This window comes from Hemitrygon akajei, unplaced genomic scaffold (assembly GCF_048418815.1).
Source record: "Hemitrygon akajei unplaced genomic scaffold, sHemAka1.3 Scf000121, whole genome shotgun sequence".
In the NCBI taxonomy this organism is placed as follows: Eukaryota; Metazoa; Chordata; class Chondrichthyes; order Myliobatiformes; family Dasyatidae; genus Hemitrygon; species Hemitrygon akajei.
The window spans coordinates 1,223,213-1,367,391 of record NW_027332007.1 but is presented as its reverse complement, the minus strand read 5'-3'; the positions used below and the strand labels follow the sequence as shown (position 1 = coordinate 1,367,391).

The following is a 144,179-nucleotide window of genomic DNA, read 5'->3' as shown; positions in this document are numbered from 1 at the left end:
TGATACCCGTGATAGCCAAAATCGGGATTTCTGTTATCATGACTTGTCAGGGACTTTTCTGCCTTCATTGTTTCAACAGGATTGAGGTAGTAAGTCTGATGAGAAAGATTTATCCCTGTCTAGGAAGGAGATTATAGCAGAACAGAACCGAGACCCTGAGATTAAGAAAGTGCCAGTAGGGTATTATCTAATGATGGAGTGTTAATGAGGAAGTAGAGGCCACCTGCTATGCCAGCGAGTGAGGAATGGGCAATTGTTCACCAAGTTGTAGTTCCTAAAGTTTTTAGGACTGAAATTTTAACTTTGGCCCACAGTATGCCCTTAGATGGCCATTTCGGTGTGAATATAACTGTAAACAGGTTTATGAAATAATTTTACTGGCTTAATTTGAGGAAAGATGTGACCTTTTGCAAACCTGTCACACTTGTCATTTGTTGGTAAACCCCACCAGGTCACCCCAGTGACACCACTGTGGTCTATACATGCATTCGGTGAACCCTTTTCTAAACATAGTGGATTGTGTTGGCCCATTGCCAACGCCTAAAGCTGGCCATCAGTAACTACAAAGTATTATGTATACTGCATCCAGATTCCCAGAGGCTATACCTCTCAGAAATATTAAAGCTAATACTGTGGTGAAGGCTCTTATCAAGTTGTTTTTTTACTTTTTCTGGATTGCCTAAGGAAATCCAGTCTGATCAAGAAAGTAATTTTACACCTGGATTATTTCAGTAGGTAGTTTATGAACTAGGAGCTGAACAAATAACATCATCTGCGTACCATCTGGAAGCACAAGTGCTGTAGAAAGTTTTCATTCTACACTCAAAACAATGAATAAGACATACTGTATTGAAAATGGGAAGACTGTGATGAAGGAATATATTTGCTTTTCTTCTCAGTAAGAGAGTCAGTACAGGATCACTGGGCTTTAGTTCACTTGAACTTCTATTTGGTTGCAGACTGAGGGGACCTTTAACCTTGTTAAAGGAACAGTGGATTGATGGGGATGTACATGTTAACTTGTTAGACTATGTTTTGAAGTTCAAAAATAAACTACACCAAGCGTGTAGTCTAGTGAGACAAAACTCAAAAATTTCTCTAAACAAAATGAAGTGTTGGTTTGATAAGCGGGCTTGCGAAAGAAAATACCAGGTGGGGGATTATCTTATCTTATCTTATTTTATCTCCAATGTTGACGAATCCACTCCAGGTGAAACTCAATGGACCGTATAAAATAGGCTCTCAAATTAATGTTGTGAGTTATCTTATTAAAACACTCGACTGACGTAAACTAACACAGGTTGTACACATAAATATGATAAAGCCTTATTTTGATAAATAGGCACCATCTGTGAGTGTTGTTGTCAAAACATATGCATCTGGTAAAACTGAGAATGAAATAATTGACTCGTCTGAGACTTTTCACAAGCCAAACATTCTTCCCAGTTAGACTAATGAACTCGGTTGTTCTAGAAAACATTGATAACAGGTTGTCTCATCTGCAGCCAAAGCAACAACAACAGCTGAAGGAATTAATTCTGAAGTTTAAACATTTATTTCCTGATGCTCCCAAGGAAACCAGGGTCGTAGTACATGATCTAAATAATGGTCAAGCTAAACCTATTAAACAACACCAATATCGTATGAAAGTAGAAAAGTGTAAATTGGCTGAGCAAGAAATAGACTATATGCTGATGATGATGTTGAACAGCCTGTAGCTTACTTTTCGAGAAAATTCAATCAGCATCAAAGAAATTATTCCTCCTTAGCGGGCTCACTTTTGACATTTAAGAAAAACTTGGACAGATATATGGATGTGAGGGGCTTGGAGAGATATGGCCCAGGTGCAGGTCAGCGGGACTAGGCAAAGAAATGGTTCGGCACAGCCAAAAAGGGCCAAAAGGCCTGTTTCTCTGCTGTAATGTTCTGTGGTTCTTAGAGAACGAGTTGTTGTCACTCATCTTGGCTTTGCGGCATTTTGATGTCGATGTTTGTCCTAGGAAGAAAGCTCTTGTAGTTTATACTGATCACAGTCTGTTGGTGTTTTTGATTCAGGTAAAGGGCAAAACCAGATGATTGTTAAACTAGAGTCTGATTTTGCAAGAATATGATATTGTGATAACGCATATGAAAAGCACAGACAATATAATTGCCGATTGTCTTTCCACATGCTGAGCTTACAGTTTTAATACTGAAGTAGAATCTGGTATTTGTATACGATTCTGCAATGTGTTACATGATAACCATACATGCATTATTTTACATACTGTAGCTTGCAGTTAAAATTTTCTCTTTTAGAGCAAACAAATTTTTTTGGGGAGAGGGGAAGTGTTATGAATCCCTAAGTTTCGTTTGCTGTGGACTGTCATTTTAAGAGAGTGCCTGAGTGAGGTGGGGACTAACAATGACGTCAGCCGCTGACTTTCTCAGCTCACTTTTGATTTTTACAGAGAGAGAGCTCAAGGAGGCGGGACTGTCTGACTTGCAGCTTGTTTACATTACTCGCAGCTTGTTTCGTTTTCAGCGAGGACACAGACACTCACAGTCAGAAGGAAGCAAAGAAAGAGAACAAAAGAATTAAGACAAGGAAGCTAGTGGCCAAGGGTCACTGTTTGGAACTCTCCTGTGCCCACAAGGGTGGTTTGATTATCGATCCAGTGCACATCGAATGTGTGCCTGTCACCACGAATAATCCACAGGAGTGGATTTTGTTTGGGGAATCCTGTGGAGACCACTTACGTGTTAACCCTTGCCTGGGTATGTGGTGTGGCGATTCACTTGAAGACGATATCCCCGAGGAAATCCGAAATTCAAACAAAATGCTGGTGGAACACAGCAGGCCAGGCTGCATCTATAGGGAGAAGCGCTGCCGACGTTTCGGGCCGAGACCCTTCGTCAGGACAAACCGAAAGGAAAGATAGTAAGAGATTTGAAAGTAGTGGGGGGAGGGGAAATGCGAAATGATAGGAGAAGACCGGAGGTTGTGGGGTGAAGCTGAGAGCTGGAAAGGAGATTGGTGAAAGTGATACAGAGCTGGAGAAGGGAAAGGATCATGGGACGGGAGGCCTCTGGAGAAAGAAAGGGGGGGGGGCAGATGGAGAACTGGTAATCAACTAAATATGTCAGGGATAGGGTAAGAAGGGGAGGAGCAGCATTAACGGAAGTTAGACATTTTAATTACACGTCCCATTCCCATTCTGATATGTCTAGCCATGGCCCCCTCTATTGTCAAAATGAATCCAAACTCAGGTTGAAGGAACAACACCTTATCTACCGGCTGGGTAGCCTGCAAGCTGTTGCCATGCACATTGACTTCTCTAACTTCCGTTAATGCAACTCCACCCCTTCTTACCCCATCCCTGAAATATTTAGTTGTTTGCATGTTCTCCATCTCCCTCTGGTACACAAGTCAGTTCACACGAGGGAGAGGCCGTTCACCTGCTCCGACTGTGGGAAGGTATTCACTTGGTCATCTCAGCTGAAGGTACATCAGAGAGTTCACACTGGGGAAAAGCCGTTCACCTGCTCAGACTGTGGGAAGGGATTCACGGTCATCCGGCCTACTGGCACACCAACGAGTTCACACCGGGGAGCGGCCGTTCACCTGCTCCGACTGTGGGAAGGGATTCGAATAATCCGCAGGAGTGGATTTTGTTTGGGGAATCCTGTGGAGATCACTTCTGTGTTAACCCTTGCTTGGGTATGTGGTGTGGCGATTCACTTGAAGACGATATCCCTAAAAGGAAACATGAGGTCATCTCAACTACGGGGACACCAGCGAATTCACACTGGGTAGAGTCTGATCACCTGCTCGGACTTTGGGAAGAGATTCTCTCAGCCAAATCAACCAAATGTGCATCACTGACTTTACACTGGGGAGAGGCTGTTCACCTACTGTGAATGTGGGAAGCGATTCGCTTATTCATCTAACCTTATGTAACTCTCGCTTAGGCTGGCAGCTTAATATAGGAGGTGATAGTCCCCTCCCCACCCGGCCAAACTGAAGAAATCTCAATTGGGTGGATGCTGCGTGTTGTGTCCCCTGTTACAAATCAGTACTGTACCCCAAAATAACAAATGGTACACAATATGTGATTAAACAATTGAGCTTTATAATTCTTACTTTGACAGAGGCAATGATGTACAGTGTATCAGTAAAGTTTCCTGTAACATTTGACTTCATTGTGAAGTATTAGCTTGCACCTTCTATCTCACTGATTTTTCCAGGAATCGTTTTATTTTAGCTAGAACGACAAGAGCTGTAAGTGAATGCAGCACCTGGTGGGGTAAGAGTTGTAAGCTATGATCATAGGGTATGGCAGGATAGATTCCAGCATTTTGTTACGAACAGTAACACTTTAGAAACAAACCAGCAGGAACAGACTGCACCTGGAATCTGGTTTCAGAAACAGAGAAAATAGGTGTAGGAGTAGACCATTCGGCCCTTCGAGCCTGCACCACCATTCAGTATGACCTTGGCTGATTATCCAACTCAGAATCCTGTAGCTCCTTTCTCTCCATACCCCCTGATCCCTTTAGACACAAGGGCCATATCAAACTTCCTCAAATGTAGCCAATGAACTGGCCTCAACTGTTTCCTGTGGCAGAGAATTCCACAGATTCACCACTCTCTGTGTGAAGAAGTTTTTCCTCATCTCGGTCCTAAAAGGCTTCTCCTTTATCCTTAAATTCTGACCCCTCATTCTGGACTTCCCCAACATCGGAAACAATCTTCCTGCATTTAGCCTGTCCATTCCCTTTAGAATTTTATATGTTTCAATAAAATTCCCCCTCAATCTTCTAAATTCCAGTGAGTATAAGCCTAGTCGATCCAGTCTTTCTTTATATGAAAGTCCTGCCATACCAGTAATCAATCTGGTGAACCTTCTCTGTACTCCCTCTATGGCAAGAATGTCTTTCCTCAGATTAGGGGACCAAAACTGCACACAATATCCTAGGTGCGGTCTCACCAAGGCCTTGTACAGCTGCAGTAGAACCTCCCTGCTCCTGTCATTCAAATCCTTTTGCTATGAATGCCAACATACCATTTGCCTTTTTCACTGCCTGCTGTACCTGCATGCCCACCTTCAATGACTGGTGTACAATGACACCCAGGTCTCGTTGCACCTCCCCTTTTCCTAATCGGCCACCGTTCAGATAATAATCTGTTTTCCTATTCTTGCAACCAAAGTGGATAACCTCACATTTATCCACATTCAGTTGCATCTGCCATGAATTTGCCCACTCACCTAACCTACCGAAGTCACCCTGCATCCTCTTACCATCCTCCTCACAGCTAACACCGCCGCCAGGCTTCGTGTCATCTTGAAACTTGGAGTTGCTGCACTTAATTTCCTCGTCTAAATCATTAATATATATTGTAAACAAATGGGGTCCCAGCACTGAGCATTGCGGTACCCCACTAGTCCCTGCCTGCCATTCTGAAAAAGTCCCATTTACTCCCACTCTTTGCTTCCTGTCTGCCAACCAATTCTCTATCCACATCAATACCATACCCCCAATACCGTGTGCTTTAAGTTTGCACACTAATCTCCTTGTGGGACCTTGTCAAAAGCCTTTTGAAAATCTAAATATAACGCATCCACAGTCTCTCTCCTATCCACTCTACTAGTTACATCTTTAAAAAATTCTATAAGATTCGTCAGACATGATTTTCCTTTCACAAATCCATGCTGACTTTGTCCGATGACTTCATCTCTTTCCAAATGTGTTGTTATCACATCTTTGATAACCGACTCTAGCATTTTCCCCACCACCGACGTCAGACTCACCGGTCTATAATTCCTCGATTTTTCTCTCCCTCGTTTTTTTAAAAAGTGGGGTTACATTAGCCACCCTCCAATTCTCAGGAACTAATCCAGAATCTAAGGAGTTTTGAAAAATTATCACTACTGCATCCATTATTTCCTGGGCTATTTCCTTAAGCACTCTGGGATGCAGGCCATCTGGCCCTGGGGATTTATCTGCCTTTAATCCCTTCAATTTACCTAACACCACTGCCCTACTAACATGTATTTCCCTCAGTTCATCCATCTCACTAGAACCTCGGTCCCCTACTATTTCCGGAAGATTATTTATGTCCTCCTTAGTGAAGACAGAACCAAAGTAGTTATTCAATTGGTCTGCCATGTCTTTGTTCCCTATGATCAAATCGCCTGTTTCTGACTGTAAAGGACCTACATTTGTCTTGACCAATCTTTTTTTTTTCTTTTCACACATCTATAAAAGCTTTTACAGTCAGTTTTTATGTTCCCTGCCAGCTTTCTCTCATAATCTTTCGTCCCTTTCCTAATTAAGCCCTCTGTTCTCCTCTGCTGGTCTCTGAATTTCTCCCAGTCCTCAGGTGTGCCGCTTTTTCTGGCTAACTTATGCTTCTTCTTTGAACTTGATAATATCCCTAATTTCCCTTGTCAGCCATGGGTGCACTACCTTCCCTGATTTATTCTTTTGCCAAACTGGGATGAACAATTGTTGTACTTCATCCATGCGATCTTTAAATGCTTGCCATTGCATATCCACCGTCAACCCTTTAAGTATCATTTGCCAGTCTATCTTAGCTAATTCACGTCTGATACCTTCAAAGTTACCCTTCTTTAAGTTAAGATCCTTTGTTTCTGAATTAACTATGTCACTCTCCATCTTAATGAAGAATTCCACCATATTATGGTCACTCTTACCCAAGGGGCCTCGCACGACAAAATTCTAACTAACCCTTCCTCATTGCTCAATACCCAATCTAGAATGGCCTGCTCTCTAGTTGGTTCCTCGATATGTTAGTTCAGAAAACCATCCCGCATAAATTCCAAGAAATCTTCTTCCTCGGCACCCTTACCAATTTGGTTCACCCAATCTATATGTAGATTGAAGTCACCCATTATAACTACTGTTCGTTTATTGCACGCATTTCTAATTTCTTGTTTAATGCCATCCCCAACCTCACCACTACTGTTAGGTGGCCTGTAGACAGTTCTCACCAGCGTTTTCTGCCCCTTAGTGTTATGCAGCTCTACCCATATCGATTCCACATCCTCCAGGCTAATGTCCTTCCTTTCTATTGCGTTAATCTCCTCTCTAACCAGCAATGCTAACCCACCTCCTTTTCTTTCCTGTCTATCCCTCCTGAATATTGAATATCCCTGGATGTTGACCTCCCATCCTTGGTCACCCTGGAACCATGTCTCTATGATCTCAACTATATAGTATTCATTAATAAATATCTGCACATTCAATTCACCCACCTTGTTACGAATGCTCCTCTCATTGACACACAAAGCCTTCAGGCTTGTTTTCACAACACTCTTAGCCCTTATACAATTATGTTGAAAAGTGGCGCTTGTTGCTTTTTGCCCCGGATTTGCCTGCCTGCCATTTTTACTTTTCACCTTACTACTTTTTGCTTCTACCCTCATTTTACACACCTCTGTCTCTCTGCACCTGTTCCCATCCCCCTGCCACGTTAGTTTAAATCCTCCTGAACAGCAGTAGCAAACGCTCCCCTAGGACATTGGTTCCAGTCCAGCCCAGGCGCAGACATACTGGTCCCACCTCCCCCAGAACAGGTTCCAATGCCCCAAAAATTTGAATCCCTCCCCCTTGCACCATTTTTCAAGCCACGTATTCATCTGAAATATCCTCCTATTTCTGCTCTGACTAGCACGTTTTTGATGTTAAAACCACTATCTTCATTAGTATCTACTTACAATATAGTAACTTAAGCAAGATATGTGTGTATATGCATGTGTAAATATAACTCCCAAACTATTGAGCTTGGTGGTGGGTGGGGGGGGGGAGCAAGGCTTAGAGTCTTGAGATGGTAAAGTATGAAAGTTTAGTTCATTCACGGAATAAGGGATGGGAGAGAGATATTTGTAATCCAGGGCAAATACAGAGAGAAGACAATTACGTTGAATTCCATAGGTTCCACGGTGGTAAAATGAGAGAACAGTCGCCGTAGATTTTGTCCGTCAGCGTTCCAAATCCACATACAAATTATCACCGAAAGTGACTTGTCACAGGGATCAACAACACACACAAAATGCTGTTGGAACACAGCAGGCCAGACAGCATCTATAGGGAGAAGCGCTGTCGAAGTTTCGGGCCGAGACCCTTCGTCAGGACTAACCTAAAGGGAAAATAGTAAGAGATTTGAAAGTCGTGGGGTGAGTGGGAAGTGCGAAATGATAGGAGAAGACCGGAGGGGGTGGGATGAAGCTAAGAGCTGGAAAGGTGATTGGCAAAAGTGATACAGAGCTGGAGAAGGGAAAGGATCATGGGACAGGAGGCCTCAGGAGTAAGAAAGAAGGTGGGGGGGGGGGACACCAGAGGGAGATGGAGAACAGGCAAAAAACTAAATATGTCAGGGATGGGGTAAGAAGGGAAAGAGCGGCATTAACGGAAGTTAGAGAAGTCAATGTTCATGCCATCATGTTGGAGGCTACCCAGCCGGTATATAAGGTGTTGTTCCTCCAACCTGAGTTTGGATTAATTTTGACAATAGAGGAGGTCATGGATAGACATATCAGAATGGGAATGGGACGTGTAATTAAAATGTCTTTCTGTTAATGTCCCTCCTCCTCTTCTTACCCCATCTGTGACACGTTTAGTTGTTTACCTGTTCTCCATCTACCCCCCCCCCCTTTCTTTCTCCCGAATCCTCCCATCCCATGATCCTTTCCCTTCTCCAGCTCTGTATCACTTTCGCCAATCACCTTTCCAGCTCTTAGCTTCATCCCACCCCCTCCAGTCTTCTCCTATCATTTCGCAATTCCCCTCCCCCCCACTACTTTAAAATCTCTTACTATCTTAACTTTCGGTTAGTCCTGAAGAAGGGTCGCGGCCCGAAACGTCGACAGCGCTTCTCCCTATACATGCTGCCTGGCCTGCTGGGTTCCACCAGCATTTTGTGTGTGTTGTTGTTTGAATTTCAGATTTCCTCGTGTTTCTCATAGGGATATCGTCTTCAAGTGAATCGCCACAGCACATGCACAGGCAAGGTTTAACACGTAAGTGGTCTCCACAGGATTCCCCAAACAAAATCCACTCCTGTGGATTATTCGGGGTGACAGGCACACATTCGATGTGCACTGGATCGATAATCAAACCACCCTTGTGGGCACAGGAGAGTTCCAAACAGTGACCCTTGGCCACTAGCTTCCTTGTCTAAATCCTTTTGTTCTCTTTTTTTGCGTCCTTCTGACTGTGAGTGTCTGTGTCCTCGCTTAAAACGAAACAAACTGCGAGTAATGTAAACAAGCTGCAAGTCAGACAGTCCCGCCTCCTTGAGCTCTCTCTCTGTAAAAATCAAAAGTGAGCTGATAAAGTCAGCGGCTGACGTCATTGTTAGTCCCCACCTCACTCTGGCACTCTCTTAAAGTGACAGTCCACAGCAAACGATACCGAGAGATACATAACACTTCGCCCCCCACAAAGGAAATTTCTTTCTGAACTAAAAGAGAAAAATTTTAACTGCAAGCTACAGTATGTAAAATAATGCATGTATGGTTATCATGTAACACATTGCAGAATCGTATGCAAATACCAGATTCTGCTTCACTATTAAAACTGTAAGCTTCCATCTGGAAAGACAATCGGCAATGATATTGTCCGTGCTTTTCATATGCATTATCACAATACCATATTCTTGCAAAATCCGACACTAGTTTAACAATCATCTGGTTTTGCCCTTTACCTTAATCAAAAACACCGACAGTTTATGATCAGTATAAACTACAGGAGGTTTCTTCTCAGGACAAACATCAACATCAAAATGCCGCAAAGCCAAGATGAGTGACAACAACTCTTTCTCTAAGAACCATAGAACATTACAGCACAGAAACAGGCCGTTTGGCCCTTCTTGGCTGTGCCGAACTATTTTTCTGCCTAGTCCCACTCACCTGCACCTGGGCCATATCCCTCCAAGCCCCTCTCATCCATATATCTGTCCAAGTTTTTCTTAAATGTCAAAAGTGAGCCGGCTAAGGTGGAATAATTTATTTGAGGCTGATTGAATGTTCTCGAAAAGTAAGCTACAGGCTGTTCAACATCATTATCATCTTTTTGTAATAACACTGCCCCGACAGCTTCATTACTGGCATCCACAACTATAGAAAATGGTTTTGTAAAGTCAGGTGCCCTGAGCACAGGTTAATGACATAAAAATGGCTTTCAATCGATCAAATGCCTCCTGACAAGGCTCGGTACAAACAAACTTTTGACTCCTCTTCAGGACATTAGTCAGAGGAAGAGCGATATCAGTAAAGTTCTTGCTGAACTTTATCCAACCATTCCCAGAAACCTTCTTACCAGTCGAAATAGGAACTTCAAAAATTGCCTGGACTTTTGCCCGAACAGGAGCCAACTTGCTTTGACCTACAACATATCCAAGATAAGTCACTGTGGCATGGCAAAATTCAATCTTAGCTAAATGTAAGGCTGGCCTGGGAAAGCCTGTCAAACAGCTTCTCTACTGCAGAGATATGCTCTTCCCAAGTGTCACTCCCTGTGACTAAGTCATCAATATAGGCACCTGTGTGATCTAACTCTCGAATTACAGAATCAAACGTTCTCTGGAATGATCCTGGACAACTTTTCCATTCCAAACGGCAAAACATTGTATTCATACAACCCAGAAGGTATCACAAACGCAGAAATTTCTCTACCTCTGTCCATCAATGGAACACACCAAAACTCTTTCAACTAATCAATCTTTGTTGGAAATTTAGCTTTTCCAGCTTTATCGATACAATCATCCACCCTAGGGATAGGATAGGCATCTGTTTTTGTTGCTGCATTTACCTTCCTATAACCAGTGCAAAATCTAATACTGCCATCAGGTCTGGGCACAATAACGGTGGGTGACTCCAATCTGATGCTGCAGGACTAATAATACCATTTTCCAGCATATTTTCAAATTCTTGCTCAGTCAATTTACTCTTTTCTACTTTCATACGATATTGGTGTTGTTTAATCGGTTTGGCTTGACCAATATCTACATCATGTACTACGACCGTGGTTTGCTTGGGAACATCAGGAAATAAATCTTTAAACTTCAGAATTAATTCCTTCAGCTGTTGTTGCTCTGGCTGCAAATGACCCAGCTTGTTATCATTTTTTTTTCCAGAACAACCGAGTTCATTAGCCTAACTGGGGCCACGTTTGGCTTGTGAAAAGTCTCAGACAAGACAATTGTTTTATTCTCAGGGTTACCAGATTCATATGTTTTGACAGCAACACTCACAGATGGTGCCTGTTTGTCAAAATAAGGCTTTATCATATTTCTGTGTACAACCTGTGTTAGTTTACGTCAGTCGGGTGTTTTAATAACATAATTTACAACGTTAATTTGAGAGCCTATTTCATACGGTCCATTGAGTTTCACCTGAAGTGGATTCGTCAACATTGGAGATAAAATAAGATAAGATAAGATATCCCCCACCTGGTATTTTCGTTCGCAAGCCCGCTTATCAAACCAACACTTCAGTTTTTTTGGAGAAATGTTTAAGTTTTGTCTCACTAGACTACACGCTTGGTGTAGTTTTTATTGAACTTCAAAACATAGTCTAACAAGTTAACATGTACATCCCCATCAATCCACTGTTCCTTTAACAAGTCAAAGGTCCCCTCAGTCTACAACCAAATAGTTCAAGTGAACTAAAGCCCCGTGATCCTGTACTGACTCTTACTGAGAACAAAAGCAAATATATTTCTTCATCCCAGTCTTTCCATTTTCAACACACTATGTCTTAATCATTGTTTTGAGTGTAGAATGAAAACTTTCTGCAGCCCTTGTGATTCCAGATGGTACGCAGATGATGTTATTTGTTCAGCTCCTAGTTCATAAAATACCTACTGAAATAATCCAGGTGTAAAATTACTTTCTTGATCAGACTGGATTTCTTTAGGCAATCCAGAAAAAGTGAAAAAAAACTTGGTAAGAACTTTCGCTACAGTTTTAGCTTTAATATTTCTGAAAGGTATTGCCTCTGGGAATCTGGATGCAGTATACATAATACTTTGTAGTTACTGATGGCCAGGTTTAGGCTTCGGCAATGGGTCAACACAATCCACTATAACTTTAGAAAAGGGTTCACCGAATGCAGGTATAGACTACAGTGGGGCCACTGGGGTGACCTGGTGGGGTTTACCCACAAATGGACAAGTGTCACAAGTTTGCAAAAGGTCACATCTTTCCTGAAATTAAGCAAGTAAAATTATTTCATAAACCTGTTTACAGTTATATTCACTCGAAAATGGCCACCTAAGGGCATACTGTGGGCCAAAGTTCAAATTTAAGTCCTATAAACTTCAGGAACTACAACTTGGTGAACAATTGCCCATTCCTCACTCTCTGGTATAGCAGGTGGCCTCCACTTCCTCATTATCACTCCATCCTTGAGATAATACCCTACTGGCACTTTCTTAATCTCATCATCTGAGAGATCTGTTTCTTTTAAAGCTTCAGTCTCACGGTCTCGGTTCTGTTCTGCTATAAACTCCTTCCTAGACAGGGATAAATCTTTTTCATCAAACTTGCCACCTGAATCCTGTTGAAACAATGAAGGCAGAAAAGTCCCTGACAGGTCATCATAACCTGAATCCCGATTTTGGCTATCATGGGTATCAGAATCATGCTGCACAGAACCGTCTGCGTCGGCAGACTTTTTAACCATACTTCGAGTTACTCCGCAGGAAGGATAAATGTTAAAATCCATCTGTGTGTCGTCAGTGGTTGGCTTAGTTGTCAACTACACTGCAGGAACTACTTTAACATCTGCCAGGTCATTCCCTAACGGGAAAGTAACATCTTCCACCGGTAAACTGGAGCACAATCCGATTTTAACAGGTCCCGAAACCAACCCTGACTGTAAAGTTACCTTGTACAATGGAACAGAAACCACACCGCCCCCAATGCCTTTAATAAGATTTACCTCACCTGTTTCAGTCTCATCACCAAACTTTGGAATGCTGTCTCATATAAGTGACTGAGAAGCCCCTGTATCTCAAACAATTTTCAGTGGTACCGGGGTTGACCCTTCCTTTAATAATACAATCCCATCTGACATAAAATGATCGAATCTCATCTTAAATGTGTCAGACCTCTCAAATCCTTATCTGAGCCTCAACAGGATGTTCAGAACCCTGTGGGTTGACAGGTGCTTCAACATACTGATCACAGGCATTCGGGACTGCCTCCTTTTCCTTTTTCCTTATCTGAGCTTCAAACAGATTGTTCAGAACCCTGTGGGTTTACAGGTGCTTCAACAGACTGATCACAGGCATTCGGAACTGCCTCCTTTTCCTTTTTCCTTTACTGAGCCTCAACAGAATGTTCAGAACTTTATGAGTTAAAGCAAACTTATCTGCTAATCCAGCAGACTCCTGCAAAGTGGCAGCATCATTTTCATCTAAATATCTCTTTCTGTCATCAGGCACGCACCCTCTGAATTCTTCAATTAAAATCAACTCTTACAAACTGTTAAAATCATTTATATTTTTATATGTGCAACAGCAGCTAAACACAAAAACTGATCATAAGCAAGTTCAATATAAGTTTGGTTCACAGACTTCCTGAAATTTCTAAACTTCTGCCTGTATGCTTCTGGGACCAGCTCGTAAGCGTTGAGCACAACTTGTTTCACTATGTCATAATCAGCTGCTTCATCAACTGTCAAAGCAGAATAGGCTTGCTGAGCCTTTCCCTTAATTACACTTTGTAAGAGAATAGGCCAAACCTCTTTTGGCCACATTAAACTCTGAGCAGCCATCTGGAGGCACTAATTTAACTTCCTGACTGGCCTTAAACTTATCACAAGAGTCTAACGTTTGACCCCTTTGCTGCAATCTCTCTATCCTTTCCAGCTCGAACTGCCTCTGCCTTTCCACAGCCTCCGCATTTAATTTTCTCACTTGTACTGGAGCTCAAGCTCACTAGGTTTACGTTCAGGAAACACCTCCAACTCGTCCACTTTAAACACACCCTCAGATACATAATGTTCGGCTATTACACTCCGCATCTGTGCCCTCCTCATTGCCGATTTCCCCTTAGCAAGTTTTAACCTTTTACCAATATGTAACAACTCAATCCTTCTGGCGTCCTCCAATGCCTGGCACTTCGAGACATTTATTAACATCCATTGCTACAGATTTTTCACACACAAATAAATCAAAAGGAATTTCCCCAATGAAATCAATAATTAATGACTACGCCCCCAAATCTGTTCATATCCCAGACGCAGGCCCAAATTTTGTTACGAATTTTAACGCTTTAGAAACGAACACCAGCAATAGGCTACACCTGGAGTCTGTTTTTAATGTTAGAACCAACTTTATTAGAATCTACTTAGAATATAATAATTTAAACAAGATAAACAAATGTGTCATGTGTATATATGTGTGCAAATATAATATTGATTTCGGGAGAAACAAGGCTTGGCGTCTTGAGATGGCAAAGTATGAAAGTTCAGTTCAACCATGCAATAGGTGATGAGAGAGATATTTGTAATCCAGCGTAAATGTTGAGAGAAGGCAATTATGTCGAATTCCACAGGTTTCATGGTGGTAAAACGAGACAACAGTTGCTGTAAATTTTATCCGTCATCATTCCAAATCCACATACGAATTATCACGGAAAGTGACTTGTCACAAGGGGTATCGTCTTCAAGTGAATTACCCCACCACACCCAGGCAAGGGTTAACACATTACTGGTCTTCACAGGATACCCCAAATCAGATCCACTCCTACGGATCAAACGAGGTGACAACCACACATTTGAGTACGCTGAATCGATAATTAACCCACCCTTGTGGGCATAGGAAAATTGCAATCAGTGACCCTTGGTCACTAGTTCCCTTGTTTTGATCCTTCCATTTTACCTCCTTCGTCTCCGTCTGACTCTGAGTGTCTGTGTCCTCGGTTAAAACTAAACAAGCTGCGAGCGATGTAAACAAGCTGCAAGTCAAACTGATTTAACTTTTTAATTTCTCTCTCTTAAACTGGCAGTCTACAGCAAACGAAATCTAGGGATTCATAACAACGGCAACTCCCCATTGTGAACTGACTGATGTGCCAGTAGGTGGGATGACTGACTGAATCCTTTCCCTTATTCTGAGCAGGTGAACGGCTTCTCCCCAGTGTGAATTCGCTGGTGTCTCTGTAGGTGGTGTGATAGAGTGAATCCCTTCCCACAGACTGAGCAGGTGAACGGCTTCTCCCCAGTGTGAATTCGCTGGTGTCTCTGTAGGTGGTGTGATAGAGTGAATCCCTTCCCACAGACTGAGCAGGTGAACGGCTTCTCCCCAGTGTGAATTCGCTGGTGTCTCTGTAGGTTGGATGACTGAGTGAATCCCTTCCCACAGACTGAGCAGGTGAACGGCTTCTCCCCAGTGTGAACTCGCTGATGGCTCTGTAGGTGGTGTGATAGAGTGAATCCCTTCCCACAGACTGAGCAGGTGAATGGCCTCTCCCCGGTGTGAACTCGCTGATGACTCTGTAGGTTGGATGAATGACTGAATCCCTTCCCACAGACTGAGCAGGTGAACGGCTTCTCCCCAGTGTGAACTCGCTGGTGATTCCGTAGGTTGGATGACTGAGTGAATCCCTTCCCACAGACTGAGCAAGTGAACGGCTTCTCCCCAGTGTGAACTCGCTGATGTATCTGTAGGGTGGAAGAGCGAGTGAATCGCTTCCCACATTCTGAACAAATGAACGGCTTCTCCCCAGTGTGAACTCTCTGGTGTCTCTGTAGTTTGGATGACCGAGTGAATCGTTTCGCACATTCTGAGCAGGTGAATGGCTTCTCCCCAGTGTGTACCCGCTGGTGTGCCATTACGTCAGATGATTGAGTGAATCCTTTCCCACAAATTCAGCAGATCACCAGCCTCTGCCCGGTGTGAACTGACGGTGTGTCCGCAGGTGGGAAGACCAATTGAATCCTTTCTCACAAACAGAACAGGTGAATGGTCTTGTCCAGTGTGAACTTGCTGACGTACCTTCAGTTGAGATGACCGAGTGAATCTATTCCCACTGTCTGAGCAGGTGACCGTCCTTTCTCCTGTGTAAGATGACGGGCGTGCCAGTTGGTCAGATGACCGAATAAATCCCTCCCCACAGTCTGAGTAGGAAGGATAGTCGATTGAATTCCTCGCTCCACTTCTTAAATATCTGGACAGAGACAGCAAAACTGGCGTGTTGTGTTTGAGATTCCTGGAGACAAATTCCTTCTCGTTTTAACCTGTGTAATGATTTACAAAGTCCATCAATGGCTGTAGGACAACATTTCAGATGAGATTGCTTGAGTCGCCAAGTTTTGATCTGGCTGTTCCTCACTGTTACAATGAGGTTGAACCCAAGTTGGACAGAGAAATCATCTCCTGACTGGGCAGAGTGCTGGTATCTGGAATGACCATCAATTCCCTGATGCTCTTCCTATTTCTATAAGAATGGGGCATTTCTGCCATCTGCAATTTGTACCCTGGCTCAGTTTGACTCTCTCCATTGGTATTATTCCCTCTTCCTGCTGAGCTGCATGGGCACCTGGCCCCACAGTAAATGAAACACTCTCACACAAATAGTCTTTCCTGACGTGCATCTGGGATTTTCTGTCACGTATTATTAACTTAAAGTTCCACAATTTTAACGCCATATAAAAAATCCCTGCTGAGGTGAATGGTTGGTCTGCACAGCTGTTAAAAGGACTTAGAGTGAATATTAGCGTTACTTCAGGTTCTTGTGGAAAATTACAATACAGAAACAGGTCATTTGGGCCATCTGGTTTGTGCTGAACGAATTAAACTGCCCACTCCCACATCCCTACCATCCAGGTACCTACACGAACCGCTTAAAAGTTGAAATTGAGCTCGCATGCACCACTTGTGCTGGCTGTTCATTCCACAGCCGAATGACTGACTGTGTGAAGAAGTTCCACCTCATGTTCACCTTAACATTTCACCTTTCACCTTTAACCCATGGCCTCTGGTTGTAGTCCCACACCATTTCAATGGTAAAAGCCAGCTAAGGATAGTAGGGGCGACAATGTCTCACAAGGAAGTCAAGGACAGTATAAAAATAAAAGAGAAGATGTATAACATAGCAAAGATGAGTGGGAAGGCAGAGGATTTGGAAACTTTTAAAGAGCAACAGAAGATAACTAAAAAAGCGACCCACGGAGAAAATACTAAATTCTAAATTCTCCTTCTAAATTCCTGTGTATACAAGCCTGGCTTTCCCGGCTCCTGTTTGATTCTTACTGAGAGAGAGAGAGAGAGGCGGAACTATTTGACGATGCAGCGTGTTTACACTTGCTTGCAACTTGTGTTTACATAGCTCACAGTTTGTTTTATTTAAGCAAGGACAGTCACAAACACAGTCAGCCAGAGAGAAAGAAAGAAGATGGAAAGTTCGAAACAAAGGTTCCTAGAGGCCAAAGGCCACTGTTTGGACTCTCCTATGCCCACAAGGTGGGTTGACTATTGATCCAGCGTATACCGAATGTGTGATTGTCACATTGTTTGATCCATTGGAGTGAATCTGTTGGTTTGGGAGTATCCTGTGAAGACCACTTGTGCTAACCCTTGCCTGGGTGTGGTAATTCACTTGAAGAGGTACCCCTGTGACAAATCACTGTTGGTGATAATTCGTATAATCCATCTTGGGATTTTGTTGGAGTATCCCGTGGCTACCACTTTTGTTAACCCTTAGCTGGATTCGGGTGTGTTATGTGGTAAACACTTGTGAGAAGGGATATTCTGTGGAAATCACTGTCGGTAATACTTTGTATGTTGGGTCTGGATTGGGAGTACCCTGCGGAATAAACCTGTGTGTTAACCCTTGCTTGGGAGGTAGTTCCTTCTGAAGACAGTACTCCTGTGATAAGCTACTTTTGGAGATAATTCGTATGTGGATTTAGAACAACGACGGATAAGACCTACAGCGACTGTTATCTTGTTTTACCACTGTGGAATTTGTGGAATTCAATGTAATTGCCTTCTCTTGACATTCACCTTGGATTACAAATATCTCTCTCTCGTCATTGATTCCGTGGATGAACTGAATTTCATACTTTCCCATCTCAAGACTTTAAGGTTGGCATTCCCTGAGCTCAGTGGTTTGGGAGTTATATTTACACATATGTGTCCTCATAACACTTTTAGCTTTTGATTATTTTGCTTAATTTGTTATATTATAAGTAGATACGAATAAAGACAGTGGTTTTAACATCAAAACCACACTCCAGGCGTGGTCTATTGCTGCTGGTTCATTTAGACCGTTACTAGAATGTAACAGAGGTTTTCGTGTTTATGTCATTCTGGGGGCCCCCATGTTAACACCTTTCTGTCTCTCTGTCACACCTTGCCAAACAGGTAGAACTAGGGGCCTGCTGGGTAAAACTATGATTCCAATGTCTGTAATCCTGCTCAACCAGAGTGAGGAACTCTGAGCCTGGACTTCCTCAAATAACACCTGGGGAAGAGAGTGAGGAACTGTGGTCCAGTCAGAGATGACTGTGGCTGTCGGTGTTTTGAGGGATGGTATCGCAGGCCCCCACTAAACTGAACTTCCTATACAGGGAAACATGCATCCTGGCCAGAACCGCAGGTGCCCAGCAGCCGAGAGGAATAACTGAGACTGAGCGATTTTGGATGATCGCTTTTCTCTCCTATGGAGTAGCCAGGAATTCACGAGAGATAATCAATTTGGCTACAAGCACTTGAGGAGCTGACCACAACACTGCAGGGGCCCTGACAGAGACACAGGTCCAAGTAACAGAAATATCCACTGAAATGATTGCAATCCGGCAAACAGTCGTACAGAATCGTACGGCTTTAGATTTTATCCCAGCTGAGAAAGGGGGAACCGGTGCTATTATTGACACAGAATGCTGCACCTATATCCCTGATGAGTCTACTAACGTTACATCCCTCTCCAAGCACACTGCCGAGGAGACTGACATCATCAAGAGAGTAGGGCAGGATTTACACGGGTTCACCGAAGGGTCGAAATGGTGATCTTCGAAGACCTGTCGGTAATATGTGGGGCATGATATTGCATTATGTCCAAATGGTTGTACATATCATTGTTATAATTACTGATGTATGCCGTTTTTACCCTCTGAGAAGTCAATGCTGTACTTGGTTGCTTTCTCTGTAAAAAGTTACTGCTTTGTTGATCATGTAATGATCGAAAGGAGGGAATGATAAAGTATGTAAAAGGGTTAACTCTATATTGAAAAATAGCAGCCTGTTTTTCTGAAAGAAACTTCTGATGATGAGCCAATGTGTTAAGCCGTGCTGAGCCATATTTCTTCTTCAGGGTAGCTAGCTAGGGTTTCAGGATGCTTATCTCCTTGTGCACTCATGTGTAGAGATAGGACAGCTTCTGTCTGTTCTCTGTGTGTAAGCCATTATGACTATTTTGTAATTTGTCTTTAGGGTCTGCCATGTAGTAAATATTTTTGGCTCCAGCCTGTCTTGTGTGGGGATTATCTGGACAGATATATCTGTGGTGTAAGGGGAATTGGTGAATTGGGTGGAAGCATTCACAGAATGTTCCTGTCTGAGTGACTAAGTAAGTAAGTCCCGCTCTGAGTGGATAGTTCAAAGGTTAATTTATTATCAAAGCAGGTATTCATAAATAACGCTGAGTTTTTTTTCTTCTCCAGAGAACCACGAAACAAAGAAAACATGAAAGTCGTTCAGAGAGAAAAAAAAATGAAACTCCATCCCTACCCCCCGCATCAAAACGGACGGCATCCCGATCATCAACCCCCAAAATCTGCCCCTCCCGCACAAAAGGGAAGAAAAATATCGACACCCGTTAAAAAACATTCCTACCTGGAACAACTGAGGAGGAGCCGGTGGCACCAGTGTGGAGACGGACACATCGGGAGCAGCGGACACAACAGGCGACCCCGGAAGATTCACAGGTGAAGTGTCGCCTCACCTGGCAGGAGGATTGGACAACGGAGAAAGTTCGGTCGTCCCGCCCTTTCACTGTGACACCCCAAACCCCACATCAAATCCGTCCAAACGAATCTGGGCGAACTTTAATGACCAATAAATATAATTCCTCTCAGCGATCAGCTGCCTGAGTGATTCCCTGACTCTGAGAGGAAGGGGTACCTATGGTCCACATTGTCAGGGTTTTGAGTTTACCAGGAGACAAAGACTGCAGGGACGAGAGGTTTTCTGATGACTAATACACTGTGTGTGGACCCCGCTGGCAATTCTGGTGTTGTGACCCGAATCGAGACAAACACCACGCTGCCCACTCCACCAACAACACGGCACAGCCGGACACATAACAGGGGACTTTACATCTCACAACACTGGATTCAGTGATGAAATCCGTGATTAATGTTGTTGTCCCACTGAAAAGTCCATTAACCCTAACCCTAACCCTGCAATATGGTGTAAAATCCCGCTCCCCATACTAACACGGGTTATACAGACCAAAGAACAAATTGCCGGAGGAACTCAGTGGGTCGGGCAGCATCTGTGGAGGGAAATGGACCGTCAACATTTCGGGCCGAGACCCTCCTTCTTGACTGAGAGTGCACGGGAAATAGTCAGAGAAAAGAGGTGAGGGGTGGGGATGGGGCAAGAGCTGGGGAGTAAGAGGTGGATACAGGTTAGGGGGGAAGTGGAAGGTGAAAATAGTGACAAGGGTGGGATGTGAGTAGTTGGGGCAACACGGGGCTGCAAAAGATGGATATTAATTCCATAGAGGATTAACAAAGAGGTTTGAGCGTATTTGTTATAGAGAGCGCAATGAAGATTCACCTGACTGATCCCTGGAGCGGTGGGGTCATCATATGAAGAACGATCAAATGTGATAACTCCAAATGTCATTTAGAGAATCGAGGACTGAGAGGCGAACACATTGAAATGCACAACATCATTACCGGTTGAACCAGGCATCCCAGTCTCTGAAAAAGGGGGTGGACTCTCCGGGACTGTGATGAGGGGAAATGTCTCCATTCCGAGGGTGGTAAATGTCTGTAAATCCCCACCACAGAGGGCGGTGAAGACTCAGTGATCATCATCACGTAGAAAAGAGGCCGGTAGATGTGTGGAGACCGAAGGGATAGAAGAAATGAGGATCGGACAGAAAAATGTGGCTGAGATGGAAGAGCAGCCGCCATCTTGTTGATGGTTAGAGGGGCCGAATGGCCACCTCCTGCTGTTTCTCACTTGATGTTTCAGAGTTCCTGTCCACTGAGACCGGAGGAATGTGAATAGAAATTAGTGTTTATAAACACAGAACCGATTAAAATGAAACGTGAACAATTCCTGTTTGGGCTTGAATTATGTTTAGGAACTGGATGGGAATCGACCCCGTGACTCTGTGACCTGGGGGTGGAGGGAAAGGGTTTGGTGTAGATATGGTGTGGAAAAGTAGACATGTATCTGGTGTAAGTATGGAACAATGTGGGGAATGCGGCGGATGGGTCGGGCAGTGCGTGATGGGCGAAGAGCAGAGTCACCGGTTCAGGTGGGAGACCCTCCACGCGTGATCTGATACCGTTTCCTGTTCACGTTTTTCTGCAGATCTGCAACATCTGCGGGTCACTGCTCTACGTGTCCGTGTAGCTTCACCTTTCCCCGTTCAGACAAGGCAGTGAGATCCGGATCTCTCACGTCCTCTCGTTGTGGGTGGACAATGGTTTTTTTCCCTGCAATATTTTCTGCATGTTTCATTCACTGTTTCAACGTGCTGAAGTGCAGCCGATGTTTCTGAGTGTATGACCCATTTATGTGAGAATTTAGCCATTTATATTTATCTGAGCTTCTCATAAATGTGTAAAGTTTAATTCAGCTTCACTTCAGAATTTCCAAAGCAACAACGCAGTCAGTCAAATAGTTCCACACAATTAAAATGGTTTATTACATTTACACAATTAAAATAGTTTATTACATTTTTATTTTTGTACTATATATATATATACTTATTTTAAATCACAATTGTTAAAATCTTTTGTTAAGAATTAGGTTCTACTGCTACCGCAGAGAAAACGAATTTCAAGGCATATGCCGGTGCTATTAAACCTGATTCTGATATTGACATGGGAGACCCACCACCGGTCACCAGATCCCAGTTACTGCAGATCGTAATGTGAGATTGAAGCATTTTCCATATATTTGCTTTCCTCAGAAATGACAACAGTTCAGTTTCCTTCTGTGGTTCCAGAGCAGAAGCTCAGTCTGTCTAATATTTCCACACAATTAAAATGGGAAATTTGTTTATTATCATCATGTACTGAGCTACAGTGACAATCTTGCCTGACGTACCATCCGCACAGATAGATACATTACAACAGTACATTGAGCTGATATACGACAAAACAATAACTGTAACAAAGCATTAATGCTGCAGAGAAAGTGCAGTGCAGATAGACATATGGTGCAGGGTCAAGTCGAGTTACATTGTGAGGTCGAGTCCATTTTATCCTTCATTTGGCTTATAACTGCAGACAGGAAGCCGTCCTTCAGCCTGGTGTTACGCACTTTAAGGGTTTTGTATCTCTCCGCCAATGTGGGAGCGGATTTGCAGCAAGAATGTCTAGGTTATGAGCTTCTTTGTGTACATGGCCTGCTTTTCTGAGGGAGGGGAAGTGTAGGGAGAGTCCATGGAGTGGAGGCTTGTTTCTCTGATGTTCTCTGCTCTCGAAAGTTATCTGCAGTTCCTTGCAGTCATAGGCAGAGCAGTAGACATACAAAGCATGAAGTATCGACAAGAAGCTCAGAGACCTCGGCCTTCACCCTGTCTTGTGTAGCTGGATCCTGGACTTCCTGTCAGATCCCCAGCAGGTGGTAAGAATGTGGTCCCTCGCCTCTGTCTCTCTGACCCTCAGCATACATAACCCACAGAGTTGTCTCTTTGGCCCCTCCTTTACTCTCTGTGCATCCATGACTTGTGTTGCCACCCACAGCTCCAATCTGCTAATTAAATTTGCTGACAATACTACATTGATTGGTCTAATCTCAAAAAATAACTTTCAACCGATCAAATGCCTACTGACAAGGTTCAGTCCGAACAAACTTTTCAACCTTCTTCAGGAGATTAGTCAGAGGAAGAGCGATAGCAGCAAAGTTCTTACAGAACTTACGATAATATCCATCCATTCCCAGAAACCTTCTAAGAGCCTTCTTAGCAGTCAGAATAGGAACTTGAGAAATTGCCTGGACTTTTGCCCGAACAGGAGCCAACTTGCTTTGACCTACAACATAGCCAAGACAGGTCACAGTGTCATGGCCAAATTCACTCTTAGCCAAGTTAACTGTAAGGCTGGCCTGGGAAAGCCTGTCAAACAGCTTTTCTACTGCAGAGATATGCTCTTCCCAAGTGTCACTCCCTGTGACTAAGTCATCAATATAGGCATCTATGTGTTTTAATCTTCGAATTACAGAATCAAACGTTCTCTGGAATGTTCCTGGACCATTTTTCATTCCAAACAGCAAAGCATTGTATTCATACAACCCAGATGGTGTCACAAACGCAGAAATTTCTCTACCTCTGTCCGTCAATGGAACACACCAATACCCTTTCAACAGATCAATCTTTGTAAGAAATTTAGATTTTCCAACCTTATTGATGCAATCATCTACCCTAGGGTAGGACATTTGCCTTCCTTTTATCAGTGCAAAATCTAACACTACCATCAGGTTTGGGCACAATAACGCAGGGTGAGCTCCAATCTGATGCTGAAGGGCTAACAATACCATTTTCCAGCATATATTCAATTCCTTGCTCAACTTATTTACACTTTTCTACGTTCATGCAATATTGGTGTTGTTTAATCGGTTTGGCGTGACCAATATCTACATCATGTATTGCGACCGTGGTTTGCTTGGGAACATCGGGAAATAAATCTTTAACCTTCAGAATGAATTTCTTCAGCTGTTGTTGTCGCTCTGGCTGCAGATGAGCCAACCTGTTATCAATATTTTCTGGAACAACCGAGTTCATTAGCTTAATGGGACCATGTTTTGCTTGTGAAAATTCTCAGACGAGTCAATTGTTTCATTCTCAGGGTTACCAGATTCATATGTTTTGACAACAACACACACAGATGGTGCCTGCTTGTCAAAATAAGGCTTTATTATATTTATCTGTACCACCTGTGTTAGTTTACGTCAGTCGGGTGTTTTGATAACATAACTCACATTATTAATTTGAACGACTATTTCATACGGTCCATTGAGTTTCGCCTGATGTGGATTCGTCAACATTGGAGATAAGGTAAGCAACTTATCCCCCACCTGGTATTTTATTTCGCAAGCCCGCTTATCAAACAAACACTTATCTTGTTTTGAGAAATCTTTAAGTTTTGTCTCGCTAGACTACAGGCCTGGAGTAGTTCATTGTTGTACTTCAAAACTTAGTCTAACAAGTTAACATGCACATCCCCATCAATTCATTGTTCCTTTAACAAGGTCAAAGGACCCCTCACACTATGACCAAATACAAATTCAAATGGACTAATGCCCAGTGATTCCTGTACCAACTCTCTTACTGCGAACAAAAGCAAATATATTCCTTCATGTCAGTCCTTTCCATTTTCAACACAGTATGTCTTTTTTTGGCATGTGTGTGCGTGCGTCCGATGATGTATTTGTCAAGCATTTACAAGGCACGGAGCGAGAGAGAGAGACAGTGTGGAACACATTGTGTCTTAATCATTGTTTTGAGAGCAGAATGAAATCTTTCTAGAACCCATCGTAATTCTGGATGGAACGCAGAGAATGTAATTTGTTTCACACCCAGTTAATCAACTACCTGCTGGAATGATCCAGATGTAAAATTATTTCATGTCAGACTGGATTTCTTTAGGCAAACCAAATAAAGTAAAAAACTCGGTAAGACCCTTCGCCACAGTTTTAGTTTTAATATTTCTGAGAGGTATTGCCTCTGGGAATCTGGATGCAGTACACATAATAGTTAGCAGATACTGATGGCCAGATTTAGTCTTTGGCAATGGGCCAACACAATCCACTATAAATTTTGAAAAGGGTTCACCAAATGCAGTTGTATATAGACTGCAGTGGGGCACTATGGAGATCTGATTAGGTTTACCAACAACTTGACCAATGTGCCAGGTTCTGCAAAAGGTCACAACATCTTTCCTCAGATTAGGCCAGTAAAATTATTTCATAATCCTGTTTACAGTTTTATTCACTCCAAAATGGCCACCTGAGGGCAGAATGTCGGCCAAAGTTAAAATTTCAGTCCTATAAACTTTAGGAATTACAGCTTGGTGAACAATTGCCCATTCCTCACTCGCTGGTATAGCTTGTGGCCTCCATGTCCTCATTATCGCTCAATCCTTGTGATAATACCCTACTGGCACTTTCTTAATTTCATCATCTGAGAAAGCTTTTTCTTTTAAAGCTTCAAACTTAGGGTTTTGGTTCTGTTCTGCGATAAACTCGTCTGCGTCGGCAGACATTTTAGCCATACTTCGAGTTCCTGTGCAGGAAGGATAAATGTTAAAATCCATCTGTGGGTCATCAGTGATTGGGTTAATTGTTAACTGCACTGCAGGAACAACTTTACCATCTCCCAGGTCATTCCCTAACAGCAAATTAACATCTTCCTCTGGTAAACTGGAGCATAATCCGATCGTAACAGGTCCTGAAACCAACCCTGACTGTAAAGTTACCTTGTGCAATGGCACGGAAAACACGTCGCCTCAATGAATTTAGTAAGGGTTACCTCACCAGTGTTAGTCTCATCACCAAACTTTAGAACGCTGTCTGATAAAAGTGACTGAGAAGCCCCAGTAACTCGAAGAATTTTCACTGGTACCGGGGTTGACCCTTCCTTTACTAATACAAACACATCTGACATAAAATGATCGAATCCCTTCTTAACTCGGTCAGACCTCTCAGACCTTAACTGAGCCTGAAACAGAATGTTCAGAACCCTGTGGGTTTATAGGTGCTTCAACATACTGAACACAGGCATTTGGGACTGACTCCTTTTCCTTTTTCTTCTTCAGGATGGAACAATTAGCCATCATATAACCAGCTTTCTTACAATAGCAACAAGTGAGACCAGAATATTTCTCCTTCAACTGCTTCCCTTCATCCTTACTCTTGTCACAAGTCCAGCTTTAATTTCTGGTTTACCCTGGTGATCCCTGCTACTCTTTTGGAATCTCTTATTCGGGATAATCTTAACCTTATGAGTAGAAACAAACTCACCTGCTATTCTATCAGACTCCTGCAAATTGGCAGCATCCTTTTCATCTAAATAGGTCTTTATGTCATCACGAATGCACCCTTTGAATTCTTCAATTAAAAGCAATACTTTCAAGCTGTTACAATCATCATTTATATTTTTACATGTTCACCGGCGGTCAAAACACACAAAGTTCTCATAAGCAAGTTCCATATAAGTCTGTTTCACAGATTCCCTCAAATTTCCAAACTTTTGCCTGTATGATTCTGGGACCAACTCGTAAGCTTTGAGCACAGACTATTTCACTAGGTCATAATCAGCTGCTTCATCAACTGTCAAAGCAGAATAGGCTTGCTGAGCCTTCCCCTTAATTACACTTCGTAAGAGAAAGGGCCAACCCTCTTTTGGCCACTTTAAACTTTGAGCAACCTTCTCAAAATGCTGAAAGTATATATCAACCTCTGCCTCGTCAAATGGAGGTACCGATTTAACTTCCTGACTGGCCTTAAACTTAACACTAGAGTCTAACTCTAGACCCCTTTGCTGCAATCTCTCTATCTTTTCCAGCTCAAACAGCCGCTGTCTTTCTGCTTCCTCCCTGTTTTTCTGCCTCCCTACCCTCAAACTGCCTCTGCCTTACGCAGCCTCCATCTTTAATTTTTCTAACGTGCTGCAGCACAAGCTCATGAGGTTTATTTTCAGGAAACACCTCCAACTCCTCCACTTTAAACACTCCCTCAGATACATAATGTTCAGCTATTATCCTCTGCATCTGTGCCCTCCTCATTGTCAATTTCACCTTAGCAAGTTTTAACCTTCTAGCAAGACTCAACAACTCAACCCTAATTCCTCAGAGGTTGGCGCTTCCTGACATCTATCAACATCCATTGCTGCTGATTTTCCACACACAAATAAATCAAATGGACTTCCTCAATGAAATTGATAATTAATGACAATGCCCCAAAACTGTTAATATCTCGGACGCAGGCCCAATTTTGTTATGAATCATAATGCTTTAGAAATGTACCAGCAGCAATAGACTACACCTGGAGTCTGTTTTTGAAGTTAAAACAATCTTTATTAGAATATACTTATAACATAGTAACAAGCAAGATAAACAAAAGTGAACATTGTTATGTATATATATATATATGTGTGTGTGTGTAAATATAACTCCAAAATTATTGAGCTCGGGAGAAACAAGACTTGGAATCTTGAGATGGCAAAGTATGAAAGTTCAGTTCAACCATGGAATAGGTGATGAGAGAGATATTTGTAATCCAGCGTAAATGTTGAGAGAAGGCAATTGTGTTTAATACCACAGGTTTCATGGTGGTAAAACGAGACAACAGTTGCTGTAGATTTTATCTGTCTTCGTTCCAAATCCACATATGAATTATCACCGAAAGTGACTTGTCACAAAGGGTATCGTCTTCAAGTGAATTGCCACACCACACTCAGGCAAGGGTTAACACATCAGTGGTCTTCACAGGTTACCCCAAATGAGATCCACTCCTATGGATCAAATGAGGTGACATCCACGCATTCGATGTATGCTGAATCGATAATTAACCCACCCTTGTGGGCATAGGAAAGTTGCAATCAGTGACCCTTGGCCACTAGTTCCCTGGTTTTGATCCTATTTTCCATCCTTCATTTCAGTCTGACTCTGAGTGTCTGTGTCCTCGGTTAAAACTAAACAAGCTGCGAGCGATGTAAACAAGCTGCAGGGCAGACTGATTCACCTTCTTAATCTCTCTCTCTCTCTTAAAATGACAGTCCACGGCAAACAAAACCTAGGGAATCATAACAACGGCCAGTCCCCAATGCGAACTGACTGGTGTGCCAGTAATTGGGGTGACTGAGTGAATCCTTTCCCACATTCTGAGCAGGTGAATGGGCTCTCTCCAGTGTGTACTTGCTGATGTCTCTGTAGATGGGATGACTGAGTGAATGTCTTCCCCCAGACTGAGCAGGTGAAGGCCTCTCTCCAGTGTGAACTCGCTGATGACTCTGTAGTGTGGATGACTGTGTGAATCCCTTCCCACAGACTGAGCATGTGAATGGCTTCTCCCCAGTGTGAACTCGCTGGTAACTCTGTAGGTGAGATGAATTAGTGAATAACTTCCTGCAGACTGAGCAGCTGAATGGCCTCTCTCCAGTGTGAATTCGCTGATGACTCTGCAGATTGGATGACGGAGTGAATCCTTTCCCACAGATTGAGCAAGTGAACGGCTTTTCCCCACTGTGAACTCACTGGTGTGCCATTAGGTCAGATGACTCAGTGCATTCTTTCCCAGAAATTCAGCAGATGACAACCTCTGCCCGGTGTGTACTGACTGGAGTGTCCACAGGTGGGAAGACTGACTGAATCATTTCTCACACACAGAACAGGTGAATGGCCTTGCCCAGTGTGAACTTACCTTCAGTTGAGATGACCGATTGAATCCATTCACACTGTCTGAGCAGGTGAACGGCCTTTTTCCTGTGTAAAATGACGGGCATGCCAGTTGGTCAAATGCCCGAGTGATTCCCTCCCCGCAGTCTGAGCAGGAAGGATGGTCGATTGAATCCCTTGCTCCACTTTTTAGACTTCTAGACAGAGACAGCAAAACTGGCATGCCGTGTTTGAGATCCCTGGAGACAAATTCCATCTCATTTTTAACATGTAAAAAGATTTACAAAGTACATCAATGGGTGTAGGACAACATTTCAAATGAGATTACTTGAGTTGCCAAGGTTTGATCATCCAATTTACTATCACATTTTGAATGCTGAGTGACTGAACCTTCTTGACCAAACTCCCTTAGGGAGTTTGTCATGTGCCTTGCTAAAGTCCATGTAGACAACATCCACTGCCTTGACCTCCCCATCTATTTTGTTTCCTCATACGGATTACCATTCTGATCTTGCAGAGGATTAATTTTTTCCCATGTAATATTTTTTGCTCTTAACATAGCTGCAGATTCCCTGAGGATTCTCCTTCACCTTGTCTGCAGGGGCAACCTCATGCCTTCTTTTCTTTCTTTCATAAGTTTTCACTTGAATTTCCTGTATTTCATAAGGACCCCATTTGTTCCTATCTGCCTGTACCTGGTATGCACCTCCTTTTTATTGATCTGGGAGAGGAAAGCCAAAGGGATGATAGAGCTGCATGCTGGGAGGTGGGGCTAAGGGGGGGGGGGGTGGTTAAAAGAAAGCTGCAGGGGGCATGGGAGCCCGAATAACTGAACAGAGAGTGGAGTGTTTGTGGAGATAGTTGTTGTTCAGTCCTCAAAGTCAGGAATGAAAAAGTTGAGCATGATGCAGTAAATATGCTGAGCCCTGTATATTTCAATACAACGAGCATTGTAGGAAAGGTGGATGTGTTGAGGGTATGGATCAACACCTGGAATTAATATACTAGGATCTAGCAACTGTGGATTGGGACAGTCTGCTTTATGGCAAAGGTATAGGCAGGCAGAATCTTATGGAGTATAAGAAATGCAAGAGAACACATAAGAAATAAACCAGTATGGCTAAAAGAACGAATAAGGTTGCCCTCACAGAAAAGGTGAAGAATAATCCTCAGGGATTCTAGTGATAGATTAATAGTAAAAGGATTGCAAGGCACAAAGTTGGTCCTCTGGAAGACCGGAATGGCAATCCACGAGTGGAACCAAAGCAGATGGGGGAGATCTTCATTCTTAAATATTTTTCCATCTCTGTTTACTCAGGAGATGGACAAAGAGTCTATGGGAGTGTGGAAAACTGGCATTAAAATCGTGGACCCTGTACAGATTAAAGAAGAGTAGTTACTTCACTGTTCAAAATAGAAGATAGAAATCTACAGCATATTCCAGGCCATTCAGCCGAAAATGTTGTGCCAACCATGTAACCTACTCTAGTAACTGCCTAGAATTTCCCTAGCACACAGCCCTCTGTTTTTCTAAGCTTTTCTAATAGGTTGTTAAAAGACCCCATTGTATCTGCCTGGAACACCGCTGCTGGCAGTGCATTTCACACACGTGTAAAAATCTTACCCATGTCATCCTTCAGTATCTATTTCCAAGCACCTTAAAACTATGCCCCCTCGTGTTAGCCATTTCAACCCTGAGAAAAAACCTCTGGCTATCCACAAGATCAATGCCTCTCATCATCTTATACACCTAAAAAAGGCTCTAAACATAAATAAGGAAATTATACATTGGATTGGAGATTTGTTATAAGTATAGAAAATTATGGGAGTATAGATAGGCTAAATGCAAGCAGCTTTTTTCCATGGAGGTTCGGTGGGACTACAACCACAGGTCAGGGGTAAGTGGGGAAGGTGAATATTTAATAGGAACATGTGGAAAAGCTCTTTACTGAAATGGTTGTGAAAGTGTGGAATGAGATGCCAGCACAAGTGGTGAATAGGAGCTCGGTTTTACCATTTAAAAGAATTTTGGATGGGAGCCTGGATGGTAGGGGTATGAAGGGCGATGGTCCCAGTGCAGGTAGTTGCATTAGACAGCTTAAATGTTTTTTTCAGCATTGACTAGAAGGGCTAAATAGCCCATTTCCGTACTGAACTTCTCCATGTTTCTATGACAGAGAAGCTGGCCAAACTTGTTTGGAAGGGAAAGGTAGGAGTGACAACGGAGCAACAATGGCTGGAGTTTCTGGGAGTAATTCGGGAGCGGAGTGATTCCACAGAAGTGGAAATATTAGAAAGACAGGAGGACACAACCGTGGCTAAAATGAGAAGCCAAAGCCAACATAAAGCCAACATAGAGGGCACATAATAGAGCAAAAACTTTTAGCAACCAACGGCAGACAACTAAAAAAACTCAGATGAGCTCAGTGCGTGGAATCCTGATATTGTAGTCATTAATGGGTCTTGGTAGCACCTAACAGTCTGAGGGATTTAGAGGAACAAAATATCTGGGGCCTCGATATCTCTGAAAACCAAGGTTCCCTGTACCAGTTATCACTCAACTTTTATTTTGGCAGGCACATACAAACTCTACACCCTCAAAATTTCACTTCTGAAGGCCTTCCACTTACAAGTACTCTGTTGCCAGGGGACAGCCTGTCCCAAACCACACTTGTTAGATCCTTTCTCATACCATCAAAATTGACCTTTCTCCAATTTAGCATCTCATCCTGTGGTCCAGACCTCTCTTTTTCCATCTTTATTTTGAAACTCATGGCATTATGATCACTAAATTCTGTCACCAGCCTTGGATCATTTCCTAACAGCTTATTGCACACTTCTACGTCGGAAATTTTACGTACTGATTAAAGGCACATTTGACAAACTTTACCCCATTTAGTCCTTTTTACAGCATGGGAGTCCCAGTCAATATATGTAAAGTTAAAACCACTTACTGAATAAACCTAAGTTTATTGACATGGTCTACAATCTCTCTACAAATTTGTTTCTCTAAATCCCTCAGACTGTTGGGTGTAAACAAGTCCCAATAATGGCTACAATATCTTAATCCCCTGTCCTGAGCTCATCGGGCTTTCCTACGATGCTTCTTGCATTGTGATATACACAGCTCAGCACATTCATCGCACCATGCTCAACCATTTGATTGCTGACTCTGTCTGAGGTCTGAACAACATCTGACTGGTGTCAAGAAAACAAACTCTCCCACATTGTCATAAAAACAAAGGAGCTGATTGTGGACAACAGGAGGAATGGAGACAGGCTTACCCCTATTGACATTAATCAATCTGTGGTTAAGAAGGTGACGAGCTTTAAGCTCCTTGGCATAAACACCACCGAGGATATCACATGGTGCCCTGACGAAGGGTCTCGGCCAGAAACGTCGACAGTGCTTCTCCCTATAGATGCTGCCTGGCCTGCTGTGTTCCACCAGCATTTTGTGTGTGTTGCTTGAATTTCCAGCATCTGCAGATTTCCTCGTGTGTATGTACCGGCTGTGTTGTGAAAAAAGCACAGCAGCACCTCTTTCACCTCAGACAGCTGAAGAAGTTTGGGATGGGGTCCCAAATACTAAGAACTTTCTACAGGAATGTAATTGAGAGCATCCTGACTGGCTGCATCACTGCCTGGTATGGGAACTGTACTTCCTTTAATTGCAGGAACCTGCAGAGAGTGGTGTGGACAGCCCAGAACATCTGTAGATGTGAACGTCCCACTATTCAGGACATTTACAGAGTCAGGTGTGTAAAAAGGGCCCAAAGGATATCGGGTACCAATTCCACCACAACCACAAACTGTTCCTGCTGCTACCATCCAGGAAACAGTACCACAGCAAAAGGACCAACAGGCTCCTGGACATCATCTTCTACCAGGCCATCAGACTGATTAATTCCTGCTGATACAGTTGAATTTGTATGCTATATTAACTGTCATATGTACAAACTATTTATCATAAATGACTATATATTACACATTGCACATTTAGACGGAGACGTAATGTATAGGGAGGATCGATGTAATAAAGTCAATTCAATTCAATTCACCCTCTCCACTATCTGTTCTGACATTCCGGCTCCCATTCCCCCTACAACTGATTTTAACCACATTACCCCTCACCCCTACCGTACCACTAGCAATACTAACCATTGGGATATTAGTCCCCTCTTGTTCTGTTCCCCGAACTAACGAATCCCCTATCACCCCTTTGACTTTCCTCTGCCAGGTAATCCCCCAACCCCTCCAACAGCTTCTAAAATGGTCCACCTGTTGTTTTTGGGGGATGGGCACTAGAGTACTCTGCAATGGCTATTTAACCTCATTCCCGTTCCTGACTCTCATCCCGTTTCCTGTGTCCTGCACCTTGGGTGTAACTCACCTCTCTTCATGTCATATTCATCACACACTCCAACTCCTGGATGATCCAGAATTCATCCATTTCTAGCTCCAACTCCTTAAATTGCAGCTGGACACACATCTTGTAGGTGAGGGCATCAGGGACACTGGATGTCTCCCACCCTCACACCATAGTCCCCTCTAATTTGTAATGACCAGTGTGCACATAAATCATGTACTGTGCATACTTTCACCCAGTGACAACATGTGAACAGTGAATTTTATATAGAGAGGTAAGAACTTAGATCTCCCCTGGGTTGGATCGAGTTCATCTGCACTCTCACACAACCTATGTAGCAGGCCTGTAACAGGAAATGGAGGATTTTCTCACCAAAGCTTTTGCACATTGTCCATATGTGGTTTGCTTGCTAAATTACACTTTAAAAAGTCAGATTTCCAAATATCGCTCCACTTCTTCCCACTTGCAAATTCTCCAGCAACGTTTGCATCTCCACAATACACACATCAGTTTCTTTATTGTACATAAATATTTCCCCTGAACCATCCCCCAGGTGACTGACGGTGGTGAACTCAGTGATGGCAATGCCAATGAATATGAAGGGAAGGGCAGTAGTCTGTCTTACTGGAGTCTGGCACATTTGTGATGTGAAATCTACTTGTTGCCGAAGGACAAATGTTTTTGATGTCATTATCTTCCCAGAGAGAATGAGTCAAAACATGTCGTCACGGGTCGAAAAGGAGGTAGCTCAAGCAACACACACAAAATGCCGGAGGAACTCAGCAGGCCAGGCAGCAACTAAGCAGAGGATTACAAAAACAGCAAAGGGAAAAACAGAGATCGGAGAATACTCTACCGCCGACCCGAGGGTGCGGCAAATCCCATCCCACCATGGCCGTCATCTGACGGCCCAGTACTGTCCGGAATGTCCATAGGAATTCTGAATAAAGGACAGGATCCAAAATATCCCTGGTTCCTCCGGACCATATCCCTCCCATACCAGTGAAATGATCCCCAGTGGTGAGTCGCAGAGGGAGAGCCATGTGTGGCTTCCGATTCGGGGCCAAGTAGGGACAACGTACAAGTTTAAATCCCCATACATGTAAGGCGGGATGAATTTTTAGAGAACGGGGAAGATGTGATATGTATGTTGCCGGGGCAGTTTCCCTCATGACTTTAGAGAGACGAATGAAGCGAGGGGCTAGTTTCCGCCATTCCAGTTTGAGTGAACGATCTTTACTTGGACAGAGACCCGCTTGTCAATATTGAAAGAGGCGCCAAGCCGCCTGTGTCTGTTGGCCTTGGCCCGCAGCCCGGCTGAACTTCCTTTCCGAGTCTCTGCCCTTGAGACAACTTTGAACAAATTACTCGGCGGAGGAGACCCTGACATCTAATTCCTGATCAGGAGACTGAGCGGGCAGAAACTCAATTTGACATGGGAATGGGGTCAGACCCAGCGGTGAATGCTGAAGGGTATTGTGGGCGGACTCGGCCCGGATTAAATGGTCACTCCAAGAGGACAGATTCCCGGACAGAAGGCAGAGAAGGGCTCGCTCCAGGTCCGGGTCCGTCCTCTCAGCCTGCCCATTAGTCTGAGAGTGGAACACCCACTGGCACAAGCTGATGGGGAGGATCAGAGACATTGCCGGGTGTCGGTGGCGAAGAGGAAGTTTCAGAGGGAGGGTTCAGTGAGGTGGTGTGTGGTCTTTGGGTGTGTGTAAAACGTGTGGGGTGGGTGTCGGTGATTTCAATGCGAAGGACCTGTGCTGATGGAATGGACTCGGGGGGTTTCTGTGTAGGAGGACCGGGCTCATTCGGACAGGTTATTGGGGGAGACGTGTGTTTATTGGGGGGTGAGTTTAATGAGCAGGCGAGCTGAAGGGGAACGGTCTCTGGTGGAGGGATGTGGGTACAGCCCGTCCGGAAGCCGCTGGGTGATTGGAGGAGGTTAGAGGAGGAGTTGTGGTGTCTGTGGGGGCTGAGAGATTCCGAATGTCAGTATCTGTAGCTACTTGGAGACACGCGTAGTCAGTGCGACAGTGTCGTGCAAGAGGCTTGTTTTATTATAGGGAGTCACGATCTTCAGTATTTTATTTCACCTGCTATATTTCCAATTACCCTTGCTCTATATCACGGTTATGTTCTCCCAAAGTCTTCCCGCTCTCCATTAGTGATTATAAAAATTTGGAAATGCTACTGACATCTGAGGAAGTCCAGTGTGAATCCTTCACCGGTCCGGAGAAGCAGCAACATTTCAGGGCTTGATTCTGCAGAGTCGCGCACCCCGTTATTGCACGATATCAAATCTCCATGGCAACCCGATTATCCAGCAGCTTTTGGAAGTCAGTAACTGCCCCGTTGCATTAGTTTACGCATCTTCTGCTTCACTGAAAGGCTCTCCAGTCTTACTAAGAAGCGATTTTTAAAACAAGCTTTTTCTGATATATCGCAATTGTCCGAGTGAATGCAAATTGAGCCCCTTCCCCGCATCTCCATCCTCTGTGTGGAATGTGTTTTGATACCCGGTCAGATTCTTCGAGACACATTCACTGTATTCTTCCGGTACCGACCGTCCACAGTCCTTACACCCACTCTGACTCTGCCTTCCAAATTCTCAATCATCCTGCCGGATTCCCCACATCTTTTCTCTTCTAAGGATAATTTAAGTACCTTCTCCGAATCTTTCATATAACTGAGAGCCAACGTTCTTAGCATTTGACTGCCCTTCAAAACTTCTATATTATCCTGGCCGATTCCATCACAGCCTATCATCTTCCAAGGATAATCTAACCCCTCTCTGCAAATCACCAGTATCACTGATAGCAAACACTCTTAGCAATTATCTTGCAAGTTTATCGTTTGATTGTCGCGATAAGAAGACAACATAAATAATAAAAATTAATACAGTGATGGACCTTTCTGAAGCAAAATGGCCGGACACACATTAGTCCGACTGAAGATAATGTCAAAGGTGAAAACCAGGCAGCTTCGTAACAATAAATGACTCGTGACTGCTCCCTTCAGGAATAGTTGGAGTAACGCATGCCCTTTCGTCCGGTCTGAGCACGTTTTATCACATCCATTTCTATTCCTCAGCAGACCAGCAAGAGCTCCCGGCCCGGAACGTCGACTGTACTCTTTCCCATAGATGCTGACTGGCCTGCTGAGTTCCTCCAGAATTCTGTGTGTGGAACCTGTAATTCGACAAGAAGTGCATCAGCTGCACGAACTTCCTTCTAAAACCTTCACTCCACGGAATATAAACATCGAGAAATCGCCATTGACCGCGGTATTCGTGAAATACGGTGGAAATGATTTCCCGTCATATAGTCAGCATGGAGCATGGGGAATACTTTCATAGCCTAAGAACGTTGCTGGAAATTTGAACTCGGTTAAACAAATCAATAGAATAAAGTCCCGCCTCCCACTTTGTCTGGGAAGTTAGACCCGTAGCGACATGTGGTTGTACATTTCATTTGGTTCACGTTTGTAAAACTACCGTCCGGCCTGTTCCTGAGCAACAACAACGAGACCTCTCTCACTGCCGACTGACATGTACAAGCAATTTATTCCGTTCATTTACAACTGATATTTGTGGTTTTCAGCGATCCTGCACCACGCGATAGGGGAAATGTGTGAAGGGGTTAAACGATGGCATTAGAGAGCGAGGGGCTGGAAACGGAACTGCAGGAGAGCGAGCAACTCCGGAAAATTTGGATTTAACTCATTTCCTCTGTCCACAATGCCGGTTATGAGATCAGATCTCCATTGCTATTAGTTATTCTTCTACATTCTTCAGGTTTTATCTTCCGTCCATTTTAATCTCGGAAAACACTGTAATGAAATGAGTTTACATTTATTGGAATCGCACTGACACTCCCTAATTCCAAACACTACACCTACGGATAAACTCAGAGAGCTGGACTGCATCACCACTGAACGATCCTTTGCTCTAATTGTGTAACATTGAATGCGCTGTCTTCACTAAAAGACATTTAACTCCACTGGGCCGTTACACAGCACCATAACCGATTGTGCCTGGCTTTTTTTTACCGTCGGATCATGCAGGTAGAATTAGAAAAGGCGCAGCGGGAGACCCAGCATCTTCCAGTAGCTTCGGCATTTCAGAATTATTTTCCTAAGCAATACAAACAAGGGACACGACTTTGTCAGTCAGAGATAGATTACTCACGTCAGGAACGAAATACGGAAAGGAATCGGTCTGAATTTTAAATCAGTAATCAAACTCTGCCGGTACCTGCAAGTGGAAGTGAATTCAGGATTTTGCTGCATATCAAGTTTAAAACATTCAAATGGGGATCACTAAACTGAAACACACGGCAACCCCACCCTTTCTGCAACTTTCCCTAGGAAAAAGTAACAGAAACAAAGAGGCACGTCATGTGCAGGAATTTTGAGACGTTTCTGAAGTTTCAGTGATTAGAAACGACTTCTCATTGCCTTTACGCTTTATCAGTGATACACCAATTGGGATTGCGTAGTATGTTTCCAGAAATCCCGAATGAGACGAAGGAGCAATTTCAATAGCGGGGACTCGATCGAGATATGAAGTCGCTCCGCTGATTGGGACGTTTCTCCGGAAAGTGTCTTTAAATGCTGCAAACCGGGCAGAGATCAAAATCAGCACGACAGCTTTATATTGAGTTAATCCTGGGTAAGTAGAGTCAAACATAGTTAATTGATCGTTCGTTAATTAGATAATCTGTACTGTTCGTGCTGATTTTAATATACCGGCTGTCAACCTGTCAGTGGGACAAGGACAGACGGCTGAATTTCCAGACGTATCGCGCTCTTTTGAATTTGGAGAATGATGACGAATATATTCAGTCCAGCAGGAAAACCAGACAGAAAGTCGCCAGATGATTCTGACTTTGAACTTACATTTTAAAATCTAAGAACAGGCGTTGAAAGCTTGAGAAACCGGTGTGATGTGTCTTTGAATCAGAATAAATGTAATAAGACCATAAAACCCTTGAAAAAATTAGGCCATTCGGCCAGTAGAATGCGCACCGCAATTCCGTTATGGTTGATTTATTGTTATTTTTCTGCCTTCGCGCCCCTAACCTTTGACGCCCTGATTAACTAAGAAGTTATAAAACTCCGGCTTAAATCCATCCAGTGTCTTGACCTGCACCGCCGACTGTGCCAATCGATTCACAGACTTTCCGTGCGTGGCTAAAGGAAAAAATCTTCATCTGTGTTGTAAATTGACGTCTCTCAATTCTGTGCCCTCCCCTCCTAATCTCCACCACTAATGGAAAATGCCCTTTCAACTCCACTCTATCGAGGGATTGCAACATTCGAAATGTTTCAATCAGATCCCGCCTCATTCTTCTGAACCCCCGCGAATACAGACTCGGAGCCTTCAATTCACAGGAATTGTTTACAACCCAGTTGCGTGCGACACGTGACACTGCAAAGGGGTCACAGTTCAGTACCATCACAGTCCAACAGCCCTGGGAAACAATGAAACCCGGAATATATAGAGCAGGACATTCGCTTGAATGACCGGGACACTGATGACCCGAACTCAATGTAAATGTATACATTTTAGAATCAGTGTAAGGAACAAAGCGTAAGATCTTTAAACTTGCTTCTAGTCGTTCCCCATGTTAGACATCATTACTGCGAAGGGCCAGTGCTGCAAACCTGCTGTAGCAAGGACAGCCTGTATTCACTGTGTGGAAATACTGTCAGGCCAATGGGAAATGTGTCCCGATGTGTTGTCAAATTGGAGAGAAGTTGGGCCGAAGCAAAATGATTTCTCATTCATACTGTGGGCTTCGGCCTGTGCCGAAACTAGAGAACTTCAGCCAGACAGAGAAAGGAAAAAAACAATCAGCCTGCAGAAATAAATTTAGCGAAAACACCGAACAAGAGAGAGTGAGAATGAACGTTGGGTGTCCGGTTCGGCAGCCACGACCAGCACTTTGCAAACGTTTAGGTAATACACACCTCGAGAATGGATATATGTGTTTTCAATATTAGATACCCGGGTGATTTAATCTGCAAGGTAAAATACATTGCTACGGGAGGGATGTAATCAAACGCCGTAATCAATAACGGGAAAGGAGAGTCTGAATGAAAGGCGATGCAGTCCTGCTGGGAAGAAATGTAATCACTGAGAACAACGTTTTCAGCGAGTTTAATTTATTACCATCCCTGTGGATCAGGTGTGGGATTACTTCCGATATTGGAACATTATTTGACGCGTTCATCTGAGCGGTACAGACTTCTAAAAAAATTCAAAGCTGAGGTAATGGGGGAGAGCAGAAGAGCTTTCAACTGCTCTCTGAATCTGGTCTGGGTCACTCCGTAGATAAATGTATTTGTGCAGCTGCTGAAATTCTGAATCACGGAACCCGCAAACTGTGCCTGAAAAAGCCAGATTGACATTTCCAGGTCGGTGTAGAGACCAGAGTGGTTGTCGCCCAACAGAGAAGGAAACTCGCCGACAGGCTGAAGAGCAGAATGATGGATTGTCTCTGACTCTCCATCTCCGGATCTCGCTGTTTCCCGAAATTTCCCCATCCCTTCAGCCCCCTACGGACTCTGCTCGCCGCCAGTATCTGTCTGACGGTCAGAGCATTGAGGGTCAAAATGAGGAAGAAACGAAGTAGCGGATTCAACAGACGGTCCACCCAATAAAACCCCTCAAACGATCCCGAGAAAAGAAGTACGGACCTATCGAAACAGACCCAGATGCCCCTCACCAACAACGCCTTCCATCTATATGACATAAAATGGTATGTTTTTTAAAAAGAACCCGATCGATATTGCGCCAATCACTATACCCGCAATTTTGGGGATGCAGTAATTTGTTTTATATTGAGCGGAGCAAATGGCCACAAAGCGATCGAAATTGAAAGCGACAGTAAACCACACGGAACAGTCAACGGCCACGTGACACAGGACGTAGTGGACAAGGCAGAACGGAGCGTTGTCCAGGAATCTGTGAAGTTTGTTTGCTTGACCCATCTGGTAGAACAGGACTTCGATAATCACCACCATTAGATCCGCCGCAGCCATCGCCACCAGGTACCGCGTGACGCATTTGGAGAGACCGCAGTTTCCTCGGCTGAGAATGATGATCGCCACAAGGTTAACTGCAGTGAGACAAAAAGGACCAAAAATAAGAATAAAGAAATGCAAACGTATTCTTTGTAGAAACACAGCCGTCAATTGGTCTCTTGAAATTAAATCTCTGCTGGACATTATCAGTGGAAGTAAAAAGATACTTTGTTTGTTTGAACACCTGACCGCAGCATAAAGCGTTTTACAGGAGCGCATGCTCACATTAATCTCTTCACGTTCACCTGTGCAGCAGCGATGAGCGAAGTCTAGGAATGATAGATCACAGAAACGAGTCCTTCGGCCCAATATCTCCATGCTGACCGACATGGTAATCTGATGCCGTTGTCCGTGATTGGGTCAGATTCGTCAAACTGTCCATGTGTACTTTAAATATTGTTAACGACTCTTGCTCCCATTTCCTTTCTCAGGCTGTTCAATACACAGAGCAACTTCTATGTGAGGAAACGTCGCTCGTAATCCAGCTACATTTCTGCCCTCACTAAAATGCCACTCGGCCGAACCTCTCCCTGTAACTCAAACCCGAGAGTCCCTGCAGCATCTTTGTGAATACTGTCTGCACTCTTTTCAGCGGACTTCTGCCTTTCCTATAACAGGGCGACCAAGACTGTTCACAGAACTCCAAGCGCGGTATCTCCAAGGAGAGGGGGAGTGTAATTGAAATCCGAAAGTCTGAGTTACTATTCGATTGGAAGGTCAGATTCTGAAAACAAGATCTTGCACCGCAGCCACCTTCCCTCTGTTTTATTTTACTGCTTCAGGGACAAACCATTGCTCTGAGCAGAACATTGTTACCCGGTCTTAAAAGTGCTCGGCACTTGTAATGTTTTTTTTTTAAATCTGTAATATTCAAGTCAAACGATGACAAAGCATAACACACAACACACGTAAACACTGTCAGGCAGTCACAATTGACAGGGAGGATACAACAGTGAAATGTTCTGACGGGACGGCGATGGTGGTTTCTGAACAGTGAGCGACCGACTTCCATTCTGTCTTCATTGTGACCATTTGTGACAGTGTTGTAACTTGAAACAATGACAATGCACGTACGCTGAAGCTAAAATGTTTCATGTAAATGTGGTTAATTTAGAGTTTACCCATTTATGGATTATACTCATTAATACAGTTAAATTCATCATTATATTACCAAAGGTTTCGAAAGATTTTAGCATAATTTCAAAATGATGTTAACATGGTGTAAAAGAAATTCCAGCTGCTTGTCCACAAATGCCATGTTCGCGGGGGAATTTCAATCATGGCGAGGCTGTGGTATGGAATTGATGATGGGCGCAGTAAAATAAGTCCTGATCCTTCGAGCCGGAATCGAACCAGCGACCTAAGGATGACTCTATTTCCTCTACAGTCCTCCGCTCTACCAACTGAGCTATCGAAGGAAAAGCGACACCAAGTTTCTCCACGCTGGCTCCTACCGACAATCATTATGCAGATTTCAGCCTGGCATCTGTCGACCGATGGCAAAAGCCTGCCTATGGCAACTAGCTCGTCCTTCCAGCACTGGGGGCCACAGGCCACGGGATGACGCATATCACCACGCTTCTGACAATTCTAGGGACACTACGATTCCAACACAGCTCTTTGATCGTCCTCGCCCGTTCAAATCAAAGGTTACTCAGCTTTCTCTTTTCACCCAGTAACCAGGGCAATGTCCTTCTAACCACTCACCTGATTTATGCCTGAATCGTCGCCTGCAGCTCATTAGACAGGTGGAGGAGCAGCAAGTGTTGTTTTAAGGAGGGCGGGTGCAGGAGGACAGAGACTGATAAAGAGAATGGACAAAGTGGTGGCCTGAATCGCTTCGCGCTCGAAAGTTACCCGTCGTCCCAACTCCTACTTCAATGGTGTTGTAAAACTCCGATCGGGTGGAAGACCCATCAGATGATGAATGGAAGAAGATACCGTTTTCGTATCCACAGACACGAGGTACGGTGGTGTTTCTCCGTGTGGTGAACAGTAACTACAGACACCTCAAATATCAATTATTATTTTAAAAAACCTACATTATCAGCTGAGCGTTTTCTGCAATTTCTGTTTTAATTCGGATTTCCAGCATCATATTTCCTATTTCTTTTCAAAAATCGATTATATTGCAAGATAATGTCCAGTTAGTTGCAGAGAGGGAGAGAGAGAGAGAGAGAGAGAGAGAGAGAGAGAGAGAGAGAGAGAGAGAGAGAGAGAGAGAGAGAGAGAGAGAGAGAGAGAGAGAGAGAGAGAGAGAGAGAGAGAGAGAGAGAGAGAGAGAGAGAGAGAGAGAGAGAGAGGGAGAGAGAGAGAGACGGAAAAAGATCAGACATTTTTTTTCCGGTGGCTTTGTAAGTTCTTTAAAGTGCAACGTACATTTATGATCAGTGTAAATATATGTTCCGAAATGCTACAATGAGATGTACTTTGCTCAGTCGGGGACCGGACGTGTGGTCGGAGAGAAACAGAGAACATAGGGAGAAGCAAAGAAGCAAATTGTCACGGAGCCTTGGGAGGTGAACAGACATAATGACGGAGATATGAAAGAACAGAGAGGGAGCAGTCAGGAGATGGAGAGATTGTTGAGAAAGGAAACAAAACACACGACTCCGCTGTGTGAAGGTCCGATAATGATTCCTCATGCTGCAACACACCAATCTAAATTTGTATACCGGAGAGGGTGAAGACATTAGCGGGTAAGTTTCCGGAGGAATCGAGGGTATTGGGAGTGAAATCGGAAGCAAAACACCGTGAACATCACTAAATACGAGAATGAGAAACAGCGAGGAGGATGGAGAAAAGGGAGCTGATCCACTCTGTCTGGACCAGCCCGGAGTAAAACACCGTGAACATCACTAAATACGAGAATGAGAAACAGCGAGGAGGATGGAGAAAAGGGAGCTGATCCACTCTGACTGGACCAGCCCGGAATAAAACACCGTGATCATCACTAAATACGAGAATGAGAAACAGCGAGGAGGATGGAGAAAAGGGAGCTGATCCACTCTGACTGGACCAGCCCGGACTAAAACACCGGGAACATCACTAAATAGGAAAATGATAAACAGCGAGGAGGATGGAGAAAAGGGAGCTGATCCACGCTGACGGGACCAGCCCGGAGTAAAACACCGTGAACATAATCAGATAGAAGAATGAGACCGAACGGAGAGAGTGAAAATTAAAAAATGGGGAGCGTGAGTTGGAAGAGCAAATGTGTAAGGAGATAGCAGATATTTGTAGTAAACACAAGGTGGTGATTGTGGGAGATTTTAATTTTCCGCACATAGATTGGGAAGCTCATTCTGTAAAGGGGTTGGATGGTTTAGAGTTTGTGAAATGTGTGTAGGATAGTTTTTTGCAACAATACATAAAAGTACCGACTAGAGATGGGGCAGTGTTGGATCTCCTGTTAGGGAATGCGATAGGTCAGCTGACAGATGTATGTGTTGGGGAGTACTTCGGGTCCAGTGATCACAATAGCATTAGCTTCAATATAATTATGGAAAAGGATAGGACCGGACCTAGAGTTGAGATTTTTGATTGGAGAAAGGCTAACTTTGAGGAGATGCGAAAGGATTTTGAGAGAGTGGATTGGGTCAAGTTGTTTTATGGGAAGGATGTAATAGAGAAATGGAGGTCATTTAAGGGTGAAATTATGAGGGTACAGAATCTTTATGTTCCTGTTCGGTTGAAAGGAAAGGTTAAAGGTTTGAATGCGCCATGGTGTCCAAGGGATATTAGAAACTTGGTTCGAAAAAAGAGGGATGTCTACAATAGATATAGGCAGCATGGAGTAAAGGAATTGCTCGAGGAATATAAAGAATGTAAAAGGAAACTTAAGAAAGAGATTAGAAAAGCTAACAGAAGTTATGAGCTTGGTTTGGCAAATAAGGTGGAAGTAAATCCGAAAGGCTTCTACAGTTATATTAAAAGCAAGAGGATAGTGAGGGATAAAATTGGTCCCTTAGAGAATCAGGGTGGTCAGCTATGTGTGGAGCCGAGGGAGATGGGAGAGATTTTGAACGATTTCTTCTCTTCAGTATTCACTAAGGAGAAGGATATTGAATGGTGTAAGGTGTGGGAAACAAGTAAGGAAGTTATGGAACCTATGACAATTAAAGAGGTGGAAGTACTGGCGCTTTTAAGAAATTTCAAAGTGGATAAATCTCCGGGTCCTGTCAGGATATTCCCCAGGACCTTCAGGGAAGTTTGTGTAGAGATGGCAGGAGCTCTGACGGAGATCTTTCAGATGTCATTAGAAACGGGGATTGTGCCGGAGGACTGGCGTATTGCTCATGTGGTTCCATTGTTTAAAAAGGGTTCTAGAAGTAAGCCTGGCAATTATAGACCAGTCAGTTTGACATTAGTGGTGGGTAAATTAATGGAAAGTATTCTTAGAGATAGTATTTATAAATATCTGGATAGACAGGATCTGATTAGGAGTAGCCAGCATGGATTTGTGCGTGGAAGGTCATGTTTGACAAAACTTATTGAATTTTTTGAAGTAGTTACGAGGAATGTTGACGAGGGTAAGGCAGTGGATGTAGTCTATATGGACTTCAGCAAGGCCTTTGACAAATTTCCACATGGAAGGTTAGTTAAGAAGGTTCAGTCGTTAGGTATTAATGCTGGAGTAATAAAATGGATTCAACAGTGGCTAGATGGGAGATGCCAGAGAGTAGTGGTGGATAATTGTTTATCGGGATGGAGGCCGGTGACTAACGGGGTGCCTCAGGGATCTGTTTTGGACCCAATGTTGTTTGTAATATACATAAATGATCTGGATGATGGGGTGGTAAATTGGATTAGTAAGTATGCCGATGATACTAAGGTAGAAGGTGTTGTGGATAATGAGCTGGGTTTTCAAAGCTTGAAGGGAGATTTATGCCGGTTATAACAATGGGCTGAATGTTGGCAGATGGAGTTTAATGCTGAGAAGTGTGAGGTTCTACATTTTGGCAGGAATAATCCAAATAGAACATACAGGGTAAATGGTAGGGCATTGAGGAATGCAGTGGAACAGAGAGATCTAGGAATAACAGTGCATAGTTCCCTGAAGGTGGAGTCTCATGTAGATAGGGTGGTGAAGAAGGCTTTTGGAACGCTGGCCTTTATAAATCAGAGCATTGAGTACAGAAGTTGGGATGTAATGTTAAAATTGTACAAGGCATTGGTAAGGCCAAATTTGGAATATTGTGCACAGTTCTGGTCACCGAATTATAGGAAAGATATCAATAAATTAGAGAGAGTGCAGAGACGATTTACTAGGATGTTACCTGGGTTTCAGCACTTAAGTTACAGAGAAAGGTTGAACAAGTTAGGTCTCTATTCATTGGAGCGTAGAAGGTTGAGGGGGGATTTGATCGAGGTATTTAAAATTTTGAGAGGGATAGATAGAGTTGACATGAATAGGCTGTTTCCATTGAGAGTAGGGGATATTCAAACGAGAGGACATGATTTGAGAGTTACGGGGCAAAAGTTTAATGGAAACACGAGGGGGTGTTTCTTTACTCAGAGAGTGATAGCTGTGTGGAATGAGCTTCCTGTAGAAGTAGTAGAGGTCAGTTCAGTTGTGTAATTTAAGGTAAAATTGGATAGGTATATGGACAGGAAAGGAGTGGAGGGTTATGGGCTGAGTGCGGGTAGGTGGGACTAGGAGAGATTAAGAGTTTGGCACGGACTGGCAGGGCCGGAATGGCCTGTTTCCGTGCTGTGATTATTATATGGTTATATGGTCAAAAAGAAAGAACGGGCGGGACACGAGTGACCCGTCCCCGACAGTTCCCATGTTCTACAGAGCGACCATCCGGGTGAACAGCTGAACTGATCCTTACATATTACATATCTGATGAAGGGCAAATTTCACCTCTACAGAGTAGACGGCGAGTAAAATACATCACCACTAAACGCATGCGCATTTCAGAGAGCTCAGTTGTTAACCGTGATTCCACATATCGGCAGGTGGATAGCTTATGGAGGAAACATGGCGTTTGACTTATTTCTAGTGCAGAAACCAACTGGTCGCTCTATGGTTTAACGAATGTAGATAACCGTTTCAGCGGGTATTTCTCCGCGTTCATCAGACCGCACGGAGTATTGTGATCGGTCTGGGACACCTCATTCAGAAAGGTGGTGCTGGTATTGGATAAGGTCCAGAGGGGGCTCACTAGAATGATTCCGGGAATGCACGGCTGAGCGTTGGATGAGAGTTTGAAGATTCTGAACCTGTACTCGCCTGAGTTCAGAACAAGGAGGGTGGATTTATGGAAATCTATCGAATACCCAAAGAACTAGATGGAGTAACTGTGGAAACAGGACCAGAGGGCACAGCGTCAGTACAGAAGGAAGACCATTTAAAGCAGAGATGAGAAGGAATTCGCTCAGCCAGATGGTGTTGAACCTGTGTAACTCATTGCCATCGACGGCTGTAGACGCCAAAACACTGAGTATACTAAAGCGTGGATTTGTTGGTTCCTGGTTAGTCTGGATGCCACGTCACGGGGAGAAGGCGGGAGAATGGGGTTAAGAGTAGTTATAAATGAGCCATGATAGAATGGGAGAGAAGACTCGATCGGCCGAGTGGACTACTCCTACTCCTGTATATAATGGTCTAATCACACTGGGAAAGATGGGGGATCGAGCTAGAATATGAAACTGGAGGTGATAAAAGATAGAAGGCGATAGATAAAGCTAATAAGCTGGGGTAGGGGCGGGATGAAAGAAAAAAATCGTGTCCCCATTATGCTCCACAGCAGCTCTGAGGTGTCTATGAAAACACAGAGTTCTGTTTATTGAACTGGTGTCTTTTTGAAGGTCCAAATTACGGCTTTGATTACTCTAACATGTTGGCATACCATTCAGTTTGTGTTCGGGACTGCTGACCCCTTCAGTCGTGGCGGTGTCTCTCCAGGACGTCACAGACACGCGGTCAGTATGCCGAGTGGAGAGTTTGTGCTGATCCAATAGGAATGATTCACGTCCTTCTCCGTCTGCAGATCTGCCTCGATTTGATTCCCTGCCGCGTACACTCACATTCACGAATCTTTAAAACGCACCTTCTCAGTTGTTTGGCAGCGGCTATCTGCTTATGTGTAGCAGTTGGGGGAAAATAGTTTACTTTTCTTCCACACCCTCCTGTAACAGCCAGAAAAGAAAAAGATCTTGAGATAGGATATGGTAACATATACGGATTTTGATGATAGACTCACTTTGAACCGGTGATTTCTAACGTATCCTGAGACTGGAATAACATTGGGATTCGTGTTTTAATTGGAGATCGTTTAATAACTTGTCTATATTTGATTTTTCCCAAACGCACAACTGTGATTGATTCATCCCATGATTGTACACTTTGGCTCTTGATGGAAAATTCACAATTTAATATGCAGAATAAGGGTTGGGTATTTAGAATTAAATGCAATATTGTGCTCGGATATTCAGTCACAGTCCGTGGTCGATGATTATGGGGTATTATTATTGACGAGTTTAAATATGAACGTCACTGCCGTGCCCGAGTTGGGACAGGAAATGTAACGGCAGTGTTAGTTTCGTGAGGGAAGTTCTGAATGAGCAATGAGATGATCTGTGCAGATATTCATGGACCTGATAGAAACATTTCTAACACGATTGCCGATATTGAGGGAGAAGCCTTGTCCCTGTGGTCAGTGACCGGTCTGAATACACAGTGACAATACCAGAGCGTCAGTGATGCGACACCAGCAGTCGTGATCGCTCTGTTTACTCCACGTTGAAGTGACAGGTCAGATCACTCGCTTTTCTCCTCTGATTCAGGGAATAAAGCGATAACCTGTTCAAGCTATACTTATAGCTCTGTCCTCAATACCCCGCAACAGTCTCGTAAAATCCCTATGAACTCATTCAATCTTATTGATACCGTTCCTTCAGAAAGGTGACCAGATCTGCATACAATACTCCTAATTCGGCGTCACCGACGTCATAAAACTTCAACATAACATCTCATCACCGATCCCCAATACCTTAACATATGAAGGTCAATGTACCAAATACCCTCTTTACGGCCCTGTCGAACTTTGATGCCGCTTTCGAGAGATTATGGATCTCCATTCCTAGATCCCCCTGTTCCACCGCACTCATCGCTGCCCCAACATTCAACGTGTGAATCCTCCTAACGCAACAGCTCGCAGTTCCCTGAATGAAATTACATCGACCACTTCTCAGCCCATTTTACCGGCTGCTCCAATGACTCTGAATGACTTTGATAGATTTGGGGAAGTCCGGTGAGTTTGGAACACCCGCCAATGGCATTAGGTCTGTGCTAAGTCTGAAGGAACGCGTAGTTCCAGAGTTTTCAGTCTCTCGATCCCTATAGGTAAAACACCAAAATATGTGCGCTGTATTTCCCCCGCGTTTCTTTCACATTGGAATCCGGCGACGTGTCTGTCCTCGCCTTCCCCCCTCGACCAGACTGAGGCTTTATAAAAAACTACAGCAATTGCACCCGACATTGCGGACTGACATTCGCATTTCCACAAAACTAGCATCGACTTTTCAAGCTTCCGTTAACACTGAGATTGCAAGTTGTTTCTGGAATCCTTGATCTCGGTCAGCGATACCCGGGACACGATCTCCGGTCTCGAACTGCGAACTGGGGGAACTGGACCGCTGAACAGGAGAGGTTTCGGGAACACAGAATCTCACGCTGGAGCGGGGCAGTGCATCCGAGCCAGGTGGACGGTGGGACTTGCAAGACAGAACTGTGGGTCACCAGGGCGGCGCTGATCTACACTGACAAACGTAGGTCGTCCCACTCGGAAAGAGAGGAGAATATACACAGGTGAATGCAGAAAAAAACACGATTCAAAGGGTCGTCAGTTGAGCTGGAGTGAGGAATCATGCGCGATAGTAAAGCGAGTGCGGAATGAGACGAACACGTATTTACACGGGTCCCCTTTGGTGCAGAGTTTGCCTGCAATGAGTGGTGAATTAGTTGAGCCAGGCAGGGAAACATCATTAATTCATGACATCCTTCCAGCAATGAGAGCCAGGGGATGTTTCATCGCGTCCTTCAGTTGTTCCCTGAACTTGGTCTGGGTGACGGTGTAAAGAGCCGTGTTTGTGCAGCAGCTCAGAAGCTGCAGCATCGAGCCCAGTTCTCGCAGAGAATCAGGAGGAAGCGTCACCGCAGAGGTAGCAGCCAGTCGGTTCCACGCAGAATACACAGTGAACGGTGCCCACAGCAGGACGAAATTGCCAGAGATGATCAGCAGTAAAACGAGGGATTTCCTGCGGCTCTCCATCTCCGGGTCCCTGGCACCCTGTCCCTTGTCAGCACACCGGAGTCTCCTGCGCCCTCTGCTGGTGACTAAAACATACCGGACGGTTATTGCATTCGTCAGGAGAACCAGCAGGAATGGCATTACAGGGGTGAGAAGGTAATGAAATAAGGCCATTGGTATTGCGACAGATAATGGCACATAATATGCAGTTTGAATACAGATAAATGGTGCAATTATCGCGGTATAACGACCTGAGAGCCGAAAAAACCAGTAAATGTTCTTTAAGCAGCTGATCGCAGTCACTGTCCCCAGAATCACAGCCGCAGTTTTCCCGGTGCAATATTTTGTTTTCAGTTTCTGGCAGCAAATGGCGACAAACCGGTCAAAGGTGAAAGTGACGGTGAACCAGACCGAACAATCGGTGGCGGCGTAAAGCAGGACGGCGTGGATTTTACACACTGGTGTATCCCCTGACCAGAGGAAAAGTTTCATTGGCGCGTAAGTATTCAGACTCTTGCTGAATATCAGGTCCAGGACAACGACCATAAGATCCGCCGCTGCCATGGCAACCAGGTAGCGAGTGACAACTCTGGAGAGACCACACTTTCCTCTGGACAGGATTAAAATCGTCACCAGGTTCACTACGGGGAGGAAAAAATAATATTCAAGTGACACACATCCGGAAGCGTTTTCTGTTAAGAATTTGTCCGATTTGTGGCTAGTGTGTAGATTTGTGGCTGGCGCTTAGTCGAGAGGGCGGTTCGCTGCGAGAATATTGCGGATTTGGATTATATTTCCAAATATTTGGATTTGGAAAATTAATTTGCATTGTAAACACAAGGTCTGGAAGCAACTTGATTCTGCAGCTGATGTTCTCGAGGGAGATGAAGCGACAGATAAGAAGCAACGTTTCGAGAGGCAAAATATCAAAGCCTCGGTCATGTCATGGTGTGTGCAACGGCTGGACAGAGTTTACCGGTTACATCACTGACCTGCGCAGTGCCAGGAGTCACAGAGAACAGCATTGCTGCAGAATTTGAAGCTATCAGAATGTCTTATCCGCAGTGTGCGACAGCAGCAATGATTTCAAATGGGCGATAAACATTAGAAAACAGTTTAAAAGTGTTGCATAGTTGAGCTTTAGAGAGAGACTTACCAGGAAGAGCAATGACAGCGAGGACGGGGAGGTAAATCACTTGAATGACTTTTAATGCATGCGCAATTCGAAGATCTAAGGTCATCCATTCATACTTCGCAAAGACAAACTGAGCAGCCCAGAAGACATTCTTCAGAATTTCTGCCACACTCCACGCTGCTGTTCCCGGACTCTGATCCATTCCGGAACCAGCAAACCTTCCTTCTGCAGCGTGCTCTCTCTGTCCCGCTGTGTGGATCGGCGAGTCACTGTGAGTGCCGGAGCGGCTGTTCAGTGAGATCTCAGTGATTCAGGTGCTTATTAATAGGAGAGGGAAACTCTCTTGTGACGCTAAAACCCTCCGTGGAAATGATGATAATGGCACTTAACGAAATGACACATGCAGGTAACCCTTTTTGCGTAGCAGCTGAGCAGCAGGTGTGGGGAGCTAGCTTCATATGTTTATAATTCGTTAATAAAATATTCAGTAGATTTAGCAAAAACTGAGTCAGAGTAAAATTCGAAGAAAAGTTTAGAATAAAACGTGCAGATTCTCTCCTTAAGTTCGTTTACAGAAAGCCGATGTTTGCTTCAAAAGCAACACACATAAAATGCTGGTGGAAGGCAGCAGACCAGGCAGCATCGATAGGGGGAAGCACCGTCGACGTTTCGGGCCGAGACCATTCGACAGCAGACCAGGCAGCATCGATAGGCGGAAGCACCGTCGACGTTTGGGGCCGAGACCATTCGGCAGCAGACCAGGCAACATCGATAGGGGGAAGCACCGTCGACGTTTCGGGCCGAGACCATTCGGCAGCAGACCAGGCAGCATCGATAGGGGGAAGCACCGTCGACGTTTCGGGCCGAGACCATTCGACAGCAGACCAGGCAACATCGATAGGGGGAAGCACCGTCGACGTTTCGGGCCGAGACCATTCGACAGCAGACCAGGCAGCATCGATAGGGGGAAGCACCGTCGACGTTTGGGGCCGAGACCATTTTGTGTGTGTTGCTTGAATTTCAAGCATCTGCAGATTTCCTCGTGTTTTTGTTTCAAAAGCTTACTTTTTATTATTGTGACTGCAAAGCAGGGTGGCATGAGTGTTTGGCTTAGAGAGTGAGAGAGAGTGAGAGAGAGAGAGAGAGAGAGAGAGAGAGAGAGAGAGAGAGAGAGAGAGAGAGAGAGAGAGAGAGAGAGAGAGAGAGAGAGAGAGAGAGAGAGAGAGAGAGAGAGAGAGAGAGAGAGAGAGAGAGAGAGAGAGAGAGAGAGAGAGAGAGAGAGACGGGAGAAAAAGAACTCTGCGGTAGAGAGTCTGGAGAGGGACTGAGAGTCTGAGGCAGGCAGACGGGAGTGAGGAGAGATTGAAGAAGGACACCGGAGGAAGAAAAAAATGCCTAATTACCATCAGCAGATATATTTCATTGATTCATTGATTTCATTATTATTTTATGTTGTGTTTTTGTATGCCTGCAAGAAAATGACATGTTCAGCACAGCGTTATGGGCCGAATGGCCTGTATCGTGCTGCAGGTTTTCTATGTTTCTATATTCCATGCTTCTAAACTGAATTTCAGAGCTGTATATGGTGACATAGATATACTTTCATAATAAATTTGCTTTAAAATTTGAGAGAGACTGTCGGAGAGAGTGAGAATCTGGGAGGGCGGAGAGGGAACGACTGGGAAGGGAGGAGAGTGAGACGGGAAGAAAGGCCAATGAGGGAGAGGGAGAGACCAAGACGGGAGATAGACCAGGAGGAGAGGGAGAGAAATCGTAGATGAGAGAGCAACCGGGGTGAGGGAGAAATTTGGGATGTGACCCGGGATATAGAGACGAGGCGAGGAGGCGTTGATGAGGGTAGACTGGGGGCCTGGAGAGTAAAAGAGGGTAGGAAGAGAAGTGTAGGAACAAGAGCGCGGGATGGGTAGAGAGAAAGATGGGGACAGCAGGAGAAACGAAATAAAGGGTGGTGAGAGGGGCTGGAGGACAGGGTGGGGGATGGAGAGGTGGGGGAAGAAATGGAGAGGGAAAAGGGGACAGAGGGGGATGGGAGGGGAGTGAGGAAGAGAGAAGCTGAGGGAGTTGGTAATAAACGAAACAGAGGCGATGATGGTTTTACTCATCACGTCTCCTCTTTTTATCTTTTCTTTCACTACCCCCCTCCTCAATCTGATGTCTCACTCTCAACCCGTTCCCAGCTAACCAGCCCGCACCGATAGACATCGCCTCCGTCTTCTCCAGACAGCCGACCCCCACTCCTGCCTTTGGCGGGCCTCAGTGACAACACGTTCCCCACTCCCCGGGACAGCCTGAAGGATTCGGGCCGAGCGACCTGAGGAGGGGAGGGAAAAAAATCATGGCGGTATTTTGGAGATGGGAGGGGTGTGGTAACGACGCCAAGCTCTTCCCGTAGCTACATTCCTCCCTATGGGTCCCCTTAGTGTTCCAGCTCCTTTGTTACGAGTCTCCCTGTCCCATCCTCGGCATCCTGTCACTCCTGAAACACTTCGCTCTCTGTTCCCTCGCTCTCCCCCCTATCACCGCCCATCTCACCCTGGCTGGCGGCCATTTTGTGATGTTTACCAATGACAACCGCTCTCCCAGCAACATAGAATGGGGCATACCCTTTTCCTCACCTTCCACTGACTTTTCTCGCTTTTTATTCAATCTCAACTCCTCATCTTCCCACTCATCTCCCTCGGTGCCCGCTCTCCAGACTCTCCATTTAACCTTCTGCCAACAGCCATTTTGTGACAGTGTGTGACCCTCCCTTGCACTTCCTCCACCATTAAGTGTGTCACTCCCTCACACTCACCATCTTGTCAACCCCTTTCCTATCTCATCATTCGCAAACCCCTTCTCTCCCTTCCCTTGCTCTCCTCTCCCCACCACTTCGATGTTCTGCATCGTATGCTGGTTGGCTGGCATTTTGCGATGCCAATTTTCGCCTCTCCTCATCGCTCTCTCTCTCTCTCTCTCTCTCTCTCTCTCTCTCTCTCTCTCTCTCTCTCTCTGTCTCTCCAACGTTACCAGTGAGTCACTCCCCTACTCACCCCGTCAGCCCTAACACATTTATCTGTTCCATTGGCCGTTCTCCCGCCATCCACCACATCCTGGGTGGTAAACATTTTCTGATGGGAAATTTCGCTCCCCCACCCAATCCCTTCCCCTTCCCTCAGTCGATCAATGAGTCGCTCCACTCTCCCTCCGTTGCGACACTCAACTCTCCGTCCCATCAGCCCTGACCTCATCCCTACCACTTGCTCCCCCTTTCCACCGTCCACGCCCCCCTTTCTTGCAGCTTGTCTTATTTGCGAAGGAAATGTCACCACCCATCCTTCCTCCACTATTGAAAAAGTCACTCACCCACCCTTCCCATCCTGTTCCTCCCCTCCCTGTCCAATCAAACCACTCCCTCCCGTCACATTACATCCTGTCCCTCCATGTCCCATCACTTCCCTTCCCTCCCCGTCCTGCCACCACCACCACCTCCCCCCCTTTCCGGTCGTTTCATCCCGTCTTTATCTTCTCCATGTCGGCCACCAGTTTGTGACAAGAACTTCCGCCCCTCCCCTTTCCTTCCCAAATTAAGTCAGTGACTTCGCTACGATCACTGTCTCATCAGTCCACTCCTCGTCCCGTCACTCTTCTTCCTCCCAAACCCCTCACCCCTCCTCCCCAAAACCCACATGTATATGTGTATGTGTGAATATCTGAGATATATACATTAATTTATTCAATGACAACATCATTAGAATTAAAACATATATACAATGCCCAGGACTATATAAAACACAAATTAAGCTGTTGTTATTTCAATCAATAACACACTCGACCCCGGGATTGTATCCATGGGCACCGCATGTTCCTTCGCCATAGATTCTGAGTGTGACAGTGGGCATTGTAAGTCAGTGTCTCACTCCATCCCTGGCGGACACATTAACCAAGGATTCGCCCATTTTAAATCAGCGCGTCCCTCCCTCTCTTGTGCTCACTTCTACCAAAGCCGTCACTCCCTTCCCAGCGGCCATTTCAAGTGAAGCGTCGGACATCCCACCTCGCCCGGAAGTTCCGGGAGTCTCCCGCATATTGATAGCAGTTCCCTGACGCCCGCGAATTATATACAACATACCGGAAATCGATATTTTTGAGAACGAGAGAGAGAGAGAGCGAGAGAGAGAGAGAGAGCGAGCGCGCGCGCCATGGCAGAAGATTCCAAAAAAGGAAAATATAAAACTACACTGCCCAATAATGACGGTCTTGCTCTCTGCACTGTTTTCAACTGTGACTTTTCTATTGCCCATGGGGGGTTGAATCACTGTTGAGATGAGTTTAACGGGTGTCATTCGTTCATTAGCATAGCTAACGCTATTTAAACTAGCTGGCTGGCCGCTAAGGAGCTGCTCTATTGCAGACATCCCACCTCTCCCGGGAGTTCCGGGAGTCTCCCGCAAATTGATGGTGTCTGCTTCCCTGAAATGAGATTTTGCAGGGTGGAATTAATTGAGTGATGGAATGGTGCAGACGGAGATTTACTGAGTGTTTGGCATTGCAAATGTGTGATGGGACGGTGTGGAGGGAAATTCACTCTGTGTCTGACCCCGGGAGTGTGTGATGGGACGGTGTGGAGGGAGATTCACTCTGTGTCTGACCCCGGGAGTGTGTGATGGGACGGTGAGGAGGGAAATTCACTCTGTGTCTGACCCCGGGAGTGTGTGATGGGACGGTGTGGAGAGAGATTCACTCTGTGTCTGACCCCGGGAGTGTGTGATGGGACGGTGAGGAGGGAGATTCACTCTGTGTCTGACCCCGGGAGTGTGTGATGGGACGTTGTGGAGGGAGATTCACTCTGTGTCTGACCCCGGGAGTGTGTGATGGGACGTTGTGGAGGGAGATTCACTCTGTGTCTGGTCTCGGGTGTGAGTAAACTTAGAAATGTAAATTTACAAATTTAAATTAAACAATGTGTGAGCTGCTGACGTGCGGGAATAAATAAGCTGCTCCCGACTCACTCACAGTCACACACAATTAACTGACCGGCGACAACGAGTGACCGGTTGAATAATCAGTCCCGTTTCTCACCGTCACTCTGCATCGGGAAACCGATGATTATAAAATCACACTTCAGGGCCGTGTCCGGGATCGCTGCAGATCCAGGGTCACTGCCAAGGTATTTGTCAATTTAACATCATTATATCGGCCAGGTTGCCGAATACACCGTCCTCAGCAAAAGGAGCAAAAGGATTCCCTCCCGGGATAATCCCAGCCCGGGATACCGGTGTCCCAGACTGAGCCCCGGCCCCCGGGCTCTTCCTGTCTGGGTAATTCTCCGGGGTGTCACGTGGGAGTCTCTAACAGGCAAATCCGGCGGAAGCTGCCCCGCCGGACAACAGGCGGAAACACGTCACTGCGGGACCGCTCCGAGTGACACACAGCGCGAGACCTGAGCCGGTTCCGTTCAAACCGTTGGGAATCACCCCTGGCGCGCGGTCATTAAAGGTAAGGGCGGGAGTTAAAGAGGAGGGCGGGGAATCGGCCAAAATGTCCCCATCCCGCGGGCGGGGATGTTCACGCATTCACATGTTCACACGGTCACTCTCAGTCCGGGTCTGGGTTCCTGCAGAGATCTCAGTTCCTTCTTCCCGGTCTCACTGAACCGATTCTCCCACAGCCTGAAACAGATGAAAGAATAAAGATGAAATAAACAGATTACACAACAGTGTCAGTAACAGGGGACCGGGGTTAATGTTTCAACAACACTCACAGAAAACCCATGGATCCGCTGATATCTTATCACATTGAACATTAACACAAACACTCACAAGATCCACTCCAGACTCGGGAGGGTCAGTATGAGGCGGCGGAGAGCGGGGACAGATCGGTCTGCCAGCGAGTTCCATCCCAGGTCCAGCCCCGTCAGTGATGGGTTTGAACTGAGAGCGGAGACGAGATCCTCGGCACCAGCATCTGTGAGACCGACACCCCTCAGCCTGGAGATGAGAGAGAGTAAGGGTGAAGGACACAGAGAGACAGGAGACGGTACAAATCCCCAGTGTTTATCAGTAACACAATTACTGATCACATGAACGTTCAGTGTCAGACACCCAGAGACTGTAAACTCAATTTCCCACAGTCTGGTACTTACCGCAGTGTCTGTATTTTACACTCTTGGTTTCTCAGAACCGCAGACACCAGTTTCACTCCTGAATCTCCCAGTTTATTACCACTCAGGTTCATCTCTGTCAGTGATGGGTTTGTACAGAGACCGGAGGCGAGATCCTCGGCACCAGAATCTGTGAGACCGACATTGTGCAGCCTGGAGATGAGAGAGAGTGAGGGTAAAGGTCACAGAGAGACAGGAGACGGTACAAATCCCCGTTTATCAGTAACACAATTACTGATCACAATAATGTTCAGTGTCAGACAACCAGCGACTGTAAACACAATCTCCCACAGTCTGGTACTTACCACAGTTTCTGTATTTTACACTTCGGGTTCCTCAGAGCCGCAGACACCAGTTTCACTCCTGAATCTCCCAGTTTATTATCACTCAGGTCCAGCTCTGTCAGTGATGTGTTTGTACTGAGAGCGGAGACGAGATCCTCGGCATCAGAATCTGTGAGACCGACATAATTCAGCCTGGAGATGAGAAAGAGTGAGGGTGAAGGACATAAAGAGACAGGAGACGGGACAAATCCCCAGTGTTTTTCAGTAACACAATTACTGATCACATTAATGTTCAGTGTCAGACATACAGTGATGGTAAACACAATCTCCCACAGTCTGGTACTTACCCCAGTTTCTGTATTTTACACTCCGGGTTCCTCTGCGCCGCAGACACCAGTTTCACTCCTGAATCTCCCAGGTCATTCATCCCAAGTCTAAACACAAATAGACAGATTGATGAACAAAGTGATTGAAACCGTGGGTCTGGGGGAATTCCTTGCACTCGGATATTTCAGGAAACATGAAACCCTTCAGTAAATCACTGATCGGAGTTCCCATCACTGTCAATGTCCCTCACTGCCCAGCTCCAGGGTATTCACCGAATGTCAGTAATTTCGTCTGTCGGTGTGACCCTGTAAACTCCACACATTCTGTCCCATTCCACGATGGAGAGAAAAGTGTTCCTGACGGAAATGCAGAAATGTCAATGGGACACAGTGAAATAGACCCACCCGAGATAAAGGGATGGGGAAGAGAGATCCCACAGGAGGAAGGCGGATGGGAGAGAGAGATACCACAGGAGGAAAGGGGATGGGGAAGAGAGATCCCACAGGGGGAAGGTGGATGGGGAAGAGAGATCTCATAGGAGGAAGGGGGATGGGAGAGAGAGATACCACAGGAGGAACGGGGATTGGGAAGAAGGATCCCACAGGAGGAAGGGGGATGGGGAAGAGAGATCGCACAGAAGGAAGGGGGAAAGAGAAGAGAGATCCCACAGGAGGAAGGGGGATGGGGAAGAGAGTTCCCACAGGAGGAAGGGGATGGGGAAGAGAGATCCCAAAGGAGGAAGGGGATGGGGAAGAGAGATCGCACAGGAGGAAGGGCGATAGGAAAGAGAGATCCCACAGGAGGAAGGGTGATAGGGAAGAGAGATCCCACAGGAGGAAGGAGCATGGGGAAGAGAGATCCGATAGGAAGAGGAGGGACGGGGAAGCGAGATCATACAGGAGGATGGGGGAATGAGTAGGAGAATTACCTCAGGAGGAATGGAGATGGAAAAGAGAGATCCCACAGGAAGAGGGAGCATGGGAACAGAGGATCCACAGGAGGAATTGGAATGGGGAAGACAGATCCCATAGGAGGAAGTTGGATGGATGAGTGATCCCAAAGGAGGAAGGCGGGTGGGGAAGAAAAATCTCATAGTAGGAAGTGGGATGGGGAAGAGAAATCCGAAGGGAAGAAGAGGATGGGAAAGAGAGGCCCCACAGGAAGAAGGGAAAAGGGGAATGGAGATCCAACAGCAGGAAGGAATGGGGAAGAGAGATCCCACAGGAAGAAAGGGGGTGGGAAAGATAAATCCCACAGATGGAAGGAGCATGCGGAAGAGAGAACCGACAAGAAGAGGAGGGACGGAGAAGAGAGTTCATGCAGGAGGAAGTCGGATGGAAAAGCCATCCCAAAAGAGGAAGTGGGATGGAGAGGAGAGATCCCACAGGAGGAAAGGGGATGGGGGAGAGCGATCCCACAGGAGGAAGGGGGATGGGGAAGAGAGTTCCCACAGGAGGAAGAGGGATGGGGAAGAGAGGTCCCACAGGAGGAAGGGGGATGGGGAAGTGAGATCCAACAGGAGGAAGGGGGATTGGGAAGTGAGATCCAACAGGAGGAAGGGGGATTTGGAAGGGAGATCCCACAAAATGTGTGGGGGATTTGAACAGAGGCTCCACAGGAAAATGGGGGATAGGGAAAAGAGATCCCACTGGAAGTGGGGTGGATGGGAACAGAGACCCCACAGGAAAATGTTGGATGGGGACAAGAGATCCCAGAGGAGGAAGGCGGATGGGGAAGAGTGATCCCACTGGAGGAAGTGGGATAGTTAAGAGAGATCCCTCAGGATGAAAGGGGTGGGTAAGATAAATCCCACGGGAGGAAGGGCATGTGGAAGAAAGATCCCACAGGAAGAGGAGGGACGGGGAAGAGAGATCATACAGCAAGATGGGGGATGAGTAGGAGAGATAACTCAGGAGGAAAGGGGATGGAAAAAAGAGAGATCCCACAGGATAGGGGATGCGGAAGAGAGATCCCACAAGAGGAAAGTGGATAGGGAAGCGAAACCCACAGGAGGATCGAGCATGGTGAAAAGAGATCAGACAGGAGGATGGGGGATGAGTAGGAGAGATCCCATGGGAGGAAGTGGGATGTGGATGGGAGAGCCTACAGTATGATTTCGGATGGACGAGTGATCCCAAAGAGGAATGTGAATGGGGAAGAGATGCCCCACAGGAGGAAGGGGGATGGGGAAGAGAGTTCCTACTGGAGTACGGGGATGGAGGGAAGAGAGTTCCTACTGGAGTACGGGAATGGAGGAGAGAGATCCCACAGGAGGAAGGGAGATGAGAAAGACAGATGCCACAGGAAGAGGGGAATGGGAACAGAGGCCCAAATGAAGGAAGGGGGATGGTGAAGAAAGATCCCAAAGGAGGATGTGCGATGGGGAAAATAGATGCCACGGGAGGAAATTGGATGGGGAAGAGTGATCCCACTCGATGTAGGGGATTGGGAAGAGAGGTCCCTCAGGAGGAAGAGGTTTGGGGAAGAGTGATCCCAAAAGAGAATGGGGAATGGGGAAGAGAGATGCTACAGGTGGAAAGGAACTGGGGAAGTGAGATCCCACAGGTGGATTGTTACCCATGCCATGTGCTAGTGAGGCTAGAAATAGGAAGATAATGCAGCTAAATACGTGGCTGAGGGGATGGTGCATGAGGGATGGGTTCATGTTTCTGGACAATTGGAATTTCTTCCAGGGGAGGTGGGACGCTTTCAAATTGGACAGTTTGCACTTGAACTGGAGGGGAACTAACCTCCTTGCCGGTAGGTTAGTATGTTCCGCTCCGGGGGTTTGCAGGGGGAGGGGAACCAGAGTGTTAGAGCAGATAGTGATGTGGAGGAGGATAAGGGTCATGCGAGGACTGCTTGTATAGACAGATATCAATGGTTTGTACGTGATAGAAATTTTCTCAGGTGCATCTATTTCCATACGAGGAATATTGTAGGTAAGGCAGATGAGTTTATTGCGTGGATTTGCACATAATGATTTCGACATTATTGCTATTAGTAAGACTTGGTTGCAGGAGGGTCAGGACTGGCAGCTTCATGTTCTGGGTTTCCGTTGTTTCAGACGTGATAGGGGGTAGGGATGAAAGGGGGAGGAGTGGCATTACCAGTCAGGGAGAATATCACAGCTGTGCGTAGACGGGACAGCACGGAGGGTTCGTCCATAGAGGCCATTTGGGTGGCGTTGGGAAAGGTGTGACCACACTAATATGGTTGTATTATAGACCGCCCAATAAGCAGAGGGAATTCGAGGATCAAATCTGCAGAGAGTTAGCACACCACTGTAAGAAACAGAAAGTTGTAATCATAGGGGATTTTAACTTTCCACATATTGACCGGGACTCCCACTCTGAGAAAGGGTTAGATGGCGTGCAGTTTGTCAAATGTGTTCAGGAAAGTTTACGAAATCAATATATTGAGGTACCAATGAGAGAGGATGCAATACCTGATCTCCTATTAGGGAACCAGACAGGTCAGGTGACAGAAGTATCTGTAAGCAAACATTTTGGGTCCAGTGACCATAATGTCATTAGTTTCAAGATAATTATGGATAAGGATAGGACTGGTCCACCAGTTAAGGTTCTGAATTGGAGAAGGGCCAATTTTGTGGAAATGAGAGCGGATCTGGGAAGAGTGGATTGGGATAAGTTGTTATCTGGCAAGGATCTGTTCAGTAAGTGGAACGCCTTCAAGGGTGAAATTTTGAGAGTGCAGAGTTTGCATGTTCCTGCCAGGATTAAAGGAAAGTTAACAGGCATAGGGAACCTTGGTTTTCAAGGGATATTGGCGATCTGGTTAAGTAGGTGTTTAGCAGGTACAGGCAACAAGGAACAAATGAGGTACTTAAAGAGTATAGAAAATGTAAGGGATTACGAAAGAAGGAAATCAGAAAGGCAAAAAGAAGACATGAGGTTGCATTGGCAGATAACGTGAAGGTAAACCCGAAGGATTTCTACACGTATATTGAGAGTAAAAGGATAGTAAAGGACAAAATTGGTCCCCTAGAAGATCAGGGTGGTTGTCTATGTGTACAGGCTCACGAGATGGGGGAGATCTTAAACAGTTTATTTTTTTTTTGCGTCAGTGTTTACTCAGGAAACTGGCATTGCGGATGAGGAATTAAGGGAAACAAACAGTAGTGTCATGGAACATATAGAGATTAAAGAGGAGGAGCTGCTTGCTGCCTTACAGCGAATAAAGGTAGATAAATCCCCCAGAACTGAAATGATATTTCCTCAGACCTTGAGAGAGACTGATGTAGAAATTGCAGGGGCCCAGGCAGAAATATTTAAAATATCCTTAGCTACGGGTGCGGTGCCGGAGGATTGGAGTGTAGTTCATGTTGTTCCGTTGTTTGAAAAGGACTCCAAACGTACACCAGGTAATTACAGGCCACCAAGCCTGACATCAGAAGTAGGTAAATTATCGGAAGGTGTTCTGAGAGATCGGATATACAAGGATTTGGACAGCCAGGGGCTTTGTGTGTCGTAGATCATGTTTAATGATTCTTGTAGTTTTTCGATGAGGTTACCAAGAATGCATATGAAGGAAAGGCTGTGGGTGTTGTCTACATGGACTTTTGTTAAGGACTTTGACAAGGTCCCACATAAGAGGTTAGTTCTAAAGGTCCAGATACTAGGTATCCATGGAGAGGGTTGTAAACTGGATTCGAAATTGTCTGTGTGGGAGAAAACAGAGAGTGGTAGTGGATGATTGCTCCTCAGACTGGAGGCCTGTGACTCGTGTTGTGTCTCAGGGATCTGTACTGGGACCATTGTTGTTTGTTGTCTATATCAATGATCTAGATGATAATGTGATAAACTGGATCAGCAAGTTTACTGATGACACTAAGATTGGAGGCGTTGTGGACAGCGAGGAAGGCTTTCAAAGCTTGCAGAGGGACCTGGACCAATTGGAAGAATGGGCCAGAAAATGGCAGATGAAATTTATATCATATAACTTATAAGCATTTAACAATTACAGCACGGAAACAGGCCATCTCGGCCCTTCTAGTCCGTGCCGATTACTTATTCTCACCAAGTCCCACCTACCTGCACTCAGCCCATAAACCTCCATTCCATTCCTATCCTGTCCATATCCCTATCCAATTTTACTTTAAATGACAAAATCGAACCAGCCTCTACCACTTCTACTGGAAGCTTGTTCCACACAGCTACCACTCTCTGAGTAAAGAAGTCCCCCCTCGAGTTACCCCTAAACTTTTTCCCCTTCACTTTCAACTCATTCCCTCTTGTTCTAACCTCCCTTACTCTCAATTGAAAAAGACTATTCACGTCAACTCTGTCTATCCCCCTCATAATTTTAAATACCTCTATCAAGTCCCCCATCAACCTTCTACGCTCCAAAGAATAAAGATCTAACTTGTTCAACCTTTCTCTGTAACTTCGGTGCTGAAACCCAGATAACATTCTAGTAAATCTCCTCTGTACTCTCTCTATTTTGTTGACAACTTTCCTATAATTTGGTGACCAGATCTGTACACAATACTCCAAATTCGGCCTTATCAATGCCTTGTACAATTTTAACATTACATCCCAACTCCTATCCTCAATACTCTGATTTATAAAAGCCAGCATACTAAAAGCTTACTTCACCACCCTATCCGCATGAGATTCCACCTTCAGGGAACTATGCACCATTATTCCTAGATCACTCTGTTCTACTGCATTCCTCAATGCCCTACCATTTACCATGTGTGCACTATTTGGATTATTCCTTCCAAAATGTAGCACCTCACACTTATCAGCATTAAACTCCATCTGCCATCATTCAGCCCACTCTTCTAACTGGCCTAAATCTTTGAACAACAAGCTTTGAAAACCTTCATTATCCACAATGTCACCTATCTTAGTTTCATCTGCATTCCTACCAATCCAATTTACCATTCCATCATCCAGATCATTAATGTATATGACAAACAACATTTGACCCAGTACAGATAACTGAGGCACACCACTAGTCACCACTTTAATGCAGACAAATGTGAGGTGTTGCATCTTGGAAGGACAGATCAAGGTAGGGCATACACAGTAAATGGTAGGGCACTGAGGAATGCGGAGGAACAAAGGGATCTGGGAGTTCAGATACATAATTCCCTGAAAGTGGCGTCACAGGTAGACAGATTTGTAAAGAACGCTTTTGGCATTCTGGCATTCATAAATGTACGTACTGGGTATAGGTGTTGGGCTGTTATGGTGAGATTGTATAGGATATTGGTGAGGCCAAGTTTTGAATATTTTGTGCAGTTCTGGTCACCTAACTATAGGAAAGATATCAGTAAGATTGAAAGAGTGCAGAGAAGATTTACTAGGATGTTGCCCGGTCTTCAGGAGTTGAGTTACAAGGAAAGATTAAACAGGTTATGATTTTATTTCATGGAGCGCAGAAGAATGAGGGGAGATTTGATAGAAGTTTACAAAACTCTGATGGGTATAGACAGGGTAGGTGCAAATGGGCTCTTTACACAGAGATTAGGAGAGATAAATTACAAGAGGACTCGGCTTCACGGTGAAAGGGGAAAGGTTTACGGGGAAATTCTTCACTGAGGGAGTGGAACTAGCTGCCATTTGATGTAGAAAATGCGGACTCACTCTTAAGCTTTAAGAATAAATTAGATAGATGCATGGATGGGAGAGGTCTGGAGGGTTATGGACTGGTTGCAGGTCACTGGGACAAGCAGAAGGAAGTTTCGGCACAGAGCAGAAGGGCCGATTGGCTTGTTCTCTGTGCACTGCTGTTTTATGATTTTATGATTCTATGAAGGGGTGTCGGGAGGAGAGTTCACTCAGGCGGAAAGGCGAATGGGAAGAGAGCTCCCACAGGAGGAAGGGAGATGGGGAAGGGATATCCCACAGGAGGATGTGGGAAGGGGAAGAGAGATCCCACAGGAGGAAAGGGGAAGGGGAAAAGCGATCCCACAGGAGGAAGGGAGATGGGGAAGACAGATCTCACAGGAAGAAGGGAGATGGGGAAGGGATATCCAACAGGAGCATGTGGGAAGGGGAAGAGAGAACCCATAGGAGGAAAGGGGAAGGGGGAAAGCGATCCCACCGGAGGAAGGGGGGAGTGGAAGAGAGAACTCGCAGGAGGAAGGGGGATGGGAAGGGATACCACTGGAGTACAGGGGATGGGGAGGGGATCCCACAGGAAGAAGGGGATGGGGAAGAGAGATCCCACAGCAGGATGAGGGATGGGGAAGAGAGATCCCTTGGGAGGAAGGGGGAAGGAGAGAGAGGGATTAAACAGGATGAAGGGGGAAGGGGTTGAGAGATATGCCAGAAGGAAGAAGGATGTGGAAGAGAGATCCCACAGGAGGATGTGTGATTGGGAAGACAGATCTCAAAAGAGGAAGGGGGATGGGGAAGAGAGATCCTACAGGAGGAAGAAGGATGTGGAAGAGAGATCCCACAGTAGGATGTGGGATTGGGAAGACAGATCTCAAAGGAGGAAGTGGGATGCGGATGAGAAATTCCAAAGGTGGATGAGGTATTCCGAAGAGAGATCCGACAGGAGGAACGGGGATGAGTAGGTGAGATCCCAGAGGAAGGGGGATGGGGGAGAGAGATCCCACGGGAGGAAGGGTGTTGGGGAAGAGACATCCCACATGTGGAAGGTGATAGGGAGGGGGGGGGGGGATCCCACAGCAGGAAGGAATGGGGAAGGGAGATCCCACAGAAGGAAGGGGAATGGGGATGAGAGATCCCACAGGAGGAAGGTGGATGCTGAGGAGAGATCCAACAGTTGGAAGGAAGGGGGAGTGGGAACAGAGAGGCCAGAGGACGAAAGGGGGATGGGAAAGCGAGATCTCACAGGTGGATTGCTACCCGTGCCACGTGCTAGTGAGGTTAGAAAGAGGAAGATAATGCAGCTAAATACGTGGCTGAGGGGATGGTGCATGAGGGCGGGGTTCATGTTTCTGGACAATTGGTATTTCTTCTAGGGCAGGTGCAACCAGTTCGAATTGGACAGTTTGCACCTGAACTGGAGGGGGACTAACATCCTTGTCGGTAGGTTAGCAAGTTCTGCTCCGGGGGTTTTAAACTAGGATGTAGGGAGAGGGGCAGAGTGTTAGAGCAGATAGTGAGGTGGAGGAGGATAAGGGTCATGCGAGGACTGCTTGTATAGACAGATATCAAAGGTTTGTACGTGATAGAAATGTTCTCAGGTACATCTATTTTGATGCAAGGAGTATTGTAGGTAAGGCAGATGAGTTTAGTGCGTGGATTGGCACATGATGATTTCGACATTATTGCTATTAGTAAGACTTGGTTTGCAGGAGGGTCAGGACTGGCAGCTTCATGTTCCGGGTTTCCGTTGTTTCAGACGTGATAGGGGTTAGGGATGAAAGGGGGAGGAGTGGCATTACTAGTCAGGAAGAATATCACAGCTGTGCGTAGACGGGACAGGCCGGAGGGCTCATCTACAGAGGCCATATGGGTGGAGCTGAGGAACGGGAAAGGTGTGACCACACGAATAGGGTTGTCTGATAGACCGCCCAATAGGCAGAGAAAATCGGAGGAGCAAATCTGTAGAGAAGTAGCAGACCAATGTAAGAAACAGCAAGTTGTAATAGTAGGGGATTTTAACTTTCCACATATTGACGGCGACGCCCACTCTGAGAAAAGGTTAAATGGCCTAGAGTTTGTCAAATGTGTTCAGGAAAGTTTACGAAATCAATATATTGAGGTACCAATGAGAGAGGGTGCAATACCTGATCCCCTATTAGGGAACCAGACAGGTCAGGTGACAGAAGTATGTGTAGGTGAACATTTTGGGTCCAGTGACCATAATGTCATTAGTTTCAAGATAATTATGGATAAGGATAGGACTGGTCCACCAGTTAAGGTTCTGAATTGGAGAAGGGCCAATTTTGTGGAAATGAGAGAGGATCTGGGAAGAGTGGATTGGGATAAATTGTTTTCTGGCAAGGATGTGTTCAGTAAGTGGAACGCCTTCAAGGGTGAACTTTTGAGAGTGCAGAGTTTGCATGCTCCTGCCAGGATTAAAGGCAAAGTTAACAGGCATAGGGAAACTTGGTTTTCAAGGGATATTGGCCATCTGGTTATTTAGGTGTTTAGCAAGTATAGGCAACAAGGAAGAAATGAGATACTTGAAGAGTATAGAAAATGTAAGGGAATACTAAAGAAGGAAATCAGGAAGACAAAAAGAAGACATGAGGTTGCTTTGGCAGATAATGCGAAGATAAACCCGAAGGGTTTCTACAAGTATATTGAGAGTAAAAGGATAGTAAAGGACAAAATTGGTCCCCTGGAAGATCAGAGTGGTTATCTATGTGTGGATCCTCACGAGATGGGGGAGATCTTAAACAGTTTTGTTCCATCAGTGTTTACTCAGGAAACTGGCATAGCGGATATGTAATTAAGGGAAACAAGCAGTAGTGTCATGGAACATATAGAGATTAAAGAGGAGGAGCTGCTTGATGTCTTACAGCGAATAAAGGTAGATAAATCCCCCGCACCTGACATGATATTTCCTCGGACCTTGAGAGAGACTAATGTAGAAATTGCAGGGGCCCTGGCAGAAATATTTAAAATGTCCTTCGCCACGGGTGCGGTGCCAGAGGATTGGAGGGTAGCTCATGCAGTTCCGTTGTTTGAAAAAGGCTCCAAAATTACACCAGGTAATTACAGGCCAGTAAGCCTGACATCAGTAGTAGGTAAATTAACGGAAGGTGTTCTGAGAGATCGGATATACAAGGATTGGTACAGCCACCAGCTGATTAAAGGTAGTCAGAATGGCTTTGAGCATGGTAGATCGTGTTTAATGAATCCTGCAGTGTTTTTCGAGGAGGTTACCAAGAATGCATATGAAGGAAAGGCTGTGGATGTTGTCTACATGGACTTTTGTAAGGCCTTTGACAACGTCCCACACGTAAAAGGTCAGTTCAGAAGGTTCAGACACTAGGTATCCATGAAGAGGTTGTAAACTGGATTCGAAATTGTCTGTGTCGGAGAAGACAGAGAGTGGTAGTGGATGATTGCTTCTCAGACTGGAGGCCTGTGACTAGTGTTGTGATTCAGGGATCTGTGCTGGGACCATTGTTGTTTGTTGTCTATATGAATCATCTAGATGATAGGGTGATAAATTGGATCAGCGAGTTTGCGGATGACACTAAGATTGGAGGCATTGTGGTCCAATTGGAAAAATGTGCCAGAACATGGCAGATGGAATTTAATGCAGACAAGTGAGAGGTGTTGCATTTTAGAAAGGTCAAATCAAGGTAGGACATACACAGTAAATGGTAAGGCACTGAGGAGTGCAGGGGAACAAAGGGATCTAGGATTTCAGATACATAATTCCCTGAAAGTGGTGCAACGGGTGGACAGGGTTGTAAAGAAGGCTTTTGGCAACCTGGCATTCATAAATCAAAGTATTGAGTATAGGAGATGGGATGTTATGATAAGGTTGTATAGGACATTGGTGGATCCAAATTTGGAGTATTGTGTGCAGTTCTGGTCACCTAATTATGTGAAAGATAACAGTAAGATTGAAAGAGTGCTGAGAAGATTTACTAGGATAATGCCGGGTCTTCAGGAGTTCAGTTACAAGGAAAAATTGAACATGTTATGACTTTTTTCCTTGGAGCGCAGAAGGATGAAGGGAGATTTGATAGAGGATTACAACATTATGAGGGTTTAAACAGGGTAAATGCGAATAGCCTCTTTCCACATAGATTAGAAGAGATAAATATGAGAAGACATGGCTTCAGCGTGAGACATGGACAGGGTGAGAGGTGGAGAGGAGTGAAAGAGGGAGAGGGGTGAGGGACAGAGAACTTTAGCCTTCGGTTAAGGGAACGCGCCAAGTTTTGGTTTATAACCATATAACAATTACAGCACGGAAGCAGGCGAACTCGGCCGTACTAGTACGTGCCGAACTCTTACACTGACCTAGTCCCACCGACCTGCACTCAGCCCCTAACCCTCCTTTCCTTTCCTGTCCATATAACTAAGCAATGTTACTTTAAATGACAAAATCGAACCTGTCTCTGCCCACTTCTACCAGAAGCTCGTTCCAGACAGCTACCACTCTCTGAGTAAAGAAGTTCCCCCTCGTGTTACCCCTGAACTTTCGCCCCCTAACTCTTTACTCATTCCCTCTTGTTCTAACCTCCCTTACTCTCAATTGAAAAAGACTATCCACGTCAACTCTGTCTATCCCCCTCATAATTTTAAATACCTCTATCAAGTCCCCCATCAACCTTCTACGCTCCAAAGAATAAAGATCTAACTTGTTCAAACTTTCTCTGTAACTTCGGTGCTGAAACCAAGGTAACATTCTAGTAAATCTCCTCTGTACTCTCTCTATTTTGTTGACAACTTTCCTATAATTTGGTGACCAGATCTGTACACAATACTCCAAATTCGGCCTTATCAATGCCTTGTACAACTTTAACATTACATCCCAACTCCTATCCTCAATGCTCTGATTTATAAAGGCCAGCATACTAAAAGCTTACTTCACCACCCTATCCACGTGAGATTCCACCTTCAGGGAACTATGCACCATTATTCCTAGATCACTCAATGCCCTACCATTTACCATGTATGCCCTATTTAGATTATTCCTACCAAAAAGTAGCACCTCACACTTATCAGCATTAAACTCCATCTGCCAACATTCAGCCCACTCTTCTAACTGGCCTAAATCTTTGAACAACAAGCTTTGAAAACCTTCATTATCCACAATGTCACCTATCTTAGTTTCATCTGCATACTTACCAATCCAATTTACCATTCAATCATCCAGATCATTAATGTATATGACAAACAACATTGGACCCAGTACAGATCCCTGAGGCACACCACTAGTCACCACTTTAATGCAGACAAGTGTGAGGTGTTGCATTTTGGAAAGACAGATCAAGGTAGGACATACACAGTAAATGTTAGGGCACAGAGGAGTGTGGAGGAACAAAGGGATCTGGGAGTTCAGATACATAATTCCCTGAAGGTGGCGTCACAGGTAGACAGATTTGTAAAGAAGGCTTTTGGCATCCCGGCATTCATAAATCAAAGTACTGAGTATAGAAGTTGGGATGTTATGGTGAGATTGTATAGGATATTGGTGAGGCCAAGTTTTGAATATTTTGTGCAGTTCTGGTCACCTAACTATAGGAAAGATATCAGTAAGATTGAAAGAGTGCAGAGAAGATTTACCAGGATGTTGCCTGGTCTTCAGGAGTTGAGTTACAAGGAAAGATTGAACAGGTTATGATTTTATTTCATGGAGCGCAGAAGGATGAGGGGAGATTTGATAGAGTTTTACAAAATTATGAGGGGTATAGACAGGCTCATTCCACGTAGATTAGGAGAAATAAATTACAAGCGGACTTGAATTCACGGTGAAAGGGGAAAGGTTTAGGGGGAAGTTCTTCACTCAGAGAGTGGTGAGAGTGTGGAACAAGCTGCCAGCTGATGTAGAAAATGCAGAAAATGCAAAATAAGTTTTAAGAATAAATTGGATAGACGTATGGAAGGGTGAGTTCTGGAGGATTATGGACTGGGTGCAGGTCAATGGGACTTGTGGAATAAAGTTTCGGCACAGAGCCGAAGGGCCGAATGGCTTGTTTTCTGCGCTGTAGTTTTCCATGATTTTATGATTCTATGAAGGGGGATGCGGAATAGAGTTCCCACAGGATGAAGGGTGATGGAGAAGAGAGATCCCACAGGAGGAAGGCGGATGGGGAAGAGAGATCCCACAGGGTCATGGGGAAAAGACACCCCACAGGTGAATGAAGAAAGGGTAATAGAGAGCCCACAGGAGAAATGGGGATCGGGACGAGATCCCTAAGAATGGAAGGGGGATTGGATTGAGTAGTCCCACAGGAGGATTCCAAAGGTAAACGTTAATCCTACAAGACGATAGGATGCAGATAATTTTTTTTTTACATGTGTGTTGGGTCTGAACAGAGGACCAGAGGAGATGCGCCCTCTCTCTCTGCGTATCTGGTACTGAACAAAGTTACAAACGGAATGGCAGTGGAGGACAATCTGACGGTGGTATTTCTTTCCTTCTCACTGTGACAGTCTGCTGACACTCTCTTGTCCCTCACCGGAAGGGGGTATGAATCCTGCAGTCAAGTGTCGGTCGGGGTGTCAGTAAAAGTGAGAAGGAACATTGTCAATGGCAAGAAACGTGGCCATTCCTGGGATTTACTATAATTAAACCAATGGCCGTTGTTCACTGATCTGATGAAGTCTCCAACATCACTTATCAAGGAACCAGAGAACCCTCCCTTCCTTGGGGAATTACTGGCTGACCCTGTGGGCATTTGTCTCAATTCTTCACAGACACAGGATAGACATTTTCCTGGATAAAAATGGCATTAGGGGATACGGTGAGCGAGCAGGGAAGTGGACATGAGGCTAGGTTTAGATCAGCCATGTGATCTCCTGGACCAGTTTTCGACAGCCTGGATGGGTCGGAGAGGAATTTTCCAGATTTTTTCTCCTCAATTGGCAACTCGGTTTTTTTTCCCCGGGTGATCACATGAGTTTGGGCGGGATGAATAATAAAATAAAATGGGCGGCATGGTGCCCTGTTGGTTGGCACTGTTGCCTTATGGGATTCGGTGAAAACTAGAGTTAAGATTGGATCAGCCATGATCTTGTTGAATGGCGGAGCAGGCTTGAGGGGCCGATTGGCCTACTCCTGCTCCTATCTCTTATGTTCTTATGTTATGTTCACAATCTGATTTACTACAAATTTACTGAAATTCCTTTACCTTGAAACAACCCAATGGAACAGTGTCACAGTTCAGAGTGAGAGATAAATCAAGTTACCTCAACGCCTGGCACTTGTGCAGCCCGGGTCCCAGCCGCTGGATTCCTTCACACTGAATGCGACAGTTCTCCACATCGAGGTGTTTTATTGTATCACAGAGTCCGATGACATGAGACAGGACCGCGCAGTCAATCGGTGTCAGAGTCATTCCACTGAATGAAAATGTTTCCACAGATCCCAGTGTGTTCTGAGCCAGTCCACGATTCTGAGACTCAAACAGGTAGTGCAATGTGTTCAGGAGGCTCTTTTTACCAGCTTCACTACTCGTGTTTCCACTCTGGCGTTTAAACTCCTCCTTCACCCAGTCAATCACCCGGCAGGTTGTTTGACGCGGAAATGGACCCAGAAACTCCTCCAGGCCCCGAACTGTCATTGGGAAGGAGAGACCAGCAACAAAACGGAGAAATACCTCAAATCGCCCATCTGTCGTGTTGTGGGCTTTAATGAGGAATTTCAGGATATCCCCGGGATGTGGATTCAGGAATTGTGCGACTGCAGCTACAAACTCTTGGATGGTGAGGTGTGGGAATGTGTACACCACGCACCGGGCAGAATCCTCTCTCTCCAAAAGCTCCATCAGGAACCCGGACAGGAACTGGGAAGGCTGCAGATTGTAGTTGATCAAATCTCCATTTGTAAACACAATCTTCTTATCGAACACTCCTCTGAAGGCCATCTGACCAACCCTGAGTAACACATCACGGGGGTTCTCAATCTCACGGCCATGGTTTTTCAGGATGTTGTAAATATAGTAGGAGTACAGTTGGGTGATGGTCTTGGGAACTCGCTGTGGGTCTCTGACTCTTTGTGTGAAGAAGGGGCCCAGTGCTAGAGCGAGGATCCAGCAGTAGGAGGGGTTGTAGCTCATGGTGTACAGGATCTCGTTCTCCTTCAGATGTTTGAAAACAGCTTCTGCCACCTTCTGATCTTCAAAATGTCTGATGAAATATTCCTTCCGTTCCTCACCAACAAATCCCAGGATTTCAGCCCAGACACTGATCTCTGCCTTTTCCAATAAATGTAACGCAGTTGGGCGGGTGGTCACCAGCACAGAACACCCTGGGAGCAGCTTGTGTTGGATTAAACTGTACACAATGTCAGACACCTTGCACTTGAATTCAGGATCTGTGCAAGTGGACTGAGGTTCTGTGTCTGTCCGACTGTCAGAAAAATCAATTTTGTCATTGAATTCATCCACACCATCGAATATAAACAGCAATCCCTCTGGGTTCTTCCAGACCTCACTCAGGATATTCCCAAAGTAAGGATACTGATCCAGAATCAGTTCCCTCAGGTTTATTCTGCAGTTGATGCCATTTAAATCCCGGAATTTGAAACTGAAGACAAACTGGAATTGCTGATATATTCCCCCTGAGGCCCAGTCATAAACAATCTTTTGTACCATTGTTGTTTTCCCGATCCCCGGGACTCCGGCCACTGCTGTGGCTATCCCGGATTTGAATTTACTCCGGGAAAAACTACTCTGGAACAACTGATCAGTCCGGATTTTTTCCAGCTGTTTGCAAAGATGCTTCTGTCTCCACTCCTCGTGGTCTCTGCCTCTTGCCAGCAGCTCATGTTCCACCAGTCTCCGATCTCGAACAGTAGAAATCACCGTGAGCTCAGCGTATCGATCAACCAGCTGGAAAACTTTCACCTTCTCCCTCATCAGGATCGTGTTCACTCTCAGTGTTTCAGTTTGTGCCCGCAGAGTCTCCTTGTGTTTCTGTTGAACATCTTCCATGGGAACAGACAGTGGACAAACTGTTAGATGCCTCAACTCAGAACTCAGTATTTAAGCATGCACAAGTTAGCTCAGAGCTGTAACATTAATGGATTCATCAAGTAAATTTGATTAACAGACCCCTGACTGGACAGAGAGGACTGGTCTAGATAAACGCCGATCATCACATTTCCACATTAATTGTGCTGTGAAGGTGAGTATTTCCCTCGTAGTTTACTGACCCCCGACTGTCCCGTACCGGACAAACTCCCAGTACTGTCACAGCTGTCATCTTTTCTTGTGGAGGAATTTTAATCCCCAGTGTTGATGTGGCGGATAGAGATAGTGAAGAGGGTAGTGAGAATTCTGGCAAAGAACAGGTCGAGGAATCACAGCTCCCCCTCCCCTCTCACCGTCATTGATTCAAAATACAAAGAAGCAGTTTGCTGATCAGCACTTGCACTGTGGGTGGGTTTGAATCCTGTCATGTGCGTGTGGGGTCTCACTCTGGGCCAGGAACGTGCCAGGGTTGTGTGGGGTCTTACAGTGTGTCAGGAACCAGCTGGGGGTGTGTGGGGTCTCACAGTGTGTCAGGTCCCTGTCAGGGACGTGTAGGTTCTCACCATATGTCAGGACTGTGTCAGATATGTGTGTGGTCTCACAGTGTGACAGGAACCTGCTAGGGGTGTATAGGTCTGACAATGTGTCAGGACCCTGCGAGTGGTGTGTACAGTCTTACAATGTGTCCAGACCTTGTCAGCTCTGTGTGGGGTCTCACAGTGAGTCGGGACTGTGTCAGAGGTGTGTGGGGTCTCACAGTCTGTCAGGACCCTGCGTGTGGTGAGTGTGGGCTCACAGTTTGTCAGCAGCCAAATAGGGGTGTGTGTGTGGACTCACCCTATGTCAAGACCCCGTTAGGGATGTTTGGGGTCTCACAGTGTGTCAGGAACCTGTCAATGGTGTCTGTGGTCTCACAGTGTGTTAGGTCTAGGTGAGGGGTAGGTGGGGCCTCGCAGTGTGACGGGACTGTGTTAGGAGTGAGTGGAGTCTCACACTCTGTCTGGACCCTGCGAGGGGTGTGTACAGTCTTACATTGTGTCAAGACCCTGTCAGCTGTGTGTAGGGTCTCACAGTGTGTCAGTACGCTGTCAGCAGGGTGTGGTGTATCACAGTGTGTCGGGACCCTGCTGTTGTGATGGAAAATAACTGGTTCTTTGAGTCTCAACAGTAGAGGCCTGGGCAGACACGCAGTTTTAATAATAAGGAATTTATTTACAAGGGGATGTCGGGTCAACACAAGCAACTACAATATTCTACCAAAAAAACGCTTAGGGTTAACATGTGTGGGGAAGGTCGGGTCGGCAGTACAATACACAGAGGACAGGGTACAGTTACACGTACAAAGAACAAGGGAAAAGCACTACAACAGTTAACCCCTTGACCTTGGATAGCTGCGGCTCCCTTACCAGGACAAACGATAAACCTTCCCAAACATAAATCAATGCACTTAACTTCAATGAGGTGGTCTGTAAGAGAGAGCGAGCCAGACACATGGCTCACCTTTTATAGCATGGGGCTGGGTGGGATAATCCAATTAAGGTGACCAATAGTTTATGTGTGCATTGATTAGTTGGGAGGGACAAAATGTTGATTGGCGTGTGGTGTGTCCCCCGACCAGCCAGGTGGCAGAGCATCTGTCACGTGGCCGGTATCTCTGCCAGGGGTGTGTAGGGTCTCTCAGTGTGTCAGGACGCTGTCACGGGTGTGTGGGCATTCTCAGTGTGTCAGGGTCCTGTGAGGTCTGTGGGGACTAACAGTGTGTCAGAACACTGCCAGCGTTTTGTGGGGTTTCACAGGGTGTCAGGGCCCTGCCAGGGGTGTGTGGTGTCTCACAGTGTGTCAGGACCTTGTCAGGGGTGTGTGGTGTCTCACAGTGTGTCAGGACCTTGTCAGGGGTGTGTAGGGTATCACAGTGTGTCAGGACCCTGTCAGTGGTGCGTGGGATCTCACAGTGTGTCAGGACCCTGTCAGCGGGGTGTGGTGTCTCAAAGTATGTCAGCACCCTGTCAGGGGTGTATGGGGTCTCACAGTGTGTCAGGACCCTGTCAGGGGTGAGTGGAGTCTCAATGTTTGTCAGGATCATCTTTGGAGGTGTGTGGGGTCTCTCTGTCAGTGTTGCCCGGTGTTCCACAGTTTGTCAGGACCCTGTCAGGGGTGTCTGTGGTCTCACAGTGTGTCAGGACCCTGTCAGGGGTGTGTGGGGTCTCACGGTGTGCCAGGACCCTGTCAGGGGTGTGTGGGGTCTCACGGTGTGTCAGGACCGTGCAGGGGTGTGTGGGGTCTAACGGTGTGTCAGGACCCTGTCAGGTGTGTGTGGGGTCTCACAGTGTGTCAGGACCCTGTCAGGGGTGTATGGGGTCTCACAGTGCGTTAGGACCCTGTCTGGAGTGTGTGGGGTCTCACACTGTGTCAGGAACCTGTCAGGGGTGTGTGGGGTCTCACAGTGTGTCAGGACCCTGTCAGGTGTGGGTGGTGTCTCACAGTGTGACAGGAATCTGTCAGGAGTGTGTCGTGTCTCACAGTGTGTCAGTATCCTGCTAAGGGTGTGTGGTGTCTCACAGAGTGTCAGGACCCTGTCAGGGGTGTGTGGGGTCTCACACTGTCAGGATCCTGTCAGGGGTGTGTGGGGTCTCACAGTGTGTCAGGAACCTGTCAGGGATGTGTGGGGTCTCACAGTGTTTCTGGACCCTGTCGGGGTGTGTGGGGTCTCACGGTGTGTCAGGACCCTGTCAGGTGTGTGTGGGGTCTCACAGTGTGGCAGGACCCTGTCAGGTGTGTGTGCGGTCTCACAGTGTGTCAGGACCCTGTCAGGGGTGTATGGGGTCTCACAGTGTGTCAGGACCCTGTCAGGTGTGTGTGGGGTCTCACAGTGTGTCAGGACCCTGTCAGGGGTGTATGGGGTCTCACAGTGTGTCAGGACCCTGTCAGGTTTGTGTGGGGTCTCACAGAGTGTCAGGACCCTGTCAGGTGTGTGTGGGGTCTCACAGTGTGTCAGGACCCTGTCAGGGGTGTATGGGGTCTCACAGTGTGTCAGGACCCTGTCAGGCGTGTGTGGGGTCTCACAGTGTGTCAGGAACCTGTCAGGTGTGTATGGGGTCTCACAGTGTGTCAGGACCCTGTCAGGTTTGTATGGGGTCTCACAGTGTGTCAGGACCCTGTCAGGTGTGTGTGGGCTCTCACAGTGCGTTAGGACCCTGTCAGGAGTGTGTGGGGTCTCACAGTGTGTCAGTATCCTGCTAAGGGTGTGTGGTGTCTCACAGTGTGTCAGGACCCTGTCAGGGGTGTGTGGGGTCTCACACTGTCAGGATCCTGTCCGGGGTGTGTGGGGTCTCACACTGTCAGGATCCTGTCCGGGGTGTGTGGGGTCTCACAGTGTTTCTGGACCCTGTCGGGGTGTGTGAGGACTCACAGAGTATCAGGACGCTGTCAGGGGTATGTGGTGTCTCATGGTATATTAGGACTCTGTCAGTTGTTTGTGAGGTCTCACAGTGTGTCAGAACCCTGCCAGGGGTGTGTGGGGTCTCTCAGTGTGTCAGGACCCTGACAGGGGTGTGTGGGATCTCACAGTACGTCAGGACCCTGTCAGTGTTGTGCGGTGTCCCACAGTTTGTCAGGACCGTAATAGGAGTGTGTGGGACCCCACTGTGTGTCCGGACCCAGTCAGGGGTGCGTGGGGTCTCACAGTGCGTTAGGACCCTGTCAGGGGTATTTGGGGTCTCATAGTGTGTCCGGAACCTGTCAAGAGTGTGTAGTGTCTCACGCTGTGTCTGGAGGCTGCAGGGATGTGAGGCATCTCACAGTGTTTCTGGACCCTGTCGGGGTGTGTGGGGACTCACAGTGTATCAGGACGCTGTCAGGGGTATGTGGTGTCTCATGGTATATTAGGACCCTGTCAGGGGTGTGTGGGGTCTCACGGTGTGTCAGGACCGTAATAGGAGTGTGTGGGACCCCACTGTGTGTCCGGACCCAGTCAGGGGTGTGTGGGGTCTCACAGTGCGTTAGGACCCTGCCAGGAGTGTTGGGAGGCTCGCCATTTGTCAGCAGCCAAAGAGGGGTGTGTGGGGGTCTCACAGTGTGTCACGACCCTTTCAGGGGTGAGTGGGATCTCACAGCGTGTCAGGATCTTGTCAGGGGTGTGTAGGGTATCACAGTGTGTCAGTATCCTGTCAGTGGTGCGTGGGATCTCACAGTGTGTCAGGACCCTGTCAGCGGGGTGTGGTGTCTCAAAGTGTGTCAGCACCCTGTCAGGGGTGTGTGGGGTCTCACAGTGTGTCAGGACCCTGTCAGGTGTGTGGGGTCTCACTGTGTGTCAGGACCCTGACAGGGGTGTGTGGTGTCTCACAGTGTGTCAGGACCCTGTCAGGTGTGTGGGATCTCACAGTGTGTCAGGACCCTGTCAGGGATGAGTGGTGTCTCAATGTTTGTCAGGATCATCTTAGGAGGTTGTGGTGTCTCTCAGTGTGTTAGGACTCTGTCAGTGAAATGTGGTGTCTCACAGTGTGTCAGGACCCTGTCAGGGATGTGTGGGGTCTCACAGTGTGTCAGGACCCTGTCAGTGATGTGTGGGGTCTCACAGTGTGTCAGGACCCTGTCTGGTGTGTGTGGTGTCTCACAATGTGTCAGGACCCTGTCAGGGGTGTGTGGTGTCTCACAGTGTGTCAGGACCCTGTCAGTGATGTGTGGGGTCTCACAGTGTGTCAGGACCCTGTCTGGTGTGTGTGGTGTCTCACAGTGTGTCAGGACCCTGTCAGCGGGGTTTGGTGTCTCACAGTGTGTTGGGACCCTGCCAGGTTTTTCTGGGTGCTCTCATTCTGTCAGGAACCTCCTAGGGGTGTGTGGGGTCTCACAGTGTGTCAGGACCTTGTCGGGGGTGTGTGGGTTTTCCAATCTACGTATTCGGCTGAAACCGGAAGCCTATGAAAACATTTATTGTTGGAATGTTTCCTTTAGAGAATGTGACAGTGGTAGAAATAATGTTCCTCAATAATCAGGGAGAGGATCTGTTTCGTATTCAGAAATAGATGTGGGAATTTCACTGCCGTGTCTGCTCCCTTGGCAAACAGCATGAGGAACAGTGAAGAACAAGTTTGCAGGGAAATTGTACAGAATAACCAAATCCTTAGTGCAGAGAAACGGAGGAGTTTCAAAATCTTCCTCTGGTACCATTTGAAAATTAACACCTTTCGAGTTTGTCCCGGCTCCATTTTCACAGACATGATGGGTTACGGATGTAGTGAGTTTCTTATCCATACGGTCACAGTTAAACTAATTGCAATATTATTTATAGATTTTTCAGACATTTCCACCTTCCTTGTCGCAATCCCACAACCCTCGGTATCTCTGTCCTAATTCCCATCTCTCACCCTTCCACACTGTCCATCACACATCACATCAATTTCAGCTTCTGTGGGCTGAGCTGAGGATTTTGTCCCCATCACACCCTCACGAACACTGTCTCCTGATGGAATTCCCAGGATTATTGAGTGGGAAATTAAACTGGATAATTTAGCAGTGTCTGTAGTGCAGATGTGAACATCGTTGGTTTCATATGCTGCTTTTGGGTTCAACAGACGAGTTGGGGTGTTACCTGCTTTTCTCATTAAATTATCATTGTTATTCTGTGACAAGAACTTCAATGGACTCCCGGTTCTAAAAATGATTTCCCGTAGGATCTGAGGGAATTAAGATGAGGGCTGTACCGGGAGTTGGGTGTTTGTAGGGGAATGTTTTCACCTTTCGGAGTAAGACATTTCCCATAATTTCGGTCCTCAGATTGCCCTCTTCTCCATTCTGACTTGGGTGGAGGGATCTGTAGTTGCGGGACACAGAGAGGAGTGATCTCTTTCAGCAAAGCGCCCATCTCTCTGCGTTGTTCCTCATGCTGTCCTGTGAAATCTCTCCCTCCAACAAAATATTTTTCCCTGTGTCTCACTGTACTCTGTGTCACGGTGGAACATTTACCTGATCAAGTCCCCGTGACTCAAAAACGACATGGCCCTACATAATATCAACCTTCGGTGGAAACAGTGGTTTCTTCACTTACCTTTCAGCACCCTGGGAATCTCCGGTACGGGTTGATGAACCGGAACACAACCTGTTCGAATTTAAATAATTTCACACGTTTCAATTCCTCAAATTGTAAGTATGTAATGCTGAATCCAAAATTAAATTAATCTCTGATACTCTCTCACCATGTTCCTGTATTTCTTTCAGTATTTTGTCAAACTTTGGGACTCCAATCCTCATTTTCACAAAGGTTTCCCACATCACCCTCCGGGCGCGGGAGCCTTTCTCCATCACCAGGCTCAGGAGGAGTTTAGAACTGTCCGCCCGCTCTCCCTTATCAGCGAGATCAGAGATTTTCTGTGAAGAGTAACAGTGAACATATTGGGGACTGACAGATTCACACAGAGAATGAGAAGAAAATGATGTGCTCTGTAACGGGATCACACTGAGCAGTCACCCGGACGGGTGCTGATCCTGTCTGGACGTGGACTGTACATTCTGAGTGCAGAGCACACGGAGGAACATTCACCGTGAACCTGGTCCACCAGTCAATGAGATCCTGGCTGGTCTGTGACCCCTTCATTGATGTGGCTCGAAATCCATAAATAATTCCTCACTGGATTTGACGATGTAAAACAGAAATCAGAAAATAACGATCACAGATGAAGAAAGAAGTCAGGAGGGTTTTTTATAACAGAGTGAGCAGTCTCGGAGAAGTTGCAGAAAAATGATGTGATTCATCGCCTCAGTCCACCAGTGTCCAACGTGACAGCGGATTACCGGCTGACACCTGATGCCTTTAAAGTGCAGGTTTGTCCTGTGATTACACATTACAACATAGCAATATTCCCCGATTCACACTGTTTGCAGTTACAGATTGAAACACAATCATCTCCACCCAGAACAGAACACACTCGAGCTCCTGTGGCACCCACAGATGATGTCCCTGTTCTCACTGACATTCTGCAGTCACGCTGCACGATATTCCCAAACCGAAACCTCCCGTCATATTTCCATTTAATACTGTAAGCCCACACAACTGCTACCTCCTCAACTCACTCTGAACATTGAGCAGTCACTCACCAGTCTGCGGGGTCCTTTCACCCCTTTCTATCACTGGTTCAGATTCACATGTTTTGTGATTGCATGTACCGTATTTATTTCACAGTTGTTCTTTTATCTAATTTAATATCCGATGATTCAGAGTTCGACACCCATCAGTCCTGTGATGTGTGAAAAGTCAAACCCATTCTCCCTCCCACTCACCCGATGTTCCTCTCCGCTGAACTGATTCTCGGCCGTTAACGCCAGGCTCACTCCGTGCACCCCTCCTTCCATCGCCTGCTCCAGCCTGTCCCGGTAGAATTCCGTCAGCTGCAGCAGCTGGAAATCATCCCAGCTTGCCAGGAGCTCGGTGATCACTGTGAAGCACAATGGGGAAAAATAAATAAATTATTGACTCCATATTGGGAAGCAACCTTCCCTCTGGAACCTAAATATCACCAAATACAGTCCAAAATATATATGTGGGTTGGAAGGAATGGGCTTGGGCTGGGGGTGGGTTTGGTTTGGGAATGGGTATAGTCCATCTGTTGAAGGCTTCTCTTTCGTGTCTCTGCGAATATACCACTGTTTGGAAAGGACTCTGCTTATTGCTGAGAATACAGTAACCCATCAGCATCACTCTCTTCCTACTGCCCATCACTACCGCTTTGCTCTAGGTTACTGTCTGCCTGCCTGGTCAACTCCTTCCTCAGCATATCTCTGGGATATCTCACAAAATACTGGAGGTACTCAGCAGGTCAGGCAACATCTACGGAGGAGAATAAACAATCAGTGTTTCAGGCCAAGACCCTTCATCGGACTGGAAATGAGGGGACAGAAATTCTAGATATTGTCACATTACTTTCTATTCTTTGTGGTCCTGATCCAAAACATCAAATGCTTATCCCCCTCCATGGATGCTGCCTGACCTGCTGAGTTCTGCCAATATTTTGTGTGCCTTTGTGTTGCCCAAAACTTTCAGCATCTGCCGAACGTCTTCTGGAATAACTCGCTACTTTAATCACAACCTTGCGAGTGGAGCAGACAGTAAATATACCCCTTGTACGTGTGACTGTGTTCCCCCGAGATGTTAATTCTCTCTCTCTCTTTTTCATCTTTCGGCTCAGTCCTTTCACAAATATTTTGTGAATTGCTAATATTGAATTAAATCCAGAGACACAAAGTCTAGGCAATATTTATAAATTAAAATACTTCACCAACGTACCTGTGTCCTTTCCCGATGCTGTCGTCACTGGAACTTCTCCCTTGCCTGCTCCTTGAGCCATTTTGAGGACAGGTGTGATCAGCTTTTGCCGCTCTGTAACAAAACAAAGTTTAACAGGAGGGTCAAACGTTAATTGTGGTTTAAAGGAGTACCCTGTTTTATTTTTAAACTGAGGCAAACACTTCCAAAGATCTTGGGCCTGTTCACTGAAACCGTGACACGACATGATCCATATAACATATACAAATTTTAGCATGGTAACAGGCCTTCTCGGCCCTTCTAGTCCCTGCCGACGCTTACACTCACCTAGTCCCACCGACCTGCACTCAGCCCATAACCCTCCATTCCTTTCCTGTCCATATACCTATCCAATTTTACTTTAACTGACAATACCGAACCTGCCTCTACCACTTCTACTGGAAGCTCGTTCCACACAGCTACCACTCTCTGAGTAAAGAAATTCCCCCTCGTGTTACCCTTAAACTTTTGCCCCTTAATTCTCAAATCATGTCCTCTTGTCCACCTGCACCCATCCATTTCCGCGCTCTCCATGGATTGTACAGCGTGCCGGGACTTTCCGAGGTATCTACCCGCTAAATTGCAGACAATTCCCTTTTAGGGACCAATCTTGTGTCCTGGACCGCGAGTGATAAGTTGATGAAAAGGAAAGTCAGGCTGAGCAGACAGCGCCCACTGCTTTGGCCCTCCAACCACTGGTGGCGCTGTGGACAACAGTTACAGCAGTGTGGGTTGAAACATTTCTGCTGACCAATGAGACAGCTACTTCTGTCGTCACTGAATTATACAGATCTGATTCTCACTGTCTCCTTTCACTTTAACATCCCCTGACATTGACACCTATGGCAATACATGGTTGGAGTTTATATAGAAACACTCTCACATTCTGAACAATGCAATCTCACCCATAGCATCGTGACCTCTCTTCCATAACCACGACATTTTCACTGGCAGGATTTTTAAGATCATTATTATCACCTAAACCCCGGTCAAGATTTCTTTGAACATTTACTGGCTATTACCAGATTGTTACATCGCACCTTGTTAACCAAAATGTAGACTTGCCATACATACAAAACAAGTTGGCAAAACATATTTAACATAATAAAACAAAACTGCTGGAATTATTCAACAAGACAGAGAGTATGTTAATATTTCAGGTGGAAGACACTATATCAGAGCAAAACCTGCGTGTAGGAGTCAGGTATCTGTTCTCTATCTGCATTGTAGTCTGTGTTGCGTCTTGATGTTTTTTTTTGTTTCTCGTTCTGTTTCAAAACACTATGTGCCCTTCCATTCACTACACCAGTCCCACCCTGGTCTGACTGTCCAAATGACCCAACTCTCACTTGTTCAAGTTGAAAACCATTCGCCATTTCTCAGACCATTTCCATAACTATCCAAGATGTCTCTGAAATTCATTGTAACCTGTTGCAATATCAACCAGACTTCCGAATTTAGCATCAAACTTGCTGACCGTGCCATGTCAAGATTTCTTTGACCATTTACTGGCTATTACCAGATTGTTACATCGCACCTTGTTAACCACAATGTAGACTCACCATACATACAAAACAACAAGTTGGCAAAACGTCTTTAACATAAATAAAATAAAACTGCTGAAATTATTCAACAAGACAGAGAGTTTGTTAATATTTCATATGCAAATCAATAGCATGAATAACGTATTAACGAGGTATGGACACTGATACGCACGTCCCACTTGTCAAAGGCCTCCATTCGCTAAATCCATCTTCACTCGTGACCCTCTTCTTGCTGTCATTGAACCCGGTGAGAATCCACCTCGCTATCTCCCCATAAATCCCACCTGACCGAACCTTCCCGATCAGCTGCCATGCAGGATCTTGTTACAGACTTTACCAAAGTTCAGAAGAACATATTCACTGCCCTATTTCATCTATCCTCATAGTTAGCTCTTCCAAAATCTCCAGAATACTTGACAGACATGACGTCCCACTGGGTGGTGCAGACAGCAATTTCCCTATAAGCAATGTACAACCGCCCGAGACTTCAGCTTCACTGCAGACTGAGGAAATTCCAATCCGGCTGTAGAGTTACCAATCTGGACTGAAGCCCGTATACTGTCAGTTCCATATCCTCAGAGTCACCGGCCCAGTACTATCACCCATACAAAGATGCTTTGTGCCGATGATTTCCCGGGCTGTTCTTGCCATTTCTGATTCACAGACTAAGGCGGAACTGGAACCTCATGACCATCTGCCGGGGTCGGTGCTCAGGCTTGTTCCCCGGTCTATAGATTGTGAGAGGATGCGGATACACTTCAGCTTGTCTCTGATCACAATGTCATCGCTGTGTGGGACCTTGCCCAGCACAACTGGCTGCCATGTTTCCCATCAGTGTAACAAGAACAAACTGTAAAATTATAAAGTAGAAAATGCTACTTTATAAAATGCTCAGTACATCAGACTGCATCTCCGAAAGGAGTAATGGTGGAAGACCCAGTTCTGAAATGGGACTGTCCAAGATGCTGTCGATCTGCTGGGAGTTTCCAGTATTTTCCTTTTCTTACTTTGAATTTCCTGCAACTTTAGTTTTATCCCACCTCTTCATTTTAATGCACAGATGGTAACTGATTACAAAATATCAGCAACACTCTAAAATGTAAATGCCACCCCATCCCGACCAGTTTGTTAGTTCTGAATTCATACTGACCCTGGTGTAACACATCTCATACAGTCAATGATCACAGCATCCTGTCCTCCCACTATCATTCTGTTACATTTGCCCCTGAGGCCACTGTCTCTACGCTGAGAGGCGGTGACCACAGAGCGATAAAATGTGCATCATTCTTGCAGCCGTTACCCTGGAACAGGAGGAAATGGCTCACCAAATCTAACCGAAAAAGGAAATAACAAACTCAACATCAAATGCTATGAATTACATGACAACAAAGATTAACACTGCAGCCATTTTGTAACGGGGAAACTAAAATTGAAATGGCTGTTTTTTCCCTGCCACGTGCTGTGTTCAATTAAACCACTGGTATTCCTAGTTATTAAAAAGAAACAATCTTGGAAAAGGTGAAAAACAAAACTTCACAATGAAGACAAAGTTTCGAAGAAAGATTGCTGAAATATGTCATTGCGGCAATGGGATACAGTCTGAAAAGAGGTTGAACCAGATGATTGATATATATCACTGAGGTGATGGGATACAGACCGGACAGTGTTTGAACAAGATGTTTGATATATATCATTGAGGTGGTGGGATACAGACTGGACAGAGGTTGAACAAGATGGTTGATATATATCATTGAGATGGTGGGATACAGACTGGACAGAGGTTGAACAAGATGGTTGATATATATCATTGAGGTGGTGGCATACAGACTGGACAGAAGTTGAACAAGATGGGCAGGGAATGAGCAGACTGACTATGTGGGAGAAAGAATAAAGTGCCTTCTCTGATGGTCATCTAGCAATAAACAGATACCGAAATCATAGTGCACACTACTTGATAACAGATTCAAATATAACAAAGTTAGAACAAACAATAAGAACTTTGGTATATGCCCTTTTCTACTCTACAAGCTGTATCAATGCTTCGCAGAAAGTATCCCATCCCAATACTTCACATCTTCATACATCTACTGCTCTTCCTTTAACTGAATGAAATAGCGGAGAACTGTGGACACAGCTGAGTACATCATAGAAACCAACCTCCCCTCATGGACTCAGTCTACACTTCCCACTGACTCAGTAAAGCAGCCAACATAATGAAAGATCCCCACAACCCTGAACATTCTCACCTCTCACCCTCCCATCGGGTCGAAGATAAAATAGAACAGAAACATGCCACCAGGCTCAAGGACGGTGTCCGTTCTGCTGTTATAAGCGAACAGCGTGATTAGTGGACTCCTGACCTCACAGTCTAAATCGATGTGACCTTGCTCCACATATCTACCTGCACTGCACTTTTCTGTAACCAGAATGATTTGTTTTACCTCAATGTACTGCTGCAATGTATTGATCTGTGTGGAGAATACCGGAGACACGATTTTCACTCAACCTCTGTACATGGAAAACAAAATAAAGATTCCTCATTTCAATTGAGTGGGAATATTATACAGCCTGGGCTGCTCCTTTGGAAATTCCGAAGGGTGTGTTCACATTTCCGAGAAACCCAGATAAATGAACAAGACTTAATTCTCGCATTAATAGGGCCAGATATCGGGAAACACTGTCAACATTTCGGCAAGTCGTAGCAATGTAAAAAAGATGGAAATAAACTTCCCAGTCCCCCGAGAGGACGTGAGAGATCTGGATCTCACTGTCCTGTCTGAACGGGGAAGATGAAACTACTCATACACGTGGAGGAGTCTCCCGAGGGTGCGATTACTCTGTTGAACCCTCGAGTCTGGAAGAACACAACGGGCCGAACGGCCGCTTCCAGTGCGATGGATATATGTAAAACAATTATCGATCCAGGTGAAGTTTGGATCCGATACCGGGCCGGGTGACGGAGGTAAAGTTTCCCAGCTACAGCTGAACAGATGGCTTTAGTCCCGGCAACACCACCTCATCCCACCCCTGGGACCCGAACAACAGGGACTGAGCGGCAGCTCATCTCAGCCTATTCGGTGTGAAGGTCCCTCGACCCGGTCAGGATGTGTCCAGGAAGCGGGACTGGGCCGCCAGTTCGAGGAAGGTAATGGGACTCACTGAACAACATGAGGTTTCCCCTCTCGGCATCGGCCTCAATACCCAGCGATGGGAAATTGTCAGTCGCGTTCACCCTAGTGACCGGCCTCAGTACTCACCGATGGGAACTTGATCAATTTGCCCCGCGGACAGTGATCCGACCACCGGCTCCTTCCCACCCTCCCCAACTTTCTTTATAGGGCTCCCTGCTCCCTACCTCTTCAGTCCTGACGAAGGGTCTCGGCCTGAATCATTGACTGTTCGTTTACACGGATGCTGCCCGACTTGCTGAGTTCCTCCAGCGTGTTGTACGTGTTACTTTGACCCCAGCATCTGCAGAGTTTATGATGATGGTTGCTCTCCTTCTCAGCCACATGTTTCTACTCGATTCCTTCATTCTGCTGATCTCTGTTTCCCTCCAGTAAACAGGCAGGTGAATCTCTAAAGTAAATACCCTCTAACCTCTTTGTTAATACTCTATAGAATTAAATTTCATCTTCTGCTGCCCCTTGTTGCCCAAAACACTCATGTTCCACCCCCTGTTACTATTTTCACCTTCCACCGCCCCCCTGACCTGGATCCGCCTCTCACTCCCCAGCTCTTGCCCTATCCCCACCCCTCTCCTCTTTTCTCTGAATATTTCCCGTCCACTCTCAGTCCAGAGGGATGAGGTCAGCCGGAAACGTTGACGGTCCATTTCCCTCCACAGATGCTGCCCGACCCACTGAGTTCCTCCGGCAGTTTGTTCTTTGGTCTGTATAACACGTGTTAGTATGGGGAGCGGGATTTTATACCATATTCCAGGTACAATCTCAACAAAGCCTAAATGTTCAACACTCCTTGGAGCTCTGGTGGTCTGTTACCCTGGTGATGTAGGAAACAGAACTAACTGGAAAAGGAAATAAGGAACTGAACCTCACATGCTCTGAGTTTCATTATGACAAAGATGAATACTGAGCTCTCAACCATTTTGTAATAGGGAAGCTAAAAATCCAGTGGCTGTTTTAAATCTGTCTCGAGGTGCATGCAGTAAATATATTGGTAGATCCATCTCTACAGAACTTACAGCAGAGCAGAAGCTGATCCAAAATCAAACACGTTGTTGGATGCGGCCTATCTGTTCCAAATGTCAACTGTGGGATATTTACAAAGGGCATCACACAATGCATTCAAAGGCAATACGAGTGAATCTGCAGATGCTGGAAATAAATTTTAAAAAACGAAATGCTGGCAGAACTCAGCAGGCCAGACAGCATCTGTGGGAGGAGGGAGTGACGACGTTTCGGGACGAAACCCTTCATCAGGAGTGAAGTAACATGGGATGGTCGAGGGGGGATAAGAAGTGGGGGGAGGGATAAAGTAGAGAGCTGGGAAGTGATAGGCTGGAGGGAAATTGGATAGGGGAATGGTGGAGAATTATGGGAAATAAAAGAGAAAGAAAGGCAGGGCTGGGGGGAGAGATTATAGTGAGGGGGAAAGAGAGAGAAAGAGAACCAAAGAGAAACATCTCTCCCCCCAGCCCTACCTTTCTTTCTCTTTTATTTCCCATAATTCTCCACATTCCCCCTAGACCATTTCCCTCCAGCCTATCACTTCCCAGCTCTCTACTTCACCCCTCCCCCTCTTCTTATTCCCCCCTCGACCATCCCATGTTACTTCACTCCTGATGAAGGGTTTCGGCCCGAAACGTCGTTATTACCTCCTTCCATAGATGCTGTCTGGCCTGCTGAGTTCTGCCAGCATTTCGTGTTTTATTTTTTAATTTCACGTTTCATGTAGTGTTAACCATGAAGTTTCCTTCTTTGTTTAATTAAGTGGTTAAAACTTCCGTCACATTCCTGTGCCTGCAAATATCTCCTAACTGCGATCAACCCCCGGCATTGATATAGGTGGACTTCAGATCCTGTTACTGGACAGAATAATGAAAGGGAAGTTCCTCAGATACAATTAAATAGATTGAGATTATGACCTCAGGTTCCAGACTCCCCTACTGTTGAAAACATCTTGTCCCCATCGACTCTATCCAGAACATAGGATTTCACTGAGGTTGCTGTTCCCAGAGTCACCATCCCTCCATCGATAATAGGAGCAGAGACTTATCTAACTTCCGTTAATTCCCCTCCTCCCCTTCTTACCCCATCCCTGATATATAGATTTCCACTCTCCCTTTTTTCTTTCTCTCTCTGCCCATACTCTGCCTGTTCCCCATCTCCTTCTGGTGCTCCCCCCCCCCCACTCCTTTCTTTCTCCTGAAGCCTCCCGTCCCCTTCTCCAACTCTGTATCCCTTTTGCCAAGCACCTTTCCAGCTCTCAGCTTCACCCCACCCCCTCCGGTCTTCTCCTATCATTTCGCATTTTCTCCTCCCCCCACTACTTTCAAATCTCTTAGTATCTTTCCTTTCAGTTAGTCCTGACGAAGGGTCTCGGCCCGAAACGTCGACAGCGCTTCTCCCTATAGATGCGGCCTGGCCTGCTGTGTTCCACCAGCATTCTGTGTGTGTTGTTTGAATAACCAGCATCTGCAGATTTCCTCGTGTATTCCTCATACATAAAGCCTTTCATTCCAGAATCACTCTTGTGAACTTTGTAAACAACAACTGTAATGAGTACATTCTCATGAATAGCAGACAATGTGGTAGTGGGATAAATTATTGAGAAAACCTGCTATTTCCTCCCCGCCCCGATAACAGTTACAAAATAACATCTGAAGATCAGCGTGCTCATCTACGCATGAGGCCGTAAGAGATGGGAGAGAACTTCAATGACATCTCAGTGCCTGTGTTTACTTGGGAGACAGATAGAGACTATAGAAATGACGAAAGCCAGTCAGGGCACGGATTGTGTACGGATTACACAATAGGAGTTTGCCGCCTTGAGGTGAATTAGGATGGATAAATCCCCAGGGCCTGACAAGGTCTCCCTCGGACCCTGTGGCAGTCCGGTGCAGGAGGTCTGGCAGACACGGATGTTGCTGTCATTTAAGGAACTGAGTTACAGGGGCAGTGTGAACAGATTAGAAATTGATAACCTGAAGCACAGGAGAATCAGGAGAGATGCTCTCAGGGGTTCCGAACCATTTTCTGCTATGCTGAACGGTGGGGCCTGCGGACCCCAAGTTGGGAAGCCCTCCTAGAGCATACAAAACCTATAATGGTATAAATAGGGTGAATGTATGTAGGCTATTGCCCATCGGGATGGGTGAGGGCATAGATTTGGGCCGAAAATTTAAATATTTAAGGGGAGTTTGAGGGGGAACGTCACTGAGAGGCCGTGATCAAAGAGCGATAAAGATCTGCAACAGTCCTTGCAGCTCTGGTGGTTCGTTACCCTGGAAACGGAGGAAGTGGCTCACTAAATTTAACCGAAAAAGGTAATAGCAAACTCAACATCAAATGTTGTGTGTTTCATCATGACAAAGATTAACACTGCAGCCATTTTGTAACGGTGAAACAAAAATTGTAATGGCTGCTTTTACCCTGCAACGTGTTGTATTCAATTTAACCTCTGTTAGTTCTAGCTAATAATAATAATTTTAAAAAATCCCCCTGCAACGTGTTGTATTCAATTTAACCTCTGGTAGTTCTAGCTAATAATAATAATAAAAAAAAATCCTGGAATGGGTGCAAGACAAATCTTCACAACTAAGACAATGTTTAGTAGCGAGATGGTTGATATATATCACTAAGTTGGTGGGATGCAAGCTGGACAGATGTTGAACAAGATGGGCAGTGAATAAGCAGATAAAACCAGGAGGGAGATGGAATCAAGGCAATGTCTGATGGTCCTCCAGCAATACACAGATACTGAAATAATAGTACACCCTGCTAGATAACAGATTCCAAAATAACAAAACCAAAACAATCAATAAAATTGTGGTATATGTCCTTTTCCACTCTACAAGCTTTATCAATGCTCCACAGAAAGTATCCCATCCCGATGCTTCACATCTACATACGGCTATTGCACTTCGTTTAAATGAATGAAACGACAGAGAACAGTGGGCACATCATAGAAGCCAAACTCCCCTCCATCGACTCGGTCTATATGTCCTGCTGCCTCAGTAAAGCAGCCAACATAATGGAAAATCCCCTTCACTTCTCAGTCCCCGATTGGGTTGAGAATAACATAAAACAGAAACGTAACACCAGGCTCCAGGATAGTTTCCGTTCTGCTGTTATAAGCGAACTGAGTGCTCCCCAGTGTGATGAGATGGACTGTTGACCTCACAGTCTAACTAGATGTGACTTTGCACCATATATCTACCTGTACTGCACTTTCTCTGTGACCATAATGATTTGTTACACTCTGTTATTGCTTTACCATTTATCACCTCGCTGTACTATTGTAATGCCTGATCTATGCCGATCATGGCAAAGACAGGATTTTCACTGTACCTCGGTTCATGTAAAAAAAAAACAGATTCCTCATTTAACTCATTTAGATCTGCATTCCTTTTGCCTATCACCTTTCTGGCTCTCAGCTTCACCCCACCCCCTCCGGTCTTCTCCTATCATTTCACTTTTCCTCTCCCCCTCCTACTTTCAAATTTCTGACTATCTTTCCTTTCAGTTAGTCCTGACGAAGGGTCTCGGCCCGAAACGCCGCCAGCTCTTCTCCCTATAGATGCTGCCTGGCCTACTGCGTTCCATCAGACCCGAGCAACAGAGGCTGAGCGGCGGCTTATCTCTCAGGCGGTTCGGTGTGAAGGTCCCACAACTTGGACCAAACCCGGCAGGTTGTGTCCAGGAAGCGGGACGCGGCCGCCCGTTCGGGGAAGTTAACGGCAGTCACTCAACAACATTTAAATGAGATTCCTCATTTTAATCGTGTGGGAATATTAGGCAGTCCAGGTTGCTCCTATGGAAATTCTGGAGGGAATGTACACATTTCCGAGAAACCCAGATAAATGAATAAGACTTAATTCTCGCATTAATAGGGCCAGATATCTGGAAACACTGTCAGGATTTTGGCAAGTCGTAGCAATGGAAATAAGATGGAAATAAACTTCCCAGTCCCCCGAGAGGACGTGAGAGATCTGGATCTCACTGTCCTGTCTGAACGAGGAAAGATGAAATTACCCATACACGTGGAGGAGTCTCCCGAGGGTGCGATTACTCTGTTTAACCCTCTCTGTCTGGAAGAACACAAAAAGGCCGAACGGCCGCTTTCAGTGTGCTGTAAAACCATTATCGACCCCAGGCATCGATGCAGATGAAGTTTGGATCCGATACCGGGCCGGGTGATGGAGGTGAAGTTCCCCAGGTACAACTGAACGGATGCATTTAGTCCGGGCATCAGCACCTCATCCCGCTCCTGTGACCCGAGCAACAGAGGCTGAGCGGCGGCTCATCTCTCGGGCGGTTCGGTGTGAACCGAACTCCGGCAGGTTGTGTCCAGGAAGCGGGACGCGGCCGCCCGTTCGGGGAAGTTAACGGGACTCACTCAACAACATCAGGTCTCCCCCCAGAAATTTTCGGTCCAGTTTCCTCTCAGGTCTGGCCTCAATACTCACCGATGAGAACTTGATCAATTTGCCCCGCAGACAGTGATCCGACCCCCGGCTTTACGCCGACGATCTGCTTCAACAGAGAACGGAAAGAAAACCATGGCCCATCCGGGGACTGTGAGAGCGGGGGCGGAGCCTCGAAAAGCCGCAGATGCTGCAGATCTGCGTTTGAAATGGGAACGAGAAGTGGATCTCGTGACGGGGAAGTTCTCCCATTTGAACCGGTGTCACACGCTGCCCGACCTACCTGCCGGATTTTACACGTCATTTCATATTTACACCAGCAGCGTTTATAGTTTTTCCCTCAGTGCCTTCGCCGTCCCCTCAGCTCCACCTTCAGGTTCTCAGAGTTACGGGTTCGATTCCCATCCCGGTCCGATGCACAATTCAGACCCAAACCGGAATTGTGCTGTTTTCATTCAAATTAGCTCTATATTTACAAACACAAATTCCTATTAACATTCCTACAGGACTTCACAAAACAGGAACACCGAAACATCACGTGAAAAACAGCAAGAAGTGGCCTTTCAGCCCCTCTAACCATCAAGAAGATGGCGGCTGCTCTCCGATCTCAGCCACATCATCCTGCCTGATCACCATTTCCTCGATCCCTTCGGTTTCCACACATCTGCCGAACTCTGTTTTATGTGACGATGATCACTGATCTTCATCGTCCTCCAGGAATCAGTCTGGTGAATCTCTAAAATAAATACTCTCTAACTTGTTGGATAATCCTCCATGGAATTAAATACCATCTTCCGCAACGCCATCTTGCCCCGACTACTCTCATTCCACACCTGTCACTATTTCCACCTTCCCACCTCCCTCCTCACCTGGACCCACCTCTCACACCCCAGCTCCCATCACCTCTTTTCTCTGACTATTTCCGTCAACTTTTCTGGCCCGGAACCTCCCTCCGGACTGAGAGTGGAGTCTCTCCACAGATGCTACCCAGGTGTTGCCCCACCTGGAAGGACTGTTTTGGCTTCTGAATGGAGGTGAGAGAGGAAGGGTACGAGCACTTAGGCCATATGCCGGGATAAGTTTGTGGAGGAGGGTTAGTGAGGAGGTATGAATGAACAAGGGAATTGTGGAGGGAGTGATCCCTGTTTGTGACGTCCTAAACAAATTTGTATAAATGCAATCCCTACATTCACTAGTTATCTCTTTATTGCAACATAAACATCATATATTCCATACAGTGGATGCTCAAGGCATCCGGGCCTCCACACCGGCTCCTGAGGACACTGAGGGGCAGTGACCAGAGAGTGATAAAAATGTTCAACACTCTGCAGCTCTGGTGGGTTGTTACCCTGGTGATGGAGGAAGTGGCTCAGCAGGACTAACTGAAAATAGGAAATAAGGAACAACCTCACATACTTTGAGTTTCATTATGACAAAGATAAATGCTGAGCTCTCAGCCATTTTGTAAGGGGGAAGGTAAAATTCTAATGGCTGTTTTAACCCTGTCTCAAGGTGCCTCCAGTAAATCTGTTGGTAGTTTCATCTCTACAGAACTTCTAGCAGTGCCGAAGCTGTTCCAAAATCAAAACACGTTGTTGGATGCGGCCTATCTTTTTCAAATGTCAACTATAGGATATTTACGAAGGATATCACACAATACATTGTGGTGATAACCATGAAGTGTCCTTCTTTGTTCAATTAAGTGGTTAAAATTCCGTTATATTCTCGTGTCTGCAAATAATCTATAACTACGATCTTTTTTCTTTTTACAATATTTTTGTTCAGAAGAAAAAAAAGATTTACAGAGTGCAACACATAGATACATCTCAACATAACTTGTGTACATTCATATATTGTAATAAAATTGATCAAAATGTTATAGCATAACACATAAAGGTATACAACTCTGTAATCAAAAATTTAAAGATAGGTCATACATCATAAAATGATTTTTTAATATATATAAAAAATCAACCCAGGCATTGATGCAGGTGATAATCAGATCCTGCTACCGGACAGAAGAATGGAAGAGAAGGTCCACAGATATAAATAAATAGATTGAGGTTGTGATCTCAGATCCTACACTCTCCTACTGCTGAAAACATCTTGTCTCTAACACTCTATCCAGTCCTCAGGATTTCATTGACATTTCTGTTTCCAAGTCACCATCTCTTCATTGAGCACAGGTCCAGAGACACCAAATGCCCCTTATACTTAGAACTTCTCATTCCAGAATAATTCTTGTGAAATCTGTAAGCAATAACTGTAATGAGCACATTTCCACCAAGTTGGTGGCAGGATAATTTATAGAGAGAAATTGAGCTTTCCTTGTTGCCCTGTTAACGGTCACAAAATATCTCCCGATGTTCAGTGTACCTATCTATGCATGGAGCCGAAAGAGATGAGAGAGATTTTCAACAAATTCTGTGTGCCTGTGTTTCCTGGGGAGACAGGAAGGGACTGTGGAAATGATGAAAGCCGGCTAGGTCTTGGATTGTGCACGGATTACACAACAGGTGCTTGCTGTCTTGGAGTGAATTAGGACGGATAAACCCCCGGAACAGGGTAGAGATTGCAGGAGCCCTGCCGGACACGGATGATGCTGGTATTTAAGGAGTAGAGTCACAGGGGTAGGTTGAAATGGTGAGAAGTTGATTCCCTGAAGCACAGGAGATTGAGGGTAGTGGCTAGCAGGGGTTCCCAAACTTTTTAATAACGTGGACCCCTACCAGACGGGCGTGATTGTGGACCCCAGGTTTGGAACCCCTGGTAGAGGTAAACTAAACTATGGTAGTAGAAATAGGGTGAATGCAGATATGTCGTGCATGTCGTGTATTTTCCCAAGGATTCAAAATTCAGGATTGTTTAATGTCATTCCAGTAAACTGTTGTAAAGGGGAACGAAATAATTGTTGCTGTGGATCTCATGCAGAAACAAAAATCACAAAGAGATAAATATAAGAATTATATAAAAACACATATCATGGCTTAAAACATTTGTGGTATATCCATAAAGTGACGTTAGGCAAAGCAGTGTCTGTACATATTGTTAGTGACAGGAAATGTTAAACTCGTGGTAATGGGGGTGTGGTGGGGTGAGTTTGTGGGGGAATGTGTACCAGGCCTTGAGCCCTTCTCTTTTGTATGTCATCTCATTGATATGTGATAGAATCAGCAATTGCTGTAATGCTGGCGAACTTGACAATGTGATTCCCCGGGTGTTTGGCCGTGCGGTCATGTGTGAACATAGTGTAGAGCAATCGGCTCAGCACACAGCCTGTGTTCAGGATGATTGGGAGTGAGGAGCGGTTGTACATCCTGACTTTCTGAAGCCGGTTAGTTCAGTAGTCCAACGCCCAGTTGCACAGGGGTGTATTTGGATGGTAGAGTTGGAGTTTGTTACAGAGCGGTTCTTTAAGTAAGAATATTGGTGAGTGAGCAGTGTGGTATTATTGGAGTTATTGATATGTGCCTTTACCAGCCGTTTCACGCTCCTTGTAATGATTGGTGGCAGTTCCTCTGGGCCGTAATTGTTTCATTCTGAAGGTGTAGAATTATTTGTTGCAGGGATGATGCTGACCGATGTGAAACCTTCATGAGTGAAGTGTTGACGATGGCCGTGAAGTCATCAGTGAGCTGGTGTGCACAATGCCGGAGCACTCGGCCTCGGATGTTTTCAGGCCCGTCAGCCTCTCAGGGGAGGGGTGTTGTTGCTTTTCTTCTGCTTATGCATGGGAGTGAGAGCCTGGGGGGTTTTGGGGTTCTAACATTTATCTGTCATTCATTCTTTGGGACACTCCTCTGTTTTCATGGATGTTTGCGAAGAAAAAAGTAAGTTCAGGATGTATATCTTATACATTTCCCTGACATTAAATGTACCTATTGAAATCCGTTCAAACGTAGGAAGGGGTAGCTTTCGTGGCTAGATTGTGTTGATGCCTTGAAGCATTGTTTAGAGCACGGGAGGTGGGGGGGGGCTTCATCACTGGTACAGTCAGAGCTATTTTTCCTGACGTAGTCTGCAAAGCCGTTGATGCCCAGTCAAATATACCAAGGATTGTCCCCCAGGGTTGGGGAGTTCAAAACCAAAAGGCACAGATGCAAAAGAGCGGAGAGATCAGAGACACCGGAGAGGTAATCCCAACACACAGAGCGAGTGAGTATCTGGAACGAGTTGTGTAGTGTTTGCATCGTTGGTTATCTACCTCGGGATCAGTATTCTCACCTGTCGTCTGTCTGTGAGCAGCTAGAAATTAAAGAAACATTCAAGTTGTTGGAAACCTGAAATCAGATTAGAAAATGTTTGAAGCCATTCCGACACAGGGATTTGGAGCTGAAGCATTAACTTTGCCCCTCTCCACAGATATTCTTTATCTCCAGAGTGTTCCTTGTATTTGCAGCGTTTTCGAACATTACGTTGAAATGATTTAAGGTTACTGGGAAATAGACGTGTAATCCATTCTATTACAGCAGAGAAACAGGCATTTCGGCCCATCTAGTCTGTGCCGTTCTCTGCCTTGACCCATCCACATGCACCCAGACCATATCCCAAAATACCTCCCTCATCCATACAAACTTCTCCTATACACTGCATTTGAAACCTGCATCCGCATTCGTGCCACCCTCCTAGTGAAATAGCTCCTACTCTGATCCTCTTAAATATATCACTTTTTGCCTTAAACCCATGAGCACACCCAACATGAGGGGCGAAATCCTACCTGCATTCACGCTATTTCTACCATCATAGTTTTGTTTAACTCTAGCAGGTGTTCCCAACCTGGGGTCCACAGACCCTCCCGTTAATGGTAGGGGTCCGCGGTATTAAAAAGTTTGGGAACCCCTGCTAGCATCTCCCCTCTTTCTCCTGTGCTTAAGGGAATCACTTTCTAACCTGTTCAACCTACCCCTGTGACTCTACTCCTTAAATGCCAGCATCATCCGTGTCCGGCAGGGCTTCTGCAGCCTCTACCCTATTCGTGGGGATTTATCCATCCTAATTCACCCCAAGACAGCAAGCACCTGTTGTGTAATCCGTGCACAATCCACGACTTGACTGGCCTTCGTTATTTCCACAGTTTTTTCCTGTCTCCCAACTAAACACAGGCACAGAGAATTCTTTGAAAATCTCTCTCATCTTTTTTCGGCTCCATGCATAGATAGGCACACTAAACATCGGGAGATATTTTGTGAGCGTTAACAGGGCAGTAAGGAAAGTATAGTTTCTTTCAATAAATTATCCTGCCACCAACCTGTCCATTATTCATGGAAATGTGCTCATTACAGTTGCTGTGTACAAATTTCACAAGAGTGATTCTGGAATGAAACATTTTATGTATGAGGGTTATTTGGTTTCTTTGGGCTGTTCTCAATGGAGGGGTGTTGACTCTGGGAACAGAAACCTCAATCACATCCTAAGGTCTGGATAGAGCGATACGGACAAGATGGTTTTCAACAGTAGGATAGTCTAGGATCTGAGATCACAACCTTAATCTATTCAGATTTTGTCCAGTAGCAGGATCTGAATATCACCTGTATCAATGCCGGGGGTTGATCATAGTTATAGGTTATTCGCAGACAGAAGAATATAATGGAATTTTAACCACTTAAATGAACCAAGAAGGACACTTACTGGTTCTCACCACAATGTATTGTATGATGTCCTTTGTAAATACCCTATTGAAGACATTTGGAACAGAAAGGCCGCATCCAACAATGTGTTTTGATTTTGGACCAGCTTCTGCACTGCTGGAAGTTCTGTAGAGATGAAACTACTAACAGATTTACAGGATGCAACTCGAGACAGCATTAAAACGGCCACTGGAATTTAAGCTTCCCCATTAAAAAATGGCTGAGAGCTCAGTATTCATATTTGTCATGATGAAACTCAAAGCATGTGAGGTTGAATTCCTTATTTCCTATTTTCAGTTAGTTCTGCTGAGCCACTTCCTCCATCACCAGGGTAACAGCCCAGCAGAGCTACAGAGTGTTGAACATTTTTATCGCTCTCTGGTCACTGCCCCTCAGTGGCCTCAGGAGCCGGTGTGGAGGCCCGGATGCCTTGAGCATTCACTGTATGGAATATATGATGTTTATGTTGCAATAGAGAGATAACTAATGAATGTAGGGATTGCATTCATGCAAATCTGTTTAGGATGTCACAAACAGGTGTCAACAGGGATCACTCCCTCCACAATCCCCTTGTTCATTCATCCCTCCTCACTAATCTTCCTCCAGACACTTATCCCTGCATACGGCGTAAGTGCTACACCTACCCGTCCACCCCCTCCCTCGCCTCCATTCAGACACAAACAGTCCTTCCAGGTGAGGCAACACTTCACCTGCGAATCGGCTGGGGTCATCCATTGTGTCCGGTGCTCCCGATGCGGCCTCCTTCACACTGGTGAGACCCGCCATAAATTGGAAGACCGTTTTGTCGAGCATCTCTGATTCATCTCCCACAAGGGAGACTTTGCAGTGGCCAAACATTTTAATTCTGATTCCCATTCCGACGTCTCGATCAATGGCCTCCTCTTGTGCCAAGATGAGACCGCCCTCAGGGTGGAGGAACAACACTTTATATTCCATCCGGGTACCCTCCAACCTGATTAAATGAATATTGAATTCTCCTTTCAGTAAACAAGTTCCGCCCCCCACCCACTTCTCTATTTCCCACTCTGAACTTTCATTTGTGCTCACCAGCCTATTACTTCCCCCCGGCTCCCCGCTTTCCCTTTCTCCTGTTAATAACACCCCGATTCTTTCATCTCCAGCCCTTGACCAGCCCATGACTTGACCACCTATCACCTGCCTGCTCGCCTCTTTCCCCTCCCTTGTTCAGGTGGGAATTGTGTGTCGGACCGGGATGGGAATCGAACCCGTAACTCTGAGAACCGGGAGGTGGAGCGATGGCGACGGGGAAGATGCAGAGGGAAACATTAAAAATGTAGCTCATGTACATATGAAATAACGTGTAAAATGCAGCAGGTAGGAGGGGCGAGGAGCAGAGTCGCCGGTTCAGACGGGAGACCCTCCACCGTCACCAGAATCGGTGTCTCGCTCTCATTTCAAACGCAGATCTGCAGCATCTCAGGTTTTCGCTTCCGACGCCCCGCCCCCGCTCTCACAGTCTCCGGATAGGCGGGGTTTTCTTTCCGTTCTCTGTTGAAGCGGATGGTTGGCTGGGAGCGGGTGGACCGATCGCTGTCTGCGGGACAAATTGATCAAGTTCTCACCGGTCAGTATTGAGGCCAGTCACTAGGGTTGACCGCAACCGACAATTTCACATCGGTGAGTACTGAAACCGATCTCGGGGGCGGGGTACCTCATGTTGGGCAGAGAGTCCCGTTAACTTCCTCGAACTGGCGGCCTCGTCCCGGATCCTGGAAACAACCTGTCGTGGTCAGTCCGGCTTATGGGACCTTCACACCGAACCGCCTGAGGTGAGCCGCCGCTCAGCCCCTGGTGTTCTGGTCCCAGGAGCGGGATGAGGTGGTGATGCCGAGACTTAACCCATCCATTAAGATGTACCTGGGGAACTTTACCTCCATCACCCGGCCCGATATCGAATCCAAACTTCATCCGGATCGATGCCTGGGGTCGATAATGGTATTACTTTTTTCCCAGCAGAATGGAAATGGGCGTTCGGCCCGTTGTGTCATTGCAGACAGCGAGGGTTAAACGGAGCAATGGCACCCTCGGGAGACTCCTCCACGAGTATGAGTAGCTCCATCTTTCCCCCGTTCAGACAGGACAGTGAGATTCAGATCGCTCACGTCCTCTCTTCCATTTCTGCGACTTGATGGCATGCAGCCAATGTTTCCCGATGCGTGGCCCAATTAATGGGCGAATTAAGGTTTTTTTCCATGTATCTGGGATTTTCGGAAATGTGTACACTCCTTCCAGTATTTCCAAAGGAGCTGTTTAATATTTCCCCACGATTAAAATGGGGAATCTTTATTTTTTATATGTACTGATGTACAGTGAAATATTGTCTTTGGTGTCATCCACACAGATCAACACATTATAACAATACATTGAGGTGATATAAGGTAAAACAAAAACAGAATGTAACAATTCTCAATGTAGCTCATTCTGGTTACAGAGAAACTGCAGTGCAGGTAGATATGTGATGCAAGGTCTTGTTAGACTGTTAGGCCAGGGGTCCATCTCATTACATTGGGGAGCATGCAGTTCGCTTCTTACTGCAGAATGGAAACTGTCCTTGAAACTGGTGGTATGTTTCCATTTTATTTTGTTTTCGACCTGAGAGAAGGGTGAGAAGTGAGATTGTCCAGGGTTGTGGGGATCTTTCATTATGTTGGCTGCTTTACTGAGTCAGTGGGAAGTGCAGACAGAATCCATGGAGGGGAGGTTGGTTTCTGCGATGTGCTCAGCTGTGTCCACAGTTCTCCGCTATTTCATTCAGTTACAGGAAGAGCAGTAGCCGTATGAAGATGTGAAGTATCGGGATGGGATACTTTCTGCGGTGCATTGATAAAGTGTGTAGAGTAGAAAAGGGCATATACCAAAGTTCTTACGGTTTGTTTTCGCTTTGTTATATTGGAATCCGTTACCTGCTAGTGCGTACTATTATTTCAGAATCTGTGTAGCTGGAGGACCATCAGAGATCGCCCCTAATCAACCATCTTCTTCAACCTTAGCCCAGCCTGTATCCCACCACCTCAATGCTATACATCGACCATCTTGTTCAACCTCTGTCCAGTCTGTATCCCATTGGTGCAATGATATATTTCAGCAATCTCTCTTTCAAACTTTGTCTTCATTCTGAATTTTTGTTTTGCATTTTTTTCAGAGTGTTTTTTTTTTTTATAGCTAGGACTACCAGACAGACAGACATACTTTATTGATCAATTGAATACAGCATGTAGCAGGGTAAAATCAGCCATTTCAATTTTTGGTTCACTGTTACAAACTGGCTGCAGTGTTAATCTTTGTCATAATGGAACTCATAGCATCTGATGTTGAGCTTGTTACTTCCTCCTTTGGTTACTTTTGGTGAGCCATTTCCTCTGTTTCCAGGGTAACGGCCCGTCAGAGCTGCAGCAAGTGTTGCAGTTTTTATCGCTCTGTGGTCACCGCCTCTCAGCGTAGAGACAGTGGCCTCGGGAGCAAATGTAACAGAATGATAGTGGGAGGAAAGGATGCTGTGAGCATTGACTGTATGGAATGTGTTACACCAGGGTCAGAATGAACTCAGAACTAACAGAGTGGTTGGGGTGGGGTGGCATTTATAGTTCAGGGTGGCAATCAGTTACTATCTGTGCACTAAAATAAAGAAGAAGTTCTACAGGTAGAAAATACCACAGTTGCAGGAAATTTAAAGTAAGGAGGTGAAAATACTGGAAACGCTCAGCAGATTGGCAGCATCTTGGACATTCTCAGTTCTGGAACTGGGTCTTCCACCATTTGTCCTTTCAGAGATGTAATCTGATGAATTGAGTTCCCATAATTTTCTACTTTATAATTTTACATTTTGTTCCTGTTACACTGCAGGAAACATGGCAGTCAGCTGTGCTGGGCAAGATCCCACACGGCAGGAAGATTGTGAACAAATGTGCTCAGTTTAGCTGCTGGGATCAGGCTGAAGTGTATCCGCATCCTCTATACAGACCGGGGAACCAGCCTGAGCACCGACCCCGGCAGAGGGTCATTAGGTTCCAATTCCACCTTAGTTTGTGAATCGGAAATGGCAGGAACACCACGGCAAATTGCCGGCACCAAAGCGTCTTTGTATGGGTGATGATATTGGGCTGGTGATTCTGAGGATATGGAACTGACAGTAGACGGGTCTCAGTCCAGTTTGGTAATTCGACAGCTGGGATCAGAATTTTCTCAGACTGCAGTGAAGCTGAAATCTCAGGCGGTTGGAAGTATCCTGCTCTTTTGATATTACCATATATTTGGATTTTTTTTTTCCAAAATCTAATTTGGTTAGACCAAAATCTGCACTTGTTTGTACTACTTTGTCCAGGGGAATTTGTGGGTCTTCTGCAGCACATGCTATTAGGGTGGTATCTTATATTGTTGATGTAAACACCTCCAAAATTATTCCTATTCAGGTCTTTTGTTTGTCTGAGAATCATTTCACTATAGATATTAAATAATTTCAGTGAGGCAACGCATTTTGGTCTAACTGCTTATATTATCATCAATTTTTACCTCCACTATTCGATTCCAATATAAATTTTGAAGCGGTAATTGGTCCCTTCCGTCAATGTTTAATTCAGTAAGAATTTGAAATAATTTTTCATGTTGCACTTTGTCGAATGTTTTAGTGAAATCAATAAAATATAAAAAAGACATCATTCTGATTATTCAGTTGCCTTTTCTGAAAGTATTCGCAGGATGAAAATTGCGTTGCTAGATCCACTATCCTCCATAAACCCATATTGAACTTTAGAAGATTTAAACCTTAACTTGTTTTTAATTTGACTGATAACAATTCTCAACAAAAGCTTTATAATGTGACTCATCAGACTGATTGTTCTATAATTTTCGCAGTCAATAGTTCCAGGAATTTTAGGCAGAGTTATAAATACTGATTTCAAGAGATCGTCAGGCAATACACCAAACTCATAAATGCCATTAAACTCTTCAAAATAAATATCTATGCCCAGATCTTCTGGGGCTTGTATCATTTCCACTGAAATTCCATCAGATCCGGTGGCTTTACCTTGTTTCATAATTTTCATTGCTTTAGTTATTTCTTCTTTGGTAATAAGTGGGCCAGAATTAGGATGTTTAATACTTGGGGGTTCTCCTCTATTATCTCAAAATAGCTGCTCTACATACTGAATCCACCTCTCACATACTTTATCTGGATCTGTTTGGATGGATCCGTCTGCTGATCCTATGCATCCTGTAGACGAGGTTTTCTTAATGCCAGTAACTTTCTTAATTTTCTGGTGCATTTCTTAGCTGTTGTTAATACGTCATTCCACTTCATTGCATTTTTCATTCAGCCATTCTTCCTTTGCAATATTGCACAATGTTCTGGTCTGTGACATTGATTGTCTGTCTGTAAAGGCAGAGGAGAGCCTGGACATACTGAGAATGATATTGATTGTCTGTCCATAAAGTTACTTTAGGCACAGGAGTGTCTAGAACCTGAAATTTTAAACCAGTAGTGGGTGGGGTGTGGATGGTGGGTTAGTGAGTAGAGGTGTTGATCCCGCTTGCTGCTTGGGAAAAATAGCTGCTTTGAGCCTGATTGTCCCGGCGTGGATGTTACAGATGTTTAAGGTAGCACCAGAGTCGTAAAGAGAGTTTTGGGCATATTGACCTTTATAACGCAGGCTATTACGAAGAGGGGCTGGGATATTAATGCCAGAGTTCTAAAAGACACCGTGATTCCAGAATATGCAGAATTGTGTGCAGTTCCGGTCAGTTACTGGGAGGATAGATATCGCTAAGCGTGAAAGAGTGCCGGGAAAATTGCACGGACATTGCTGGTATTTCAGGAAATAATTAGAGTGATAGGTTGAACAGGTTAGAACCTGATTACCTGGAATACAGGGAAATGAGGGGGTATCCTAGCAGGATTCCAACTCTTTATGCCATTTGCCCGTGCAATTAAAGGAAGGTTCCATGGACACCAGGTTGGAAAACCCTGCTAGAGATGTAGAAATCTATGATAGTATAAATAGGGTGAATGCAAGTAGGCATTTTCCCCCTCAGGTTGGGTAAGGTCATGGACTTAGAGCAAAAAGTGACACATTTAAGGGGAATCTGAGGGGGAACTACTTCACTCAGTGGGTGGTGCGAATGTGGAACTAGCTCCCAGCAGAAGTGAGAGATGAAGGTTTGATTGTGATGTTTGGGTAGGTACATGGATGAGGGAGGTATACAGGGCTGTGGTCTGGGTGCAGGGGGATGGGACCACACCGAACATGGCACGGACTGGCTGGGCTAACAGTCCTCTTTTTGTGCTTTAAAGGCTCTATGAATCTAAATTGAAACTTCTACACATAATCGACATTTGTTGCAGACGGGTCGTATCCAACAATGTGTTTTTATTTTAGACCAGCGTCTGCACTGCTGAGAGTGTAGTAGAGCAGGAACCACAATGAGATTTACTGAATGCAACTCGAAAGGGTAAATACAACCACTGGAATTTTAGTATCAACATTACAAAATGGCTGAATGGTCAGTTCATATTTGTCACAATGAAATCGAGAACGTGTCACACTGAGTTTGTTATTTCCCCGCTCGGTTATCTTTGCGAGGCACTTCCTCCATCACCAAGGCAACAGCTCACCAGAGCTGCAGAGAGTGTTGAACACGTTTATCGCTCTCTGGTTGCTGACTCTCAGCGGGGAGAGAGTGGCCTCAGATACGAGGATGCTTTGAGCATTTACTGTCCGGGATGGAATGAAGAAGATTGTAGGGATTGTATTTAGGCAATTTTGTTCTGGGTGTCAAACACCTTGCAGTTAGTCAATCGTTTCTTCATCAAAAGAAACAAAATAAAAGGTCTTGTACTGAGTTTCTAGTGCTATATTCCCAACTTTACATTTAGAACATATTGTTCCTGTTACACGACGGGGAAAGTGCCGGCTAATTGGCCTGGGCTACACCGCACTCAACAATAAAATAATGAACAATGTGTTCAATGTAACTGTGGAGGAAATTTGAAATGTATCAGCACCCTCTTTGCGACCGAATGCCCATGTTTCCCGTCGGATCCCTGTCCAGACCAAGGATCATCAGGCTCCAGTTGTGTCACGGGTTGGTGTGGGAGTGTAAGTTTTTGAACTGGGATTAGCTGAGACACTGCCTCATATTACCGGCATCAAAGAGCCCTGGGAGAGTTGGTGCTTGCGATGTAATCTAGGGATGTGGTCTCCAGGAATATGGAACTGTCACTGTCTGGGCTTCGGTCTATGTTGGTGCTTTTACAGATGCGGCTGGATGTTCCTCCTTCTGCAATGGAGCAGACGTCTCCGGTGGCTGGATATTGGTAGCGTGAATCTCTCATTGTGAGATGTGGGAACACCTAGTGTGAGATGTGGAAAAGATGTTCGGGATGTGACCCTCTGAGGTTGGATCTTGGGATACCACGCATGTTTTGACCCAGACAAAATGAATCAGGGGATCAAGTTGACCGGGTTTATGAGATGTTGAGCGAGTATTTCTGTTCTGTACTCAGATGTTTGATTCTATAGTTCCTTTGGAAGCAAAGCAGAGAATGAGTTCCCATTCCATCGCTCACAGGGAGAAGCTGTGAGAAAATACGCACCAGTAGACATAGACCGGGGTTTCAGAATTCAATTCACGTTTGGAAGTTCCCCCTCACTCTCACCTGTTTATTTGCCAGTGGAAGTCAAACAGAAACTCAAGATGCTGAAGATGGAACAGAACATGGAACAGTACATCACAGGAATAGGCCCTTCGGCCACAATGCTGTGCCAGACCAGCTGAAAAGTAAATCAACCCCCCCCCCACAAAATCTAGGGTTGTTGGGGGGGTGAGGTTGGGGCGGGAGTGATTATTTACGCCAACAGAATAACAACAAGTCTGGATACATTGGAAATGAAGAGGGTGTCTGGATTTGACGGAGAGTCTGGGAACTGAGCGTGCAGCCTCAGAATAAAGCTTTACTTTAATACTGAGATTAAAGCAATTACTTCAGCCAAAGGTTATTTGATCTGTGGAATTTGTTACCACAAACAGTGGTGGAGACTATCGTTGGGTATATTCATGTTCTGGATTGCTAAATAGGTTGAGAATTATAGCAGGAAGCAAGAAGACGGTGTTGGAAAAATAATCCTTCATGATTGATTATGGAGCAGACTAGAATGACCGAATCACCTAATTCTACTCTTACATATTATGACTTGTACCTTATACCATGACTGAACGATGACTTCCTTGTATCCCATCACAAACAATAGAAAATCTTCAGATGCTGGAAATCCAAGCAATACACACAAAATGGTGGACTAACCGAGCAGGCCGGGCAGTGTCAATGGAAGAGAGTAGCGTCGACATACAGATGCTGCCTGGCCTGATGAGTTCCTCCAGCATCTTGTGTCTGTTCTTTTGTATCCCATGTCAGGCTTTGTAAAGAGTGAGGGGAAGTTACAGATTTCTTCACTCTGATCAAGACATATGCGTTCCAGATTTAAATTTCAGATTAATGCTTTGTTCTCGTTTGTTTTAGTAACATACTTCATTATTTCTCTGGGTAAAGTTAGACCTGCGATGAGCGATTTATTGGAAGAAAAGCACACAACTGGAAGCAAACCACAACTGAAGACAAGGGAAAAGCAACAAGGAAACCAGCCCGAGGACTGAGAGAACCAATTCGAGAGAACCCTTCTGAATCGGAGTTTCCATTGATTCAGTCAGGAGAAAGTTTGGTGAGTCTCATTTACCCAAACACTGGTCCTTTAGACATTACATTTCTGTACCAAGGAAGATAGGAAATAGCTGGAGAGAGACTGAATAAACCTAGAAGTGCCAGTTATGCCAGTTGCAATCATTCCAGATCTGCCAATGTGCTGTCAGCATCAGTTCTGTGAAGCCACGCATCTTCCTCATATTGTTTGCTCATTTCAAACGTGTCACTCCTGATGTTTCCTTGCTTGTTGTGTTATGTCATAATAATCTCAAAACGCGTTGAGAATGTCCTCCCTTTATAAGACGCCGCATTTGTTTCCTGTTATAGTTATTGCAGAAATGTGGAATCACCATGAACTACAGCAACATGTCATTGACTCCTCTGTCTATTGCAAGCTGCAATGATATACTTGTCCTCGAGTATATCGCCGTGCAGGCCTCTGCTAAGAGCAAACCCTCTCGAAGCCAAATGTCCCAGCACCACATTTCATTCAGTCTAAACTAGCAGATGCCAACCAATAATTTACATTTACATACCCTGTCGTCATCAAGTACTTTTCTACTAACAAATTGTCAGAACCTATGAATCTATGATTAAGCGGAAATAGGTTTTGCAATGTTCCCATTTGACCCTGTACCATGGGTTATACCTGTACTTGAGGTGAACGAATGTCCTTGCAGCCAGGACTACTGGAGCTGCAGGAATCGGTTTAAACTCAGTGATTTCGGCTGGAAAGCAGCGTGTTGGGTCACATGATGAAGCTGTTGATATTAAGATATATCCAATGTCCAGAGAGACTGGCTGTGGACTGGGCATCATGTAGTGAAAAGCAGCAAAAGCTTCCGCTCGCCTCCCCACTCCCCCTCCCACCCTCCTATTTTTTTGCCAGTGTTAATTGCAGGAGTTAGGAACTCTTTCTACTCACTGAACACTGAAATTAAAGCCTGTGATACCATTCAAATCCCAGTTTCTTTATAAAGAATGGGGTTGAAGTGTTATCGAGATGAACATGGGGGAATGTGTAACGAAAGTTTAAATCAGATCAGCCGAGTGGTCCACTTATGCATTTGTTGTGTTGACTAGAAAAGTTCTGACAGTTCAATTAGTGTAAGACAATATAATTTCTGCATATTAATTATATTGTGGAACTGAAAAGAAACACTACATTGATTAACAATATACATCGAGATTTGTGCGTTAATGTTGAACCCCAGCGGGTTGCGGATCGACCATGACTCATTCGCTCCCTGTTCTCTGTTCCTGGCTCTACAGTATCCCTGTCTACCAGGCGAACGAGCTAACCGCCCCGCCCACTCTGCCACGCGCGCCCTCTCGCGGAGCTTCGTCATGCTCGCGCTCCCGGGCTGACGTTGAGACGATTTAAGCATTCTGCGCGTGCCCGGTATCTCTCTTAAAGTGACGTGAGATTTACTTGTCTCTCATTGGTGACAGCAAGTGGCATTTTAGCATACCAACCAATCGGGATATGAGCTTTTTCATTAAGGAGTTCCCTCCGTAGACCCCGTCAGATGTTTACCACCCTAACTCCTGGGAAAGATCCAAAAAGCTAATTTATTTAATGCCGCTCTTCCTCTCCAAGGAGTCTGGAAGGGCGATGGATTGAAGTTCACTCAAACTATTCTCATCAGGCACGGTCCCCAATCCAGACAGCATCCTTGTAAATGTCTTCTGCGCGCTCTCTATAGCATCCATTTCGTTTCCTGTAGTGAGGTGACCAGAACTGAACACTGTACTCCCAGGTGGAATCTAATCAAGGTCTTGTATAGCTGTAACATTACCTCTCACTCTTGAACTCAATCCCATGACTGATGAATGCCAACACACCATATGCTTTCTTAACAATACTGTCAACTTGGGCAGCAGCTTTGAGTGTTCTATCGACACAGACCTCAAGATCTCACTGATCCTCCACATTGCCAAAAGTCCGACCATTAATATTATATTCTGTCTTCAAATTTGACCTACCGAAATTAACCATTTCATACCTGTCAGTATTGAAGTCTATCTGCCAATTCTCTGCCCAGTTCTGCATCCTATCGATGTTGCACTGTAACATCTGACAACCCTGCAGACGATCCACAACACTCTCAACATTTGTGTCATCAGCAAACCTACTAACCCATTCTTCAACTTCCTCATCCAGGTCATTTGTAAAAATCACAAAGAGAAGGGTTCCCAGAACAGATCCCAACGGAACACTATTAGTCACCATCATCCATGCAGAATTTGAACCATCTACAACGGCACTTTGCCTTCTGTGGGCATGCCAGTTCTGGATCCACAAAGCAATGTCGCCTTGGATCCATACCTCCTTCTTTTCCGAATGAGCTTTCCAAGGGGAGCCTTAGCTAACCTCTTCCTGAAATGCACATACAGTACTTCCACTGCTCTACCTTCATCAATGTGTTTTGTTACATCGTCAAAGAATTCAATCAGGTTCATAAGGCATGACCTGCCCTCGGCAAACCTTTGCTGACAATCCCTAATCAGACCATGTCTCTCCAAATGCTCATAAACCCTGCCTCTCAGGATCTTTTCCAAAACTTGCCCACAACTGAAGTCAGACTCACTGGTCTATAATTTCCTGTGTTATCTCTACTCCCTTTCTTCAACAAGGGAACAATGTTTGCAATCTTCCAAGCCTCTGGTACTTTTCCTGTCCCTATTGATGATGCAAAGATCATTGCCAGAGGATCAGCAATCTCCTCCCTCGCTTTCCAGAGTAGCCTGGGTACATCTCATCCAGTTCGGCGACTTATCGAATTTTATGACTTTCAAAAGCTTCAACAATTCTCTTTGTTGAAGTCTATGCACACAAGCGTCTCAGTCAGATGTAAGTCATCTCCACAACTTCCAAGGTCATTTTCACTTATGAATAACGAAGCAAAGTATTCACTAAGTACATCAGAATACTTTAAATGATCGGCAGATTGAGAAACATCTGTTGAGAATATAGCGGTGAATTCTAACAAACCAAGTTGCCGTTACTGGCGACCCCACAGATTTGTTATATTTGCATGTCGTCCCCTCAGCTCCAGTGATGATTGTTACAAATGTCAGTGATATGTATTCAATCCTTTATTAGCAATCAGCAAACAATCTTGAAGCGATGAAACTGAAGTGTACCCAAGTGTAGGTTCAACGTGTAGGATAATAACAAAAGATATGACATCCCTCAGTCTCCAGATGTGAACCACATGGAATAAAGCACAAAAATGTAACTGATTCCCTTCACATTTACCACACCCCCACTGATGCGACAAGTTACCATAAAAAGCATCATAAATACACAACGCAGAATACACTGCAGATAGAGAACAGTTACACGGCTCCTACACACAGGTTCAGCTCCGATACAGGGTTTTCCTCCTGAAATATGAAAATACAGTCTGTCTTGTTGAATAATCCCAGCATTTTATATTATTTATGTCAAAGATTATTTTCCCAACTAGCTGTTTTGGATGTATGGCGGGTCTACATTGTGCTTAACAAGGTGCCATGTAACTATCTGATACTAACCAGGTGATATGGTCAAATAAATCTTGACCGATTTTCAGTGATAATAATGGTTTTAAAGTCCTGCCGGAGAAACTATCGTGGTTCAGTCAAGATGTCCTGATGCTGTGGTTGAGATTGCATTGTTCAGGATGTCAGAGTGTTTCAACATAGACTCAAACCATATATTACCATTGGTGTCAAAGCCAGGCGATGTTAAACTGAAAGGAGACGGTGAAAATCAAGTGTGACTGAGAAATTTATAGACTTCAGTGATGATAGGGATAGATGTAAAATTGGGCAGCAGAAATGTTTTAACCCACACTGCTGTAACACTTGTCCATTACTCACCACAGCGCCACCTGGAGGAACAATGCCGTGGGCGCTGTTTGCTCAACCTGGCTTGCCATTTCATTGACACGTCACTCCCGATCCAAAACACAAGATTGGTTCCTAAAAGGGAATTGCCAGCAATATAGCGAGTAGATATCGCGGGGAATCCCTGCACAGTATACAATCCATGGAGAGAGCGGAAATGGACATTGTGTGACTGTGGGTGGATGGGCACAGGTAGACCAGGCCATGTCAAGTCTTCAGTGGACAGGTCGAAGATATTTGGAAGTGTTTGCCTCAGTTTAAAACAAAACTGTGTTCTCCTCTAAACCCCAATTATTGTTTGATCCTCTTGTTATTTTTTTTGTGACAGAGCAGCAAACACTGATCACACCTGTCCTCAAAATGGATCAAATTGCGAGCAGTGAAGGAGAGCCAGTGACGTCAACATCGGGAAAGGACACGGGTATGTTGGGCAGTTATTTTAATTTTTAAATACTTTGCGGATTCTGCGTCTGTGTTTAATTCAATATCGACAATTCACAAAACATTTGTGAAAACCGAGCAGACAGATGAGAGAGAGAGAGAGAGTTAACATCTCTGGGGGAAACACAGTCACACGTGGATGGAGTACATTTACCGTCTGTTCCTGCTCCTCTAACAGATTGTGATGCACATTTAAATAACGAGTTACTCCAGAAGACAAGACATTTTGCTGATGCTAAAAGTTTTGGCCAATAAAAAGACACACAAGATATTGGCAGAACTCAGCAGGTCGGGCAGCATCCATGGAGAGGAATAAATATTCGACGTTTTGCGTCAGGATCACAAGGAATAGAAAGTAATGTGGCAATATTTAGGATTTCTTTCCCCTCATTTCCAGTCCGATAAAGGGCGTTGGCCCGAAAATTTAATTGTTTATTCTCCTCCATAGATGCTGCCTGACAAGCTGAGTACCTCCAGCATTTTGTGAAAAAATTTCAGAGATTTGCTGAGGAAGGGGTTGACCAGGCAGGCAGACAGTAACCCAGAGCAAAGCGGTGGTGATGGACAGTACTTGGAGACTGATTGTGATGGGTTACTATATTCTCAGCAATAAACAGAGTCCTTTCCAAACAGTGAGGTGTATCCCCGGGGACAAGAAAGAGCAGCCTTCGACAGATTGAACTATACCCTCTCCTACATGCCCTGCGCCCCCCACCCTCCGGCCCAAGCCCATTCCTCACTACACCCCTCCCCGTCCCGATATATATATATATATTTCGGACTGTGTTTGGTGATTTTGGGGTTCCAGAGAGAAAGTTACTGCCCAGTATAGGTACGGTAATTTCTTTAATGCTCCTCATTGTCTTTCACAGGTCCGAGCTCAGCGATCACCGAGCTCCTGGCAAGCTGGAATGATTCCCAGCTGCTGCGGTTAACGGACTTCTACCGGGACAGGCTGGAGCAGGCGATGGAAGGAGGGGTGCACGGAGTGAGCCTGGCGTTAACGGCCGAGAATCAGTTCAGCGGAGAGGAACATCGGGTGAGTGGGAGAGAGAATGAGTTTGAATTTTCACACACCACAGGACTGATGGGTGTCGAAACACTACTCATCAGATATTAAATTAGATAAAAGAACAACTGGGAAATAAATACTGTACATACAATCACAAACATGTGAATCTGAACCAGTGATAGAAAGGGGTGAAAAGACCCCGCGGACTGGTGGGTAGCTGCTCAATGTTCAGAGTGAGTTGAGTTGTGTGGGCTTACAGTATTAAATGGATATATGACGGGAGCTTTCGGTTTGGGAAGACCGTGCAGCGTGACGGCAGGATGTCAGTGAGAGCCGGGGCATCATCAATGGGTGCCACAGGAGCTTGAGTGTGTTTTGGTCTGGGTGGAGATAATGCTGTTACAGTTCCTAACGGCAAGCGGTTTAGATCGGGGAATACTGCCATGTTGCAGTGTGAATAAACCTCCACTGGAAAAGGCAAAGGAAAGGTATCACATATCCTCCAGTAATCCGCTGTCATGTTGGACACTGGCGTCATCATCTTTTCTGCAACTTCTCTGTGACCGCTCACTTCGTCATAAAAAAAACTCCTGTTTTATTTCTTCATCTGTGATCGTTATTTTCTGATTTCTGTTTTACACGGTCAAAACCGGTGAGGAATTATTTACGGATTTGGAGCCACGTCAATGAAGCGGTCACAGACCAGCCAGGATCTCACTGACTGGTGGACCAGGTTCACGGTGAATGTCCCTCCGTGTGCTCTGCACTCAGAATGTACAGTCCATGTCCAGACAGGATCAGCACCCGTCCGGGTGACTGCTCAGTGTGATCCCGTTACAGAGCACATCATTTACTTCTCATTCTCTGTGTGAATCTGTCAGTCCCCAATATGTTCACTGTTACTCTTCACAGATAATCTCTGATCTCGCTAATAAGGGAGAGAGGGCGGACAGTTCTAAACTCCTCCTGAGCCTAGTGATGGAGATAGGCTCCCGCGCCCGGAGGGTGATGTGGGAAACCTTCGTGAAAATGCGGAATGATGCTCCAATGTTGGACAAAATACTGAAGGAAATGCAGATATATGGTGAGATAATATCAGCGATTAATTCAAATTTGGATTGAATAAAGTACACTTTAAAATTTTACACATCATTCCCTCAATCTGTTTAAATTCAAACAGGTTGTGATCCCTCCCATCCATCAAATCCCGCTCAAGGTTTACTGAAGATTCTCAGTGAGCTGAAAGGTAAGTGAACATGCATTGAACATTGAAGATTAAAACACTGGAATAGGCCATTAGGCAAATAATATTGTGTCGAAACAGCTGAGAAGTAAATCAGACATACCCAAACTCTAATCTCTCCTTCCTGCACAATGTCCATATGCCTCCATCCTCCTTACATCTATGTGCCTATCCAAATGTCTCTTAAAATGCTTTTAATAGTTTGACTCTACCACCTTACCGGGCAGTGCGTTCCAGGCAACCACGACTCTCTGATTAAAAATCCTACCCCTCACATTCCCCTTCCTTCTACACTCTCTCTCTTTCAATGTATTCCCCCTGGTACTAGATATTTCAACTGTGGGAAACCGATTGTCTCTGTCCACTCTATCTATGCCTCTGATAATCTTGTAAACCTGTGCCAGAGCTCCTCTCGGCCTCTGATGATCTGGAGAAAACAATCAAAATATTTCCAGCCTCTCATGACAGCACATGCCCTCTGAACCAGGCAGCATCCTGGTAAACCTCTTCTGCTCCCTCTCTAAAGCCTCAACATCCCTCCGGTAGTGGGGCGATCGGAACGGTACACAATGGCCCAGATGAGGCTGAAGCAGAGTTTATCAAGTTGAAACTTGACCACTGTTTCCACCAACGGTTGTAATTTGCGTAGGGAGGTTCAGCTGTTGAGCCACAAGGATCTGACCAGGTAAATTCTGGCACTGTGACAGAGAACACAGTGAGATCCAGGGAAACATTTTGTTAGAGAGAGAGTTTTCACAGGACATTTTGAGGAAAGAGGCAGAGAGCTGGCGAGTTTGAGGAAAGTGGTCACACCGCTCTGGGGCCTGCAACCACAGATCCCACCGGAGTCTGAGTGGAGAAGGGGCGATCTGGAGAATGGAGAAAAACTTATATTTCTTCGCACCAAAAAGTCAAAACCTTCTCTTGTCAGCCACTGCCCCCACCTGAACAGCCTCATCCTTAGCCATTTTCTAAACTCCCTCAGATCCTGCAGATTATTTTTTCTTAGAGTTGGACGTCCACTGAAGTTCCAGTCACAGAATAGTAATAATAGCATCACTTTAATTAGGAAAGCAGGTAACATCCCAACTGGTCTGTTCAACCACAGAGCAGCAGATGAACCCCACTGTGTTCACATCTGCACTCCCTAGTGCAAACACTGCTACAGTGTTAGAGAGGATGAGACTGGGGGACATATTCCTCAGCTCAGTCCACAGAAGCTGAAATTCCTGTCTGCCGGTGTTGTGTGATGGACACTGTAGAAGGGTGAGAGATGGGAATTAGGACAGGGAAACCGAGGGTTGTGGGATCGCGGCAAAGAAAGTGAAAAGGACTGAAAATATCTATAAATAATATTGCAATTAGTCAAATTGTGACCGTCTGGATGGGAAGCTCACTACATCCATAAGCCCATCATGTCTGTGAAAATGGAGCCCGGGGCAGTGCATGGGCTCAGAGATTGTAAGACCTCAACATCGCAGACTGAGTTGGATCACTCAACTGCACATTTAACAGAGGAGAGAGCGTAGGAAAGGCAAATATCAGAACATTATTAATCTTACAGTAGCCCATGATTTATCTGATTATTCAAAGCTCTTAAAAGAAATATAAGAAATCTCGGTGAGAACCCTGGTTCAGTCTCCCTCATTTACAAGAACAAATGCCAAAGACGATAATTTAAATTTGGTACCTGAGATAGACCAATCAGGAAGTTTACAAACTACTCACATCTCTGTCACCTCTGTTAATGCTGTTCCAGTCCACACCCGGTCCATGAAACCCCTCAGTTTCCCTGCACCAAGGGATTGGTAAATTGCTACAAGCTTGTTCGTCACTATTACTCATGTTGTTTGCCCAGGGAACAGACACAGCAGTGAAATTCCCACAAGCATTTCTGAATATGAAACAGATACAGTCCCTGATTATTGAAGAGCATCATTTCCACCACGGTCACATTCTCTAAAGTAAATATGTCGATGATCAAACTTTACTTACACTCCCTATCACAGCTGAATACATTGAATGGAGACACCACATGTCCTGACATTGTGAGACCCCATACACCACTGACAGGTTCCTGACACACTGTGAGACCCCACACGTCTCTGGCAGGGTCCTGACACACTGTGAGACCCAAATGCCTCTGTCCGGGGCCTGACACACTGTGAGAGCCCACACACCCCTGACAGGGTCCTGACACACTGTGAGACCCCACACACCCCTGACAGGGTCCCGACACACTGTGAGACCCCACACACTCCTGACAGGGTCCTGACACACTGTGAGACCCCACACACACCTGACAGGGTCCTGACACACTGTGAGACCCCACACATCCCTGACAGGGTCCTGACACACTGTGAGACCCCACACATCCCTGGCAGGGTCCTGACACACTGTGAGACCCCACACACCCCTGACAGGGTCCTGACACATTGTGAGACCCCACACACCCCTGACAGGGTCCTGACACACTGTGAGACCCCACACGTCCCTGACAGGGTCCTGACACACTGTGAGACCCCACACATCCCAGACATGGTCCTGACACACTGTGAGACCCCACACATCCCTGGCAGGGTCCTGACACACTGTGAGACCCCACACACCCCTGACAGGGTCTGACACATTGTGAGACCCCACACACCCCTGACAGGGACCTGAAACTCTGTGAGAACACACACTTCCCTAACAGGGTCCAGACACATTGTGAGATCAGGTCTTATCAGGGAGATTAATGTAAATGACCCCTCAGGAGGCAGCAGGGGTCTGCATAAAAGAAGAGGAAACGCAATATAATGTAGCAAAAGTGAATGGAAATTTCATTGATTTCGGATGAAAGGCAACAAAAGGCAGCAATGAAGAGATGAAGGCAAAAAAATTGAAATTATAGGCTAACACACAGAAAATGATAGAGAAACTCAGCAAACCAGGCAGCGTTTGTGGAGAAAGTTCAGTCAACTTTTCGGGCCGAGAACATTTGGTGTGACTGGGGAAAACACGCTGAGGGGTAGGTTTGAAAGGTGGAGGGCGGTCTGGGAGGGTAGAGAGAAACGCCAGACGATAGGTGGGACTTGGAGGGGGAGTGATGAGCAAAGAGTTGGGAAGTTGGTTAGTGAAAGAGACGGAAGGCCATGGAAGAAAGGAAAGAAAGGGATGGAGCAAGCACCAGACGGAGGCATAGATGAGCTCGGTATGACCTATTGTATTTCGGTGAGACCGACGTAGATTGGGAGACCGTTTCGCCGAGCATCAACACTGTGTCCGCCAGAACAAGCGGGATCTCCCAATAGCCACCCGTTTTATTTACACTTCCCATTCTCATTCCGATATGTCAGCCTCCTCCAATGCCGGGATAAGTCCACACTCAGGTTGGAGGAGGAACAACTTATGTTCCGTTTGAGTAGCCTCCAATTCCTGGCATGAATATCGATTTCTCAAACTTCCAGTAAAGCTTCCTCTCCCCTTCACCGTTCCCCATGCACTCGTACTTCTCACATGTTATCTCCTTGCCTGTCCATCGCCTCCCTCTGGTGCAACCCCCACCCCACTTTTTTTCTTTCTCCGTGGCCTTCTGTCTCTATCAAGAATCAACTTTCTAGATCTTTGCTTCATTCTTTCCTCTCCAAGTTTCACCTATCGTCTGGCATTTCTCTCTGCCCAGCCCCCGCCACCTTTCAAATCTTTTTGTCTCTGGTTCTGCCGAAGCATCTCGGCCTGAAACGGCAACTGTTCCATTGACGCTGCCTGGCCTGCTGAGTTCCTCCAGCATTTTGTGTGTGTTGCTTGGATTTCCAGCATCTGCAGATTTTCTCTTGTTTGTGGAATTATAGGTCACTTAGCCTAAGCTAAGTGATTGGGAAACTGTTGAGTCTATAAATTATTTTAAATTACAATGATTGCACATTGCACATTCAGATGGAGACGTAACATAAAGATTTTTACTCCTCATGTATGTGACGGATGTAAGAAATAAAGTCAATTCAATTATGAGTGTTCAGGTTTCGAGATTCGGAGACTAATGATAAAATAAGTCAAAGTCCGTATGGGTTATATAAAGGGAAATCTTCCTTAACAAATTTGCTAGAATTCGTTGAGTAAATACCAAGCAGGGTGGATTTTCAGAAGATGTTTGATATGTTGCCACACATGAGGCCGCTTAACAAGATACAATCCGATGGCGTTACTGGAGAGCTACTGGCATGGATAGAGGAATGGCCTGAGGGTAGGAGGCAGGGAGTGGGAATAAAATGGGCCATTTCTGTTTGCTGCTGATGATTAGTGATTTTCCTAGGTTAGTATCGGGACCGCTACTTTTCACATTGTTTGTCAATGATTTTGATAATGGAATTGATGGCTCTGTGGCAAAGTTTGCAGATGATACTAAGATAGGTGAAGGGGTAGCTGAGGAAGCAAAGGAATTGCAGCAAGACTTAGACAAATTAGAAGAATTGGCAAAACGTGGCAGATGGAATACAGTATTGGGAAATGTATGGTAATGTATTTTGGTAAAAGGAACAATAGTGCGAGTCTCAAGATGGCGCTCATGGAGTAAACCGCATCTAGGCTTTGCTCCAAACCTTTTACGTTTTTTTTAACCTACAAACACCCCTTAAACTTATTTTAAAGGGGTCTAAACATATAGAATTTTTTTAAAAACTATTTGAATTACTCTCAACCCGCTGAAATGTCCAGAGCAAAAGAACCGAAACAGACGAAAGAACCGTTAACTTTAGAAGTTGTTTTGAAGTTTATAGACGCTAGATTTGATGAATTGGAGAAAAAATTACTTGGAAGATTTGCACAGTATGACAATCGTTTGAGATCACTCGAAGAAAAGTTCCTGACCTTTTCACGGGAATCAAATGAACAACAAGCAAGCATTTTGGCTCTTGAAGAAGCTGCTCGTAAGAAGGATCGTATAATCGAAAAAATGCAAGAAGAGCAAACTTCGACGACCCAACAGATGGAAAGCTATAAAGCTAAAATTACTGATTTGGAAAATCGTTCTCGAAGACAAAATCTTCGGTTAATTGGAATCCCGGAAAAATGGGGAGAACATTTAAACAGTTTAATGTGGAATCATGCTGGCACCAACGTTGTGGGCCGAAGGGCCTATTTTTGTGCTGTTCTATGTTCTATGCAGAACCTGTGACAACTGAAATCCTGAACTACCTGCTACCAAAATTCCTCGGTCTCTGCTCTCTTCTTCCCCACCCGACATTAAATGAGCACGGTTTTCAAACTTGTGTTTAAAGTCATAGACCAGTAGCATCTCCCATTTCCACAGACATTGTCTGACCTGTACTCACATCTACACTCCCGTCCGTCAACAGCGGAGCTGCAGAGGGCAGGCCAACATGCTGCATAACTGTGACGGACTGGGAGGCTCTACAACGGCTAGTCAAACAGCCCAACGCATCACCGGCACCCTCAGCCTACCTTCCATCGGGGACGTATATACAGAAAGACTCCGGGAAGGGGCCAGCAGCATCAAAAAGGATCCCACCTATCCTGCCTATGGGCTGTTTGCCCCTCTCCCATGAGGGAGGAAGGATCCCACCTAACCTGCCTATGGGCTGTTTGTCCCTCTCCCATGAGGGAGGAAGGATCCCACCTATCCTGCCTATGGGCTGTTTGCCCCTCTCCCATGAGGGAGGAAGCTACGTAGCATCCACAGCAGGACCACCAGACTCAAAATCAGTTACTTTTCTCAAGCAGTAAGACTGATCAACACCTCCAATGACTAAGCCACCCCTCCACAACTAACAACCCCCACCCCACCACCAGCACGGTTTTAAAATTTTCTGTCAGAACCATCTGAGGTCAGAGTGACTCCTGTATCGTATGTATTTATATTTATTGTGTTTTCCATTGTGTTCTTTATCTGAGTTTCTGTGCTGCATCTGTGCTGACCTTCTCTTTTAAACTTGTGTATCTTCAATCTGTTCAGAATTTACAATACATACCCTTTAAGAGACACGAGACTGCAGATCTGCCGTCTCAAACCATTTTCCGGAGGAACTCAGTGAGCTGAGCAGCATCTGTGATGATGCACGGGGGAATTGTTTGTGTTTTGTGTCAAAATGCTGACTGTCTCAACCTCCTGAACAGTTTTATTGACATTTTCTCCCCCAATCACCCACCCACAGTGCACGTGCCAGTGAACAAATATACTTTGCAATTTGAATTAATGATGGTGGGAGGGGGAACTGTGATTCCCAGACCAGTTCCTCTGAGAGGATGCCCACTAACCTTTTCTACATCTCCATGCACCACATCAACATCGGACTTTCAAAGTTCTTCCACAGGAACAATGATAGCCGTGGCAGTAGTGGGTGTTTGTCCAGTACGAGACAATCGGGGATCAGTAAACTACCAGGGTAATACTCACCTTTACAGCACAGTTAATGTGGAAAAGTGATGATCTAGTGTTTATCTCGACAAGGCCTCTCTGTCCAGTCAGGGGTCTGTTAATGAAATTTACTGTACGAGCATCCATTGATGAATCCAGTTAATGCAATAGCTTTGAGCTAACGCTTGTGTGCTTAAATACTGAGTACTGAGTTGAGGCATCTAACAGCTTGTCCACTGTCTGTTCCCATGGAAGATGTTCAACAGAAACACAAGGAGACTCTGCGGGCAAAAACTGAAACACTGAGAGTGAACACGATCCTGATGAGGGAGAAGGTGATGGTTTTCCAGCTGCTTGATCGATACGCTGAGCTCACGGTCATTTCTTCTGTTCGAGATCGGAGACTGGTGGAACATGAGCTGCGGGCAAGAGGCAGAGACCACGAGGAGTGGAGAGAAAAACATCTCCGTGGACACCTGGAAAAACTCCGGACGGATCAGCTGTTCCAGAGCAGCTTTTCCCGAAGTAAATCCCAATCTGGGAGTTCGGAGTGGCCGGAGACCCAGGGATCGGGAAAACAACAATGGTTCAAAAGATTGTTCATGACTGGGCCACTGGGAAAATATATCAACAATTCCAGTTTGTCTTCAGTTTCAAATTTCGGGATTTAAACTCCATTAACAACAGAATAAACCTGAGGGATCTGATTGTTGATCAGTATCCTTACTTTGGGAATATCCTGAGAGAGGTCTGGAAGAACCCAGAAGGATTGCTGTTTATATTCGACGGTTTGGATGAATTCAAACACAGAATCGATTTTGCTGACAGTCTGAGAGATACAGAACCCAAGCACCAGTGCCCAGATCCCGAGTGGTGGTGTGAAGTGTCGGACATTGTTTACAGTTTAATCCAGGGCAAGCTGCTCCCAGGGTGTTCAGTGCTGGTGACCAGCCGCCCCGCTGCGTTACATTTATTGGAAAAGGCTGAGATCAGTGTCTGGGCTGAAATCATGGGATTTGTTGGTGAGAAACGGAAGGAATATTTCATCAGGCATTTTGAAGATCAGATGGTGGCAGCAGCTGTTTTCAAACACGTGAAGGAGAACGAGATCCTGTACACCATGAGCTACAACCCCTCCTACTGCTGGATCCTCGCTCTGGCACTGGGCCCCTTCTTCAAACAAAGAGTCAGAGACCCGCAGCGAGTTCCCAAGACCATCACTCAGTTATATTCCTACTATATTTACAACATCCTGAAAAACCACGGCCGTGAGATTGAGAACCCCCATGATGTGTTACTCAAGGTTGGTCAGATGGCCTTCAGAGGAGTGTCTGAGAGGAGGATTGTGTTTACAGATGGAGATTTGATCAAGTACAATCTGCAGCCTTCCCAGTTCCTGTCCGGGTTCCTGATGGAGCTTTTGGAGAGAGAGGATTCTGCCCGGAGCGTGGTGTACACATTCCCACACCTCACCATCCAAGAGTTTGTAGCTGCAGTCGCACAATTCCTGAATCCACATCCCGGAGATATCCTGATATTCCTCACTGAAGCCCACAACACGACAGATGGGCAATTTGAAGTATTTCTCCGTTTTGTTGCTGGCCTCTCCAACCCAATGACAGCTCGGGGCCTGCAGGAGTTTCTGGGTCCATTTCCTCATCAGACAACCTGCCGGGTGATTGACTGGGTGAAGGAGGAGGTTAAACGCCAGAGTGGAAACACAGAGAGTGAAGCTGGTAAAAGGAGCCTCCTGAACACATTGCACTACCTGTTTGAGTCTCAGAATCGTGGACTGGCTCAGGCTGCACTTGGATCTGTGGAAACACTTTCATTCAGTGGAATGACACTGACCCCGATTGACTGCGCGGTCCTGTCTCATGTCATCGGACTCTGTGATACAATAAAACACCTCAACCTGGAGGACTGCCACATTCAGCGTGAAGGAATCCAGCGGCTGGGACCCGGGCTGCACAAGTGCCGGGAGTTGAGGTAACTTGATTTATCTCTCACTCTGAATTGTGAATCTGTTCCATTGTGTTGGTTCAATGTAAAGGGAATTGGGTAAAACTAGCAAATCAGATTGTGATGAATTGTGACAAATAACCAGGAGATCAGTCAGTAATTCCCCAAGGACAGGAGGGTTCTGTGGTTCCTTGTGATGGGATGTTGGAGACTTCATCAGATCAGTGAACAACGGCCATTGGTTTAATGGTAATAAATTACAGGAATGGCCGTGTTTCTCGCTGCCTGTGACACGTCCGTTGACAATGTTCCTTCTCACTGTTACTGACACCCAGACCGACACTGACTGCAGCAGGTGGGTCAGAGATTCACACCCCCTTCCCGGTGAGGGACAAGAGACCGTCAGCAGACTGTCCCAGTGAGAAGTAAAGAAATACCATTGTCAGATTGTCCTCCCCTGCCCTTCCCCGTGTGTGACTATAACCATCAGTCCACCTGTGTGACTTTGCTCACTAACAGATACCCATACCCAATGGGCGCATCTCCTCTCCCGACTGTGGGCCTCAGTTCAGACCACACCTCCCGTACGATCCATTTCTGGATGATCTCATCTGATCGGATTATCTTTTCCCATCCGTATACTGCTATGAGACTTTTCTCCCCTCTCTCGCCCGCTCTTGCCCCTTCATACCCTCTCATCCCCATCCCCCTTCCTCCTGCAGATTCTGTCTCCCTATCCCTTTTCCTCAGGTGGGGTCTCTTCCACCGTCTCCCATCGACATTTCCCCATTCACAAATCTTCCTCACTGTGGGACTTTCTCCCATCCTTCATCCCTGCCCCTCCCAACCCTCTCATGTCAGGAACACTTTTCTAACCATCGGGGAATGAGACAGAATATGTGGAGTTTACAGGGTCACACCGACAGACTAAATTACTGGCATTCGGCCAATACCCTGGAGCTGGGCAGTGAGGGACATTGACAGTGATCGGAACTCCAATCAGTGATTTACTGAAGGGTTTCATGTTTCCTGAAATATCCCAGTGAGAGTAATTCCCTCAGACCCATGGTTTCAATCACTGTTCATCAACTTGTTTGTGTTTAGCCTTGGGCAGAATGAACTGGGAGATTCAGGAGTGAAACTGGTGTCTGCGGCTCTGAGGAACCCGGAGTGTAAAATACAGAAACTGTGGTAAGTACCAGACTGTGGGAGATTGTGTTTACAGTCACTGGGTGTCTGACATTGAACATTAATGTGATCAGTAGAAGCATAGAAACATCGAAAACATACAGCAGAATACAGGAAACACAAAGTATACTGCAGATGCTATGGTCAAATCAACACGTACAAACAAGCTGGATGAACTCAGCAGGTCGGGCAGAATCCGTTGAAACGAGCAGTCAACGTTTCGGGCCGAGACCCTTCGACAGGACTGAAGAAGGAGGGGGCAGGGGCCCCATAAACAATGTGGGAGGAGGGTGGAAAACCAATCAGAGGAAAGATCAAGGGGTCGGGGAGGGGAAGCATGGACGGGATAGGCAGGAGAGTTGAAGAAGGAATATAAGGGGAAAGCACTGTGGGTGGGTAGAAGAAGGCAGAATCATGAGAGGTGATAGGTAGCTAGACCTACTAATCTAGTATCTAAGGAAAAAAAGGGAAACAAAAAAAAAACTAAAGAAAAAGGAAAAAAAAAGGTTGTTTATAATATATCACAAGAATACATAAACATCAATGTCGTCAACTCCGATCCTTTCAATATAAATACGATTAAAGCTGATAAAACCAATAAGCCTGGAACAGGGTCGTATTACACCAAATGAAAGTATTGAATAAATGGTCTCCATATCTTTTCAAATTTAATAGAAGTATCGAATACACCACTTCTAATTTTTTCTAAATTTAAACATAACATAGTTTGAGAAAGCCAGTGAAATACAGTGGGAGGATTAATTTCCTTCCAATTCAACAAAATAGATCTTCGAGCCATCAAAGTGAGAAAAGCAATCATTCGACAGGCGGAAGGAGATAAATGAAGTAAGTCCATCATCGGTAAGCCAAAAATAGCGGTAATAGGATGGGGTTGTAAATCGATGTTGAGTACCGCAGAGATAATATCAAAAATATCTTTCCAATATTTTTTCAAAAGCGAACATGACCAAAACATATGAGCTAGATTAGTAGGTTAGTTAACTTTGCATAGATATTTTTTTTCTTTTTTATATTATGTTATATTATATTATGAAATTTCTAGATATATCTGGTTTATATATATACTATATGGTTCATGTTTCGGGAAAACTTATTAATACTGTATTCATTGCTTATGTATTCTTTCACGTGCAATGGGAATTTGTATGTTTGTAATCCCTTTATTAATATCTCAATTGTATTTTGTTCATAATATTTTTAATACTAATAAAAAGATTGAAAAATAAAGAAAGATAGGTAGCTAGAAGAGGAGGCAGAGTGAAAGTGGGATGGGGGAATGGAAAGGGAGGGAATTACCAGAAATTGGAGAATTCGATATTCATACCAAGGGGCTGGAGACTACCCAGACGGTATATGAGATATTGCTCCTCATCATGCCAGTAGAGGAGGCCATGTATGGACATATCCAAATGAGAATGTGAAGGAGAGTTGAAGTGGGTGGCAACCGGGAGATCCTGTCTGTTGTGGCGGACGGTGCGGAGGTGCTCGACGAAGCGGTCCCCCAATCTGCGTCGGGTCTCGCCGATGGAGCGGAGGCCGCACCGGGAGCACCGGATGCAATGGATGACCCCAACAGATTCAGAAGTGAAGTGTTGCCTCACCTGGGAGGACTGTTTGGGGACCTGAATGGTGGTAAGATTGGAGGTGTAGGGGTAGGTGTATAACTTACACTTGCAGGGATAAGTACCAGGTGGGAGATCTGTGGGGAGGGACGTGTGGACCAGGTAGTCATGGAGGGAATGATCCCTGCGAAAAGCAGAGAGGGGTAGAGAGGGAAAGATGTCCTTAGTGGTCGGGTCCTGTTGAAGGTTCGGAGGATAATATGCTGGAATCGGACGTTGGTGAGGTGGCAGGTGAGGACAAGGGGAACATGGTCCCTGTTGTGGTGACCGGAGGATAGGGTGAGGACCCGAATTGTGGGAAATGGAGGAGATGCGGGTGAGGACATCATTGATGACGGCAGAAGGGAAACCACGATCCTTAAAGAAAGAGGACATTTGGGATGTCCTGGAACAGAAAGCCTCATCCTGGGAACAGATGCGGCGGAGACTGAGGAACTGGGAATAGCATTTTTACATTTGGCAGGGTGGAGAGAGGTATAATCAAGGTAGTTATGGGAGTCAGTGGGTTTATAAAAAATGTTAGTGGACAGTCCATCTTCAGATATGCAGAATACAGGAATATAATATGATATGATATAATATAATATGGAGAATACAGCACAATACAGGCCATTCAGCCCACAAAGCTGTGCCGAACATGTCCCTACCTTAGAACTACCTAGGCTTTACCCATAGCCCTCTATTTTTCTGAGCTCTATGTAGCCATCCAGGAGTCTCTTAATGACCCTATGGTTTCCAACTCCACCACTGCTGCCGGCAGCCGATTCCACGCACTCAATACTCACTGCGTAAAAAACCTTACCCCTGAAATCTCCTCTGTACCTACTTCCAAGCACCTTAAAAATATGTCCTCTCATGCTAGCCACTTCAACACTGCGGAAAAGACTCTGACTAACCACATGATCAATGTCTCTCATTATCTTGTTCACCTCTATCAGGTCACGGTTCATCCTCCGTCACTCCAAGGAGTAAAGGCCGAGCTCACTTAACCTATTCTCATAAGGCAAGCTCCGCAATCCAGGCAACATCCTTGTAAATCTCCTCTGCACCCTTTCTATGGATTCGACATCCTTCCTATAGTGAAGCGACCAGAACTGAGCACAGTACTCCAAGTGGAGTCTGACCAGGGTCCTATATACCTTCAACGTTACCTCTCGACACTTAAACTCAATCCCACGACTGATGAAACCCAATGCACCGTATGACTTCTTAACCATGGAGACAACCTGCGTAGCAGCTTTGAGTGTACTATGGACTCGGACCCCAAGATCCCTCTGATCCTCCACACTGCCAAGAGTCTTCCCATTAATACTATATTCTGCCATCATACTTGACCTACCAAAATGAACCACCTCACATTTATCTGGGTTGAACTCCATCTGCTATTTCTCATCCCGTTTTTGCATCTTATCAATGTCCCGCTGTAACCTCTGACCGCTCTCCACACTATCCACAACACACCCATCCTTTCTATCAGCAGCAAATTTACTAACCCATCCCTCCACTTCCTCATCCAAGTCATTTATAAAAATCACAAAGATGGTCACCGGCCTCCATGCAGAATATGACCCGTATACAGCCACACTTTGCCTTCTGTGGACAAGCCAGTTCTGGATCCACAAAGCAATGTCCCCTTGGATCCCATGCCTCCTTACTTTCTAAATAAGCCTTGCATGTGGTACCTTATCAAATGCCTTGTTGAAATCCATATACACCACATCTACTGCTCTCCCTTCATCAATGTGCTGATTCACATTCTCAGAAAATTCAATCAGGCTCATAAGGCACGATCTGCCTTTGACAAAGCCATGTTGACTATTCCTAATAATTTTTTGCCTCTCAAGATGTTCATAAATCCTACCTCTCAGGATCTTCTCCATCAACTTACCAACCACTGAAGTAAGATTCACTAGCCTATAATTTTCTGGGCAATCCCTACTCCTTTTCTTGAACAAGGGAACAACATCTGCAAACCTCCAATCCTCCGCAACCTCTCCCGTCCACATTGATGATGCAAAGCTCATAACCAGAGGCTCAGTAATCTCCTCCCTCGCTTCCCACAGTAGCCTGGGGTACATCCCATCATGTCCCGGTGATTTATCCAACTTGATGCTTTCCAAAAGCTCCAGCACATCCACATTCTTAATATCTACATTCACAAGCTTTTCAGTCCACTGCAAGTCAGCTCTACAAACGCCAAGATCCTTTTCCGTTGTGAATACTGAAGCAAATGATCCACTATTTGCTGGATCCACTATTTCCTCCGGCTCCATCCGCACTTTTCCATTGTCACATTTGATTGGTCCTATTCTCTCACATATTATCCTCTTGCTCTTCACATACTTGTAGAATGCCTTGGGGTTTTCCTTAATCCTGTCCACCAAGGCCTTCTCATGACCCCTTCTAGCTCTCCTGATTTCATTCTTAAGCTCCTTCCTGCTTGCCTTGTAATCTTCCAGATTCATATAATTACCTAGTTTTTTGAACCTTTCGTAAGCTCTTCTTTTCTTCTTGACTAGATTTACAACGGCTTTTGTACATCACGGATCTTGTACCCTGCCATCCTTTCCATCTCTCATTGGAACGTACCTACTCAGAACCTCAAGCAAATATCCCCTGAACCTTTTCTACATTTCTTCTGTATGTTTCCCTGAGAGCATCTGTTTCCAATTTATACTTACAAGTTCCAGCCTGATAGCCTCATAGCTCCTCTTACTCCAATTAAAGGTTTCCCTAACTTGTCTGTTCCTATCCCTCTCTAATGCTATGGTAAAAGAGATAGAACTGTGATCACTATCTCCAAAATGCTGTCTCACTGAGATACCTGACACCTGGCCAGGTTCATTTCCCAATACCAGATCAAGTACAACCTCTCCTCTTGTAGGCTTATCTACATATTGTGTCAAGAAACCTTCCTGAACACACCTAACAAACTCCACTCCATCTAAACCCCTCACTCTAGGGAGATGCCAATCAATAGTTGGGAAAATAAAATCTCCCACCTCAACAACCCTGTTATTATTACTTCTTTCCAGAATCTGTCTCCCTATCTGCTCCTCGATGTCCCTGTTACTGTTGGGTGGTCTATACAAAACACCCAGTAGAGTTATTGACCCCCTCCTGTTCCTAACTTTCACCCACACAGACTCGATAGACAAACCCTCCATGACGTCCTCCTTTGCTGCAGCCGTGACTCTATCTCTGATCAACAGTGCCAGGTCCCCACCTCTTTTGCCTCCCTCCCTGTCCTTTCTGAAACATTTAAAGCCTGCCACTCGAAAGAGACATTCCTGTCCCTGCAGCATCCAAGTCTCTGTAATGGCCACCACATCATATCTCGAAGTACAGATCCACGTGCTCTAAGCTCATCCGCTTTGTTCACAACACTCCTCGCATTAAAATAGACACATCTGAAACCATCGGACTGAGTGCGTCCCTTCTCTATCACCGGCATATCCTCTCTTTCGCACTGTCTCCAAACTCTCTCCCTTTGTGAGCCAACCTCCCTTTCCTCCATTACATTGGTTTGGTTCCCAAGCCCCAGAAATCTTCTTTTAAACTCTCCCCAATAACCTTGACAAAGCACTCTGCCAGGATATCGATCCCCCTGGGATTCAAGTGCAACTCATTGATCCAGAAATCTGAATTCCTGTCCCCTGCTCTAATCCCTCAGATACGCATTTATCCTCCAACTTATGCCATTGCAATTCTCACTGTCGTGTGGCACAGGCAGTAATTCCCAGATTACTACCTTTGCAGTCTTTTTCTCAACTTCATTCTTAACTCCCTGTAGTCTTCTTTTCAGGACCTCTTCCCTTTTCCTACCTATGTCACTGGTACCAATATGTACCACGACCTCTGGCTGTTATCCCTCCCACTACAAGATATCTTGGACACCATCTGAAACATCCCGGACCCTGGCACCTGGGAGTTAAACTACCATCCGCGTTTCTTTCCAGCGTCCAAAGAATCGCCGGTCTGACCCACTATCTATAGATTCCCCTATCACTACCTCCTCTCTCTTCCTTTCCCTACCCTTCTGAGCCACAGGGCCGGACTCTGTGCCAGAAGCACGACCACTGTCGCTTCACCCCCACACCCACCTCTCCCCCCAGTAGGCCGTCCCCCCTCCAGCAGTACTCGGAACAGGAGTACGTATTGTCAAGGGGTACAGCCACAGGGGTACCCTCTAGTACCTGCTTCTTGCCCTTTCCTGACCTGACTGTGACCCACTTCTTCAGTCTTCCGTGGCCCCGGTGTGACCACCTGCCTGTAGCTCCTCTCTATCACCTCCTCGCTCTCCCTGACCAGACGAAGGTCATCGAGCTGCATCTCCAGTTCCCTAACTCGGTCCCTAAGGAGCTGCAGCTCGACACACCGGGTACAGATGTTGCCGTCCAGGAGGCTGGGAGTCTCCAGGATCTCCCACATCTGACACCGAGCACAGAAAACCAGCCTCACACACATACTCTCTGTCTGTGTGTAAACAGATAACCTACCTCGCCTCGACCCTTTATCGCCGAAGCCCCGTTGAGCCAAAGCCTTCCTACTCTGTCTCCCGCTCCTCTGACGCTCGCTCTGTAAATCTGTCTTCCTTTTAAACTCTTCTGCTGTTCTCACTGGCCGACTTGCGCAGTCGTGGTGAAGAAAAAAAATCAGTAATTGTGTTACTGATAAACACTTGGGATTTGTACCGTCTCCTGCCTCTCTGTGTCCTTCACCCTCACTCTCTCTCTCTCTCTCTCATCTCCAGGCTGGACAGTGTCGGTCTCACAGATTCTGGTGCCGAGGATCTCGTCTCCGCTCTCAGTACAAAACCATCACTGACGGAGCTTGCCCTGGGATGGAACTCGCTGACAGACCGATCTGTCCCCGGTCTCAACCGCCTCATACTGACCCTCCCGAGACTGGAGTGGATACTGTGAGTGTTTGTAATAATGTTCAATGTAATAAAATATCAGCGGATCCGCGGGTTTTCTGGTGATATTTGTCTGTGTGTGTTGTTGAAACATTAATCCCGGTCCCCTGTTACTGACACTGTTGTGTAATCTGTTTATTTCATCTTTATTCTCCCATCTGTTTCAGGCTGTGGGGGAATAGCTTCGGTTGGACCGGGAAGGAACTGGAGTCTCTGCAGGAACTCAGACCCGGACTGACAGTGATGGTGTGAACATCTGAATGTGTGAACATCCCCGCCCGCCGGATGGGGAAATGTTGCTGATTCCCCGCCATCCTCTTTAACTCCCGCCCTCCCACTTAACTCCCGCCCTCCCCTTTAACACCCGCCCTTACCTTTAATGGCCACGCGCCTAGTTTAGTTCCCAACCGTTTGAACGGAACCGGCTCCTGCCTCGTGCTCGGTAACATCGGAACGGTCCCGCAGTGACGTGTTTCCGCTTGTTGTCCGGCGACGCAGCTTCCGCCGGATGTGCGTGGTCGAATCTCCCCACGTGAGACCCCAGGTAATTACACAGACAGGAAGACCCCGTGGGTCCGGGGCTCAATCTGGGACACCGGTGTCCCGGGGTGGGATTTTCCCGGCAGAGAATCCTTTTGCTCCCTTTGCTGAGGACGCTGCATTCGGCAGTCTGGCCGATATAATGATGTTAAACTGACAAATCCCTCGGCAGTGACCCTGGATCTGCAGCGATCCCGGACACGGCCCTGAAGTGTGATTTTATAATCATCGGTTCCCCGATGCAGAGTGACGGTGAGAAACGGGACTGATTATTCAACCGGTCACTCGTTGTCGCTGGTCGGTTAATTGTGTGTGACTGTGAGTGAATCAATTTACATTTGTCATGATGATATCAATAAACCGCTGTAACTTCCTGTCTTGGTGTTGGACTTTAATCTCATTAGAGGAAAAACAGTGACCTGGGATTACTGCTGCTCCCTGCACCCGATGAACTGAAATAATACATGGTAAATGGTAGAGTATTGGGGAATGCAGTAGAACAGAGTGATCTAGGAATAACGGTGCACAGTTCCCTGAAGGTGAAATCTCGTGTGGATAGGGCGGTGAAGAAAGCTTTTGGTATGCTGGCCTTTATAAATCAGAGCATTGAGTATAGGAGTTGGGATATAATATTAAAATTGTACAAGGCATTGGTAAGGCTAAATTTGGAGTATTGTGTACAGTTCAGGTCACCAAATTATAGGACAGATGTCAACAAAATAGAGAGAGTACAGAGGAGATTTATTAGAATGTTACCTGGGTTTCAGCAACTAAGTTACAGAGAAAAGCTGAACAAGTTAGGTCTTTATTCTTTGGAGCGTAGAAGGTTGAAGGGGGACTTGATAGAGGTATTTAAAATTATGAGCGTGATAGATCGAGTTGACGTGCATAGGCTTTGTCCATTGGAGATTCAAACAAAAGGACATGAGTTGAGAGTTAGGTGGCAAAAGTTTCGGGGCAACACGAGGAGGAACTTCTTTACTCAGAGAGTGGTAGCTGTGTGGAACGAGCTTCCAGTAGAAGTGGTAAAGGCAGGTTTGATTTTGTCATTAAAAAAAAAATTGGATAGGTATATGGACAGGAAAGGAATGGAGGGTTATGGGTTGAGTGCAGGTCGGTGGAACTTGGTGAGAGTAAGCGTTCGGCACGGACTAGAGGGGCCCAGATGGCGTGTCCTATCACACACTCCCGGGGGTCAGACACCGAGTGAATCTCCCTCCATACTGACCAATAACACTCCCTCAGGGACAGACACAGATTGAAGATCCCTCTTCTCCGTCCCATCACACACTCCGGGGGTCAGAGACAGTATGAAGCTACCTCCACATCGTCCCATTACAGACACCCGGGGTCAGACGCAGAGAGAAGTTCCCTCCACACATTCCCATCACACATTCCCGGGGACACACACAGATTGAATCTCCCTCCACACTGACCCATCATACACTCCCGGGGTCAGACACATAGTTAATCTCCCTCCTAACCGTCCCCTCACACATTCCCGGGGACAGACACGGAGTGAATCACCCTCCACACCGTCCCATCACACACTCCAGGGGTCAGCCACAGAACGAATCTCCCTCCACTCTGACCGATCACATTCCCTCAGGGTCAGACACAGTGGAAAGCTGCGTCCACATTGTCCCATCACACAGTCTCGGGGTCAGACTCAGAGAGAAGTTCCTTCCAGTCCTCACATCACACACTCCCGAGTTTAGACACAGATAGTACCTCGCTCCGCATCGTCCCATTACACACACTAGGCATCAGACACAGAGAGAATCTCCCTCCACACAGTCACAACACACTCTCCTGTGGTGAGACACAAAGTGAATCTCCCTCTGATTCGTACGATTACACACAGCTGGGGTTCAGACACAGAGTGAAGCTACCACCACATCATCCCATCGCACACACCGGGGGTCAGACTCAGAGAGAAGTTCGCTCCACTTCTCCCATTAGACGCTCCCGGTGTCACACGCAGATTGAATCTCCCTCCACACTGTCCCATCACACACTTCCGGGGTCAAACACAGAGCGAATCTCCCTCCAAAGCGTCCAATCACACAATTCCCAGGACAGACCCAGAGTGAAGCTCCGTCCAAGCGGTCCCATCACACACTCCCGGGGTCAGACACAAAATAAACCTTCCTCCACACCGACCCATTATAAATTCCGGGGGTCAGTTACAGTGTGAAGATCTCTACACTCCGTCACACCACACATTCCCGGGGTCAGACACAAACTGAAGCTCCCTCCGCACAGTCCCATCACATCGTCAAGGGGTCAGACACGAAGTGAATCTCCCTCTGCATCGTCCCATCACACACACCCGTGGTCAGACTCAGGGGGAAGTTCACTCCAAAACATCCCATCATAAACTCCCTCCGGGTCAGACAGAGAGTGAAACTCCCTCCCCTCCGCCCCATCACACACACCCGGAGTCAGACACATAGTTAATCACACCCCACAAAATCCCATCACACACTCACGGGGTAAGACTCAGAGAGAAGATTCCTCCACTTCTCCAATCACACACTCCCGGGGTCACATGCAGATTGAATCTCCCTCCACACCGTCCCATCACACACTCCCGGGGTCAGACACAGAGTGAATCTCCCTCCACACCGTCCCATCACACACTCCTGTGGTCAGACACAGAGCGAAGCTCCCTGGAAACCATCACATCACACACTCCCATGGTGATACACTGAGTGTAGCTGCCACCACATCGTTGCATCACACACTCCCGGAGTCAGACACAGAGTGAATCTCCCTAGACACTGTCCCATCACACACTCTCGGTGTCAGACACAGATTGAAGCTCCCTCCAAACCGTCCAATCAAACAATTCCCTGGACAGACCCAGAGTGAAGCTCCGTCCAAGCGGTCCCATAACACTAGCGGGGTCAGACACAGAGTGAATCTCCCTAGACACCGTCCCATCATAAATTCTCAGGGTCAGATATATAGTGAGATTCCCTAGACACCGTCCGATCATAAATTCCCAGGGTCAGATACAGAGTGAAACTCTCTACACTCCGTCACACCACACACTCCGGGAGTCAGACACAGAGTGAATGTCCCTCCGCACTGTCCCATCACACACTCCTGGGGTCAGGCTCAGAGTGATGCTCCCTGGAAACCATCCGATCACACACCCCTGGTGTCAGACACAGAGCGAAGCCCCCTCGAAACCATCACATCACACACTCCCATGGTGATACACTGAGTGTAGCTAACACCACATCGTCGCATCACACACTCCCGGAGTCAGACACAGAGTGAATCTCCCTCCACTGCTCCCAACACATACTCCCGGGATCACACACAGAGTGGAGCTGTTCTGAATGCGCTGGGAGAAATCGATGAAAACTGCTGTATTAAGGTCGTGAGTTACTTTGGAGATGGTATGAAACGTCTCTTGGACATTTATGTGAGCGGCTGGTTTGTGTGGGTGCTTCGTTTGGAGTTTTTCTGCCTGTCTGGACTGGGTTCATTGACGGCTGCGAACTGCGTAGCTCCCTGCTGTGGCCGCTGGCAACGCTCCAGGTAGCCGGGTCGCTCGGAAAACTGGAGACAAACGCTATTTTCGCCCCCACTGACATCGGGGCAACCTCCTTCTATATTTATCGTCGTGACTCACTTTCGCTTTAGGAGCCGAAACATTGTTTGAGATATCTCGGCCTCTACGGCCTGGAGTTTCTGCAGGACGAACGGAGCCTTTCCTGGCGTTGGAATTTCTGGCACTGAGCCTGCAAGGTACTGTCGAGTACAAACTTTTCCGGCCAGTTACTCAACTCGCTCCTGGACTTTATAAGCAGCACCACCGTATAATTCTCGACTCGGACATAGAAGCAACATGCCGGACCGGTCTCCAGGGAGTCGCAGGCCTTCGGGGAGTTATGCAAAGGCGGCTGCCTCTCCAACCTCGGACAACGCCCTGTTTCGGTCGGAGAAAGTGGAACGCGGGGTGCAATGTATTTTGCGTCCTGGAACTACCCTGGAAATATGCGCGGAGGCTATGGAGGACTTGTTGGGGAGAGATGGTGTTTTGGCCACCGAGAAAGTGTTCGGTAAGGCAGTGTTTTTTCTGAGGAATGATGAGTTGGTACATCGGGCTCTCAGTAGGGGGATCACGGTGTAAAACATATTTTTACAGATGGTGCTGGTGACAGCTCCCACATAATGCATCGTCCTTGGTCACGTAAAGCCTTTCATCCGCAACGAGGACCTAAGTCCCGCATGAGCACGCTTGGGGCAAGTAAGGTCAGAAATAACTGCCATCAGGCACAAATTCAGGAGATGCACGCTCCGTACCGTAATCTCTTTCCGGCGAAAGGTGTTTCATGCAGCTGGAAAAGGAGGACGAAGTTGAGGGCCGGTTTACTGTCCGGCACGAGGGGGTAGATTATCAGGGGTATTGGAGCTCTGAGCGCCCACGGTGCCATGCGTGCGGGGCACTTTCGGAGGGACTGTCCTAACACCCGAAAACCTAGGGAGTTCACCTCGTGATCCAGTGCCCCAGTTACCTCCGCCACTAATCCCATTCCTGCGCCTACACCTGCCCCTGCCCCTGCCCCTATTCCTACGTCTGTTTCAGTCCATGCTCCTGCTCCCGTGGGTCAGGTGGAGTTCCTGAGGCTACGTGCAGGGAGTTTCAGGCGGAGGACGGTGTGGAGCCTGTGCGGGGCAAGAAAGCGAAGAAGAATTCCAAACACACTAAGAAGTCGGCCCCCGAGACAGCAGAACCCATGCTCATTTGCCCTGCAGTGTACCGGAAGGCTCGGGGAAGTGCACAGTCGGACGGGGTGATGGAAGCGGAGAGTATCGGTGAATCCCGCACCTGTGTGCTGCTCCGGCTTGAAGAGGAGAAAGGAATGCCCCCCAAGAGGGCAGTGACTGTAGATGCGGGGCAGTCCCAGGAGGTGGTGGGAATCCGGGTGGCTGACTCCCCAGATGTAGCCACCAGTCCTGTGGTAGGTAGTGTGGTTGTGCAGGAAGCTACTGCTAGGCCTGTTTGCACAACTAAAACAAACCTGGACCCATCCACCCAAGACCTAGCAGTAAGCGCTTCCCTGGAGGCAAGTGTATTAAACAATATGAGCGGAGAGGAGACCAAGCTCTCTCACTGTCAGCATCAGGCTGCCGGTGAATCCCTTGGACCAGAGCTGCTGGGGACCCCTTCATGCCTGTCTACTGGGGAGGGTGATATAACCTGAATGCCGACCCCAACAACTAATGGCCTGCAGGGAGTCCCTGGGGATTTTCCCTCCATAGTCGTAACTGTGGATAAGACCGATGCGACGGTAGAGCGGGAAGGTATGAGGGAGGTACCCGCTGCGCAGTTGTGGGTTACAAGTGCAACCAACTTATAGACCACATGAGGAGGAAGATGGGGAATCTGTCTGCAGTGAGGGGTTGGAGGGAGACTCTTTTGATAGCGAGACAATGGACATCCTCGTCCCTCCTGTAAAATCCCCATTGATACCTGTGGAGGAGATCAGAGAGTTTATTCACTCCTCTGTGGGTGCAAAGCATCGGCCTAAACTAGCCTCGCTTCGCTGGCCTAGCATGCCGAGGCTGGTGAAGTCCCTGCGAGTCATCCTCGGACGGAAGGGGAAGGGGAAGGTTGTGTCGGGGAATGACAGACGGCAGCTGAAATCCTTCCTGGATGACCTGGTGAGGGACATCAGGGTGGAAAGCAGCCTGGCTCCTTCGGGAGATGGTGGGTCACAGGGTAACGATGACAGCAGTCGGGCCCCGAAAGCAAAGAATGTTCTTGGTTTTCTTCGGGATAGTGCGGCGGAGGGTGCTACCGCTCTCAGTGGGAAGGGTACTGGTGTTGAGGTCTGGTGTGCTCCCGAAATGAAACTTAGCATAGCTGGTCTTAATGTAAACGGTAGCAGGGGCTCTTTCCGTAGATATAACAATCTCTCAGTCCTCAGGGATGGGAGATACGCGGTGATTTTCCTGCAGGAAACCCATACCAACCCGGGGGACGAGTCCGCTTGCCTCCTGGAGTGGCAGGGCGGGGTCTACATGAGTCACCTTAGCTCCAACTCTACTGGGGTTGCGATCCTGTTGGTCCCAAACTTTCGGCCAGAAATTGTAGGAGTCCCAAGATGTTGTGCCCGGCCGTCTGCTCCACCTTGCTGTGCGACTGGATGGAGTACCGTTGCATTTTATCAACGTGTATGCTCTGAGGCGCGGGGTGATGCAGACGCGCCTATTCTGTCAGCTATTCACCTTGTTGAGTTCCATCGATCCTGGGGACTGCGTCATCCTCGGGGGAGACTTCAACTGTACCCTCGAGGTGGAGGACCGCTCGGGCCTCCAACGCGACCCAGCATCGGCGAAAGAGTTAAAGGAGCTAGTTGGCTCCTTTGACTTGGTGGACAGCTGGCGGAATCTTCACCCCGACTCTAGCACCTTCTCCAGAAGATCTAGAGAAGGGAGTTCCCGGATAGACCGCCTGTATATCTCTCGGGCTTATGTCTCCCGCGTGTCTGCGTCCTCCATGCGGCCGGTGTCGTGCTCCGATCATCACCTTGTGTGGATGGAATTTACTCCTCTGCACCCTCGGGTGTGATCCGGGTATTGGCGCTTTATCAACCGGCTGCTGGAGGACAGCCGATTCTGGGATTCATTCCGAGCGTTCTGGGCCACCTGGAGAGAGAGACGGAGAGAGTCCAGCTCCCTACGGCTGTGGTGGGATGTGGGCAAGGCCCACATCCGGTTTTTATGTCGGGAGTACACTAGGGGGTCGACAAAGAGGCAGGGCTCTGAGATTGAGCGGCTTGAGAGAGCGTTGCTTGATCTAGAGTCCCGTCTTGGTCCGACCGGTGGAGACCATCAAATGTGGCAGGAATACCAGGAGAAGAAGGACGCACTCAGGCATCTGCAGCTTCAGCAGTCCCGAGGTGCATATGTGAGGTCGCGGATCCAAATGCTGCAAGATTTGGACCGCGGCTCACCCTTCTTCTACTCGTTGGAGAAGTGGCGGGGAGTTCAAAAGCAGCTGGTGGAGCTACTGGCTGCTGATGGCTCCTCCATCACAGACCCCGACGAAATTATCAAAGAAGTCCGCACTTTCTATCGGTCCTTATTCTCACCAGATCCGTCAAATGCGGGGGCGTGCAGAGAGGGCTGGGCAGATTTACCAAAGGTCAGCCCAGAAGACACAGCGCGTCTGGACGTTTCCCTGACTCGGGAGGAGCTGTCTACTGCTCTTCGGCAACTCCGGAGGGGTAAATCCCCTGGCTTAGATGGTCTGAGTGTAGAGTTTTATCAGGCTTTTTGGGATGTCCTGGGGGTCGATTATAGGCTTGTTCTCGGGGACTGCCTAGTCAGCGGGGAAATGCCCCTCTCATGGCGGAGAGCTGTTGTGGTCCTGCTGCCCAAGAAGGGAGACCTTCGCCTGCTAAAGAAATGGCGCCCGGTCTCCCTCTTGTGTGCGGACTACAAGATCTTCGCCCGGGCAATGGCCAACCATTTTGGTTTCGTACTGAGACAGGTTATTCATCCTGACCAATCTTACACGGTCCCGGGCCGCTCCATTCAGGACAATGTCCACCTAGTACGGGACCTGATCCACCTGCAGCGGGAGACTGGGTGCCGGGCAGCGTTTCTTTCTCTTGACCGGGAGAAGTCGTTCGACCGGGTAGACCACAGTTTCCTGGTGGGCACTCTGCAGGCCTTTGGACTCGGACCACACTTTGTGGCCCGAGTTCGGCTCCTATACTCTGCCGTGGAGTGCCTTGTTAAGGTCAATGGATCACTGGCAGCACCCATTCCCTTCAGGAGAGGAGTACGTCAGGGATGCCCCATGTCCGGTCAATTGTAGCGATCTGTGTCGAGCTATTCCTGAGCCTCCTACGGTGAAGGCTGACAGGTCTGGTTCTGCGTGAACCGGATATGGAGGTCGTCCCGTCGGCCTACGCCGATGATGTACTCCTCATGATGACAGATCCCAATGACCTACGGAGGATGCGCGAGTGCCAAGAAGTTTTCTCCGCAGCATCCTCCGCTAGGATCAACTGGACGAAATGTTCCGGACTCTTAATGGGTCAGTGGCAGGTGGACTCCCTGTCGGAGGAGATGAGGGCTTTTGAGTGGAGCACTAGACATCTCCTCTATCTGGGAGTCTACCTGAGTCCTTCTGGGGAGACCTGGCTGGAGAACTGACAGGACCTGGAGACGAAAGTTATGGCCGGCTGGGGCGCTGGTCAGGCCTTCTCAGGGTGCTTTCCTATCGAGGCAGGGTGGTGGTCATAAACCAGCTGGTGGCCTCCATGTTGTGGTATCGGATGGTCATCTTGGCCCCTCCTGCTCCGTTTGTTGCAAGAATGCAGAGGAAGTTAGTGGACTTCTTCTGGGGCAACAGGAAACACTGGGTCTCTGCAGCGGTCTTGAGTCTCCCAGTGGGAGAGTGTGGACAGTCGCTGGTGTGTGTACGTACTCGACTGGCGGCTCTCTGCCTCAGGACTCTGCAGAGATTCCTGGACGCCGAACACCCTCCCAGGTGATACGTGTTGGCGACTTTCTTCCTCCGGAGGGCTGCTGTCTTCACGAAGACATGCGGCTACCACCGGCGGGCGTCAGCCGTACTGCTTTGCGGAGTCTGCCCGGCTTTTATCAGGACCTACTGAGAGTCTGGAACATGGTTGCCTCAGGCCGGGAATCCCCTCCTCTGGCACAGGTCAGAGTTCTGGCCGACTCTTGCCCTACCTCAGTGGATGTCGGCGCGGCTCAGGTGTGTGAACCGTCCCAGGCTGAGCTGTTCGTCGGGCCCAGGCCCCACAATCTTTTCCGAGAGCCGAGTACACACAGCTTGAACCGTTTCTCCTCGACATCTACAGTCCCATTCAGGGATGCAAGCAGGAACGATTTTTATGGGCTGCTGCTCCACACCCTTGCCCTTGTCCACTGTCTCTGCATTGCGTTTGCATTTTAGCCCCACCCTGTTCATATACGGTCATCCAGTAAGGAGTGGGGCATAGAGGGACGAGAATGTCCTGAACAACTTTCTTCTGTGGCTGGGGAAATCAGCCATCCGTGGGGATTGGTAAAGGGTGGTGGGATGATCTGCCCTGGGAGATTGTGTAGCAATGTTTAGAGGGTATCGTCGTGCCTTGGTAAATATTGTGAAGGAACACGCACAGTGGACGGCTACCATAGCGGCGTTCCGGGACTGTTGGGCTCCGCCGAGGGCTATTGCCATCATTGACACAGATGGAAACATTTTACTTTAATGTGTATTTTGTACTTGTGGTGTAGTGTCTGTGTTTATTCGCTGTTTTTTTACATATGGCACTGAATTTGTAATCAAGATATTTTGTATAAAGAGGGGTCAGACACAGCGTGGAGCTGTTCTGAATGAGCTGAGAGAAATCGAGGAAAACTGCTGTATTAAGTTCCTGAGATACTTTGCAGGTGGTTCGAAATGTCTCTTGGACATCTGAGTGAGTGGCTGTTTTAGTGTGGAAGTTTCCTTTGGAGTTATTCTGCCAGCTTGGACTGAGTTTGTTGGCGGCTGCTAACAGTGTAGCTCCCCGCTGCGGCCGTTGGCAGCTCCCCAGGGTGACGTTCCGCTCCAGCAACCGGAGACAAACGCTGTTGTTCCCCGACTAACATCAGGACAAAGTCCCCTCTCCTTTGTCGGCGTGATTCTCGTTCGGTGTCGGAGCCGGGGCATCTTAATCATACGACTGGAACTCTCACGGCCTTATTTCAAAACCAAACCGGTGGCTTCAGAAGCTGATGTGTGTGTGACTGTTTGCTTTTCTAGTGAGCACTCTGAATCTTCTACCACTTCCGATTGGCACTTGACTCAGTCTCAGAGGTGTACGCCGTACAGCATGAAGCAGTCTCTTAAACACATTTCACATTAACTTGCTATGAAATGGGAAATGGAAGAGTGAGTGTTGCAGATCTGTGAACGGAGTCTGATGTGATCCCTGTTGGACTTTGTTCCAGCATTTTCATTTACTGCACCTGAAGTGTTCAGACTTTCTCCAAATGTCTTGGGAACCGCATCCGTGGAAATACCGTTTTCAGTGTAAGTAGTGACTGAATGGCCGCAACATTCTTTGAAACATTTTATAGTTAAGCTTGAAAATTCCCACAACCTATTGGAATTTATCAAAGGACAGTGAGGTTAAAAGTAGAGGCGATTGCTGGAGCATTGACAATGGTTGTATAATTCTTCATTCTGCAATGTCTTATGATGTGTTTGCAAAGCGAGACTAGATAGAACATAGAACATAGAATGGTACAGCACATTACAGGCCCTTCGTCCCACAATGTTGTGCCTACCCTCAAACTCTGCCTCCCATATAACCCCCCACCTTAAATTCCTCCATATACCTATCTAGTAGTCTCTTAAACTTCACTAGTGTATCTGCCTCCACCACTGACTCAGGCAGTGCATTCCACGCACCAACCACTCTCTGAGAGAAAAACCTTCCTCTAATAGCCCCCTTAAACTTCCCTCCCATTATCTTAAAGCCATGTCCTCCTGTACTGAGCAGTGGTGCCCTGGGGAAGAGGCGCTGGCTTTTTACATTGGACCGGAGTAGACTGAGACGTGACTTTAAAATATGACTAAAAACCAATCAAATGGGTCCAGCTCCGGAACGTTTCTTGCTCAGCATGAATCGGTTAGGCCGAGGCAGTGTTCCGTACTGTGAAAATTCTTTGATTCTTGTGGTGATGGCTAACTTAGTACAGTAGGAACGTTTCTGGTAAAATTGGACTGAGAGTATTTACTTGCAATCAACTCAACTTTCGACAGGTAGGAAACAATAAAGATGTGAAATTATCAGAACTTTTAGAACCGAAGGTGTGAAAAGGGAGGAGAAGATAAAAAAGGGACTTGGATATCAATGTATATGAGGGCCGATAACGGCAAGGAAACGAGGCTTCTTTTCGATAGAAAACTGAGCTCCAGAATTGAAAAGCTGTCGGGAGCAGTGGACATACGAAAACTCTTCGACGTGAAATATAATCATCCAAAATATTGCTTGACAACAAGATCAACGAACGTCCGTCAGCAATTTTCCAGAACGTTGATTTGCAATCACAATTAAACCCAGGTTTGATATCACTGGTACGCATCTTCACATTTGTTCAGACAGCTCAAGGATAATGGAAGGAATATCGTATAGACTCGATGAGCGACTTATTTAACGATACATACAATCGTCCTCAGAGATAGGGTCGGATTAGCAGCGACATTTCCATTGTGGAAAATGACTGAACTGTAGAGTAGTCATTTCCCAGTGTAGACATCGATGGCTCTGGGTAGACAGTGATGTTATCAGTGCGGCCAGGGCAGGATCTGGGTCAGTGGAATACACACCCAGTACAGTCACTGGTGTTTCTGGATCAGCAGTGACATTGCCATTGTGGAAAATGACTGAACTGTAGAGTAGTCATTTCCCAGTGTAGACATCAATGGCTCTGGGTAGACAGTGATGTTATCAGTGCGGCCAGGGCAGGATCTGGGTCAGTGGAATACACACCCAGTGCAGTCACTGGTGTTTCTGGATCAGCAGTGACATTGTCAGTAGGTTCAGTGATTAGCTTCTAAAATGGCGACGATTGTATTTATTGCCGCGAAGGGTATGCCTTTGTTAGCCGTCATTTTCCAGAAGTGCAGTCAAGCTGTTGCCGCATGCTTGGTGTCCTTGCCAGCCGACTGTGCAGTACATACTTCTAAACATTTTAACTTTAACTCCCTCCACCAATACCAATCACCTTACTCAGTGGATTCTAAAATCGATCCGACATCGGGTTGAAAATGTTCCTCCTTGGATCCCTTTGCATCTCCTTTCCCCTTACACGACACCATTGAACACATTCACGTCTCGCTGGGTGAGACGGTTATCCCCGTTTGTGTATTTGCACAGGCGGGTGTATTGGAGAAGCTGGAAATTCGGATTTATCCTCCTGGAAGCAAGTTTATGATGTACGTGGAATTTGAAACATTGCAACAGATGCACAATGCTGGAGGAATTCAGCAGGTCAGGCAGCATCTATGGAAGTTAGTAAGCAGCCGGCATTCCGGGCCGAGGCACTTCCTTCGGGCTGGAAACGAAGAGGCAAGCCGCCAGATTAACAAGGTGGGGAGGATGAAGAAATGCGGTATAGAAGGTGATTGTTGAAGCCCGGTTGGTGGGGGAGAGAGATGAAGTAAGAAGCTGGGTGGTGATACAATGCAAAAGGCGTAGGACTGTATAAGAAGGATGGCTCCCCCACCTGGTTCCACCTGTCAACTACACGCCTGTCCTTTTTAAGCCCACCGCTACCACCCGCCCCCCCCACCACCGCTACCATCTTCGTACTCTCCCATCTTCCCCTTCCTATCGTGTCCGAATGAAGGGTCTTCACTCAAAATATTGGCAGTTTATTTATTTCCATGGATGCTGCTTAACCTGTTGAGGTTTTTTCTTCCAGCATTTTGTGTATGACTCTGGATTTTCCGCATCTGGTGAATCTCTTGTCTTTAAGTATTTGAAACGTTGCTTGTGCTGAAGCTGAAGTTGCAATAAGATTATATCATTGCGTTGTTTAATCACTTCTCTCCTTCGTCTGATCTTTCCGAATGCGATATATCTATTTGCGTTCATTCCATATTATTGCCAATCTGCATTTTAGTGACTTATCGACATAGGAACGAGACCTGTTGCATGTTGACAAATTGGGATCTACTGACGTCATGATTACGACTTACCCGCTGTACGTTTCAGATAAAAGCCGATGCATGAGGGAGGCAGTGATTCTGTATTTGAAGGAGGTAACGTCCGGAATAATCCACTGCCTGGGAGCTTATTAGCGCCACTGTTTGGGGAGTAATGCCAATTCCGTCCACACAGACAACAACTGAAGTCAGTATTGTAGAGAAGACGGGACTGCACGCTTTGATATCTTTGATGTAAATCACCTGTGATCGGCTGACTCCAGCGATCTCACAGACAGTCGGATAAATCAGCAGCTGACTTGTTTTTACATGAAGGAGACACTTAAAATATGTACGCCGTCAGAATGCATTTCAGTGAATAGCGATGGTACACTGTGACATCATCAATTTGATCAATTAACTCCACAGGGGACAATAACATTATCACCATAATCAACGACGTCAGACTGGCCAGAAATTATGTCACCATTTCAGCTCTGCAATGATTCTGGAGAAACAATGATGACATCTGCGTGCTCAGTGATGTGTTCATAAAACTGCAGCGTAGATCATTTTTTATTGAACAGAAGTGCCTTTTGGAACAATAACCCCGGCCCGTAACACTTCCGATGTTCCACCAGTAGAGTCAAACTGCCTGGTCCATATGGGCGACCGTGCGATCCCAATCTCGGTAGTGGTTTGCGGGAGGCGAGTGGACTTAGTGGAGAGTCGGGCACATTCATCAGGCTGTGTTACACATCACTGCCCATCTGCATGGCGCCGTTATTCCGATCCTTGCAATGGTCTCTGTTATTTGGAGCAATATTTACACATCATTTTAAAATCTTTTAGGAGAAAAAAATATGTCTTATATTTATTGTACACAAACACATAACTGGGCGTACTCCACGATTCTGTAAATGCCAAGCTACAAAGGATAAACTACATGTCTTTTTGACTTATTAATCCGATTGGTGATGCATCATAATTCTATCTTGTACACAGCGTGGTCGAAACTACAAAAAAAAATTCTCACGCAATGGCTAAGTATAGTAAACGTTTGTTTACTTGTGCACGAGGTATTTTACCCATTACCTTTACTGTGTTTTCCTGGGATGAGACAGCGGAACAAAGATAATATCTACTGTGTAAATATGTAAGTAATGACGACTCGATATCCCCGGTGGGTTCCATTATCTACACCCGCCTAATACAAGCTGCACGTCTTTTCATAATTTAGCTTCTTTCCTCTGAACAATATCCTGAATCGTTCTCGTGCTGAACGACTAAATAAAAAAAAAAGTGTAAGATGTTTTGCTAGTAAATAATACCGAATTTTATTTAGTGGAGCTAAATTTTTAAAAAATGTGACGGGAAAGCATTCGCTTTCTGTGTTTCTCTCATAAAGATAAACACGGCCTAATCTGATGTTAAACATTCTGTGAATACTTTTCCTCACCCGCCTGTTCACCCCTAATAATACGACGGAAATAGTAGCAAATGCCGCGGCTCGATGGCTTTATGCTTCGTCATCAGTCGGCTCAGTCGTTGGTCTCTCTCAACTAAACCATAACCAGTAAAATCAAGTCGACAACGAGAAGTTGCAGGAAATTCTGTCCGCGGCACACCCCTCATCTCCTGTTGTTCAGGGAACCGACATGTACATTAATGATTGCGCTTTTCAGGTATTTGTCATGCAGTTCGTAAGTTGTGGCATTATTGGCGGTTTTATTTGCTGGCAAGGGAGCGACGCTGATAAATACCTGAGCAATGTGTTCTGATATCCAGGGACGGCGGGATCCGTGATGACTCTCGTCCCGGTAACTCTCTCTTCGACCAATTTTGCACGTCCATCTCTCCCAGTCTCTCTGACTTTCCCGGTGTTATATTTGAATGCGTGCAGTACACCGAACAATATAAAGGAATTTTCAGCATAGTTGCGGATTGGCACGTGTTATGTCGGCATCACTGAATCGTAGCAAAAAGAAGATTATAACTGTGAGCTTAGTGTCCAAGGATACAGCTGGTATCGAAGGCACATGGGGGAATGCAGAGGGTGAGAAGTTCCTCCACTGTCAGTAAAAAAAAAGTAAATCAGTCCATTAGAAAGAGTTGACATAGGGTCGGAAAGCGTTGAATCATTGTGGATAGAGCGAGGGAACTGCAAGGTTCAAATGACCCTGATCGGAGCTGTATACGGACCCTGAAACAGCAGTAAGGATGCAGCCTACAAATCACATCGGGAGGCAGAAGATGCATGCCTTACGGGCTTCAATAGGTAGGTAGACTTAGAAAATCAGGTTAATGCTGGATTACAGGAGTTAGAATTTCTAGAGTGTCTACGAGACATTTTTTTAGAGCAGCTCGTGGTTGAGACCAACAGGGGATCAGCTAATCTATTATCGGTTGTAGATTCTAGATTACAATGAACCAGAATTGATTAGAAAGTTGAAGGTAAAAGAAGCGTCAGGGGCAAGTAATCATACATTGATGGAATTCACACTACAATTTGAGAAGTAGGAGCTAAAGTCAAATAGTAGAAAAAAAAAGTAAAACAGTGGAGTAAAGGGAATTACAGCGGTATGAGAAAGGAGCTGGCCAGAATAGAATGGAAAAGGACACTGGCAGAAATAACAGCACAGCAGCAGTGGCTGGAA

General features: G+C 46.0%; 2 protein-coding genes and 1 non-coding gene across 3 annotated transcripts; 1 reads left to right on the top strand and 2 right to left on the bottom strand.

The window, feature by feature from the left end:
• Positions 1 to 41,388: 41,388 nt before the first annotated feature.
• trnay-gua (transfer RNA tyrosine (anticodon GUA)) lies at positions 41,389 to 41,474 on the bottom strand. Its single transcript is given in 2 exon segments — positions 41,389 to 41,424; positions 41,438 to 41,474. It is a non-coding gene; the product is annotated as a tRNA-Tyr (tRNA).
• A 15,767-nt stretch (positions 41,475 to 57,241) lies between these two features.
• On the bottom strand, positions 57,242 to 106,993 carry LOC140723627 (NACHT, LRR and PYD domains-containing protein 3-like). Its single transcript, XM_073038202.1, has 9 exons — positions 106,930 to 106,993; positions 98,407 to 98,486; positions 91,326 to 91,566; positions 81,114 to 81,206; positions 80,111 to 80,265; positions 79,030 to 79,201; positions 78,882 to 78,932; positions 71,055 to 72,792; positions 57,242 to 57,332 (listed from the first exon to the last, which is right to left on the bottom strand). The coding sequence occupies exons 1-9, from the start codon at positions 106,991 to 106,993 to the stop codon at positions 57,242 to 57,244; spliced, it is 2,685 nt and encodes an 894-aa protein (XP_072894303.1).
• LOC140723626 (NACHT, LRR and PYD domains-containing protein 3-like) lies at positions 98,449 to 128,622 on the top strand. The gene is made up of 11 exons (XM_073038201.1): positions 98,449 to 98,569; positions 105,495 to 105,663; positions 109,872 to 109,959; positions 110,852 to 111,018; positions 111,904 to 112,075; positions 112,172 to 112,237; positions 118,845 to 119,114; positions 119,777 to 120,578; positions 121,656 to 121,742; positions 128,136 to 128,303; positions 128,468 to 128,622. Exons 3-11 carry the CDS (start codon positions 109,899 to 109,901, stop codon positions 128,550 to 128,552), a joined length of 1,878 nt encoding a protein of 625 aa, XP_072894302.1. The 5' UTR covers positions 98,449 to 98,569; positions 105,495 to 105,663; positions 109,872 to 109,898; the 3' UTR covers positions 128,553 to 128,622.
• The last annotated feature ends 15,557 nt before the right edge of the window (positions 128,623 to 144,179 follow it).

Coding starts and splice junctions, on each gene's coding strand:
- LOC140723627 (XM_073038202.1), bottom strand. CDS start 106,993: ATGACGAAGCTCCGCGAGAGGGCGCGCGTGGCAGAGTGGGCGGGGCGG. Junction 91,567..98,406: donor ACCCCGCCTATCCGGAGACT/GTGAGAGCGGGG, acceptor AAAATCCGGCAG/GTAGGTCGGGCAGCGTGTGA. Junction 57,333..71,054: donor CACAAGTGCCAGGCGTTGAG/GTAACTTGATTT, acceptor ATTTGTGTTTAG/ACTTGGGATGAATGACCTGG.
- LOC140723626 (XM_073038201.1), top strand. CDS start 109,899: ATGGATCAAATTGCGAGCAGTGAAGGAGAGCCAGTGACGTCAACATCG. Junction 112,238..118,844: donor GATTCTCAGTGAGCTGAAAG/GTAAGTGAACAT, acceptor TTCCCATGGAAG/ATGTTCAACAGAAACACAAG. Junction 128,304..128,467: donor CCGAGACTGGAGTGGATACT/GTGAGTGTTTGT, acceptor CATCTGTTTCAG/GCTGTGGGGGAATAGCTTCG.